Raw genomic sequence first — 144,179 nt, 5'->3', positions numbered from 1 at the left:
GGGACACGTGCAGATGCATGCACCTCTTGCCGGAGTAATTATCAGGGACACGTTCAGCTGGATGCAAATATTGCCAGATTAATTATCAGTGACACATGCAGCTGGATGCACCTCTGGCCGGTGTAATTATCAGGGTCACTTGCAGCTGGATGCACCTCTTGCCAGAGTAATTATCACGGACCCATGCAGCTGGATGCACCTCTTGCCGGAGTAATTATCAGGGACACGTGCAGCTGGATCCACCTCTTGCCGGAGTAATTATCAGGGAAACGTTCAGCTGGATGCAAATCTTGCCAGATTAATTATCAGGGACACATGCAGCTGGATGCACCTCTGGCCGGTGTAATTATTAGGGTCACTTGCAGCTGGATGTAATTCTTGCCAGAGTAATTATCTGGGACACGTGTAGCTGGATTCACCTCTTGCCAGTGTAATTATCAGGGTCACTTGCAGCTGGATACACCTCTTGCCGGAGTAATTATCAGGGACATGTGCAGCTGTATACACCTCTTGTCTTTGTAATTATCAGGGACACGTGCAGCTGGATGCACCTCTTGCCGGAGTAATTATCAGGGTCACTTGCAGCTGGATGCAGCTCTGGCTGATGTAATTATCAGGGTCACCTGCAGCTGGATGCACCTCTTGCCAGAGTAATTATCAGGGACACGTTCAACTGGATGCAAATATTGCCAGTGTAATTATCAGGGACACATGCAGCTGGATGCTCCTCTGGCCAGTGTAATTATCTGGGTGGAGTAATTATCAGGGACACGTGTAGCTGGATGCTCCTCTTGCCGGAGTAATTATCAGGGACACATGCAGGTGGATGCACCTCTTGCCGGAGTAATTATCAGGGACATGTGCAGCTGGATGCAACTCTTGCCGGAGTAATTATCAGGGATACATGCAGCTGGATGCACCTCTTGCCGGAGTAATTATCAGGGTCACGTACAGCTGGATGCATCTCTTGCCGGAATAATTAACAGCGTTAAATGCAGCTGGATGCACCTCTTGCCGGAGTAATTATCAGGGTCACTTGCAGCTGGATCCACCTCTTGCCGGAGTAATTATCAGGGACACGTTCAGCTGGATGCAAATCTTGCCAGATTAATTATCAGGGACACATGCAGCTGGATGCACCTCTGGCCGGTGTAATTATCAGGGTCACTTGCAGCTGGATGTAATTCTTGCCAGAGTAATTATCTGGGACACGTGTAGCTGGATGTTCCTCTTGCCGGAGTAATTATCAGGGACACGTGCAGCTGGATACACCTCTTGCCAGAGTACTTATCAGGGATACGTGCAGCTGGATGCACCTCTTGCCAGTGTAATTATCATGGTCACCTGCAGCTGGATGCACCTCTTACCATAGTAATGATCAGGGACACGTGCAGCTGGATGCACCTCTTGCCAGAGTAATTATCAGGGACACGTGCAGCTGGATGCACCTCTTGTCTTTGTAATTATCAGGGACACGTGCAGCTGGATGCACCTCTTGCCGGAGTAATTATCAGGGACACATGCAGCTGGATGCACCTCTTGCCCGAGTAACTATCAGGGACACGTACAGCTGGATGCATCTCTTGCCGGAATAATTATCAGGGACACATGCAGCTGGATGCACCTCTTGCTGGAGTAATTATCAGGGTCACTTGCAGCTGGATGTAACTCTTGCCGCTGTAATTATAAGGTTCACTTGAAGCTGGATGCACCTCTGGCCAGGGTAATTATCAGGGTCACCTGCAGCTGGATGCACCTCTTACCATAGTAATGATCAGGGACACGTGCAGCTGGATGCACCTCTTGCCAGAGTAATTATCAGGGACACGTGGAGATGGATGCAGCTCTTGTGTTTTTAATTATCAGGGACACGTGGAGCTGGATGTACCTCTTGCCAGTGTAATTATCATGGACACATACAGCTGGATGCAACTCTTGCCAGTGTAATTATCAGCGATACTTGTAGTTGGATGCACCTCTTATCCAGAGTAATTATCAGGGACACATGCAGCTGGACGCACCTCTGGCTGATGTAATTATCAGGGTCACCTGCAGTGGATGCACCTATTGCCACTGTAATTATCAGGGACACGTACAGCTGGATGCATCTCTTGCCGGAATAATTATCAGGGACACATGCAGCTAGATGCACCTCTTGCCGGAGTAATTATCAGGGTCACTTGCAGCTGGATGTAACTCTTGCCGCTGTAATTATAAGGTTCACTTGCAGCTGGATGCACCTCTGGCCAGTGTAATTATCAGGGTCACTTGCAGCTGGATGCACCTCTGGCCAGTGTAATTATCAGGGTCACCTGCAGCTGGATGCACCTCTTACCATAGTAATGATCAGGGACACGTGCAGCTGGATGCACCTCTTGCCAGAGTAATTATCAGGGACACGTGCAGCTGGATGCACCTCTTGCCGGAGTAATTATCAGGGACACGTGCAGCTGGATGCACCTCTTGCCAGAGTAATTATCAGGGACACATGCAGCTGGATGCACCTCTGGCCGCTGTAATTATCAGGGTGGAGTAATTATCAGGGACAAGTGTAGGTGGATGCTCCTCTTGCTGGTGTAATTATCAGGGTCACTTAGAGCTGGATAAACCTCTTGCCGGTGTAATTATCTGGGACACGTGTAGTTGGATTCACCTCTTGCCAGTGTAATTATCAGGGTCACTTGCAGCTGGATGCACCTCTTGCCGGAGTAATTATCAGGGACACGTGCAGCTCGATGCACCTCTTGCCAGAGTACTTATCAGGGATACGTGCAGCTGGATGCACCTCTTGCCAGTGTAATTATCATGGACACATACAGCTGGATACAACTCTTGCCAGTGTAATTATCAGCGATACTTGAAGTTGGATGCATCTCTTGCCAGAGTAATTATCAGGGACACATGCAGCTGGATGCACCTCTGGCCGGTGTAATTATCAGGGTGGAGTAATTATCAGGGACACGTGTAGCTGGATGCACCTCTTGCCGGAGTAATTATCAGGGACATGTGCAGCTGGATGCACCTCTTGACACTGTAATTATCAGGGTGGAGTAATTATCAGGGACACGTGTAGCTGGATGCACCTCTTGCCGGAGTAATTATCAGGGTCACTTGCAGCTGGATGTAACTCTTGCTGCTGTAATTATAAGGGATACGTTCAGCTGGATGCACCACTTGCCAGAGTAATTATCATGGACACATACAGTTGGATACAACTCTTGCCAGTGTAATTATCAGCTATACTTGAAGTTGGATGCACCTCTTGCCAGAGTAATTATCAGGGACACATGCAGCTGGATGCACCTCTGGCTGATGTAATTATCAGGGTCACCTGCAGCTGGATGCAAATCTTGCCAGTGTAATTATCAGGGACACATGCAGCTGGATGCACGTCTGGCCGGTGTAATTATCAGGGTGGAGTAATTATCAGGGACACGTGTAGCTGGTTGCTCCTCTTGCCGGAGTAATGATCAGGGACACATGCAGCTGGATGCACCTCTTGCCGGAGTAATTATCAGGGACATGTGCAGCTGGATGCACCTCTTGCCACTGTAATTATCAGGGACACGCACAGCTGGATGCATCTCTTGCCGGAATAATTATCAGGGACACATGCAGCTGGATGCACCTCTTGCCGGAGTAATTCTCAGGGTGACTTGCAGCTGGATGTAACTCTTGCCGCTGTAATTATAAGGTTCACTTGCAGCTGGATGCACCTCTGGCCAGTGTAATTATCAGGGTCACCTGCAGCTGGATGCACCTCTTACCAGAGTAATGATCAGGGACACGTGCAGCTGGATGCACCTCTTGCCAGAGTAATTATCAGGGACACGTGCAGATGCATGCACCTCTTGCCGGAGTAATTATCAGGGACACGTTCAGCTGGATGCAAATATTGCCAGATTAATTATCAGTGACACATGCAGCTGGATGCACCTCTGGCCGGTGTAATTATCAGGGTCACTTGCAGCTGGATGCACCTCTTGCCAGAGTAATTATCACGGACCCATGCAGCTGGATGCACCTCTTGCCGGAGTAATTATCAGGGACACGTGCAGCTGGATCCACCTCTTGCCGGAGTAATTATCAGGGAAACGTTCAGCTGGATGCAAATCTTGCCAGATTAATTATCAGGGACACATGCAGCTGGATGCACCTCTGGCCGGTGTAATTATTAGGGTCACTTGCAGCTGGATGTAATTCTTGCCAGAGTAATTATCTGGGACACGTGTAGCTGGATTCACCTCTTGCCAGTGTAATTATCAGGGTCACTTGCAGCTGGATACACCTCTTGCCGGAGTAATTATCAGGGACATGTGCAGCTGTATACACCTCTTGTCTTTGTAATTATCAGGGACACGTGCAGCTGGATGCACCTCTTGCCGGAGTAATTATCAGGGTCACTTGCAGCTGGATGCAGCTCTGGCTGATGTAATTATCAGGGTCACCTGCAGCTGGATGCACCTCTTGCCAGAGTAATTATCAAGGACACGTTCAACTGGATGCAAATCTTGCCAGTGTAATTATCAGGGACACATGCAGCTGGATGCACCTCTGGCCGGTGTAATTATCTGGGTGGAGTAATTATCAGGGACAAGTGTAGGTGGATGCTCCTCCTGCCGGAGTAATTATCAGGGACACATGCAGTTGGACGCACCTCTTGCCGGAGTAATTATCAGGGACACGTGTAGCTGGATTCACCTCTTGCCAGTTTAATTATCAGGGTCACTTGCAGCTGGATGCACCTCTTGCCGGAGTAATTATCAGGGACACGTGCAGCTGGATGCACCTCTTGCCAGTGTAATTATCATGGACACATACAGCTGGATACAACTCTTGCTAGTGTAATTATCAGCGATACTTGAAGTTGGATACACCTCTTGCCAGAGTAATTATCAGGGACACATGCAGCTGGATGCACCTCTGGCTGGTGTAATTATCAGGATCACCTGCAGCTGGATGCACCTCTTGCCAGAGTAATTCTCAGGGTCACTTGCAGCTGGATGTAACTGTTGCCGCTGTAATTATAAGGTTCACTTGCAGCTGGATGCACCTCTGGCCAGTGTAATTATCAGGGTCACCTGCAGCTGGATGCACCTCTTACCATAGTAATGATCAGGGAAACGTGCAGCTGGATGCACCTCTTCCCAGAGTAATTATCAGGGACACGTGCAGATGGATGCACCTCTTGTCTTTTTAATTATCAGGGACACGTGGAGCTGGATGCACCTCTTGCCGGAGTAATTATCAGGGTCACTTGCAGCTGGATGCAGCTCTGGCTGATGTAATTATCAGGGTCACCTGCAGCTGGATGCACCTCTTGCCAGAGTAATTATCAGGGACACGTTCAACTGGATGCAAATCTTGCCAGTGTAATTATCAGGGACACATGCAGCTGGATGCTCCTCTGGCCAGTGTAATTATCTGGGTGGAGTAATTATCAGGGACACGTGTAGCTGGATGCTCCTCTTGCCGGAGTAATTATCAGGGACACATGCAGGTGGATGCACCTCTTGCCGGAGTAATTATCAGGGACATGTGCAGCTGGATGCAACTCTTGCCGGAGTAATTATCAGGGATACATGCAGCTGGATGCACCTCTTGCCGGAGTAATTATCAGGGTCACGTACAGCTGGATGCATCTCTTGCCGGAATAATTAACAGCGTTAAATGCAGCTGGATGCACCTCTTGCCGGAGTAATTATCAGGGTCACTTGCAGCTGGATCCACCTCTTGCCGGAGTAATTATCAGGGACACGTTCAGCTGGATGCAAATCTTGCCAGATTAATTATCAGGGACACATGCAGCTGGATGCACCTCTGGCCGGTGTAATTATCAGGGTCACTTGCAGCTGGATGTAATTCTTGCCAGAGTAATTATCTGGGACACGTGTAGCTGGATGTTCCTCTTGCCGGAGTAATTATCAGGGACACGTGCAGCTGGATACACCTCTTGCCAGAGTACTTATCAGGGATACGTGCAGCTGGATGCACCTCTTGCCAGTGTAATTATCATGGTCACCTGCAGCTGGATGCACCTCTTACCATAGTAATGATCAGGGACACGTGCAGCTGGATGCACCTCTTGCCAGAGTAATTATCAGGGACACGTGCAGCTGGATGCACCTCTTGTCTTTGTAATTATCAGGGACACGTGCAGCTGGATGCACCTCTTGCCGGAGTAATTATCAGGGACACATGCAGCTGGATGCACCTCTTGCCCGAGTAACTATCAGGGACACGTACAGCTGGATGCATCTCTTGCCGGAATAATTATCAGGGACACATGCAGCTGGATGCACCTCTTGCTGGAGTAATTATCAGGGTCACTTGCAGCTGGATGTAACTCTTGCCGCTGTAATTATAAGGTTCACTTGAAGCTGGATGCACCTCTGGCCAGGGTAATTATCAGGGTCACCTGCAGCTGGATGCACCTCTTACCATAGTAATGATCAGGGACACGTGCAGCTGGATGCACCTCTTGCCAGAGTAATTATCAGGGACACGTGGAGATGGATGCAGCTCTTGTGTTTTTAATTATCAGGGACACGTGGAGCTGGATGTACCTCTTGCCAGTGTAATTATCATGGACACATACAGCTGGATGCAACTCTTGCCAGTGTAATTATCAGCGATACTTGTAGTTGGATGCACCTCTTATCCAGAGTAATTATCAGGGACACATGCAGCTGGACGCACCTCTGGCTGATGTAATTATCAGGGTCACCTGCAGTGGATGCACCTATTGCCACTGTAATTATCAGGGACACATACAGCTGGATGCATCTCTTGCCGGAATAATTATCAGGGACACATGCAGCTAGATGCACCTCTTGCCGGAGTAATTATCAGGGTCACTTGCAGCTGGCTGTAACTCTTGCCGCTGTAATTATAAGGTTCACTTGCAGCTGGATGCACCTCTGGCCAGTGTAATTATCAGGGTCACTTGCAGCTGGATGCACCTCTGGCCAGTGTAATTATCAGGGTCACCTGCAGCTGGATGCACCTCTTACCATAGTAATGATCAGGGACACGTGCAGCTGGATGCACCTCTTGCCAGAGTAATTATCAGGGACACGTGCAGCTGGATGCACCTCTTGCCGGAGTAATTATCAGGGACACGTGCAGCTGGATGCACCTCTTGCCAGAGTAATTATCAGGGACACATGCAGCTGGATGCACCTCTGGCCGCTGTAATTATCAGGGTGGAGTAATTATCAGGGACAAGTGTAGGTGGATGCTCCTCTTGCTGGTGTAATTATCAGGGTCACTTAGAGCTGGATAAACCTCTTGCCGGTGTAATTATCTGGGACACGTGTAGTTGGATTCACCTCTTGCCAGTGTAATTATCAGGGTCACTTGCAGCTGGATGCACCTCTTGCCGGAGTAATTATCAGGGACACGTGCAGCTCGATGCACCTCTTGCCAGAGTACTTATCAGGGATACGTGCAGCTGGATGCACCTCTTGCCAGTGTAATTATCATGGACACATACAGCTGGATACAACTCTTGCCAGTGTAATTATCAGCGATACTTGAAGTTGGATGCATCTCTTGCCAGAGTAATTATCAGGGACACATGCAGCTGGATGCACCTCTGGCCGGTGTAATTATCAGGGTGGAGTAATTATCAGGGACACGTGTAGCTGGATGCACCTCTTGCCGGAGTAATTATCAGGGACATGTGCAGCTGGATGCACCTCTTGACACTGTAATTATCAGGGTGGAGTAATTATCAGGGACACGTGTAGCTGGATGCACCTCTTGCCGGAGTAATTATCAGGGTCACTTGCAGCTGGATGTAACTCTTGCTGCTGTAATTATAAGGGATACGTTCAGCTGGATGCACCACTTGCCAGAGTAATTATCATGGACACATACAGTTGGATACAACTCTTGCCAGTGTAATTATCAGCTATACTTGAAGTTGGATGCACCTCTTGCCAGAGTAATTATCAGGGACACATGCAGCTGGATGCACCTCTGGCTGATGTAATTATCAGGGTCACCTGCAGCTGGATGCAAATCTTGCCAGTGTAATTATCAGGGACACATGCAGCTGGATGCACGTCTGGCCGGTGTAATTATCAGGGTGGAGTAATTATCAGGGACACGTGTAGCTGGTTGCTCCTCTTGCCGGAGTAATGATCAGGGACACATGCAGCTGGATGCACCTCTTGCCGGAGTAATTATCAGGGACATGTGCAGCTGGATGCACCTCTTGCCACTGTAATTATCAGGGACACGCACAGCTGGATGCATCTCTTGCCGGAATAATTATCAGGGACACATGCAGCTGGATGCACCTCTTGCCGGAGTAATTCTCAGGGTGACTTGCAGCTGGATGTAACTCTTGCCGCTGTAATTATAAGGTTCACTTGCAGCTGGATGCACCTCTGGCCAGTGTAATTATCAGGGTCACCTGCAGCTGGATGCACCTCTTACCAGAGTAATGATCAGGGACACGTGCAGCTGGATGCACCTCTTGCCAGAGTAATTATCAGGGACACGTGCAGATGCATGCACCTCTTGCCGGAGTAATTATCAGGGACACGTTCAGCTGGATGCAAATATTGCCAGATTAATTATCAGTGACACATGCAGCTGGATGCACCTCTGGCCGGTGTAATTATCAGGGTCACTTGCAGCTGGATGCACCTCTTGCCAGAGTAATTATCACGGACCCATGCAGCTGGATGCACCTCTTGCCGGAGTAATTATCAGGGACACGTGCAGCTGGATCCACCTCTTGCCGGAGTAATTATCAGGGAAACGTTCAGCTGGATGCAAATCTTGCCAGATTAATTATCAGGGACACATGCAGCTGGATGCACCTCTGGCCGGTGTAATTATTAGGGTCACTTGCAGCTGGATGTAATTCTTGCCAGAGTAATTATCTGGGACACGTGTAGCTGGATTCACCTCTTGCCAGTGTAATTATCAGGGTCACTTGCAGCTGGATACACCTCTTGCCGGAGTAATTATCAGGGACATGTGCAGCTGTATACACCTCTTGTCTTTGTAATTATCAGGGACACGTGCAGCTGGATGCACCTCTTGCCGGAGTAATTATCAGGGTCACTTGCAGCTGGATGCAGCTCTGGCTGATGTAATTATCAGGGTCACCTGCAGCTGGATGCACCTCTTGCCAGAGTAATTATCAGGGACACGTTCAACTGGATGCAAATCTTGCCAGTGTAATTATCAGGGACACATGCAGCTGGATGCACCTCTGGCCGGTGTAATTATCTGGGTGGAGTAATTATCAGGGACAAGTGTAGGTGGATGCTCCTCCTGCCGGAGTAATTATCAGGGACACATGCAGTTGGACGCACCTCTTGCCGGAGTAATTATCAGGGACACGTGTAGCTGGATTCACCTCTTGCCAGTTTAATTATCAGGGTCACTTGCAGCTGGATGCACCTCTTGCCGGAGTAATTATCAGGGACACGTGCAGCTGGATGCACCTCTTGCCAGTGTAATTATCATGGACACATACAGCTGGATACAACTCTTGCTAGTGTAATTATCAGCGATACTTGAAGTTGGATGCACCTCTTGCCAGAGTAATTATCAGGGACACATGCAGCTGGATGCACCTCTGGCTGGTGTAATTATCAGGATCACCTGCAGCTGGATGCACCTCTTGCCAGAGTAATTCTCAGGGTCACTTGCAGCTGGATGTAACTGTTGCCGCTGTAATTATAAGGTTCACTTGCAGCTGGATGCACCTCTGGCCAGTGTAATTATCAGGGTCACCTGCAGCTGGATGCACCTCTTACCATAGTAATGATCAGGGAAACGTGCAGCTGGATGCACCTCTTCCCAGAGTAATTATCAGGGACACGTGCAGATGGATGCACCTCTTGTCTTTTTAATTATCAGGGACACGTGGAGCTGGATGCACCTCTTGCCAGTGTAATTAGCATGGACACATACAGCTGCATGCAACTCTTGCCAGTGTAATTATCAGCGATACTTGAAGTTGGATGCACCTCTTATCCAGAGTAATTATCAGGGACACATGCAGCTGGATGCACCTCTGGCTGATGTAATTATCAGGATCACCTGCAGCTGGATGCACCTCTTGCCAGTGTAATTATCAGGGACACATGCAGCTAGATGCACCTCTGGCCGGTGTAATTATAATATTCACTTGCAGCTGGATGCACCTCTTACCAGAGTAATTATCAGGTACACATGCAGCTGGATGCACCTCTTGTCTTTGTAATTATCAGGAAAACGTGCAGCTGGATGTAACTCTTGCCGCTGTAATTATCAGGGACACATGCAGCTGGATGCACCTCTTGCCAGTGTAATTATCAGGAACACATGCAGCTAGATGCACCTCTTGCCGGAGTAATTATCAGGGACACGTGCAGCTGGATGCACCTCTGGCCGGTGTAATTATAATGTTCACTTGCAGCTGGATGCACCTCTTACCAGAGTAATTATCAGGGACACTTGCAGCTGGATGCACCTCTTGCCGGAGTCATTATCAGGGACACGTTCAGCTGGATGCAAATCTTGCCAGTGTAATTATCAAGGACACATGCAGCTGGATGCACCTCTGGCCGGTGTAATTATCAGGGTGGAGTAATTATCAGGGACAAGTGTAGGTGGATGCTACTCTTGCCGGAGTAATTATCAGGGACACATGCAGTTGGACGCACCTCTTGCCGGAGTAATTATCAGGGACACGTGTAGCTGGATTCACCTCTTGCCAGTTTAATTATCAGGGTCACTTGCAGCTGGATGCACCTCTTGCCGGAGTAATTATCAGGGACACGTGCAGCTGGATGCACCTCTTGCCAGTGTAATTATCATGGACACATACAGCTGGATACAACTCTTGCTAGTGTAATTATCAGCGATACTTGAAGTTGGATGCACCTCTTGCCAGAGTAATTATCAGGGACACATGCAGCTGGATGCACCTCTGGCTGATGTAATTATCAGGGTCACCTGCAGCTGGATGCAAATTTTGCCAGTGTAATTATCAGGGACACATGCAGCTGGATGCACCTCTGGCCGGTGTAATTATCAGGGTGGAGTAATTATCAGGGACACGTGTAGCTGGTTGCTCCTCTTGCCGGAGTAATTATCAGGGACACATGCAGCTGGATGCACCTCTTGCCGGAGTAATTATCAGGGACATGTGCAGCTGGATGCACCTCTTGCCACTGTAATTATCAGGGACACGCACAGCTGGATTCATTACTTGCCGGAATAATTATCAGGGACACATGCAGCTGGATGCACCTCTTGCCGGAGTAATTCTCAGGGTCACTTGCAGCTGGATGTAACTCTTGCCGCTGTAATTATAAGGTTCACTTGCAGCTGGATGCACCTCTGGCCAGTGCAATTATCAGGGTCACCTGCAGCTGGATGCACCTCTTACCATAGTAATGATCAGGGAAACGTTCAGCTGGATGCACCTCTTGCCAGAGTAATTATCAGGGACACGTGCAGATGGATGCACCTCTTGTCTTTTTAATTATCAGGGACACGTGGAGCTGGATGCACCTCTTGCCAGTGTAATTATCATGGACACATACAGCTGCATGCAACTCTTGCCAGTGGAATTATCAGCGATACTTGAAGTTGGATGCACCTCTTATCCAGAGTAATTATCAGGGACACATGCAGCTGGATGCACCTCTGGCTGATGTAATTATCAGGATCACCTGCAGCTGGATGCACCTCTTGCCAGTGTAATTATCAGGGACACATGCAGCTAGATGCACCTCTGGCCGGTGTAATTATAATGTTCACTTGCAGCTGGATGCACCTCTTACCAGAGTAATTATCAGGGACAAATGCAGCTGGATCCACCTCTTGTCTTTGAAATTATCAGGAAAACTTACAGCTGGAGGCACCTCTTGCCGGAATAATTATCAGGTACACATGCAGCTGGATGCACCTCTTGTCTTTGTAATTATCAGGAAAACGTGCAGCTGGATGTAACTCTTGCCGCTGTAATTATGAGGGACACATGCAGCTGGATGCACCTCTTGTCTTTGTAATTATCAGGATCACGTGCGGATGGATGCACCTTTGGCCGCTGTAATTATCAGGGACACATGCAGCTGGATGCACCTCTTGCCAGAGTACTTATCAGGGTTACGTGCAGCTGGATGCACCTCTTGCCAGAGTAATTATCAGGGACACATGCAGCTGGATGCACCTCTGGCTGGTGTAATTATCAGGATTACCTGCAGCTGGATGCACCTCTTGCCAGAGTAATTATCAGGGACCCGTGCAGCTGCATGCACCTCTTGCCAGAGTAATTATCAGGGACACGTGCAGCTGGATGCACCTGTTGCCGGAGTAATTATCAGGGACACGTTCAGCTGGATGCAAATCTTGCCAGATTAATTATCAGGGACACATGTAGCTGGATGCACCTCTGGCCAGTGTAATTATCAGGGTCAATTGCAGCTGGGTGTAATTCTTGCCAGAGTAATTATCTGGGACACGTGTAGCTGGATGTTCCTCTTGCCGGAGTAATTATCAGGGACACGTGCAGCTGGATGCACCTCTTGCCAGAGTACTTATCAGGGATACGTGCAGCTGGATGCACCTCTTGCCAGTGTAATTATCATGGACACATGCAGCTGGATGCACCTCTGGCTGATGTAATTATCAGGGTCACCTGCAGGTGGATGCACCTCTTGCCAGAGTAATTATCATGGACACGTTCAGCTGGATGCAAATCTTGCCAGTGTAATTATCAGGGACACATGCAGCTGGATGCACCTCTGGCCGGTGTAATTATAATGTTAACTTGCAGCTGGATGCACATCTTACCAGAGTAATTATCAGGGACACATGCAGCTGGATGCACCTCTTGCCGGAGTCATTATGAGGGACACGTTCAGCTGGATGCAAATCTTGCCAGTGTAATTATCAAGGACACATGCAGCTGGATGCACCTCAGGCCGGTGTAATTATCAGGGACACATGCAGCTGGATGCACCTCTGGCCGGTGCAATTATAATGTTCACTTGCAGCTGGATGCACCTCTTACCAGAGTAATTATCAGGGACACTTGCAGCTGGATGCACCCCTTGCCGGAGTCATTATCAGGGACACGTTCAGCTGGATGCAAATCTTGCCAGTATAATTATCAAGGACACATCCAGCTGGATGCACCTCTGGCCGGTGTAATTATCAGGGTGGAGTAATTATCAGGGACAAGTGTAGGTGGATGCTCCTCTTGCCGCAGTAATTATCAGGCACATGTGCAGCTGGATGCACCTCTTACCACTGTAATTATCAGCTACACGCACAGCTGGATGCATCACTTGCCGGAATAATTATCAGGGACACATGCAGCTGGATGCACCTCTTGCCGGAGTAATTCTCAGGGTCACTTGCAGCTGGATGTAACTCTTGCCGCTGTAATTATAAGGTTCACTTGCAGCTGGATGCACCTCTGGCCAGTGTAATGATCAGGGTCACCTGCAGCTGGATGCACCTCTTGCCGGAGTAATTATCAGGGACACATGCAGCTGGATGCACCTCTTGCCAGTGTAATTATCATTGACACATACAGCTGGATACAACTCTTGCTAGTGTAATTATCAGCGATACTTGAAGTTGGATGCACCTCTTGCCAGAGTAATTATCAGGGACACATGCAGCTGGATGCACCTCTGGCTGGTGTAATTATCAGGATCACCTGCAGCTGGATGCACCTCTTGCCAGAGTAATTCTCAGGGTCACTTGCAGCTGGATGTAACTGTTGCCGCTGTAATTATAAGGTTCACTTGCAGCTGGATGCACCTCTGGCCAGTATAATTATCAGGGTCACCTGCAGCTGGATGCACCTCTTACCATAGTAATGATCAGGGAAACGTGCAGCTGGATGCACCTCTTCCCAGAGTAATTATCAGGGACACGTGCAGATGGATGCACCTCTTGTCTTTTTAATTATCAGGGACACGTGGAGCTGGATGCACCTCTTGCCAGTGTAATTAGCATGGACACATACAGCTGCATGCAACTCTTGCCAGTGTAATTATCAGCGATACTTGAAGTTGGATGCACCTCTTATCCAGAGTAATTATCAGGGACACATGCAGCTGGATGCACCTCTGGCTGATGTAATTATCAGGATCACCTGCAGCTGGATGCACCTCTTGCCAGTGTAATTATCAGGGACACATGCAGCTAGATGCACCTCTGGCCGGTGTAATTATCAGGGACACATGCAGCTGGATGCACCTCTGGCTGATGTAATTATCAGGATCACCTGCAGCTGGATGCACCTCTTGCCAGTGTAATTATCAGGGACACATGCAGCTGGATGCACCTCTTGCCAGTGTAATTATCAGGGACACATGCAGCTGGATGCACCTCTTGCCGGAGTAATTATCAGGGACATGTGCAGCTGGATGCACCTCTTGCCACTGTAATTATCAGGGACACGCACAGCTGGATGCATTACTTGCCGGAATAATTATCAGGGACACATGCAGCTGGATGCACCTCTTGCCGGAGTAATTCTCAGGGTCACTTGCAGCTGGATGTAACTCTTGCCGCTGTAATTATAAGGTTCACTTGCAGCTAGATGCACCTCTGGCCGGTGTAATTATAATATTCACTTGCAGCTGGATGCACCTCTTACCAGAGTAATTATCAGGTACACATGCAGCTGGATGCACCTCTTGTCTTTGTAATTATCAGGAAAACGTGCAGCTGGATGTAACTCTTGCCGCTGTAATTATCAGGGACACATGCAGCTGGATGCACCTCTTGCCAGTGTAATTATCAGGGACACATGCAGCTGGATGCACCTCTTGCCGGAGTAATTATCAGGGACATGTGCAGCTGGATGCACCTCTTGCCACTGTAATTATCAGGGACACGCACAGCTGGATGCATTACTTGCCGGAATAATTATCAGGGACACATGCAGCTGGATGCACCTCTTGCCGGAGTAATTCTCAGGGTCACTTGCAGCTGGATGTAACTCTTGCCGCTGTAATTATCAGGGACACATGCAGCTGGATGCACCTCTTGCCAGTGTAATTATCAGGGACACATGCAGCTGGATGCACCTCTTGCCGGAGTAATTATCAGGGACATGTGCAGCTGGATGCACCTCTTGCCACTGTAATTATCAGGGACACGCACAGCTGGATGCATTACTTGCCGGAATAATTATCAGGGACATGTGCAGCTGGATGCACCTCTTGCCACTGTAATTATCAGGGACACGCACAGCTGGATGCATTACTTGCCGGAATAATTATCAGGGACACATGCAGCTGGATGCACCTCTTGTCTTTGTAATTATCAGGAAAACGTGCAGCTGGATGTAACTCTTGCCGCTGTAATTATCAGGGACACATGCAGCTGGATGCACCTCTTGCCAGTGTAATTATCAGGGACACATGCAGCTGGATGCACCTCTTGCCGGAGTAATTATCAGGGACATGTGCAGCTGGATGCACCTCTTGCCACTGTAATTATCAGGGACACGCACAGCTGGATGCATTACTTGCCGGAATAATTATCAGGGACACATGCAGCTGGATGCACCTCTTGCCTGAGTAATTCTCAGGATCACCTGCAGCTGGATGCACCTCTTGCCAGTGTAATTATCAGGGACACATGCAGCTAGATGCACCTCTGGCCGGTGTAATTATAATGTTCACTTGCAGCTGGATGCACCTCTTACCAGAGTAATTATCAGGGACAAATGCAGCTGGATCCACCTCTTGTCTTTGAAATTATCAGGAAAACTTACAGCTGGAGGCACCTCTTGCCGGAATAATTATCAGGTACACATGCAGCTGGATGCACCTCTTGTCTTTGTAATTATCAGGAAAACGTGCAGCTGGATGTAACTCTTGCCGCTGTAATTATGAGGGACACATGCAGCTGGATGCACCTCTTGTCTTTGTAATTATCAGGATCACGTGCGGATGGATGCACCTTTGGCCGCTGTAATTATCAGGGACACATGCAGCTGGATGCACCTCTTGCCAGAGTACTTATCAGGGTTACGTGCAGCTGGATGCACCTCTTGCCAGAGTAATTATCAGGGACACATGCAGCTGGATGCACCTCTGGCTGGTGTAATTATCAGGATTACCTGCAGCTGGATGCACCTCTTGCCAGAGTAATTATCAGGGACCCGTGCAGCTGCATGCACCTCTTGCCAGAGTAATTATCAGGGACACGTGCAGCTGGATGCACCTGTTGCCGGAGTAATTATCAGGGACACGTTCAGCTGGATGCAAATCTTGCCAGATTAATTATCAGGGACACATGTAGCTGGATGCACCTCTGGCCAGTGTAATTATCAGGGTCAATTGCAGCTGGGTGTAATTCTTGCCAGAGTAATTATCTGGGACACGTGTAGCTGGATGTTCCTCTTGCCGGAGTAATTATCAGGGACACGTGCAGCTGGATGCACCTCTTGCCAGAGTACTTATCAGGGATACGTGCAGCTGGATGCACCTCTTGCCAGTGTAATTATCATGGACACATGCAGCTGGATGCACCTCTGGCTGATGTAATTATCAGGGTCACCTGCAGGTGGATGCACCTCTTGCCAGAGTAATTATCATGGACACGTTCAGCTGGATGCAAATCTTGCCAGTGTAATTATCAGGGACACATGCAGCTGGATGCACCTCTGGCCGGTGTAATTATAATGTTAACTTGCAGCTGGATGCACATCTTACCAGAGTAATTATCAGGGACACATGCAGCTGGATGCACCTCTTGCCGGAGTCATTATGAGGGACACGTTCAGCTGGATGCAAATCTTGCCAGTGTAATTATCAAGGACACATGCAGCTGGATGCACCTCAGGCCGGTGTAATTATCAGGGACACATGCAGCTGGATGCACCTCTGGCCGGTGCAATTATAATGTTCACTTGCAGCTGGATGCACCTCTTACCAGAGTAATTATCAGGGACACTTGCAGCTGGATGCACCCCTTGCCGGAGTCATTATCAGGGACACGTTCAGCTGGATGCAAATCTTGCCAGTATAATTATCAAGGACACATCCAGCTGGATGCACCTCTGGCCGGTGTAATTATCAGGGTGGAGTAATTATCAGGGACAAGTGTAGGTGGATGCTCCTCTTGCCGCAGTAATTATCAGGCACATGTGCAGCTGGATGCACCTCTTGCCACTGTAATTATCAGCTACACGCACAGCTGGATGCATCACTTGCCGGAATAATTATCAGGGACACATGCAGCTGGATGCACCTCTTGCCGGAGTAATTCTCAGGGTCACTTGCAGCTGGATGTAACTCTTGCCGCTGTAATTATAAGGTTCACTTGCAGCTGGATGCACCTCTGGCCAGTGTAATGATCAGGGTCACCTGCAGCTGGATGCACCTCTTGCCGGAGTAATTATCAGGGACACATGCAGCTGGATGCACCTCTTGCCAGTGTAATTATCATTGACACATACAGCTGGATACAACTCTTGCTAGTGTAATTATCAGCGATACTTGAAGTTGGATGCACCTCTTGCCAGAGTAATTATCAGGGACACATGCAGCTGGATGCACCTCTGGCTGGTGTAATTATCAGGATCACCTGCAGCTGGATGCACCTCTTGCCAGAGTAATTCTCAGGGTCACTTGCAGCTGGATGTAACTGTTGCCGCTGTAATTATAAGGTTCACTTGCAGCTGGATGCACCTCTGGCCAGTATAATTATCAGGGTCACCTGCAGCTGGATGCACCTCTTACCATAGTAATGATCAGGGAAACGTGCAGCTGGATGCACCTCTTCCCAGAGTAATTATCAGGGACACGTGCAGATGGATGCACCTCTTGTCTTTTTAATTATCAGGGACACGTGGAGCTGGATGCACCTCTTGCCAGTGTAATTAGCATGGACACATACAGCTGCATGCAACTCTTGCCAGTGTAATTATCAGCGATACTTGAAGTTGGATGCACCTCTTATCCAGAGTAATTATCAGGGACACATGCAGCTGGATGCACCTCTGGCTGATGTAATTATCAGGATCACCTGCAGCTGGATGCACCTCTTGCCAGTGTAATTATCAGGGACACATGCAGCTAGATGCACCTCTGGCCGGTGTAATTATCAGGGACACATGCAGCTGGATGCACCTCTGGCTGATGTAATTATCAGGATCACCTGCAGCTGGATGCACCTCTTGCCAGTGTAATTATCAGGGACACATGCAGCTGGATGCACCTCTTGCCAGTGTAATTATCAGGGACACATGCAGCTGGATGCACCTCTTGCCGGAGTAATTATCAGGGACATGTGCAGCTGGATGCACCTCTTGCCACTGTAATTATCAGGGACACGCACAGCTGGATGCATTACTTGCCGGAATAATTATCAGGGACACATGCAGCTGGATGCACCTCTTGCCGGAGTAATTCTCAGGGTCACTTGCAGCTGGATGTAACTCTTGCCGCTGTAATTATAAGGTTCACTTGCAGCTAGATGCACCTCTGGCCGGTGTAATTATAATATTCACTTGCAGCTGGATGCACCTCTTACCAGAGTAATTATCAGGTACACATGCAGCTGGATGCACCTCTTGTCTTTGTAATTATCAGGAAAACGTGCAGCTGGATGTAACTCTTGCCGCTGTAATTATCAGGGACACATGCAGCTGGATGCACCTCTTGCCAGTGTAATTATCAGGGACACATGCAGCTGGATGCACCTCTTGCCGGAGTAATTATCAGGGACATGTGCAGCTGGATGCACCTCTTGCCACTGTAATTATCAGGGACACGCACAGCTGGATGCATTACTTGCCGGAATAATTATCAGGGACACATGCAGCTGGATGCACCTCTTGCCGGAGTAATTCTCAGGGTCACTTGCAGCTGGATGTAACTCTTGCCGCTGTAATTATAAGGTTCACTTGCAGCTGGATGCACCTCTTGCCGGAGTAATTATCAGGGACACGTGCAGCTCGATGCACATCTTGCCAGAGGACTGATCAGGGATACGTGCAGCTGGATGCACCTCTTGCCAGTGTAATTATCATGGACACATACAGCTGGATACAACTCTTGCCAGTGTAATTATCAGCGATACTTGAAGTTGGATGCACCTCTTGCCAGAGTAATTATCAGGGACACATGCAGCTGGATGCACCTCTGGCTGATGTAATTATCAGGGTCACCTGCAGCTGGATGCACCTCTGGCCGGTGTAATTATCAGGGTGGAGTAATTATCAGGGACACGTGTAGCTGGTTGCTCCTCTTGCCGGAATAATTATCAGGGACACGTGGAGCTGGATGCACCTCTTGCCAGTGTAATTAGCATGGACACATACAGCTGCATGCAACTCTTGCCAGTGTAATTATCAGCGATACTTGAAGTTGGATGCACCTCTTATCCAGAGTAATGATCAGGGACACATGCAGCTGGATGCACCTCTGGCTGATGTAATTATCAGGATCACCTGCAGCTGGATGCACCTCTTGCCAGTGTAATTATCAGGGACACATGCAGCTAGATGCACCTCTGGCCGGTGTAATTATAATATTCACTTGCAGCTGGATGCACCTCTTACCAGAGTAATTATCAGGTACACATGCAGCTGGATGCACCTCTTGTCTTTGTAATTATCAGGAAAACGTGCAGCTGGATGTAACTCTTGCCGCTGTAATTATCAGGGACACATGCAGCTGGATGCACCTCTTGCCAGTGTAATATCAGGGACACATGCAGCTAGATGCACCTATTGCCGGAGTAATTATCAGGGACACGTGCAGCTGTATGCACCTCTTGCCGGAGTCATTATCAGGGACACGTTCAGCTGGATGCAAATCTTGCCAGTGTAATTATCAAGGACACATGCAGCTGGATGCACCTCTGGCCGGTGTAATTATCAGGGTGGAGTAATTATCAGGGACAAGTGTAGGTGGATGCTCCTCCTGCCGGAGTAATTATCAGGGACACATGCAGTTGGACGCACCTCTTGCCGGAGTAATTATCAGGGACACGTGTAGCTGGATTCACCTCTTGCCAGTTTAATTATCAGGGTCACTTGCAGCTGGATGCACCTCTTGCGGAGTAATTATCAGGGACACGTGCAGCTGGATGCACCTCTTGCCAGTGTAATTATCATGGACACATACAGCTGGATACAACTCTTGCTAGTGTAATTATCAGCGATACTTGAAGTTGGATGCACCTCTTGCCAGAGTAATTATCAGGGACACATGCAGCTGGATGCACCTCTGGCTGGTGTAATTATCAGGATCTCCTACAGCTGGATGCACCTCTTGCCAGAGTAATTCTCAGGGTCACTTGCAGCTGGATGTAACTGTTGCCGCTGTAATTATAAGGTTCACTTGCAGCTGGATGCACCTCTGGCCAGTGTAATTATCAGGGTCACCTGCAGCTGGATGCACCTCTTACCATAGTAATGATCAGGGAAACGTGCAGCTGGATGCACCTCTTCCCAGAGTAATTATCAGGGACACGTGCAGATGGATGCACCTCTTGTCTTTTTAATTATCAGGGACACGTGGAGCTGGATGCACCTCTTGCCAGTGTAATTAGCATGGACACATATAGCTGCATGCAACTCTTGCCAGTGTAATTATCAGCGATACTTGAAGTTGGATGCACCTCTTATCCAGAGTAATTATCAGGGACACATGCAGCTGGATGCACCTCTGGCTGATGTAATTATCAGGATCACCTGCAGCTGGATGCACCTCTTGCCAGTGTAATTATCAGGGACACATGCAGCTAGATGCACCTCTGGCCGGTGTAATTATAATATTCACTTGCAGCTGGATGCACCTCTTACCAGAGTAATTATCAGGTACACATGCAGCTGGATGCACCTCTTGTCTTTGTAATTATCAGGAAAACGTGCAGCTGGATGTAACTCTTGCCGCTGTAATTATCAGGGACACATGCAGCTGGATGCACCTCTTGCCAGTGTAATTATCAGGAACACATGCAGCTAGATGCACCTCTTGCCGGAGTAATTATCAGGGACACGTGCAGCTGGATGCACCTCTGGCCGGTGTAATTATAATGTTCACTTGCAGCTGGATGCACCTCTTACCAGAGTAATTATCAGGGACACTTGCAGCTGGATGCACCTCTTGCCGGAGTCATTATCAGGGACACGTTCAGCTGGATGCAAATCTTGCCAGTGTAATTATCATGGACACATACAGCTGGATACAACTCTTGCTAGTGTAATTATCAGCGATACTTGAAGTTGGATGCACCTCTTGCCAGAGTAATTATCAGGGACACATGCAGCTGGATGCACCTCTGGCTGGTGTAATTATCAGGATCACCTGCAGCTGGATGCACCTCTTGCCAGAGTAATTCTCAGGGTCACTTGCAGCTGGATGTAACTGTTGCCGCTGTAATTATAAGGTTCACTTGCAGCTGGATGCACCTCTGGCCAGTGTAATTATCAGGGTCACCTGCAGCTGGATGCACCTCTTACCATAGTAATGATCAGGGAAACGTGCAGCTGGATGCACCTCTTCCCAGAGTAATTATCAGGGACACGTGCAGATGGATGCACCTCTTGTCTTTTTAATTATCAGGGACACGTGGAGCTGGATGCACCTCTTGCCAGTGTAATTAGCATGGACACATACAGCTGCATGCAACTCTTGCCAGTGTAATTATCAGCGATACTTGAAGTTGGATGCACCTCTTATCCAGAGTAATTATCAGGGACACATGCAGCTGGATGCACCTCTGGCTGATGTAATTATCAGGATCACCTGCAGCTGGATGCACCTCTTGCCAGTGTAATTATCAGGGACACATGCAGCTAGATGCACCTCTGGCCGGTGTAATTATAATATTCACTTGCAGCTGGATGCACCTCTTACCAGAGTAATTATCAGGTACACATGCAGCTGGATGCACCTCTTGTCTTTGTAATTATCAGGAAAACGTGCAGCTGGATGTAACTCTTGCCGCTGTAATTATCAGGGACACATGCAGCTGGATGCACCTCTTGCCAGTGTAATTATCAGGAACACATGCAGCTAGATGCACCTCTTGCCGGAGTAATTATCAGGGACACGTGCAGCTGGATGCACCTCTGGCCGGTGTAATTATAATGTTCACTTGCAGCTGGATGCACCTCTTACCAGAGTAATTATCAGGGACACTTGCAGCTGGATGCACCTCTTGCCGGAGTCATTATCAGGGACACGTTCAGCTGGATGCAAATCTTGCCAGTGTAATTATCAAGGACACATGCAGCTGGATGCACCTCTGGCCGGTGTAATTATCAGGGTGGAGTAATTATCAGGGACAAGTGTAGGTGGATGCTCCTCTTGCCGGAGTAATTATCAGGGACACATGCAGTTGGACGCACCTCTTGCCGGAGTAATTATCAGGGACACGTGTAGCTGGATTCACCTCTTGCCAGTTTAATTATCAGGGTCACTTGCAGCTGGATGCACCTCTTGCCGGAGTAATTATCAGGGACACGTGCAGCTGGATGCACCTCTTGCCAGTGTAATTATCATGGACACATACAGCTGGATACAACTCTTGCTAGTGTAATTATCAGCGATACTTGAAGTTGGATGCACCTCTTGCCAGAGTAATTATCAGGGACACATGCAGCTGGATGCACCTCTGGCTGATGTAATTATCAGGGTCACCTGCAGCTGGATGCAAATTTTGCCAGTGTAATTATCAGGGACACATGCAGCTGGATGCACCTCTGGCCGGTGTAATTATCAGGGTGGAGTAATTATCAGGGACACGTGTAGCTGGTTGCTCCTCTTGCCGGAGTAATTATCAGGGACACATGCAGCTGGATGCACCTCTTGCCGGAGTAATTATCAGGGACATGTGCAGCTGGATGCACCTCTTGCCACTGTAATTATCAGGGACACGCACAGCTGGATTCATTACTTGCCGGAATAATTATCAGGGACACATGCAGCTGGATGCACCTCTTGCCGGAGTAATTCTCAGGGTCACTTGCAGCTGGATGTAACTCTTGCCGCTGTAATTATAAGGTTCACTTGCAGCTGGATGCACCTCTGGCCAGTGCAATTATCAGGGTCACCTGCAGCTGGATGCACCTCTTACCATAGTAATGATCAGGGAAACGTTCAGCTGGATGCACCTCTTGCCAGTGTAATTATCATGGACACATACAGCTGCATGCAACTCTTGCCAGTGGAATTATCAGCGATACTTGAAGTTGGATGCACCTCTTATCCAGAGTAATTATCAGGGACACATGCAGCTGGATGCACCTCTGGCTGATGTAATTATCAGGATCACCTGCAGCTGGATGCACCTCTTGCCAGTGTAATTATCAGGGACACATGCAGCTAGATGCACCTCTGGCCGGTGTAATTATAATGTTCACTTGCAGCTGGATGCACCTCTTACCAGAGTAATTATCAGGGACAAATGCAGCTGGATCCACCTCTTGTCTTTGAAATTATCAGGAAAACTTACAGCTGGAGGCACCTCTTGCCGGAATAATTATCAGGTACACATGCAGCTGGATGCACCTCTTGTCTTTGTAATTATCAGGAAAACGTGCAGCTGGATGTAACTCTTGCCGCTGTAATTATGAGGGACACATGCAGCTGGATGCACCTCTTGTCTTTGTAATTATCAGGATCACGTGCGGATGGATGCACCTTTGGCCGCTGTAATTATCAGGGACACATGCAGCTGGATGCACCTCTTGCCAGAGTACTTATCAGGGTTACGTGCAGCTGGATGCACCTCTTGCCAGAGTAATTATCAGGGACACATGCATCTGGATGCACCTCTGGCTGGTGTAATTATCAGGATTACCTGCAGCTGGATGCACCTCTTGCCAGAGTAATTATCAGGGACCCGTGCAGCTGCATGCACCTCTTGCCAGAGTAATTATCAGGGACACGTGCAGCTGGATGCACCTGTTGCCGGAGTAATTATCAGGGACACGTTCAGCTGGATGCAAATCTTGCCAGATTAATTATCAGGGACACATGTAGCTGGATGCACCTCTGGCCAGTGTAATTATCAGGGTCAATTGCAGCTGGGTGTAATTCTTGCCAGAGTAATTATCTGGGACACGTGTAGCTGGATGTTCCTCTTGCCGGAGTAATTATCAGGGACACGTGCAGCTGGATGCACCTCTTGCCAGAGTACTTATCAGGGATACGTGCAGCTGGATGCACCTCTTGCCAGTGTAATTATCATGGACACATGCAGCTGGATGCACCTCTGGCTGATGTAATTATCAGGGTCACCTGCAGGTGGATGCACCTCTTGCCAGAGTAATTATCATGGACACGTTCAGCTGGATGCAAATCTTGCCAGTGTAATTATCAGGGACACATGCAGCTGGATGCACCTCTGGCCGGTGTAATTATAATGTTAACTTGCAGCTGGATGCACATCTTACCAGAGTAATTATCAGGGACACATGCAGCTGGATGCACCTCTTGCCGGAGTCATTATGAGGGACACGTTCAGCTGGATGCAAATCTTGCCAGTGTAATTATCAAGGACACATGCAGCTGGATGCACCTCAGGCCGGTGTAATTATCAGGGACACATGAAGCTGGATGCACCTCTGGCCGGTGCAATTATAATGTTCACTTGCAGCTGGATGCACCTCTTACCAGAGTAATTATCAGGGACACTTGCAGCTGGATGCACCCCTTGCCGGAGTCATTATCAGGGACACGTTCAGCTGGATGCAAATCTTGCCAGTATAATTATCAAGGACACATCCAGCTGGATGCACCTCTGGCCGGTGTAATTATCAGGGTGGAGTAATTATCAGGGACAAGTGTAGGTGGATGCTCCTCTTGCCGCAGTAATTATCAGGCACATGTGCAGCTGGATGCACCTCTTGCCACTGTAATTATCAGCTACACGCACAGCTGGATGCATCACTTGCCGGAATAATTATCAGGGACACATGCAGCTGGATGCACCTCTTGCCGGAGTAATTCTCAGGGTCACTTGCAGCTGGATGTAACTCTTGCCGCTGTAATTATAAGGTTCACTTGCAGCTGGATGCACCTCTGGCCAGTGTAATGATCAGGGTCACCTGCAGCTGGATGCACCTCTTGCCGGAGTAATTATCAGGGACACATGCAGCTGGATGCACCTCTTGCCAGTGTAATTATCATTGACACATACAGCTGGATACAACTCTTGCTATTGTAATTATCAGCGATACTTGAAGTTGGATGCACCTCTTGCCAGAGTAATTATCAGGGACACATGCAGCTGGATGCACCTCTGGTTGGTGTAATTATCAGGATCACCTGCAGCTGGATGCACCTCTTGCCAGAGTAATTCTCAGGGTCACTTGCAGCTGGATGTAACTGTTGCCGCTGTAATTATAAGGTTCACTTGCAGCTGGATGCACCTCTGGCCAGTATAATTATCAGGATCACCTGCAGCTGGATGCACCTCTTACCATAGTAATGATCAGGGAAACGTGCAGCTGGATGCACCTCTTCCCAGAGTAATTATCAGGGACACGTGCAGATGGATGCACCTCTTGTCTTTTTAATTATCAGGGACACGTGGAGCTGGATGCACCTCTTGCCAGTGTAATTAGCATGGACACATACAGCTGCATGCAACTCTTGCCAGTGTAATTATCAGCGATACTTGAAGTTGGATGCACCTCTTATCCAGAGTAATTATCAGGGACACATGCAGCTGGATGCACCTCTGGCTGATGTAATTATCAGGATCACCTGCAGCTGGATGCACCTCTTGCCAGTGTAATTATCAGGGACACATGCAGCTAGATGCACCTCTGGCCGGTGTAATTATCAGGGACACATGCAGCTGGATGCACCTCTGGCTGATGTAATTATCAGGATCACCTGCAGCTGGATGCACCTCTTGCCAGTGTAATTATCAGGGACACATGCAGCTGGATGCACCTCTTGCCAGTGTAATTATCAGGGACACATGCAGCTGGATGCACCTCTTGCCGGAGTAATTATCAGGGACATGTGCAGCTGGATGCACCTCTTGCCACTGTAATTATCAGGGACACGCACAGCTGGATGCATTACTTGCCGGAATAATTATCAGGGACACATGCAGCTGGATGCACCTCTTGCCGGAGTAATTCTCAGGGTCACTTGCAGCTGGATGTAACTCTTGCCGCTGTAATTATAAGGTTCACTTGCAGCTAGATGCACCTCTGGCCGGTGTAATTATAATATTCACTTGCAGCTGGATGCACCTCTTACCAGAGTAATTATCAGGTACACATGCAGCTGGATGCACCTCTTGTCTTTGTAATTATCAGGAAAACGTGCAGCTGGATGTAACTCTTGCCGCTGTAATTATCAGGGACACATGCAGCTGGATGCACCTCTTGCCAGTGTAATTATCAGGGACACATGCAGCTGGATGCACCTCTTGCCGGAGTAATTATCAGGGACATGTGCAGCTGGATGCACCTCTTGCCACTGTAATTATCAGGGACACGCACAGCTGGATGCATTACTTGCCGGAATAATTATCAGGGACACATGCAGCTGGATGCACCTCTTGCCGGAGTAATTCTCAGGGTCACTTGCAGCTGGATGTAACTCTTGCCGCTGTAATTATAAGGTTCACTTGCAGCTGGATGCACCTCTTGCCGGAGTAATTATCAGGGACACGTGCAGCTCGATGCACATCTTGCCAGAGGACTGATCAGGGATACGTGCAGCTGGATGCACCTCTTGCCAGTGTAATTATCATGGACACATACAGCTGGATACAACTCTTGCCAGTGTAATTATCAGCGATACTTGAAGTTGGATGCACCTCTTGCCAGAGTAATTATCAGGGACACATGCAGCTGGATGCACCTCTGGCTGATGTAATTATCAGGGTCACCTGCAGCTGGATGCACCTCTGGCCGGTGTAATTATCAGGGTGGAGTAATTATCAGGGACACGTGTAGCTGGTTGCTCCTCTTGCCGGAATAATTATCAGGGACACATGCAGCTGGATGCACCTCTTGCCGGAGTAATTCTCAGGGTCACTTGCAGCTGGATGTAACTGTTGCCGCTGTAATTATAAGGTTCACTTGCAGCTGGATGCACCTCTGGCCAGTGTAATTATCAGGGTCACCTGCAGCTGGATGCACCTCTTACCATAGTAATGATCAGGGAAACGTGCAGCTGGATGCACCTCTTCCCAGAGTAATTATCAGGGACACGTGCAGATGGATGCACCTCTTGTCTTTTTAATTATCAGGGACACGTGGAGCTGGATGCACCTCTTGCCAGTGTAATTAGCATGGACACATACAGCTGCATGCAACTCTTGCCAGTGTAATTATCAGCGATACTTGAAGTTGGATGCACCTCTTATCCAGAGTAATGATCAGGGACACATGCAGCTGGATGCACCTCTGGCTGATGTAATTATCAGGATCACCTGCAGCTGGATGCACCTCTTGCCAGTGTAATTATCAGGGACACATGCAGCTAGATGCACCTCTGGCCGGTGTAATTATAATATTCACTTGCAGCTGGATGCACCTCTTACCAGAGTAATTATCAGGTACACATGCAGCTGGATGCACCTCTTGTCTTTGTAATTATCAGGAAAACGTGCAGCTGGATGTAACTCTTGCCGCTGTAATTATCAGGGACACATGCAGCTGGATGCACCTCTTGCCAGTGTAATATCAGGGACACATGCAGCTAGATGCACCTATTGCCGGAGTAATTATCAGGGACACGTGCAGCTGTATGCACCTCTTGCCGGAGTCATTATCAGGGACACGTTCAGCTGGATGCAAATCTTGCCAGTGTAATTATCAAGGACACATGCAGCTGGATGCACCTCTGGCCGGTGTAATTATCAGGGTGGAGTAATTATCAGGGACAAGTGTAGGTGGATGCTCCTCCTGCCGGAGTAATTATCAGGGACACATGCAGTTGGACGCACCTCTTGCCGGAGTAATTATCAGGGACACGTGTAGCTGGATTCACCTCTTGCCAGTTTAATTATCAGGGTCACTTGCAGCTGGATGCACCTCTTGCGGAGTAATTATCAGGGACACGTGCAGCTGGATGCACCTCTTGCCAGTGTAATTATCATGGACACATACAGCTGGAAACAACTCTTGCTAGTGTAATTATCAGCGATACTTGAAGTTGGATGCACCTCTTGCCAGAGTAATTATCAGGGACACATGCAGCTGGATGCACCTCTGGCTGGTGTAATTATCAGGATCACCTGCAGCTGGATGCACCTCTTGCCAGAGTAATTCTCAGGGTCACTTGCAGCTGGATGTAACTGTTGCCGCTGTAATTATAAGGTTCACTTGCAGCTGGATGCACCTCTGGCCAGTGTAATTATCAGGGTCACCTGCAGCTGGATGCACCTCTTACCATAGTAATGATCAGGGAAACGTGCAGCTGGATGCACCTCTTCCCAGAGTAATTATCAGGGACACGTGCAGATGGATGCACCTCTTGTCTTTTTAATTATCAGGGACACGTGGAGCTGGATGCACCTCTTGCCAGTGTAATTAGCATGGACACATACAGCTGCATGCAACTCTTGCCAGTGTAATTATCAGCGATACTTGTAGTTGGATGCACCTCTTATCCAGAGTAATTATCAGGGACACATGCAGCTGGATGCACCTCTGGCTGATGTAATTATCAGGATCACCTGCAGCTGGATGCACCTCTTGCCAGTGTAATTATCAGGGACACATGCAGCTAGATGCACCTCTGGCCGGTGTAATTATAATATTCACTTGCAGCTGGATGCACCTCTTACCAGAGTAATTATCAGGTACACATGCAGCTGGATGCACCTCTTGTCTTTGTAATTATCAGGAAAACGTGCAGCTGGATGTAACTCTTGCCGCTGTAATTATCAGGGACACATGCAGCTGGATGCACCTCTTGCCAGTGTAATTATCAGGAACACATGCAGCTAGATGCACCTCTTGCCGGAGTAATTATCAGGGACACGTGCAGCTGGATGCACCTCTGGCCGGTGTAATTATAATGTTCACTTGCAGCTGGATGCACCTCTTACCAGAGTAATTATCAGGGACACTTGCAGCTGGATGCACCTCTTGCCGGAGTCATTATCAGGGACACGTTCAGCTGGATGCAAATCTTGCCAGTGTAATTATCAAGGACACATGCAGCTGGATGCACCTCTGGCCGGTGTAATTATCAGGGTGGAGTAATTATCAGGGACAAGTGTAGGTGGATGCTCCTCTTGCCGGAGTAATTATCAGGGACACATGCAGTTGGACGCACCTCTTGCCGGAGTAATTATCAGGGACACGTGTAGCTGGATTCACCTCTTGCCAGTTTAATTATCAGGGTCACTTGCAGCTGGATGCACCTCTTGCCGGAGTAATTATCAGGGACACGTGCAGCTGGATGCACCTCTTGCCAGTGTAATTATCATGGACACATACAGCTGGATACAACTCTTGCTAGTGTAATTATCAGCGATACTTGAAGTTGGATGCACCTCTTGCCAGAGTAATTATCAGGGACACATGCAGCTGGATGCACCTCTGGCTGATGTAATTATCAGGGTCACCTGCAGCTGGATGCAAATTTTGCCAGTGTAATTATCAGGGACACATGCAGCTGGATGCACCTCTGGCCGGTGTAATTATCAGGGTGGAGTAATTATCAGGGACACGTGTAGCTGGTTGCTCCTCTTGCCGGAGTAATTATCAGGGACACATGCAGCTGGATGCACCTCTTGCCGGAGTAATTATCAGGGACATGTGCAGCTGGATGCACCTCTTGCCACTGTAATTATCAGGGACACGCACAGCTGGATTCATTACTTGCCGGAATAATTATCAGGGACACATGCAGCTGGATGCACCTCTTGCCGGAGTAATTCTCAGGGTCACTTGCAGCTGGATGTAACTCTTGCCGCTGTAATTATAAGGTTCACTTGCAGCTGGATGCACCTCTGGCCAGTGCAATTATCAGGGTCACCTGCAGCTGGATGCACCTCTTACCATAGTAATGATCAGGGAAACGTTCAGCTGGATGCACCTCTTGCCAGAGTAATTATCAGGGACACGTGCAGATGGATGCACCTCTTGTCTTTTTAATTATCAGGGACACGTGGAGCTGGATGCACCTCTTGCCAGTGTAATTATCAGGGACACATGCAGCTGGATGCATCTCTGGCCGCTGTAATTATCAGGGTGGAGTAATTATCAGGGACAAGTGTAGGTGGATGCTCCTCTTGCTGGTGTAATTATCAGGGTCACTTAGAGCTGGATAAACCTCTTGCCGGTGTAATTATCTGGGACACGTGTAGTTGGATTCACCTCTTGCCAGTGTAATTATCAGGGTCACTTGCAGCTGGATGCACCTCTTGCCGGAGTAATTATCAGGGACACGTGCAGCTCGATGCACCTCTTGCCAGAGTACTTATCAGGGATACGTGCAGCTGGATGCACCTCTTGCCAGTGTAATTATCATGGACACATACAGCTGGATACAACTCTTGCCAGTGTAATTATCAGCGATACTTGAAGTTGGATGCATCTCTTGCCAGAGTAATTATCAGGGACACATGCAGCTGGATGCACCTCTGGCCGGTGTAATTATCAGGGTGGAGTAATTATCAGGGACACGTGTAGCTGGATGCACCTCTTGCCGGAGTAATTATCAGGGACATGTGCAGCTGGATGCACCTCTTGACACTGTAATTATCAGGGTGGAGTAATTATCAGGGACACGTGTAGCTGGATGCACCTCTTGCCGGAGTAATTATCAGGGACATGTGCAGCTGGATGCATCTCTTGCCGGAATAATTATCAGGGATACATGCAGCTGGATGCACCCCTTTCCGGAGTAATTCTCAGGGTCACTTGCAGCTGGATGTAACTCTTGCCGCTGTAATTATAAGGTTCACTTGCAGCTGGATGCACCTCTGGCCAGTGTAATTATCAGGGTCACCTGCAGCTGGATTCACCTCTTAGCATAGTAATGATCAGGGACACGTGCAGCTGGATGCACCTCTTGCCAGAGTAATTATCAGGGACACGTGCACATGGATGCACCTCTTGCCGGAGTAATTATCAGGGACAAGTTCAGCTGGATGCAAATATTGCCAGATTAATTATCAGGGACACATGCAGCTGGATGCACCTCTGGCCGGTGTAATTATCAGGGTCAATTGCAGCTGCATGAACCTCTTGCCAGAGTAATTATCAGGGACCCGTGCAGCTGGATGCACCTCTTGCCGGAGTAATTATCAGGGACACGTGCAGCTGGATCCACCTCTTGCCGGAGTAATTATCAGGGAAACGTTCAGCTGGATGCAAATCTTGCCAGATTAATTATCAGGGACACATGCAGCTGGATGCACCTCTGGCCGGTGTAATTATCAGGGTCACTTGCAGCTGGATGTAATTCTTGCCAGAGTAATTATCTGGGACACGTGTAGCTGGATTCACCTCTTGCCAGTGTAATTATCAGGGTCACTTGCAGCTGGATACACCTCTTGCCGGAGTAATTATCAGGGTCACTTGCAGCTGGATACACCTCTTGCCGGAGTAATTATCAGGGTCACTTGCAGCTGGATGCAGCTCTGTCTGATGTAATTATCAGGGTCACCTGCAGCTGGATGCACCTCTTGCCAGAGTAATTATCAGGGACACGTTCAGCTGGATGCAAACCTTGCCAGTGTAATTATCAGGGACACATGCAGCTGGATGCTCCTCTGGCCGGTGTAATTATCAGGGTGGAGTAATTATCAGGGACTCGTGTAGCTGGATGCTCCTCTTGCCGGAGTAATTATCAGGGACACATGCAGGTGGATGCACCTCTTGCCGGAGTAATTATCAGGGACATGTGCAGCTGGATGCAACTCTTGCCGGAGTAATTATCAGGGATACATGCAGCTGGATGCACCTCTTGCCGGAGTAATTATCAGGATCACGTACAGCTGGATGCACTCTTGCCAGTGTAATTATCATGGACACATACAGCTGGATACAACTCTTGCAAGTGTAATTATCAGCGATACTTGAAGTTGGATGCACCTCTTGCCAGAGTAATTATCAGGGACACATGCAGCTGGATGCACCTCTGGCTGGTGTAATTATCAGGATCACCTGCAGCTGGATGCACCTCTTGCCAGAGTAATTCTCAGGGTCACTTGCAGCTGGATGTAACTGTTGCCGCTGTAATTATAAGGTTCACTTGCAGCTGGATGCACCTCTGGCCAGTGTAATTATCAGGGTCACCTGCAGCTGGATGCACCTCTTACCATAGTAATGATCAGGGAAACGTGCAGCTGGATGCACCTCTTCCCAGAGTAATTATCAGGGACACGTGCAGATGGATGCACCTCTTGTCTTTTTAATTATCAGGGACACGTGGAGCTGGATGCACCTCTTGCCAGTGTAATTAGCATGGACACATACAGCTGCATGCAACTCTTGCCAGTGTAATTATCAGCGATACTTGAAGTTGGATGCACCTCTTATCCAGAGTAATTATCAGGGACACATGCAGCTGGATGCACCTCTGGCTGATGTAATTATCAGGATCACCTGCAGCTGGATGCACCTCTTGCCAGTGTAATTATCAGGGACACATGCAGCTAGATGCACCTCTGGCCGGTGTAATTATAATATTCACTTGCAGCTGGATGCACCTCTTACCAGAGTAATTATCAGGTACACATGCAGCTGGATGCACCTCTTGTCTTTGTAATTATCAGGAAAACGTGCAGCTGGATGTAACTCTTGCCGCTGTAATTATCAGGGACACATGCAGCTGGATGCACCTCTTGCCAGTGTAATTATCAGGAACACATGCAGCTAGATGCACCTCTTGCCGGAGTAATTATCAGGGACACGTGCAGCTGGATGCACCTCTGGCCGGTGTAATTATAATGTTCACTTGCAGCTGGATGCACCTCTTACCAGAGTAATTATCAGGGACACTTGCAGCTGGATGCACCTCTTGCCGGAGTCATTATCAGGGACACGTTCAGCTGGATGCAAATCTTGCCAGTGTAATTATCAAGGACACATGCAGCTGGATGCACCTCTGGCCGGTGTAATTATCAGGGTGGAGTAATTATCAGGGACAAGTGTAGGTGGATGCTCCTCTTGCCGGAGTAATTATCAGGGACACATGCAGTTGGACGCACCTCTTGCCGGAGTAATTATCAGGGACACGTGTAGCTGGATTCACCTCTTGCCAGTTTAATTATCAGGGTCACTTGCAGCTGGATGCACCTCTTGCCGGAGTAATTATCAGGGACACGTGCAGCTGGATGCACCTCTTGCCAGTGTAATTATCATGGACACATACAGCTGGATACAACTCTTGCTAGTGTAATTATCAGCGATACTTGAAGTTGGATGCACCTCTTGCCAGAGTAATTATCAGGGACACATGCAGCTGGATGCACCTCTGGCTGATGTAATTATCAGGGTCACCTGCAGCTGGATGCAAATTTTGCCAGTGTAATTATCAGGGACACATGCAGCTGGATGCACCTCTGGCCGGTGTAATTATCAGGGTGGAGTAATTATCAGGGACACGTGTAGCTGGTTGCTCCTCTTGCCGGAGTAATTATCAGGGACACATGCAGCTGGATGCACCTCTTGCCGGAGTAATTATCAGGGACATGTGCAGCTGGATGCACCTCTTGCCACTGTAATTATCAGGGACACGCACAGCTGGATTCATTACTTGCCGGAATAATTATCAGGGACACATGCAGCTGGATGCACCTCTTGCCGGAGTAATTCTCAGGGTCACTTGCAGCTGGATGTAACTCTTGCCGCTGTAATTATAAGGTTCACTTGCAGCTGGATGCACCTCTGGCCAGTGCAATTATCAGGGTCACCTGCAGCTGGATGCACCTCTTACCATAGTAATGATCAGGGAAACGTTCAGCTGGATGCACCTCTTGCCAGAGTAATTATCAGGGACACGTGCAGATGGATGCACCTCTTGTCTTTTTAATTATCAGGGACACGTGGAGCTGGATGCACCTCTTGCCAGTGTAATTATCATGGACACATACAGCTGCATGCAACTCTTGCCAGTGGAATTATCAGCGATACTTGAAGTTGGATGCACCTCTTATCCAGAGTAATTATCAGGGACACATGCAGCTGGATGCACCTCTGGCTGATGTAATTATCAGGATCACCTGCAGCTGGATGCACCTCTTGCCAGTGTAATTATCAGGGACACATGCAGCTAGATGCACCTCTGGCCGGTGTAATTATAATGTTCACTTGCAGCTGGATGCACCTCTTACCAGAGTAATTATCAGGGACAAATGCAGCTGGATCCACCTCTTGTCTTTGAAATTATCAGGAAAACTTACAGCTGGAGGCACCTCTTGCCGGAATAATTATCAGGTACACATGCAGCTGGATGCACCTCTTGTCTTTGTAATTATCAGGAAAACGTGCAGCTGGATGTAACTCTTGCCGCTGTAATTATGAGGGACACATGCAGCTGGATGCACCTCTTGTCTTTGTAATTATCAGGATCACGTGCGGATGGATGCACCTTTGGCCGCTGTAATTATCAGGGACACATGCAGCTGGACGCACCTCTTGCCAGAGTACTTATCAGGGTTACGTGCAGCTGGATGCACCTCTTGCCAGAGTAATTATCAGGGACACATGCAGCTGGATGCACCTCTGGCTGGTGTAATTATCAGGATTACCTGCAGCTGGATGCACCTCTTGCCAGAGTAATTATCAGGGACCCGTGCAGCTGCATGCACCTCTTGCCAGAGTAATTATCAGGGACACGTGCAGCTGGATGCACCTGTTGCCGGAGTAATTATCAGGGACACGTTCAGCTGGATGCAAATCTTGCCAGATTAATTATCAGGGACACATGTAGCTGGATGCACCTCTGGCCAGTGTAATTATCAGGGTCAATTGCAGCTGGGTGTAATTCTTGCCAGAGTAATTATCTGGGACACGTGTAGCTGGATGTTCCTCTTGCCGGAGTAATTATCAGGGACACGTGCAGCTGGATGCACCTCTTGCCAGAGTACTTATCAGGGATACGTGCAGCTGGATGCACCTCTTGCCAGTGTAATTATCATGGACACATGCAGCTGGATGCACCTCTGGCTGATGTAATTATCAGGGTCACCTGCAGGTGGATGCACCTCTTGCCAGAGTAATTATCATGGACACGTTCAGCTGGATGCAAATCTTGCCAGTGTAATTATCAGGGACACATGCAGCTGGATGCACCTCTGGCCGGTGTAATTATAATGTTAACTTGCAGCTGGATGCACATCTTACCAGAGTAATTATCAGGGACACATGCAGCTGGATGCACCTCTTGCCGGAGTCATTATGAGGGACACGTTCAGCTGGATGCAAATCTTGCCAGTGTAATTATCAAGGACACATGCAGCTGGATGCACCTCAGGCCGGTGTAATTATCAGGGACACATGCAGCTGGATGCACCTCTGGCCGGTGCAATTATAATGTTCACTTGCAGCTGGATGCACCTCTTACCAGAGTAATTATCAGGGACACTTGCAGCTGGATGCACCCCTTGCCGGAGTCATTATCAGGGACACGTTCAGCTGGATGCAAATCTTGCCAGTATAATTATCAAGGACACATCCAGCTGGATGCACCTCTGGCCGGTGTAATTATCAGGGTGGAGTAATTATCAGGGACAAGTGTAGGTGGATGCTCCTCTTGCCGCAGTAATTATCAGGCACATGTGCAGCTGGATGCACCTCTTGCCACTGTAATTATCAGCTACACGCACAGCTGGATGCATCACTTGCCGGAATAATTATCAGGGACACATGCAGCTGGATGCACCTCTTGCCGGAGTAATTCTCAGGGTCACTTGCAGCTGGATGTAACTCTTGCCGCTGTAATTATAAGGTTCACTTGCAGCTGGATGCACCTCTGGCCAGTGTAATGATCAGGGTCACCTGCAGCTGGATGCACCTCTTGCCGGAGTAATTATCAGGGACACATGCAGCTGGATGCACCTCTTGCCAGTGTAATTATCATTGACACATACAGCTGGATACAACTCTTGCTAGTGTAATTATCAGCGATACTTGAAGTTGGATGCACCTCTTGCCAGAGTAATTATCAGGGACACATGCAGCTGGATGCACCTCTGGCTGGTGTAATTATCAGGATCACCTGCAGCTGGATGCACCTCTTGCCAGAGTAATTCTCAGGGTCACTTGCAGCTGGATGTAACTGTTGCCGCTGTAATTATAAGGTTCACTTGCAGCTGGATGCACCTCTGGCCAGTATAATTATCAGGGTCACCTGCAGCTGGATGCACCTCTTACCATAGTAATGATCAGGGAAACGTGCAGCTGGATGCACCTCTTCCCAGAGTAATTATCAGGGACACGTGCAGATGGATGCACCTCTTGTCTTTTTAATTATCAGGGACACGTGGAGCTGGATGCACCTCTTGCCAGTGTAATTAGCATGGACACATACAGCTGCATGCAACTCTTGCCAGTGTAATTATCAGCGATACTTGAAGTTGGATGCACCTCTTATCCAGAGTAATTATCAGGGACACATGCAGCTGGATGCACCTCTGGCTGATGTAATTATCAGGATCACCTGCAGCTGGATGCACCTCTTGCCAGTGTAATTATCAGGGACACATGCAGCTAGATGCACCTCTGGCCGGTGTAATTATCAGGGACACATGCAGCTGGATGCACCTCTGGCTGATGTAATTATCAGGATCACCTGCAGCTGGATGCACCTCTTGCCAGTGTAATTATCAGGGACACATGCAGCTGGATGCACCTCTTGCCAGTGTAATTATCAGGGACACATGCAGCTGGATGCACCTCTTGCCGGAGTAATTATCAGGGACATGTGCAGCTGGATGCACCTCTTGCCACTGTAATTATCAGGGACACGCACAGCTGGATGCATTACTTGCCGGAATAATTATCAGGGACACATGCAGCTGGATGCACCTCTTGCCGGAGTAATTCTCAGGGTCACTTGCAGCTGGATGTAACTCTTGCCGCTGTAATTATAAGGTTCACTTGCAGCTAGATGCACCTCTGGCCGGTGTAATTATAATATTCACTTGCAGCTGGATGCACCTCTTACCAGAGTAATTATCAGGTACACATGCAGCTGGATGCACCTCTTGTCTTTGTAATTATCAGGAAAACGTGCAGCTGGATGTAACTCTTGCCGCTGTAATTATCAGGGACACATGCAGCTGGATGCACCTCTTGCCAGTGTAATTATCAGGGACACATGCAGCTGGATGCACCTCTTGCCGGAGTAATTATCAGGGACATGTGCAGCTGGATGCACCTCTTGCCACTGTAATTATCAGGGACACGCACAGCTGGATGCATTACTTGCCGGAATAATTATCAGGGACACATGCAGCTGGATGCACCTCTTGCCGGAGTAATTCTCAGGGTCACTTGCAGCTGGATGTAACTCTTGCCGCTGTAATTATAAGGTTCACTTGCAGCTGGATGCACCTCTTGCCGGAGTAATTATCAGGGACACGTGCAGCTCGATGCACATCTTGCCAGAGGACTGATCAGGGATACGTGCAGCTGGATGCACCTCTTGCCAGTGTAATTATCATGGACACATACAGCTGGATACAACTCTTGCCAGTGTAATTATCAGCGATATTTGAAGTTGGATGCACCTCTTGCCAGAGTAATTATCAGGGACACATGCAGCTGGATGCACCTCTGGCTGATGTAATTATCAGGGTCACCTGCAGCTGGATGCACCTCTGGCCGGTGTAATTATCAGGGTGGAGTAATTATCAGGGACACGTGTAGCTGGTTGCTCCTCTTGCCGGAATAATTATCAGGGACACATGCAGCTGGATGCACCTCTTGCCGGAGTAATTCTCAGGGTCACTTGCAGCTGGATGTAACTGTTGCCGCTGTAATTATAAGGTTCACTTGCAGCTGGATGCACCTCTGGCCAGTGTAATTATCAGGGTCACCTGCAGCTGGATGCACCTCTTACCATAGTAATGATCAGGGAAACGTGCAGCTGGATGCACCTCTTCCCAGAGTAATTATCAGGGACACGTGCAGATGGATGCACCTCTTGTCTTTTTAATTATCAGGGACACGTGGAGCTGGATGCACCTCTTGCCAGTGTAATTAGCATGGACACATACAGCTGCATGCAACTCTTGCCAGTGTAATTATCAGCGATACTTGAAGTTGGATGCACCTCTTATCCAGAGTAATGATCAGGGACACATGCAGCTGGATGCACCTCTGGCTGATGTAATTATCAGGATCACCTGCAGCTGGATGCACCTCTTGCCAGTGTAATTATCAGGGACACATGCAGCTAGATGCACCTCTGGCCGGTGTAATTATAATATTCACTTGCAGCTGGATGCACCTCTTACCAGAGTAATTATCAGGTACACATGCAGCTGGATGCACCTCTTGTCTTTGTAATTATCAGGAAAACGTGCAGCTGGATGTAACTCTTGCCGCTGTAATTATCAGGGACACATGCAGCTGGATGCACCTCTTGCCAGTGTAATATCAGGGACACATGCAGCTAGATGCACCTATTGCCGGAGTAATTATCAGGGACACGTGCAGCTGTATGCACCTCTTGCCGGAGTCATTATCAGGGACACGTTCAGCTGGATGCAAATCTTGCCAGTGTAATTATCAAGGACACATGCAGCTGGATGCACCTCTGGCCGGTGTAATTATCAGGGTGGAGTAATTATCAGGGACAAGTGTAGGTGGATGCTCCTCCTGCCGGAGTAATTATCAGGGACACATGCAGTTGGACGCACCTCTTGCCGGAGTAATTATCAGGGACACGTGTAGCTGGATTCACCTCTTGCCAGTTTAATTATCAGGGTCACTTGCAGCTGGATGCACCTCTTGCGGAGTAATTATCAGGGACACGTGCAGCTGGATGCACCTCTTGCCAGTGTAATTATCATGGACACATACAGCTGGATACAACTCTTGCTAGTGTAATTATCAGCGATACTTGAAGTTGGATGCACCTCTTGCCAGAGTAATTATCAGGGACACATGCAGCTGGATGCACCTCTGGCTGGTGTAATTATCAGGATCTCCTGCAGCTGGATGCACCTCTTGCCAGAGTAATTCTCAGGGTCACTTGCAGCTGGATGTAACTGTTGCCGCTGTAATTATAAGGTTCACTTGCAGCTGGATGCACCTCTGGCCAGTGTAATTATCAGGGTCACCTGCAGCTGGATGCACCTCTTACCATAGTAATGATCAGGGAAACGTGCAGCTGGATGCACCTCTTCCCAGAGTAATTATCAGGGACACGTGCAGATGGATGCACCTCTTGTCTTTTTAATTATCAGGGACACGTGGAGCTGGATGCACCTCTTGCCAGTGTAATTAGCATGGACACATATAGCTGCATGCAACTCTTGCCAGTGTAATTATCAGCGATACTTGAAGTTGGATGCACCTCTTATCCAGAGTAATTATCAGGGACACATGCAGCTGGATGCACCTCTGGCTGATGTAATTATCAGGATCACCTGCAGCTGGATGCACCTCTTGCCAGTGTAATTATCAGGGACACATGCAGCTAGATGCACCTCTGGCCGGTGTAATTATAATATTCACTTGCAGCTGGATGCACCTCTTACCAGAGTAATTATCAGGTACACATGCAGCTGGATGCACCTCTTGTCTTTGTAATTATCAGGAAAACGTGCAGCTGGATGTAACTCTTGCCGCTGTAATTATCAGGGACACATGCAGCTGGATGCACCTCTTGCCAGTGTAATTATCAGGAACACATGCAGCTAGATGCACCTCTTGCCGGAGTAATTATCAGGGACACGTGCAGCTGGATGCACCTCTGGCCGGTGTAATTATAATGTTCACTTGCAGCTGGATGCACCTCTTACCAGAGTAATTATCAGGGACACTTGCAGCTGGATGCACCTCTTGCCGGAGTCATTATCAGGGACACGTTCAGCTGGATGCAAATCTTGCCAGTGTAATTATCATGGACACATACAGCTGGATACAACTCTTGCTAGTGTAATTATCAGCGATACTTGAAGTTGGATGCACCTCTTGCCAGAGTAATTATCAGGGACACATGCAGCTGGATGCACCTCTGGCTGGTGTAATTATCAGGATCACCTGCAGCTGGATGCACCTCTTGCCAGAGTAATTCTCAGGGTCACTTGCAGCTGGATGTAACTGTTGCCGCTGTAATTATAAGGTTCACTTGCAGCTGGATGCACCTCTGGCCAGTGTAATTATCAGGGTCACCTGCAGCTGGATGCACCTCTTACCATAGTAATGATCAGGGAAACGTGCAGCTGGATGCACCTCTTCCCAGAGTAATTATCAGGGACACGTGCAGATGGATGCACCTCTTGTCTTTTTAATTATCAGGGACACGTGGAGCTGGATGCACCTCTTGCCAGTGTAATTAGCATGGACACATACAGCTGCATGCAACTCTTGCCAGTGTAATTATCAGCGATACTTGAAGTTGGATGCACCTCTTATCCAGAGTAATTATCAGGGACACATGCAGCTGGATGCACCTCTGGCTGATGTAATTATCAGGATCACCTGCAGCTGGATGCACCTCTTGCCAGTGTAATTATCAGGGACACATGCAGCTAGATGCACCTCTGGCCGGTGTAATTATAATATTCACTTGCAGCTGGATGCACCTCTTACCAGAGTAATTATCAGGTACACATGCAGCTGGATGCACCTCTTGTCTTTGTAATTATCAGGAAAACGTGCAGCTGGATGTAACTCTTGCCGCTGTAATTATCAGGGACACATGCAGCTGGATGCACCTCTTGCCAGTGTAATTATCAGGAACACATGCAGCTAGATGCACCTCTTGCCGGAGTAATTATCAGGGACACGTGCAGCTGGATGCACCTCTGGCCGGTGTAATTATAATGTTCACTTGCAGCTGGATGCACCTCTTACCAGAGTAATTATCAGGGACACTTGCAGCTGGATGCACCTCTTGCCGGAGTCATTATCAGGGACACGTTCAGCTGGATGCAAATCTTGCCAGTGTAATTATCAAGGACACATGCAGCTGGATGCACCTCTGGCCGGTGTAATTATCAGGGTGGAGTAATTATCAGGGACAAGTGTAGGTGGATGCTCCTCTTGCCGGAGTAATTATCAGGGACACATGCAGTTGGACGCACCTCTTGCCGGAGTAATTATCAGGGACACGTGTAGCTGGATTCACCTCTTGCCAGTTTAATTATCAGGGTCACTTGCAGCTGGATGCACCTCTTGCCGGAGTAATTATCAGGGACACGTGCAGCTGGATGCACCTCTTGCCAGTGTAATTATCATGGACACATACAGCTGGATACAACTCTTGCTAGTGTAATTATCAGCGATACTTGAAGTTGGATGCACCTCTTGCCAGAGTAATTATCAGGGACACATGCAGCTGGATGCACCTCTGGCTGATGTAATTATCAGGGTCACCTGCAGCTGGATGCAAATTTTGCCAGTGTAATTATCAGGGACACATGCAGCTGGATGCACCTCTGGCCGGTGTAATTATCAGGGTGGAGTAATTATCAGGGACACGTGTAGCTGGTTGCTCCTCTTGCCGGAGTAATTATCAGGGACACATGCAGCTGGATGCACCTCTTGCCGGAGTAATTATCAGGGACATGTGCAGCTGGATGCACCTCTTGCCACTGTAATTATCAGGGACACGCACAGCTGGATTCATTACTTGCCGGAATAATTATCAGGGACACATGCAGCTGGATGCACCTCTTGCCGGAGTAATTCTCAGGGTCACTTGCAGCTGGATGTAACTCTTGCCGCTGTAATTATAAGGTTCACTTGCAGCTGGATGCACCTCTGGCCAGTGCAATTATCAGGGTCACCTGCAGCTGGATGCACCTCTTACCATAGTAATGATCAGGGAAACGTTCAGCTGGATGCACCTCTTGCCAGAGTAATTATCAGGGACACGTGCAGATGGATGCACCTCTTGTCTTTTTAATTATCAGGGACACGTGGAGCTGGATGCACCTCTTGCCAGTGTAATTAGCATGGACACATACAGCTGCATGCAACTCTTGCCAGTGTAATTATCAGCGATACTTGAAGTTGGATGCACCTCTTATCCAGAGTAATTATCAGGGACACATGCAGCTGGATGCACCTCTGGCTGATGTAATTATCAGGATCACCTGCAGCTGGATGCACCTCTTGCCAGTGTAATTATCAGGGACACATGCAGCTAGATGCACCTCTGGCCGGTGTAATTATAATATTCACTTGCAGCTGGATGCACCTCTTACCAGAGTAATTATCAGGTACACATGCAGCTGGATGCACCTCTTGTCTTTGTAATTATCAGGAAAACGTGCAGCTGGATGTAACTCTTGCCGCTGTAATTATCAGGGACACATGCAGCTGGATGCACCTCTTGCCAGTGTAATTATCAGGAACACATGCAGCTAGATGCACCTCTTGCCGGAGTAATTATCAGGGACACGTGCAGCTGGATGCACCTCTGGCCGGTGTAATTATAATGTTCACTTGCAGCTGGATGCACCTCTTACCAGAGTAATTATCAGGGACACTTGCAGCTGGATGCACCTCTTGCCGGAGTCATTATCAGGGACACGTTCAGCTGGATGCAAATCTTGCCAGTGTAATTATCAAGGACACATGCAGCTGGATGCACCTCTGGCCGGTGTAATTATCAGGGTGGAGTAATTATCAGGGACAAGTGTAGGTGGATGCTCCTCTTGCCGGAGTAATTATCAGGGACACATGCAGTTGGACGCACCTCTTGCCGGAGTAATTATCAGGGACACGTGTAGCTGGATTCACCTCTTGCCAGTTTAATTATCAGGGTCACTTGCAGCTGGATGCACCTCTTGCCGGAGTCATTATCAGGGACACGTTCAGCTGGATGCAAATCTTGCCAGTGTAATTATCAAGGACACATGCAGCTGGATGCACCTCTGGCCGGTGTAATTATCAGGGTGGAGTAATTATCAGGGACAAGTGTAGGTGGATGCTCCTCTTGCCGGAGTAATTATCAGGGACACTTGCAGCTGGATGCACCTCTTGCCGGAGTCATTATCAGGGACACGTTCAGCTGGATGCAAATCTTGCCAGTGTAATTAGCATGGACACATACAGCTGCATGCAACTCTTGCCAGTGTAATTATCAGCGATACTTGAAGTTGGATGCACCTCTTATCCAGAGTAATTATCAGGGACACATGCAGCTGGATGCACCTCTGGCTGATGTAATTATCAGGATCACCTGCAGCTGGATGCACCTCTTGCCAGTGTAATTATCAGGGACACATGCAGCTAGATGCACCTCTGGCCGGTGTAATTATAATGTTCACTTGCAGCTGGATGCACCTCTTACCAGAGTAATTATCAGGGACAAATGCAGCTGGATCCACCTCTTGTCTTTGAAATTATCAGGAAAACTTACAGCTGGAGGCACCTCTTGCCGGAATAATTATCAGGTACACATGCAGCTGGATGCACCTCTTGTCTTTGTAATTATCAGGAAAACGTGCAGCTGGATGTAACTCTTGCCGCTGTAATTATGAGGGACACATGCAGCTGGATGCACCTCTTGTCTTTGTAATTATCAGGATCACGTGCGGATGGATGCACCTTTGGCCGCTGTAATTATCAGGGACACATGCAGCTGGATGCACCTCTTGCCAGAGTACTTATCAGGGTTACGTGCAGCTGGATGCACCTCTTGCCAGAGTAATTATCAGGGACACATGCAGCTGGATGCACCTCTGGCTGGTGTAATTATCAGGATTACCTGCAGCTGGATGCACCTCTTGCCAGAGTAATTATCAGGGACCCGTGCAGCTGCATGCACCTCTTGCCAGAGTAATTATCAGGGACACGTGCAGCTGGATGCACCTGTTGCCGGAGTAATTATCAGGGACACGTTCAGCTGGATGCAAATCTTGCCAGATTAATTATCAGGGACACATGTAGCTGGATGCACCTCTGGCCAGTGTAATTATCAGGGTCAATTGCAGCTGGGTGTAATTCTTGCCAGAGTAATTATCTGGGACACGTGTAGCTGGATGTTCCTCTTGCCGGAGTAATTATCAGGGACACGTGCAGCTGGATGCACCTCTTGCCAGAGTACTTATCAGGGATACGTGCAGCTGGATGCACCTCTTGCCAGTGTAATTATCATGGACACATGCAGCTGGATGCACCTCTGGCTGATGTAATTATCAGGGTCACCTGCAGGTGGATGCACCTCTTGCCAGAGTAATTATCATGGACACGTTCAGCTGGATGCAAATCTTGCCAGTGTAATTATCAGGGACACATGCAGCTGGATGCACCTCTGGCCGGTGTAATTATAATGTTAACTTGCAGCTGGATGCACATCTTACCAGAGTAATTATCAGGGACACATGCAGCTGGATGCACCTCTTGCCGGAGTCATTATGAGGGACACGTTCAGCTGGATGCAAATCTTGCCAGTGTAATTATCAAGGACACATGCAGCTGGATGCACCTCAGGCCGGTGTAATTATCAGGGACACATGAAGCTGGATGCACCTCTGGCCGGTGCAATTATAATGTTCACTTGCAGCTGGATGCACCTCTTACCAGAGTAATTATCAGGGACACTTGCAGCTGGATGCACCCCTTGCCGGAGTCATTATCAGGGACACGTTCAGCTGGATGCAAATCTTGCCAGTATAATTATCAAGGACACATCCAGCTGGATGCACCTCTGGCCGGTGTAATTATCAGGGTGGAGTAATTATCAGGGACAAGTGTAGGTGGATGCTCCTCTTGCCGCAGTAATTATCAGGCACATGTGCAGCTGGATGCACCTCTTGCCACTGTAATTATCAGCTACACGCACAGCTGGATGCATCACTTGCCGGAATAATTATCAGGGACACATGCAGCTGGATGCACCTCTTGCCGGAGTAATTCTCAGGGTCACTTGCAGCTGGATGTAACTCTTGCCGCTGTAATTATAAGGTTCACTTGCAGCTGGATGCACCTCTGGCCAGTGTAATGATCAGGGTCACCTGCAGCTGGATGCACCTCTTGCCGGAGTAATTATCAGGGACACATGCAGCTGGATGCACCTCTTGCCAGTGTAATTATCATTGACACATACAGCTGGATACAACTCTTGCTAGTGTAATTATCAGCGATACTTGAAGTTGGATGCACCTCTTGCCAGAGTAATTATCAGGGACACATGCAGCTGGATGCACCTCTGGTTGGTGTAATTATCAGGATCACCTGCAGCTGGATGCACCTCTTGCCAGAGTAATTCTCAGGGTCACTTGCAGCTGGATGTAACTGTTGCCGCTGTAATTATAAGGTTCACTTGCAGCTGGATGCACCTCTGGCCAGTATAATTATCAGGGTCACCTGCAGCTGGATGCACCTCTTACCATAGTAATGATCAGGGAAACGTGCAGCTGGATGCACCTCTTCCCAGAGTAATTATCAGGGACACGTGCAGATGGATGCACCTCTTGTCTTTTTAATTATCAGGGACACGTGGAGCTGGATGCACCTCTTGCCAGTGTAATTAGCATGGACACATACAGCTGCATGCAACTCTTGCCAGTGTAATTATCAGCGATACTTGAAGTTGGATGCACCTCTTATCCAGAGTAATTATCAGGGACACATGCAGCTGGATGCACCTCTGGCTGATGTAATTATCAGGATCACCTGCAGCTGGATGCACCTCTTGCCAGTGTAATTATCAGGGACACATGCAGCTAGATGCACCTCTGGCCGGTGTAATTATCAGGGACACATGCAGCTGGATGCACCTCTGGCTGATGTAATTATCAGGATCACCTGCAGCTGGATGCACCTCTTGCCAGTGTAATTATCAGGGACACATGCAGCTGGATGCACCTCTTGCCAGTGTAATTATCAGGGACACATGCAGCTGGATGCACCTCTTGCCGGAGTAATTATCAGGGACATGTGCAGCTGGATGCACCTCTTGCCACTGTAATTATCAGGGACACGCACAGCTGGATGCATTACTTGCCGGAATAATTATCAGGGACACATGCAGCTGGATGCACCTCTTGCCGGAGTAATTCTCAGGGTCACTTGCAGCTGGATGTAACTCTTGCCGCTGTAATTATAAGGTTCACTTGCAGCTAGATGCACCTCTGGCCGGTGTAATTATAATATTCACTTGCAGCTGGATGCACCTCTTACCAGAGTAATTATCAGGTACACATGCAGCTGGATGCACCTCTTGTCTTTGTAATTATCAGGAAAACGTGCAGCTGGATGTAACTCTTGCCGCTGTAATTATCAGGGACACATGCAGCTGGATGCACCTCTTGCCAGTGTAATTATCAGGGACACATGCAGCTGGATGCACCTCTTGCCGGAGTAATTATCAGGGACATGTGCAGCTGGATGCACCTCTTGCCACTGTAATTATCAGGGACACGCACAGCTGGATGCATTACTTGCCGGAATAATTATCAGGGACACATGCAGCTGGATGCACCTCTTGCCGGAGTAATTCTCAGGGTCACTTGCAGCTGGATGTAACTCTTGCCGCTGTAATTATAAGGTTCACTTGCAGCTGGATGCACCTCTTGCCGGAGTAATTATCAGGGACACGTGCAGCTCGATGCACATCTTGCCAGAGGACTGATCAGGGATACGTGCAGCTGGATGCACCTCTTGCCAGTGTAATTATCATGGACACATACAGCTGGATACAACTCTTGCCAGTGTAATTATCAGCGATACTTGAAGTTGGATGCACCTCTTGCCAGAGTAATTATCAGGGACACATGCAGCTGGATGCACCTCTGGCTGATGTAATTATCAGGGTCACCTGCAGCTGGATGCACCTCTGGCCGGTGTAATTATCAGGGTGGAGTAATTATCAGGGACACGTGTAGCTGGTTGCTCCTCTTGCCGGAATAATTATCAGGGACACATGCAGCTGGATGCACCTCTTGCCGGAGTAATTCTCAGGGTCACTTGCAGCTGGATGTAACTGTTGCCGCTGTAATTATAAGGTTCACTTGCAGCTGGATGCACCTCTGGCCAGTGTAATTATCAGGGTCACCTGCAGCTGGATGCACCTCTTACCATAGTAATGATCAGGGAAACGTGCAGCTGGATGCACCTCTTCCCAGAGTAATTATCAGGGACACGTGCAGATGGATGCACCTCTTGTCTTTTTAATTATCAGGGACACGTGGAGCTGGATGCACCTCTTGCCAGTGTAATTAGCATGGACACATACAGCTGCATGCAACTCTTGCCAGTGTAATTATCAGCGATACTTGAAGTTGGATGCACCTCTTATCCAGAGTAATGATCAGGGACACATGCAGCTGGATGCACCTCTGGCTGATGTAATTATCAGGATCACCTGCAGCTGGATGCACCTCTTGCCAGTGTAATTATCAGGGACACATGCAGCTAGATGCACCTCTGGCCGGTGTAATTATAATATTCACTTGCAGCTGGATGCACCTCTTACCAGAGTAATTATCAGGTACACATGCAGCTGGATGCACCTCTTGTCTTTGTAATTATCAGGAAAACGTGCAGCTGGATGTAACTCTTGCCGCTGTAATTATCAGGGACACATGCAGCTGGATGCACCTCTTGCCAGTGTAATATCAGGGACACATGCAGCTAGATGCACCTATTGCCGGAGTAATTATCAGGGACACGTGCAGCTGTATGCACCTCTTGCCGGAGTCATTATCAGGGACACGTTCAGCTGGATGCAAATCTTGCCAGTGTAATTATCAAGGACACATGCAGCTGGATGCACCTCTGGCCGGTGTAATTATCAGGGTGGAGTAATTATCAGGGACAAGTGTAGGTGGATGCTCCTCCTGCCGGAGTAATTATCAGGGACACATGCAGTTGGACGCACCTCTTGCCGGAGTAATTATCAGGGACACGTGTAGCTGGATTCACCTCTTGCCAGTTTAATTATCAGGGTCACTTGCAGCTGGATGCACCTCTTGCGGAGTAATTATCAGGGACACGTGCAGCTGGATGCACCTCTTGCCAGTGTAATTATCATGGACACATACAGCTGGAAACAACTCTTGCTAGTGTAATTATCAGCGATACTTGAAGTTGGATGCACCTCTTGCCAGAGTAATTATCAGGGACACATGCAGCTGGATGCACCTCTGGCTGGTGTAATTATCAGGATCACCTGCAGCTGGATGCACCTCTTGCCAGAGTAATTCTCAGGGTCACTTGCAGCTGGATGTAACTGTTGCCGCTGTAATTATAAGGTTCACTTGCAGCTGGATGCACCTCTGGCCAGTGTAATTATCAGGGTCACCTGCAGCTGGATGCACCTCTTACCATAGTAATGATCAGGGAAACGTGCAGCTGGATGCACCTCTTCCCAGAGTAATTATCAGGGACACGTGCAGATGGATGCACCTCTTGTCTTTTTAATTATCAGGGACACGTGGAGCTGGATGCACCTCTTGCCAGTGTAATTAGCATGGACACATACAGCTGCATGCAACTCTTGCCAGTGTAATTATCAGCGATACTTGAAGTTGGATGCACCTCTTATCCAGAGTAATTATCAGGGACACATGCAGCTGGATGCACCTCTGGCTGATGTAATTATCAGGATCACCTGCAGCTGGATGCACCTCTTGCCAGTGTAATTATCAGGGACACATGCAGCTAGATGCACCTCTGGCCGGTGTAATTATAATATTCACTTGCAGCTGGATGCACCTCTTACCAGAGTAATTATCAGGTACACATGCAGCTGGATGCACCTCTTGTCTTTGTAATTATCAGGAAAACGTGCAGCTGGATGTAACTCTTGCCGCTGTAATTATCAGGGACACATGCAGCTGGATGCACCTCTTGCCAGTGTAATTATCAGGAACACATGCAGCTAGATGCACCTCTTGCCGGAGTAATTATCAGGGACACGTGCAGCTGGATGCACCTCTGGCCGGTGTAATTATAATGTTCACTTGCAGCTGGATGCACCTCTTACCAGAGTAATTATCAGGGACACTTGCAGCTGGATGCACCTCTTGCCGGAGTCATTATCAGGGACACGTTCAGCTGGATGCAAATCTTGCCAGTGTAATTATCAAGGACACATGCAGCTGGATGCACCTCTGGCCGGTGTAATTATCAGGGTGGAGTAATTATCAGGGACAAGTGTAGGTGGATGCTCCTCTTGCCGGAGTAATTATCAGGGACACATGCAGTTGGACGCACCTCTTGCCGGAGTAATTATCAGGGACACGTGTAGCTGGATTCACCTCTTGCCAGTTTAATTATCAGGGTCACTTGCAGCTGGATGCACCTCTTGCCGGAGTAATTATCAGGGACACGTGCAGCTGGATGCACCTCTTGCCAGTGTAATTATCATGGACACATACAGCTGGATACAACTCTTGCTAGTGTAATTATCAGCGATACTTGAAGTTGGATGCACCTCTTGCCAGAGTAATTATCAGGGACACATGCAGCTGGATGCACCTCTGGCTGATGTAATTATCAGGGTCACCTGCAGCTGGATGCAAATTTTGCCAGTGTAATTATCAGGGACACATGCAGCTGGATGCACCTCTGGCCGGTGTAATTATCAGGGTGGAGTAATTATCAGGGACACGTGTAGCTGGTTGCTCCTCTTGCCGGAGTAATTATCAGGGACACATGCAGCTGGATGCACCTCTTGCCGGAGTAATTATCAGGGACATGTGCAGCTGGATGCACCTCTTGCCACTGTAATTATCAGGGACACGCACAGCTGGATTCATTACTTGCCGGAATAATTATCAGGGACACATGCAGCTGGATGCACCTCTTGCCGGAGTAATTCTCAGGGTCACTTGCAGCTGGATGTAACTCTTGCCGCTGTAATTATAAGGTTCACTTGCAGCTGGATGCACCTCTGGCCAGTGCAATTATCAGGGTCACCTGCAGCTGGATGCACCTCTTACCATAGTAATGATCAGGGAAACGTTCAGCTGGATGCACCTCTTGCCAGAGTAATTATCAGGGACACGTGCAGATGGATGCACCTCTTGTCTTTTTAATTATCAGGGACACGTGGAGCTGGATGCACCTCTTGCCAGTGTAATTATCAGGGACACATGCAGCTGGATGCATCTCTGGCCGCTGTAATTATCAGGGTGGAGTAATTATCAGGGACAAGTGTAGGTGGATGCTCCTCTTGCTGGTGTAATTATCAGGGTCACTTAGAGCTGGATAAACCTCTTGCCGGTGTAATTATCTGGGACACGTGTAGTTGGATTCACCTCTTGCCAGTGTAATTATCAGGGTCACTTGCAGCTGGATGCACCTCTTGCCGGAGTAATTATCAGGGACACGTGCAGCTCGATGCACCTCTTGCCAGAGTACTTATCAGGGATACGTGCAGCTGGATGCACCTCTTGCCAGTGTAATTATCATGGACACATACAGCTGGATACAACTCTTGCCAGTGTAATTATCAGCGATACTTGAAGTTGGATGCATCTCTTGCCAGAGTAATTATCAGGGACACATGCAGCTGGATGCACCTCTGGCCGGTGTAATTATCAGGGTGGAGTAATTATCAGGGACACGTGTAGCTGGATGCACCTCTTGCCGGAGTAATTATCAGGGACATGTGCAGCTGGATGCACCTCTTGACACTGTAATTATCAGGGTGGAGTAATTATCAGGGACACGTGTAGCTGGATGCACCTCTTGCCGGAGTAATTATCAGGGACATGTGCAGCTGGATGCATCTCTTGCCGGAATAATTATCAGGGATACATGCAGCTGGATGCACCCCTTTCCGGAGTAATTCTCAGGGTCACTTGCAGCTGGATGTAACTCTTGCCGCTGTAATTATAAGGTTCACTTGCAGCTGGATGCACCTCTGGCCAGTGTAATTATCAGGGTCACCTGCAGCTGGATTCACCTCTTAGCATAGTAATGATCAGGGACACGTGCAGCTGGATGCACCTCTTGCCAGAGTAATTATCAGGGACACGTGCACATGGATGCACCTCTTGCCGGAGTAATTATCAGGGACAAGTTCAGCTGGATGCAAATATTGCCAGATTAATTATCAGGGACACATGCAGCTGGATGCACCTCTGGCCGGTGTAATTATCAGGGTCAATTGCAGCTGCATGAACCTCTTGCCAGAGTAATTATCAGGGACCCGTGCAGCTGGATGCACCTCTTGCCGGAGTAATTATCAGGGACACGTGCAGCTGGATCCACCTCTTGCCGGAGTAATTATCAGGGAAACGTTCAGCTGGATGCAAATCTTGCCAGATTAATTATCAGGGACACATGCAGCTGGATGCACCTCTGGCCGGTGTAATTATCAGGGTCACTTGCAGCTGGATGTAATTCTTGCCAGAGTAATTATCTGGGACACGTGTAGCTGGATTCACCTCTTGCCAGTGTAATTATCAGGGTCACTTGCAGCTGGATACACCTCTTGCCGGAGTAATTATCAGGGTCACTTGCAGCTGGATACACCTCTTGCCGGAGTAATTATCAGGGTCACTTGCAGCTGGATGCAGCTCTGTCTGATGTAATTATCAGGGTCACCTGCAGCTGGATGCACCTCTTGCCAGAGTAATTATCAGGGACACGTTCAGCTGGATGCAAACCTTGCCAGTGTAATTATCAGGGACACATGCAGCTGGATGCTCCTCTGGCCGGTGTAATTATCAGGGTGGAGTAATTATCAGGGACTCGTGTAGCTGGATGCTCCTCTTGCCGGAGTAATTATCAGGGACACATGCAGGTGGATGCACCTCTTGCCGGAGTAATTATCAGGGACATGTGCAGCTGGATGCAACTCTTGCCGGAGTAATTATCAGGGATACATGCAGCTGGATGCACCTCTTGCCGGAGTAATTATCAGGATCACGTACAGCTGGATGCACTCTTGCCGGAACAATTAACAGGGATAAATGCAGCTGGATGCACCTCTTGCCGGAGTAATTATCAGGGTCACTTGCAGCTGGATGTAACTCTTGACGCTGTAATCATAAGGGATACGTTCAGCTGGATGCACCACTTGCCAGAGTAATGATCAGGGACACATGCAGCTGGATGCACCTCTTGCCGGAGTAATTATCAGGGTCACTTGCAGCTGGATGTAACTCTTGCTGCTGTAATTATAAGGGATACGTTCAGCTGGATGCACCACTTGCCAGAGTAATTATCATGGACACATACAGTTGGATACAACTCTTGCCAGTGTAATTATCAGCTATACTTGAAGTTGGATGCACCTCTTGCCAGAGTAATTATCAGGGACACATGCAGCTGGATGCACCTCTGGCTGATGTAATTATCAGGGTCAGCTGCAGCTGGATGCAAATCTTGCCAGTGTAATTATCAGGGACACATGCAGCTGGATGCACGTCTGGCCGGTGTAATTATCAGGGTGGAGTAATTATCAGGGACACGTGTAGCTGGTTGCTCCTCTTGCCGGAGTAATGATCAGGGACACATGCAGCTGGATGCACCTCTTGCCGGAGTAATTATCAGGGACATGTGCAGCTGAATGCACCTCTTGCCACTGTAATTATCAGGGACACGCACAGCTGGATGCATCTCTTGCCGGAATAATTATCAGGGACACATGCAGCTGGATGCACCTCTTGCCGGAGTAATTCTCAGGGTGACTTGCAGCTGGATGTAACTCTTGCCGCTGTAATTATAAGGTTCACTTGCAGCTGGATGCACCTCTGGCCAGTGTAATTATCAGGGTCACCTGCAGCTGGATGCACCTCTTACCAGAGTAATGATCAGGGACACGTGCAGCTGGATGCACCTCTTGCCAGAGTAATTATCAGGGACACGTGCAGCTGGATGCACCTCTTGCCGGAGTAATTATCAGGTACACGTTCAGCTGGATGCAAATATTGCCAGATTAATTATCAGGGACACATGCAGCTGGATGCACATCTGGCCGGTGTAATTATCAGGGTCACTTGCAGCTGGATGCACCTCTTGCCAGAGTAATTATCAGGGACCCGTGCAGCTGGATGCACCTCTTGCCGGAGTAATTAACAGGGACACGTGCAGCTGGATCCACCTCTTGCCGGAGTAATTATCAGGGACACGTTCAGCTGGACGCAAATCTTGCCAGATTAATTATCAGGGACACATGCAGCTGGATGCACCTCTGGCCGGTGTAATTATCAGGGTCACTTGCAGCTGGATGTAATTCTTGCCAGATTAATTATCTGGGACACGTGTAGCTGGATGTTCCTCTTGCCGGAGTAATTATCAGGGACACGTGCAGCTGGATACACCTCTTGCCAGAGTACTTATCAGGGATACGTGCAGCTGGATGCACCTCTTGCCAGTGTAATGATCATGGACACATACAGCTGGATACAACTCTTGCCAATGTAATTATCAGCAATACTTGAAGTTGGATGCACCTATTGCCAGAGTAATTATCAGGGACACATGCAGCTGGATGCACCTCTGGCTGATGTAATTATCAGGGACACGTACAGCTGGATTCACCTCTTGCCAGTGTAATTATCAGGATCACTTGCAGCTGGATACACCTCTTGCCGGAGTAATTATCAGGGACACATGCAGCTGGATGCACCTCTTGCCCGAGTAACTATCAGGGACACGTACAGCTGGATGCATCTCTTGCCGGAATAATTATCAGGGACACATGCAGCTGGATGCACCTCTTGCCGGAGTAATTATCAGGGTCACTTGCAGCTGGATGTAACTCTTGCCGCTGTAATTATAAGGTTCACTTGAAGCTGGATGCACCTCTGGCCAGGGTAATTATCAGGGTCACCTGCAGCTGGATGCACCTCTTACCATAGTATTGATCAGGGACACGTGCAGCTGGATGCACCTCTTGCCAGAGTAATTATCAGGGACACGTGGAGATGAATGCAGCACTTGTGTTTTTAATTATCAGGGACACGTGGAGCTGGATGTACCTCTTGCCAGTGTAATTATCATGGACACATACAGCTGGATGCAACTCTTGCCAGTGTAATTATCAGTGATACTTGTAGTTGGATGCACCTCTTATCCAGAGTAATTATCAGGGACACATGCAGCTGGACGCACCTCTGGCTGATGTAATTATCAGGGTCACCTGCAGTGGATGCACCTCTTGCCACTGTAATTATCAGGGACACGTACAGCTGGATGAATCTCTTGCCGGAATAATTAACAGGGACACATGCAGCTGGATGCACCTCTTGCCGGAGTAATTATCAGGGTCACTTGCAGCTGGATGTAACTCTTGCCGCTGTAATTATAAGGTTCACTTGCAGCTGGATGCACCTCTGGCCAGTGTAATTATCAGGGTCACTTGCAGCTGGATGCACCTCTGGCCAGTGTAATTATCAGGGTCACCTGCAGCTGGATGCACCTCTTACCATAGTAATGATCAGGGACACGTGCAGCTGGATGCACCTCTTGCCAGAGTAATTATCAGGGACACATGCAGCTGGATGCACCTCTTGCCGGAGTAATTATCAGGGACATGTGCAGCTGGATGCACCTCTTGCCACTGTAATTATCAGGGACACGCACAGCTGGATGCATCTCCTGCCGGAATAATTATCAGGGACACATGCAGCTGGATGCACCTCTTGCCGGAGTAATTCTCAGGGTGACTTGCAGCTGGATGTAACTCTTGCCGCTGTAATTATAAGGTTCACTTGCAGCTGGATGCACCTCTGGCCAGTGTAATTATCAGGGTCACCTGCAGCTGGATGCACCTCTTACCATAGTAATGATCAGGGACACGTGCAGCTGGATGCACCTCTTGCCAGAGTAATTATCAGGGACACGTGCAGCTGGATGCACCTCTTGCCGGAGTAATTATCAGGGACACGTTCAGCTGGATGCAAATATTGCCAGATTAATTATCAGGGACACATGCAGCTGGATGCACCTCTGGCCGGTGTAATTATCAGGGTCACTTGCAGCTGGATGCACCTCTTGCCAGAGTAATTATCAGGGACCCGTGCAGCTGGATGCACCTCTTGCCGGAGTAATTATCAGGGACACGTGCAGCTGGATCCACCTCTTGCCGGAGTAATTATCAGGGACACGTTCAGCTGGATGCAAATCTTGCCAGATTAATTATCAGGGACACATGCAGCTGGATGCACCTCTGGCTGGTGTAATTATCAGGGTCACTTGCAGCTGGATGTAATTCTTGCCAGAGTAATTATCTGGGACACGTGTAGCTGGATGTTCCTCTTGCCGGAGTAATTATCAGGGACACGTGCAGCTGGATACACCACTTGCCAGAGTACTTATCAGGGATACGTGCAGCTGGATGCACCTCTTGCCAGTGTAATTATCATGGACACATACAGCTGGATACAACTCTTGCCAATGTAATTATCAGCAATACTTGAAGTTGGATGCACCTATTGCCAGAGTAATTATCAGGGACACATGCAGCTGGATGCACCTCTGGCTGATGTAATTATCAGGGTCACCTGCAGCTGGATGATCCTCTTGCCACTGTAAATATCAGGGACACATGCAGCTGGATGCACCTCTTGCTGGTGTAATTATCAGGGTCACTTGCAGCTGGATGAACCTCTTGCCGGTATAATTATCAGGGACACGTACAGCTGGATTCACCTCTTGCCAGTGTAATTATCAGGGTCACTTGCAGCTGGATACACCTCTTGCCGGAGTAATTATCAGGGACATGTGCAGCTGGATGCACCTCTTGTCTTTGTAATTGTCAGGGACACGTGCAGCTGGATGCACCTCTTGCCGGAGTAATTATCAGGGACACATGCAGCTGGATGCACCTCTTGCCCGAGTAACTATCAGGGACACGTACAGCTGGATACATCTCTTGCCGGAATAATTATCAGGGACACATGCAGCTGGATGCACCTCTTGCCGGAGTAATTATCAGGGTCACTTGCAGCTGGATGTAACTCTTGCCGCTGTAATTATAAGGTTCACTTGAAGCTGGATGTACCTCTGGCCAGGGTAATTATCATGGACACATACAGCTGGATACAACTCTTGCCAATGTAATTATCAGCAATACTTGAAGTTGGATGCACCTATTGCCAGAGTAATTATCAGGGACACATGCAGCTGGATGCACCTCTTGCCGGAGTAATTATCAGGGACACGTGCAGCTGGATGCACCTCTGGCCGGTGTAATTATAATGTTCACTTGCAGCTGGATGCACCTCTTACCAGAGTAATTATCAGGGACACTTGCAGCTGGATGCACCTCTTGCCGGAGTCATTATCAGGGACACGTTCAGCTGGATGCAAATCTTGCCAGTGTAATTATCAAGGACACATGCAGCTGGATGCACCTCTGGCCGGTGTAATTATCAGGGTGGAGTAATTATCAGGGACAAGTGTAGGTGGATGCTCCTCTTGCCGGAGTAATTATCAGGGACACATGCAGTTGGACGCACCTCTTGCCGGAGTAATTATCAGGGACACGTGTAGCTGGATTCACCTCTTGCCAGTTTAATTATCAGGGTCACTTGCAGCTGTATGCACCTCTTGCCGGAGTAATTATCAGGGACACGTGCAGCTGGATGCACCTCTTGCCAGTGTAATTATCATGGACACATACAGCTGGATACAACTCTTGCTAGTGTAATTATCAGCGATACTTGAAGTTGGATGCACCTCTTGCCAGAGTAATTATCAGGGACACATGCAGCTGGATGCACCTCTGGCTGATGTAATTATCAGGGTCACCTGCAGCTGGATGCAAATTTTGCCAGTGTAATTATCAGGGACACATGCAGCTGGATGCACCTCTGGCCGGTGTAATTATCAGGGTGGAGTAATTATCAGGGACACGTGTAGCTGGTTGCTCCTCTTGCCGGAGTAATTATCAGGGACACATGCAGCTGGATGCACCTCTTGCCGGAGTAATTATCAGGGACATGTGCAGCTGGATGCACCTCTTGCCACTGTAATTATCAGGGACACGCACAGCTGGATTCATTACTTGCCGGAATAATTATCAGGGACACATGCAGCTGGATGCACCTCTTGCCGGAGTAATTCTCAGGGTCACTTGCAGCTGGATGTAACTCTTGCCGCTGTAATTATAAGGTTCACTTGCAGCTGGATGCACCTCTGGCCAGTGCAATTATCAGGGTCACCTGCAGCTGGATGCACCTCTTACCATAGTAATGATCAGGGAAACGTTCAGCTGGATGCACCTCTTGCCAGAGTAATTATCAGGGACACGTGCAGATGGATGCACCTCTTGTCTTTTTAATTATCAGGGACACGTGGAGCTGGATGCACCTCTTGCCAGTGTAATTATCAGGGACACATGCAGCTGGATGCATCTCTGGCCGCTGTAATTATCAGGGTGGAGTAATTATCAGGGACAAGTGTAGGTGGATGCTCCTCTTGCTGGTGTAATTATCAGGGTCACTTAGAGCTGGATAAACCTCTTGCCGGTGTAATTATCTGGGACACGTGTAGTTGGATTCACCTCTTGCCAGTGTAATTATCAGGGTCACTTGCAGCTGGATGCACCTCTTGCCGGAGTAATTATCAGGGACACGTGCAGCTCGATGCACCTCTTGCCAGAGTACTTATCAGGGATACGTGCAGCTGGATGCACCTCTTGCCAGTGTAATTATCATGGACACATACAGCTGGATACAACTCTTGCCAGTGTAATTATCAGCGATACTTGAAGTTGGATGCATCTCTTGCCAGAGTAATTATCAGGGACACATGCAGCTGGATGCACCTCTGGCCGGTGTAATTATCAGGGTGGAGTAATTATCAGGGACACGTGTAGCTGGATGCACCTCTTGCCGGAGTAATTATCAGGGACATGTGCAGCTGGATGCACCTCTTGACACTGTAATTATCAGGGTGGAGTAATTATCAGGGACACGTGTAGCTGGATGCACCTCTTGCCGGAGTAATTATCAGGGACATGTGCAGCTGGATGCATCTCTTGCCGGAATAATTATCAGGGATACATGCAGCTGGATGCACCCCTTTCCGGAGTAATTCTCAGGGTCACTTGCAGCTGGATGTAACTCTTGCCGCTGTAATTATAAGGTTCACTTGCAGCTGGATGCACCTCTGGCCAGTGTAATTATCAGGGTCACCTGCAGCTGGATTCACCTCTTAGCATAGTAATGATCAGGGACACGTGCAGCTGGATGCACCTCTTGCCAGAGTAATTATCAGGGACACGTGCACATGGATGCACCTCTTGCCGGAGTAATTATCAGGGACAAGTTCAGCTGGATGCAAATATTGCCAGATTAATTATCAGGGACACATGCAGCTGGATGCACCTCTGGCCGGTGTAATTATCAGGGTCAATTGCAGCTGCATGAACCTCTTGCCAGAGTAATTATCAGGGACCCGTGCAGCTGGATGCACCTCTTGCCGGAGTAATTATCAGGGACACGTGCAGCTGGATCCACCTCTTGCCGGAGTAATTATCAGGGAAACGTTCAGCTGGATGCAAATCTTGCCAGATTAATTATCAGGGACACATGCAGCTGGATGCACCTCTGGCCGGTGTAATTATCAGGGTCACTTGCAGCTGGATGTAATTCTTGCCAGAGTAATTATCTGGGACACGTGTAGCTGGATTCACCTCTTGCCAGTGTAATTATCAGGGTCACTTGCAGCTGGATACACCTCTTGCCGGAGTAATTATCAGGGTCACTTGCAGCTGGATACACCTCTTGCCGGAGTAATTATCAGGGTCACTTGCAGCTGGATGCAGCTCTGTCTGATGTAATTATCAGGGTCACCTGCAGCTGGATGCACCTCTTGCCAGAGTAATTATCAGGGACACGTTCAGCTGGATGCAAACCTTGCCAGTGTAATTATCAGGGACACATGCAGCTGGATGCTCCTCTGGCCGGTGTAATTATCAGGGTGGAGTAATTATCAGGGACTCGTGTAGCTGGATGCTCCTCTTGCCGGAGTAATTATCAGGGACACATGCAGGTGGATGCACCTCTTGCCGGAGTAATTATCAGGGACATGTGCAGCTGGATGCAACTCTTGCCGGAGTAATTATCAGGGATACATGCAGCTGGATGCACCTCTTGCCGGAGTAATTATCAGGATCACGTACAGCTGGATGCACTCTTGCCGGAACAATTAACAGGGATAAATGCAGCTGGATGCACCTCTTGCCGGAGTAATTATCAGGGTCACTTGCAGCTGGATGTAACTCTTGACGCTGTAATCATAAGGGATACGTTCAGCTGGATGCACCACTTGCCAGAGTAATGATCAGGGACACATGCAGCTGGATGCACCTCTTGCCGGAGTAATTATCAGGGTCACTTGCAGCTGGATGTAACTCTTGCTGCTGTAATTATAAGGGATACGTTCAGCTGGATGCACCACTTGCCAGAGTAATTATCATGGACACATACAGTTGGATATAACTCTTGCCAGTGTAATTATCAGCTATACTTGAAGTTGGATGCACCTCTTGCCAGAGTAATTATCAGGGACACATGCAGCTGGATGCACCTCTGGCTGATGTAATTATCAGGGTCAGCTGCAGCTGGATGCAAATCTTGCCAGTGTAATTATCAGGGACACATGCAGCTGGATGCACGTCTGGCCGGTGTAATTATCAGGGTGGAGTAATTATCAGGGACACGTGTAGCTGGTTGCTCCTCTTGCCGGAGTAATGATCAGGGACACATGCAGCTGGATGCACCTCTTGCCGGAGTAATTATCAGGGACATGTGCAGCTGGATGCACCTCTTGCCACTGTAATTATCAGGGACACGCACAGCTGGATGCATCTCTTGCCGGAATAATTATCAGGGACACATGCAGCTGGATGCACCTCTTGCCGGAGTAATTCTCAGGGTGACTTGCAGCTGGATGTAACTCTTGCCGCTGTAATTATAAGGTTCACTTGCAGCTGGATGCACCTCTGGCCAGTGTAATTATCAGGGTCACCTGCAGCTGGATGCACCTCTTACCAGAGTAATGAACAGGGACACGTGCAGCTGGATGCACCTCTTGCCAGAGTAATTATCAGGGACACGTGCAGCTGGATGCACCTCTTGCCGGAGTAATTATCAGGTACACGTTCAGCTGGATGCAAATATTGCCAGATTAATTATCAGGGACACATGCAGCTGGATGCACATCTGGCCGGTGTAATTATCAGGGTCACTTGCAGCTGGATGCACCTCTTGCCAGAGTAATTATCAGGGACCCGTGCAGCTGGATGCACCTCTTGCCGGAGTAATTAACAGGGACACGTGCAGCTGGATCCACCTCTTGCCGGAGTAATTATCAGGGACACGTTCAGCTGGACGCAAATCTTGCCAGATTAATTATCAGGGACACATGCAGCTGGATGCACCTCTGGCCGGTGTAATTATCAGGGTCACTTGCAGCTGGATGTAATTCTTGCCAGATTAATTATCTGGGACACGTGTAGCTGGATGTTCCTCTTGCCGGAGTAATTATCAGGGACACGTGCAGCTGGATACACCTCTTGCCAGAGTACTTATCAGGGATACGTGCAGCTGGATGCACCTCTTGCCAGTGTAATTATCATGGACACATACAGCTGGATACAACTCTTGCCAATGTAATTATCAGCAATACTTGAAGTTGGATGCACCTATTGCCAGAGTAATTATCAGGGACACATGCAGCTGGATGCACCTCTGGCTGATGTAATTATCAGGGACACGTACAGCTGGATTCACCTCTTGCCAGTGTAATTATCAGGGTCACTTGCAGCTGGATACACCTCTTGCCGGAGTAATTATCAGGGACACATGCAGCTGGATGCACCTCTTGCCCGAGTAACTATCAGGGACACGTACAGCTGGATGCATCTCTTGCCGGAATAATTATCAGGGACACATGCAGCTGGATGCACCTCTTGCCGGAGTAATTATCAGGGTCACTTGCAGCTGGATGTAACTCTTGCCGCTGTAATTATAAGGTTCACTTGAAGCTGGATGCACCTCTGGCCAGGGTAATTATCAGGGTCACCTGCAGCTGGATGCACCTCTTACCATAGTATTGATCAGGGACACGTGCAGCTGGATGCACCTCTTGCCAGAGTAATTATCAGGGACACGTGGAGATGAATGCAGCACTTGTGTTTTTAATTATCAGGGACACGTGGAGCTGGATGTACCTCTTGCCAGTGTAATTATCATGGACACATACAGCTGGATGCAACTCTTGCCAGTGTAATTATCAGTGATACTTGTAGTTGGATGCACCTCTTATCCAGAGTAATTATCAGGGACACATGCAGCTGGACGCACCTCTGGCTGATGTAATTATCAGGGTCACCTGCAGTGGATGCACCTCTTGCCACTGTAATTATCAGGGACACGTACAGCTGGATGCATCTCTTGCCGGAATAATTAACAGGGACACATGCAGCTGGATGCACCTCTTGCCGGAGTAATTATCAGGGTCACTTGCAGCTGGATGTAACTCTTGCCGCTGTAATTATAAGGTTCACTTGCAGCTGGATGCACCTCTGGCCAGTGTAATTATCAGGGTCACTTGCAGCTGGATGCACCTCTGGCCAGTGTAATTATCAGGGTCACCTGCAGCTGGATGCACCTCTTACCATAGTAATGATCAGGGACACGTGCAGCTGGATGCACCTCTTGCCAGAGTAATTATCAGGGACACATGCAGCTGGATGCACCTCTTGCCGGAGTAATTATCAGGGACATGTGCAGCTGGATGCACCTCTTGCCACTGTAATTATCAGGGACACGCACAGCTGGATGCATCTCCTGCCGGAATAATTATCAGGGACACATGCAGCTGGATGCACCTCTTGCCGGAGTAATTCTCAGGGTGACTTGCAGCTGGATGTAACTCTTGCCGCTGTAATTATAAGGTTCACTTGCAGCTGGATGCACCTCTGGCCAGTGTAATTATCAGGGTCACCTGCAGCTGGATGCACCTCTTACCATAGTAATGATCAGGGACACGTGCAGCTGGATGCACCTCTTGCCAGAGTAATTATCAGGGACACGTGCAGCTGGATGCACCTCTTGCCGGAGTAATTATCAGGGACACGTTCAGCTGGATGCAAATATTGCCAGATTAATTATCAGGGACACATGCAGCTGGATGCACCTCTGGCCGGTGTAATTATCAGGGTCACTTGCAGCTGGATGCACCTCTTGCCAGAGTAATTATCAGGGACCCGTGCAGCTGGATGCACCTCTTGCCGGAGTAATTATCAGGGACACGTGCAGCTGGATCCACCTCTTGCCGGAGTAATTATCAGGGACACGTTCAGCTGGATGCAAATCTTGCCAGATTAATTATCAGGGACACATGCAGCTGGATGCACCTCTGGCTGGTGTAATTATCAGGGTCACTTGCAGCTGGATGTAATTCTTGCCAGAGTAATTATCTGGGACACGTGTAGCTGGATGTTCCTCTTGCCGGAGTAATTATCAGGGACACGTGCAGCTGGATACACCACTTGCCAGAGTACTTATCAGGGATACGTGCAGCTGGATGCACCTCTTGCCAGTGTAATTATCATGGACACATACAGCTGGATACAACTCTTGCCAATGTAATTATCAGCAATACTTGAAGTTGGATGCACCTATTACCAGAGTAATTATCAGGGACACATGCAGCTGGATGCACCTCTGGCTGATGTAATTATCAGGGTCACCTGCAGCTGGATGCACCTCTTGCCACTGTAAATATCAGGGACACATGCAGCTGGATGCACCTCTTGCTGGTGTAATTATCAGGGTCACTTGCAGCTGGATGAACCTCTTGCCGGTATAATTATCAGGGACACGTACAGCTGGATTCACCTCTTGCCAGTGTAATTATCAGGGTCACTTGCAGCTGGATACACCTCTTGCCGGAGTAATTATCAGGGACATGTGCAGCTGGATGCACCTCTTGTCTTTGTAATTGTCAGGGACACGTGCAGCTGGATGCACCTCTTGCCGGAGTAATTATCAGGGACACATGCAGCTGGATGCACCTCTTGCCCGAGTAACTATCAGGGACACGTACAGCTGGATACATCTCTTGCCGGAATAATTATCAGGGACACATGCAGCTGGATGCACCTCTTGCCGGAGTAATTATCAGGGTCACTTGCAGCTGGATGTAACTCTTGCCGCTGTAATTATAAGGTTCACTTGAAGCTGGATGTACCTCTGGCCAGGGTAATTATCAGGGTCACCTGCAGCTGGATGCACCTCTTACCATAGTAATGATCAGGGACACGTGCAGCTGGATGCACCTCTTGCCAGAGTAATTATCAGGGACACGTGGAGATGGATGCAGCTCTTGTGTTTTTAATTATCAGGGACACGTGGAGCTGGATGTACCTGTTGCCAGTGTAATTATCATGGACACATACAGCTGGATGCAACTCTTGCCAGTGTAATTATCAGCGATACTTGTAGTTGGATGCACTTCTTATCCAGAGTAATTATCAGGGACACATGCAGCTGGACGCACCTCTGGCTGATGTAATTATCAGGGTTACCTGCAGTGGATGCACCTCTTGCCACTGTAATGATCAGGGACACGTACAGCTGGATGCATCTCTTGCCGGAATAATTATCAGGGACACATGCAGCTGGATGCACCTCTTGCCGGAGTAATTATCAGGGTCATTTGCAGCTGGATGTAACTCTTGCCGCTGTAATTATAAGGTTCATTTGCACCTGGATGCACCTCTGGCCAGTGTAATTATCAGGGTCACTTGCAGCTGGATGCACCTCTGGCCAGTGTAATTATCAGGGTCACCTGCAGCTGGATGCACCTCTTACCATAGTAATGATCAGGGACACGTGCAGCTGGATGCACCTCTTGCCAGAGTAATTATCAGGGACACGTGCAGCTGGATGCACCTCTTGCCGGAGTAATTATCAGGGACACGTTCAGCTGGATGCAAATATTGCCAGATTAATTATCAGGGACACATGCAGCTGGATGCACCTCTTGCCGGAGTAATTATCAGGGACACGTGCAGCTGGATCCACCTCTTGCCGGAGTAATTATCAGGGACACGTTCAGCTGGATGCATCTCTTGCCGGAATAATTATCAGGGACACATGCAGCTGGATGCACCTCTTGCCGGAGTAATTATCAGGGTCACTTGCAGCTGGATGTAACTCTTGCCGCTGTAATTATAAGGTTCACTTGCAGCTGGATGCTCCTCTGGCCAGTGTAATTATCAGGGTCACCTGCAGCTGGATGCACCTCTTACCATAGTAATGATCAGGGAAACGTGCAGCTGGATACACCTCTTACCAGAGTAATTATCAGGAACACGTGCAGATTGATGCACCTCTTGTCTTTTTAATTATCAGGGACACGTGGAGCTGGATGCACCTCTTGCCAGTGTAATTATCATGGACACATACAGCTTCATGCAACTCTTGCCAGTGTAATTATCAGCGATACTTGAAGTTGGATGCACCTCTTATCCAGAGTAATTATCAGGGACACATGCAACTGGATGCACCTCTGGCTGATGTAATTATCAGGGTCACCTGCAGCTGGATGCACCTCTTGCCAGTGTAATTATCAGGGACACATGCAGATAGATGCACCTCTTGCCGTAGTAATTATCAGGGACACGTGCAGCTGGATGCAACTCTGGCCGGTGTAATTATAATGTTCACTTGCAGCTGGATGCACCTCTTGCCGGAGTAATTATCAGGGAAACGTGCAGCTCGATGCACCTCTTGCCAGAGTACTTATCAGGGATACGTGCAGCTGGATGCACCTCTTGCCAGTGTAATTATCATGGACACATACAGCTGGATACAACTCTTGCCAGTGTAATTATCAGCGATACTTGAAGTTGGATGCATCTCTTGCCAGAGTAATTATCAGGGACACATGCAGCTGGATGCACCTCTGGCTGATGTAATTATCAGGGTCACCTGCAGCTGGATGCAAATCTTGCCAGTGTAATTATCAGGGACACATGCAGCTGGATGCACCTCTGGCCGGTGTAATTATCAGGGCGGAGTAATTATCAGGGACACGTGTAGCTGGATGCACCTCTTGCCGGAGTAATTATCGGGGACACATGCAGCTGGATGCACCTCTTGCCGGAGTAATTATCAGGGTCACTTGCAGCTGGATGTAACTCTTGCCGCTGTAATTATAAGGTTCACTTGAAGCTGGATGCACCTCTGGCCAGGGTAATTATCAGGGTCACCTGCAGCTGGATGCACCTCTTACCATAGTAATGATCAGGGACACGTGCAGCTGGATGCACCTCTTGCCAGAGTAATTATCAGGGACACGTGGAGATGGATGCAGCTCTTGTGTTTTTAATTATCAGGGACACGTGGAGCTGGAAGTACCTCTTGCCAGTGTAATTATCATGGACACATACAGATGGATGCAACTCTTGCCAGTGTAATTATCAGCGATACTTGTAGTTGGATGCACCTCTTATCCAGAGTAATTATCAGGGACACATGCAGCTGGACGCACCTCTGGCTGATGTAATTATCAGGGTCACCTGCAGTGGATGCACCTCTTGCCAGAGTAATTATCAGGGACACTTGCAGCTGGATGCACCTCTTTCCGGAGTCATTATCAGGGACACGTGGAGCTGGATGCACCTCTTGCCACTGTAATTATCAGGGACACGTACAGCTGGATGCATCTCTTGCCGGAATAATTATCAGGGACACATGCAGCTGGATGCACCTCTTGCCGGAGTAATTATCAGGGTCACGTGCAGCTGGATGTAACTCTTGCCGCTGTAATTATAAGGTTCACTTGCAGCTGGATGCACCTCTGGCCAGTGTAATTATCAGGGTCACCTGCAGCTGGATGCACCTCTTACCATAGTAATGATCAGGGAAACGTGCAGCTGGATGCACCTCTTGCCAGAGTAATTATCAGGAACACGTGCAGATTGATGCACCTCTTGTCTTTTTAATTATCAGGGACAAGTGGAGCTGGATGCACCTCTTGCCAGTGTAATTATCATGGACACATACAGCTTCATGCAACTCTTGCCAGTGTAATTATCAGCGATACTTGAAGTTGGATGCACCTCTTATCCAGAGTAATTATCAGGGACACATGCAACTGGATGCACCTCTGGCTGATGTAATTATCAGGGTCACCTGCAGCTGGATGCACCTCTTGCCAGTGTAATTATCAGGGACACATGCAGCTAGATGCACCTCTTGCCGGAGTAATTATCAGGGACACGTGCAGCTGGATGCAACTCTGGCCGGTGTAATTATAATGTTCACTTGCAGCTGGATGCACCTCTTACCAGAGTAATTATCAGGGAAACTTGCAGCTGGATGCACCTCTTGCCGGAGTCATTATCAGGGACACGTGCAGCTGGATGCAAATCTTGCCAGTGTAATTATCAAGGACACATGCAGCTGGATGCACCTCTGGCCGGTGTAATTATCAGGGTGGAGTAATTATCAGGGACAAGTGTAGGTGGATGCTCCTCTTGCCGGAGTAATTATCAGGGACACATGCAGCTGGATGCACTTGCCGGTGTAATTATCAGGGACACGTGTAGTTGGATTCACCTCTTGCCAGTGTAATTATCAGGGTCACTTGCAGCTGGATGCACCTCTTGCCGGAGTAATTATCAGGGAAACGTGCAGCTCGATGCACCTCTTGCCAGAGTACTTATCAGGGATACGTGCAGCTGGATGCACCTCTTGCCAGTGTAATTATCATGGACACATACGGCTGGATACAACTCTTGCCAGTGTAATTATCAGCGATACTTGAAGTTGGATGCATCTCTTGCCAGAGTAATTATCAGGGACACATGCAGCTGGACGCACCTCTGGCTGATGTAATTATCAGGGTCACCTGCAGCTGGATTCACCTCTTGCCACTGTAATTATCATGGTGGAGTAATTATCAGGGACACGAGTAGCTGGATGCACCTCTTGCCGGAGTAATTATCAGGGACATGTGCAGCTGGATGCATCTCTTGCCGGAATAATTATCAGGGACACATGTAGCTGGATGCACCTCTTGCCGGAGTAATTCTCAGGGTCACTTGGAGCTGGATGTAACTCTTGCCGCTGCAATTATAAGGTTCACTTGCAGCTGGATGCACCTCAGGCCAGTGTAATTATCAGGGTCACCTGCAGCTGGATGCACTTCTTACCATAGCAATGATCAGGGACACGTGCAGCTGGATGCACCTCTTGCTAGAGTAATTATCAGGGACACGTGCAGATGGATGCACCTCTTTCCGGAGTAATTATCAGGGACACGTTCAGCTGGATGCAAATATTGCCAGATTAATTATCAGGGACACATGCAGCTGGATGCACCTCTGGCCGGTGTAATTATCAGGGTCACTTGCAGCTGGATGAACCTCTTGCCAGAGTAATTATCAGGGACCCGTGCAGCTGGATGCACCTCTTGCCGGAGTAATTATCAGGGACACGTGCAGCTGGATCCACCTCTTGCCGGAGTAATTATCAGGGAAACGTTCAGCTGGATGCAAATCTTGCCAGATTAATTATCAGGGACACATGCAGCTGGATGCACCTCTGGCCGGTGTAATTTCAGGGTCACTTGCAGCTGGATGTAATTCTTGCCAGAGTAATTATCTGGGACACGTGTAGCTGGATTCACCTCTTGCCAGTGTAATTATCAGGGTCACTTGCAGCTGGATACACCTCTTGCCGGAGTAATTATCAGGGACATGTGCAGCTGTATACACCTCTTGTCTTTGTAATTATCAGGGACACGTGCAGCTGGATGCACCTCTTGCCGGAGTAATTATCAGGGTCACTTGCAGCTGGATGCAGCTCTGTCTGATGTAATTATCAGGGTCACCTGCAGCTGGATGCACCTCTTGCCACTGTAATTATCAGGGACACATGCAGCTGGATGCACCTCTTGCTGGTGTAATTATCAGGGTCACTTGCAGCTGGATGAACCTCTTGCCGGTATAATTATCAGGGACACGTGCAGCTGGATTCACTTCTTGCCAGTGTAATTATCAGGGTCACTTGCAGCTGGATACACTTCTTTCCGGAGTAATTATCAGGGACATGTGCAGCTGGATGCACCTCTTGTCTTTGTAATTATCAGGGACATGTGCAGCTGGATGCACCTCTTGCCGGAGTAATTATCAGGGTCACTTGCAGCTGGATGCACCTCTTGCCAGTGTAATTATCATGGACACATACAGCTTCATGCAACTCTTGCCAGCGTAATTATCAGCGATACTTGAAGTTGGATGCACCTCTTATCAAGAGTAATTATCAGGGACACATGCAGCTGGATGCACCTCTGGCTGATGTAATTATCAGGGTCACCTGCAGCTGGATGCACCTCTTGCCAGTGTAATTATCAGGGACACATGCAGCTGGATGCACCTATGGCCGGTGTAATTATCAGGGTCACTTGCAGCTGGATGCACCTCTTGCCAGAGTAATTATCAGGGACCCATGCAGCTGGATGCACCTCTTGCCAGAGTAATTATCAGGGACACGTTCAGCTGGATGCAAATCTTGCCAGATTAATTATCAGGGACACATGCAGCTGGATGCACCTCTGGCCGGTGTAATTATAGGGTCACTTGCAGCTGGATGTAATTCTTGCCAGAGTAATTATCTGGAACACGTGTAGCTGGATGTTCCTCTTGCCGGAGTAATTATCAGGGATACGTGCAGCTGGATACACCTTTTGCCAGAGTACTTATCAGTGATACGTGCAGCTGGATGCACTTCTTGCCAGTGTAATTATCATGGACACATACAGCTGGATACAACTCTTGCCAAAGCAATTATCAGCAATACTTGAAGTTGGATGCACCTCTTGCCAGAGTAATTATCAGGGACACATGCAGCTGGATGCAGCTCTGTCTGATGTAATTATCAGGGTCACCTGCAGCTGGATGCACCTCTTGCCACTGTAATTATCAGGGACACATGCAGCTGGATGCACCTTTTGCTGGTGTAATTATCAGGGTCACTTGCAGCTGGATGAACCTCTTGCCGGTATAATTATCAGGGACACGTGCAGCTGGATTCATCTCTTGCCAGTGTAATTATCAGGGTCACTTGCAGCTGGATGCACCTCTTGCCGGAGTTATTATCAGGGACATGTGCAGCTGGATGCACCTCTTGTCTTTGTAATTATAAGGGACACGTGCAGCTGGATGGACCTCTTGCCGGAGTAAATATCAGGGTCACTTGCAGCTGGATGCACCTCTGTCTGGTGTAATTATCAGGATCACCTGCAGCTGGATGCACCTCTTGCCAGAGTAATTATCAGGGACACTTGCAGCTGGATGCACCTCTTGCCGGAGTAATTATCAGGGACACGTTCAGCTGGATGCAAATCTTGCCAGTGTAATTATCAGGGACACATGTAGCTGGATGCACATCTGGCCGGTGTAATTATCAGGGTGGAGTAATTATCAGGGACACGTGTAGCTGGATGCTCCTCTTGCCGGAGTAATTATCAGGGACACATGCAGCTGGATGCACGTCTTGCCGAGTAATTATCAGGGACACGTACAGCTGGATGCATCTCTTGCCGGAATAATTATCAGGGACACATGCAGCTGGATGCACCTCTTGCCGGAGTAATTATCAGGGTCACTTGCAGCTGGATGTAACTCTTGCCGCTGTAATTATAAGGTTCACTTGAAGCTGGATGCACCTCTGGCCAGGGTAATTATCAGGGTCACCTGCAGCTGGATGCACCTCTTACCATAGTAATGATCAGGGACACGTGCAGCTGGATGCACCTCTTGCCAGAGTAATTATCAGGGACACGTGGAGATGGATGCAGCTCTTGTCTTTTTAATGATCAGGGACACGTGCAGCTGGATGCACCTCTTGCCGGAGTAATTATCAGGGACACGTGCAGCTGGATGCACCTCTTGCCAGTGTAATTATCATGGACACATACAGCTCCATGCAACTCTTGCCAGTGTAATTATCAGCGATACTTGAAGTTGGATGCACCTCTTATCAAGAGTAATTATCAGGGACACATGCAGCTGGATGCACCTCTGGCTGATGTAATTATCAGGGTCACCTGCAGCTGGATGCACCTCTTGCCAGTGTAATTATCAGGGACACATGCAGCTGGATGCACCTCTGGCCGGTGTAATTATCAGGGTCACTTGCAGCTGGATGCACCTCTTTCCAGAGTAATTATCAGGGACCCGTGCAGCTGGATGCACCTCTTGCCAGAGTAATTATCAGGTACACGTTCAGCTGGATGCAAATCTTGCCAGATTAATTATCAGGGACACATGCAGCTGGATGCACCTCTGGCCGGTGTAATTATCAGGGTCACTTGCAGCTGGATGTAATTCTTGCCAGTGTAATTATCTGCGACACGTGTAGCTGGATGTTCCTCTTGCCGGAGTAATTATCAGGGATACGTGCAGCTGGATACACCTTTTGCCAGAGTGCTTATCAGTGATACGTGCAGCTGGATGCACCTCTTGCCAGTGTAATTATCATGGACACATACAGCTGGATACAACTCTTGCCAATGCAATTATCAGCAATACTTGAAGTTGGATGCACCTCTTGCCAGAGTAATTATCAGGGACACATGCAGCTGGATGCACCTCTGGCTGATGTAATTATCAGGGTCACCTGCAGCTGGATGCACCTCTTGCCACTGTAATTATCAGGGACACATGCAGCTGGATGCACCTTTTGCTGGTGTAATTATCAGGGTCACTTGCAGCTGGATGAACCTCTTGCCGGTATAATTATCAGGGACACGTGCAGCTGGATTCACCTCTTGCCAGTGTAATTATCAGGGTCACTTGCAGCTGGATGCACCTCTTGCCGGAGTAATTATCAGGGACATGTGCAGCTGGATGCACCTCTTGTCATTGTAATTATAAGGGACACGTGCAGCTGGATGGACCTCTTGCCGGAGTAATTATCAGGGTCACTTGCAGCTGGATGCACCTCTGTCTGGTGTAATTATCAGGATCACCTGCAGCTGGATGCACCTCTTGCCAGAGTAATTATCAGGGACACTTGCAGCTGGATGCACCTCTTGCCGGAGTAATTATCAGGGACACGTTCAGCTGGATGCAAATCTTGCCAGTGTAATTATCAGGGACACATGTAGCTGGATGCACCTCTGGCCGGTGTAATTATCAGGGTGGAGTAATTATCAGGGACACGTGTAGCTGGATGCTCCTCTTGCCGGAGTAATTATCAGGGACACATGCAGCTGGATGCACCTCTTGCCGAGTAATTATCAGGGACACGTACAGCTGGATGCATCTCTTGCCGGAATAATTATCAGGGACACATGCAGCTGGATGCACTTCTTGCGGAGTAATTATCAGGGTCACTTGCAGCTGGATGTAACTATTGCCGCTGTAATTATAAGGTTCACTTGAAGCTGGATGCACCTCTGGCCAGGGTAATTATCAGGGTCACCTGCAGCTGGATGCACCTCTTACCATAGTAATGATCAGGGACACGTGCAGCTGGATGCACCTCTTGCCAGAGTAATTATCAGGGACACGTGGAGATGGATGCAGCTCTTGTCTTTTTAATGATCAGGGACACGTGCAGCTGGATGCACCTCTTGCCGGAGTAATTATCAGGGACACGTGCAGCTGGATGCAACTCTGGCCGGTGTAATTATAATGTTCACTTGCAGCTGGATGCACCTCTTACCAGAGTAATTATCAGGGACACTTGCAGCTGGATGCACCTTTTGCCGGAGTCATTATCAGGGACACGCGCAGCTGGATGCACCTCTTGCCGGAGTAATTATCAGGGTCACTTGCAGCTGGATGCAGCTCTGGCTGATGTAATTATCAGGGTCACCTGCAGCTGGATGCACCTCTTGCCACTGTAATTATCAGGGACACATGCAGCTGGATGCACCTCTTGCTGGTGTAATTATCATGGACACATACAGATTCATGCAACTCTTGCCAGTGTAATTATCAGCGATACTTGAAGTTGGATGCACCTCTTATCAAGAGTAATTATCAGGGACACATGCAGCTGGATGCACCTCTGGCTGATGTAATTATCAGGGTCACCTGCAGCTGGATGCACCTCTTGCCAGTGTAATTATCAGGGACACTTGCAGCTGGATACACCTCTTGCCGGAGTAATTATAAGGGACATGTGCAGCTGGATGCACCTCTTGTCTTTGTAATTATCAGGGACACGTGCAGCTGGATGCACCTCTTGCCGGAGTAATTATCAGGGTCACTTGCAGCTGGATGCACCTCTTGCCAGTGTAATTATCATGGACACATACAGATTCATGCAACTCTTGCCAGTGTAATTATCAGCGATACTTGAAGTTGGATGCACCTCTTATCAAGAGTAATTATCAGGGACACATGCAGCTGGATGCACCTCTGGCTGGTGTAATTATCAGGGTCACCTGCAGCTGGATGCACCTCTTGCCAGTGTAATTATCAGGGACACATGCAGCTGGGTGCACCTCTGGCCGGTGTAATTATCAGGGTCACTTGCAGCTGGATGCACCTCTTGCCAGAGTAATTATCAGGGACCCTTGCAGCTGGATGCACCTCTTGCCGGAGTAATTATCAGGGACACGTTCAGCTGGATGCAAATCTTGCCAGATTAATTATCAGGGACACATGCAGCTGGATGCACCTCTGGCCGGTGTAATTATCAGGGTCACTTGCAGCTGGATGTAATTCTTGCCAGTGTAATTATCTGCGACACGTGTAGCTGGATGTTCCTCTTGCCGGAGTAATTATCAGGGATACGTGCAGCTGGATACACCTTTTGCCAGAGTACTTATCAGGAATACGTGCAGCTGGATGCACCTCTTGCCAGTGTAATTATCATGGACACATACAGCTGGATACAACTCTTGCCAATGCAATTATCAGCAATACTTGAATTTGGATGCACCTCTTGCCAGAGTAATTATCAGGGACACATGCAGCTGGATGCACCTCTGGCTGATGTAATTATCAGGGTCACCTGCAGCTGGATGCACCTCTTGCCACTGTAATTATCAGGGACACATGCAGCTGGATGCACCTTTTGCTGGTGTAATTATCAGGGTCACTTGCAGCTGGATGAACCTCTTGCCGGTATATTTATCAGGGACACGTGCAGCTGGATTCACCTCTTGCCAGTGTAATTATCAGGGTCACTTGCAGCTGGATGCACCTCTTGCCGGAGTAATTATCAGGGACATGTGCAGCTGGATGCACCTCTTGTCTTTGTAATTATCATGGACACATGCAGCTGGATGCACCTCTTGCCGGAGTAATTATCAGGGTCACTTGCAGCTGGATGCACCTCTGTCTGGTGTAATTATCAGGATCACCTGCAGCTGGATGCACCTCTTGCCAGAGTAATTATCAGGGACACTTGCAGCTGGATGCACCTCTTGCCGGAGTAATTATCAGGGACACGTTCAGCTGGATGCAAATCTTGCCAGTGTAATTATCAGGGACACATGTAGCTGGATGCACCTCTGGCTGGTGTAATTATCAGGGTGGAGTAATTATCAGGGACACGTGTAGCTGGATGCTCCTCTTGCCGGAGTAATTATCAGGGACACATGCAGCTGGATGCACCTCTTGCCGAGTAATTATCAGGGACACGTACAGCTGGATGCATCTCTTGCCGGAATAATTATCAGGGACACATGCAGCTGGATGCACCTCTTGCCGGAGTAATTATCAGGGTCACTTGCAGCTGGATGTAACTCTTGCCGCTGTAATTATAAGGTTCACTTGAAGCTGGATGCACCTCTGGCCAGGGTAATTATCAGGGTCACCTGCAGCTGGATGCACCTCTTACCATAGTAATGATCAGGGACACGTGCAGCTGGATGCACCTCTTGCCAGTGTAATTATCATGGACACATACAGCTGGATACAACTCTTGCCAATGCAATTATCAGCAATACTTGAATTTGGATGCACCTCTTGCCAGAGTAATTATCAGGGACACATGCAGCTGGATGCACCTCTGGCTGATGTAATTATCAGGGTCACCTGCAGCTGGATGCACCTCTTGCCACTGTAATTATCAGGGACACATGCAGCTGGATGCACCTTTTGCTGGTGTAATTATCAGGGTCACTTGCAGCTGGATGAACCTCTTGCCGGTATATTTATCAGGGACACGTGCAGCTGGATTCACCTCTTGCCAGTGTAATTATCAGGGTCACTTGCAGCTGGATGCACCTCTTGCCGGAGTAATTATCAGGGACATGTGCAGCTGGATGCACCTCTTGTCTTTGTAATTATCAGGGACACATGCAGCTGGATGCACCTCTTGCCGGAGTAATTATCAGGGTCACTTTCAGCTGGATGCACCTCTGTCTGGTGTAATTATCAGGATCACCTGCAGCTGGATGCACCTCTTGCCAGAGTAATTATCAGGGACACTTGCAGCTGGATGCACCTCTTGCCGGAGTAATTATCAGGGACACGTTCAGCTGGATGCAAATCTTGCCAGTGTAATTATCAGGGACACATGTAGCTGGATGCACCTCTGGCTGGTGTAATTATCAGGGTGGAGTAATTATCAGGGACACGTGTAGCTGGATGCTCCTCTTGCCGGAGTAATTATCAGGGACACGTACAGCTGGATGCATCTCTTGCCGGAATAATTATCAGGGACACATGCAGCTGGATGCACCTCTTGCCGGAGTAATTATCAGGGTCACTTGCAGCTGGATGTAACTCTTGCCGCTGTAATTATAAGGTTCACTTGAAGCTGGATGCACCTCTGGCCAGGGTAATTATCAGGGTCACCTGCAGCTGGATGCACCTCTTACCATAGTAATGATCAGGGACACGTGCAGCTGGATGCACCTCTTGCCAGAGTAATTATCAGGGACACGTGGAGATGGATGCAGCTCTTGTCTTTTTAATTATCAGGGACACGTGGAGCTGGATGTACCTCTTGAAAGTGTAATTATCATGGACACATACAGCTGGATGCAACTCTTGCCAGTGTAATTATCAGCGATACTTGTAGTTTGATGCACCTCTTATCCAGAGTAATTATCAGGGACACATGCAGCTGGACGCACCTCTGGCTGATGTAATTATCAGGGTCACGTGCAGCTGGATGCACCTCTTGCCGGAGTAATTATCATGGACACGTGCAGCTGGATGCACCTCTTGTGTTTGTAATTATCAGGGTCACTTGCAGCTGGATGCACCTCTGTCTGGTGTAATTATCAGGATCACCTGCAGTGGATGCACCTCTTGCCAGAGTAATTATCAGGGACACTTGCAGCTGGATGCACCTCTTGCCGGAGTCATTATCAGGGACACGTGGAGCTGGATGCACCTCTTGCCACTGTAATTATCAGGGACACGTACAGCTGGATGCATCTCTTGCCAGAATAATTATCAGGGACACATGCAGCTGGATGCACCTCTTGCTGGAGTAATTATCAGGGTCACTTGCAGCTGGATGTAACTCTTGCCGCTGTAATTATAAGGTTCACTTGCAGCTGGATGCACCTCAGGCCAGTGTAATTATCAGGGTCACCTGCAGCTGGATGCACCTCTTACCATAGTAATGATCAGGGACACGTGCAGCTGGATGCACCTCTTGCCAGAGTAATTATCAGGAACACATACAGCTTCATGCAACTCTTGCCAGTGTAATTATCAGCGATACTTGAAGTTGGATGCACCTCTTATACAGAGTGATTATCAGGGACACATGCAACTGGATGCACCACTGGCTGATGTAATTATCAGGGTCACGTGCAGCTGGATGCACCTCTTGCCAGTGTAATTATCAGGGACACATGCAGCTAGATGCACCTCTTGCCGGAGTCATTATCAGGGACACGTGCAGCTGGATGCAACTCTGGCCGGTGTAATTATAATGTTCACTTGCAGCTGGATGCACCTCTAACCAGAGTAATTATCAGGGACACTTGCAGCTGGATGCACCTCTTGCCGGAGTCATTATCAGGGACACGTGCAGCTGGATGCAATTCTTGCCAGTGTAATTATCAAGGACACATGCAGCTGGATGCACCTCTGGCCGGTGTAATTATCAGGGTGGAGTAATTATCAGGGACAAGTGTAGTTTGATGCACCTCTTGTCTTTTTAATTATCAGGGACACGTGGAGCTGGATGCACCTCTTGCCAGTGTAATTATCATGGACACATACAGCTTCATGCAACTCTTGCCAGTGTAATTATCAGCGATACTTGAAGTTGGATGCACCTCTTATACAGAGTGATTATCAGGGACACATGCAACTGGATGCACCACTGGCTGATGTAATTATCAGGGTCACGTGCAGCTGGATGCACCTCTTGCCAGTGTAATTATCAGGGACACATGCAGCTAGATGCACCTCTTGCCGGAGTAATTATCAGGGACACGTGCAGCTGGATGCAACTCTGGCCGGTGTAATTATAATGTTCACTTGCAGCTGGATGCACCTCTTACCAGAGTAATTATCAGGGACACTTGCAGCTGGATGCACCTCTTGCCGGAGTCATTATCAGGGACACGTGCAGCTGGATGCAATTCTTGCCAGTGTAATTATCAAGGACACATGCAGCTGGATGCACCTCTGGCCGGTGTAATTATCAGGGTGGAGTAATTATCAGGGACAAGTGTAGGTGGAAGCTCCTCTTGCCGGAGTAATTATCAGGGACACATGCAGCTGGATGCACCTCTTGCTGGTGTAATTATCAGGGTCACTTGCAGCTGGATAAACCTCTTGCCGGTGTAATTATCAGGGACACATGTAGGTGGATTCACCTCTTGCCAGTGTAATTATCAGGGTCACTTGCAGCTGGATGCACCTCTTGCCGGAGTAATTATCAGGGACACGTGCAGCTCGATGCACCTCTTGCCAGAGTACTTATCAGGGATACGTGCAGCTGGATGCACCTCTTGCCAGTGTAATTATCATGGACACATACAGCTGGATACAACTCTTGCCAGTGTAATTATCAGCGATACTTGAAGTTGGAAGCATCTCTTGCCAGAGTAATTATCAGGGACACATGCATCTGGATGCACCTCTGGCTGATGTAATTATCAGGGTCACCTGCAGCTGGATGCAAATCTTGCCAGTGTAATTATCAGGGACACATGCAGCTGGATGCACCTCTGGCCGGTGTAATTATCAGGGTGGAGTAATTATCAGGGACACGTGTAGCTGGATGCACCTCTTGCCGGAGTAATTATCAGGGACATGTGCAGCTGGATGCACCTCTTGCCACTGTAATTATCAGGGTGGAGTAATTATCAGGGACACGTGTAGCTGGATGCACCTCTTGCCGGAGTAATTATCAGGGACATGTGCAGCTGGATGCATCTCTTGCCGGAATAATTATCAGGGACACATGTAGCTGGATGCACCTCTTGCCGGAGTAATTCTCAGGGTCACTTGCAGCTGGATGTAACTCTTGCCGCTGTAATTATAAGGTTCACCTGCAGCTGGATGCACCTCTGGCCAGTGTAATTATCAGGGTCACCTGCAGCTGGATGCACCTCTTACCATAGTAATGATCAGGGACACGTGCAGCTGGATGCACCTCTTGCCAGAGTAATTATCAGGGACACGTGCAGATGCATGCGCCTCTTGCCGGAGTAATTATCAGGGACACGTTCAGCTGGATGCAAATATTGCCAGATTAATTATCAGTGACACATGCAGCTGGATGCACCTCTGGCCGGTGTAATTATCAGGGTCACTTGCAGCTGGATGCACCTCTTGCCAGAGTAATTATCACGGACCCATGCAGCTGGATGCACCTCTTGCCGGAGTAATTATCAGGGACACGTGCAGCTGGATCCACCTCTTGCCGGAGTAATTATCAGGGAAACGTTCAGCTGGATGCAAATCTTGCCAGATTAATTATCAGGGACACATGCAGCTGGATGCACCTCTGGCCGGTGTAATTATTAGGGTCACTTGCAGCTGGATGTAATTCTTGCCAGAGTAATTATCTGGGACACGTGTAGCTGGATTCACCTCTTGCCAGTGTAATTATCAGGGTCACTTGCAGCTGGATACACCTCTTGCCGGAGTAATTATCAGGGACATGTGCAGCTGTATACACCTCTTGTCTTTGTAATTATCAGGGACACGTGCAGCTGGATGCACCTCTTGCCGGAGTAATTATCAGGGTCACTTGCAGCTGGAGGCAGCTCTGGCTGATGTAATTATCAGGGTCACCTGCAGCTGGATGCACCTCTTGCCAGAGTAATTATCAGGGACACGTTCAACTGGATGCAAATCTTGCCAGTGTAATTATCAGGGACACATGCAGCTGGATGCTCCTCTGGCCAGTGTAATTATCTGGGTGGAGTAATTATCAGGGACACGTGTAGCTGGATGCTCCTCTTGCCGGAGTAATTATCAGGGACACATGCAGGTGGATGCACCTCTTGCCGGAGTAATTATCAGGGACATGTGCAGCTGGATGCAACTCTTGCCGGAGTAATTATCAGGGATACATGCAGCTGGATGCACCTCTTGCCGGAGTAATTATCAGGGTCACGTACAGCTGGATGCATCTCTTGCCGGAATAATTAACAGCGTTAAATGCAGCTGGATGCACCTCTTGCCGGAGTAATTATCAGGGTCACTTGCAGCTGGATCCACCTCTTGCCGGAGTAATTATCAGGGACACGTTCAGCTGGATGCAAATCTTGCCAGATTAATTATCAGGGACACATGCAGCTGGATGCACCTCTGGCCGGTGTAATTATCAGGGTCACTTTCAGCTGGATGTAATTCTTGCCAGAGTAATTATCTGGGACACGTGTAGCTGGATGTTCCTCTTGCCGGAGTAATTATCAGGGACACGTGCAGCTGGATACACCTCTTGCCAGAGTACTTATCAGGGATACGTGCAGCTGGATGCACCTCTTGCCAGTGTAATTATCATGGACACATACAGCTGCATGCAACTCTTGCCAGTGTAATTATCAGCGATACTTGAAGTTGGATGCATCTCTTATCCAGAGTAATTATCAGGGACACAAGCAGCTGGATGCACCTCTGGCTGATGTAATTATCAGGGTCACCTGCAGCTGGATGCACCTCTTGCCAGTGTAATTATCAGGGACACATGCAGCTAGATGCACCTCTGGCCGTTGTAATTATAATGTTCACTTGCAGCTGGATGCACCGCTTACCAGAGTAATTATCAGGGACAAATGCAGCTGGATGCACCTCTTGTCTTTGAAATTATCAGGAAAACGTACAGCTGGAGGCACCTCTTGCCGGAATAATTATCAGGTACACATGCAGCTGGATGCACCTCTTGTCTTTGTAATTATCAGGAAAACGTGCAGCTGGATGTAACTCTTGCCGCTGTAATTATCAGGGACACATGCAGCTGGATGCACCTCTTGCCGGAGTAATTATCAGGGTAACTTGCAGCTGGCTGTAACTCTTGCTGCTGTATTTATAAGGTCACATGCAGCTGGATGCACCTCTTGTCTTTGTAATTATCAGGAACACGTGCGGCTGGATGCACCTTTGGCCGCTGTAATTATCAGGGACACATGCAGCTGGATGCACAGCTTGCCAGAGTACTTATCAGGGATACGTGCAGCTGGATGCACCTCTTGCCAGCGTAATTATCATGGACACATACAGCTGGATACAACTCTTGCCAATGTAATTATCAGCAATACTTGAAGTTGGATGCAGCTCTTGCCGGAGTAATTATCAGGGACACATGCGGCTGGATGCACCTCTGGCTGGTGTAATTATCAGGATCACCTGCAGCTGGATGCTCCTCTTGCCTGAGTAATTATCAGGGACACGTGCAGCTGGATGCACCTCTTGCCGGAGTAATTATCAGGGACACGTTCAGCTGGATGCAAATCTTGCCAGATTAATTATCAGGGACACATGCAGCTGGATGCACCTCTGGCCAGTGTAATTATCAGGGTCACTTGCAGCTGGATGTAATTCTTGCCAGAGTAATTATCTGGGACACGTGTAGCTGGATGTTCCTCTTGCCGGAGTAATTATCAGGGACACGTGCAGCTGGATGCACCTCTTGCCAGTGTAATTATCAGGGACACATGCAGCTGGATGCACCTCTGGCCGGTGTAATTATAATGTTCACTTGCAGCTGGATGCACCTCTTACCAGAGTAATTATCAAGGACACTTGCAGCTGGATGCACCTCTTGCCGGAGTCATTATCAGGGACACGTTCAGCTGGATGCAAATCTTGCCAGTGCAATTATCAAGGACACATGCAGCTGGATGCACCTCAGGGTGTAATTATCAGGGACACATGCAGCTGGATGCACCTGTGGCCGGTGTAATTATAATGTTCACTTGCAGCTGGATGCACCTCTTACCAGAGTAATTATCAGGGACACATGCAGCTGGATGCACCTCTGGCTGATATAATTATCAGGGTCACCTGCAGCTGGATGCAAATCTTGCCAGTGTAATTATCAGGGACACATGCAGCTGGATGCACCTCTTGCCGGAGTAATTATCAGGGACATGTGCAGCTGGATGCACCTCTTGCCACTGTAATTATCAGGGACACGCACAGCTGGATGCATTACTTGCCGGAATAATTATCAGGGACACATGCAGCTGGATGCACCTCTTGCCGGAGTAATTCTCAGGGTCACTTGCAGCTGGATGTAACTCTTGCCGCTGTAATTATAAGGTTCACTTGCAGCTGGATGCACCTCTGGCCAGTGTAATTATCAGGGTCACCTGCAGCTGGATGCACCTCTTACCATAGTAATGATCAGGGAAACGTTCAGCTGGATGCACCTCTTGCCAGAGTAATTATCAGGGACACGTACAGATGGATGCACCTCTTGTCTTTTTAATTATCAGGGACACGTGGAGCTGGATGCACCTCTTGCCAGTGTAATTATCATGGACACATACAGCTGCATGCAACTCTTGCCAGTGTAATTATCAGCGATACTTGAAGTTGGATGCACCTCTTATCCAGAGTAATTATCAGGGACACATGCAGCTGGATGCACCTCTGGCTGATGTAATTATCAGGATCACCTGCAGCTGGATGCACCTCTTGCCAGTGTAATTATCAGGGACACATGCAGCTAGATGCACCTCTGGCCGGTGTAATTATAATGTTCACTTTCAGCTGGATGCACCTCTTACCAGAGTAATTATCAGGGACAAATGCAGCTGGATCGACCTCTTGTCTTTGAAATTATCAGGAAAACGTACAGCTGGAGGCACCTCTTGCCGGAATAATTATCAGGTACACATGCAGCTGGATGCACCTCTTGTCTTTGTAATTATCAGGAAAACGTGCAGCTGGATGTAACCCTGGCCGCTGTAATTATGAGGGACACATGCAGCTGGATGCACCTCTTGTCTTTGTAATTATCAGGATCACGTGCGGATGGATGCACCTTTGGCCGCTGTAATTATCAGGGACACATGCAGCTGGATGCACCTCTTGCCAGAGTACTTATCAGGGTTACGTGCAGCTGGATGCACATCTTGCCAGCGTAATTATCATGGACACATACAGCTGGATACAACTCTTGCCAATGTAATTATCAGCAATACTTGAAGTTGGATGCACCTCTTGCCAGAGTAATTATCAGGGACACATGCAGCTAGATGCACCTCTGGCTGGTGTAATTATCAGGATCACCTGCAGCTGTATGCACCTCTTGCCAGAGTAATTCTCAGGGTCACTTGCAGCTGGATGTAACTGTTGCCGCTGTAATTATAAGGTTCACTTGCAGCTGGATGCACCTCTGGCCAGTGTAATTATCAGGGTCACCTGCAGCTGGATGCACCTCTTACCATAGTAATGATCAGGGAAACGTGCAGCTGGATGCACCTCTTCCCAGAGTAATTATCAGGGACACGTGCAGATGGATGCACCTCTTGTCTTTTTAATTATCAGGGACACGTGGAGCTGGATGCACCTCTTGCCAGTGTAATTAGCATGGACACATACAGCTGCATGCAACTCTTGCCAGTGTAATTATCAGCGATACTTGAAGTTGGATGCACCTCTTATCCAGAGTAATTATCAGGGACACATGCAGCTGGATGCACCTCTGGCTGATGTAATTATCAGGATCACCTGCAGCTGGATGCACCTCTTGCCAGTGTAATTATCAGGGACACATGCAGCTAGATGCACCTCTGGCCGGTGTAATTATAATATTCACTTGCAGCTGGATGCACCTCTTACCAGAGTAATTATCAGGTACACATGCAGCTGGATGCACCTCTTGTCTTTGTAATTATCAGGAAAACGTGCAGCTGGATGTAACTCTTGCCGCTGTAATTATCAGGGACACATGCAGCTGGATGCACCTCTTGCCAGTGTAATTATCAGGGACACATGCAGCTGGATGCACCTCTTGCCGGAGTAATTATCAGGGACATGTGCAGCTGGATGCACCTCTTGCCACTGTAATTATCAGGGACACATGCAGCTGGATGCACCTCTTGCCAGAGTACTTATCAGGGACACATGCAGCTGGATGCACCTCTTGCCGGAGTAATTATCAGAGACATGTACAGCTGGATGCATCTCTTGCCGGAATAATTAATAGGGATAAATGCAGCTGGATGCACCTCTTGCCGGAGTAATTCTCAGGGTCACTTGCAGCTGGATGTAACTCTTGCCGCTGTAATTATAAGGTTCACTTGCAGCTGGATGCACCTCTGGCCAGTGTAATTATCAGGGTCACCTGCAGCTGGATGCACCTCTTACCATAGTAATGATCAGGGAAACGTTCAGCTGGATGCACCTCTTGCCAGAGTAATTATCAGGGACACGTACAGATGGATGCACCTCTTGTCTTTTTAATTATCAGGGACACGTGGAGCTGGATGCACCTCTTGCCAGTGTAATTATCATGGACACATACAGCTGCATGCAACTCTTGCCAGTGTAATTATCAGCGATACTTGAAGTTGGATGCACCTCTTATCCAGAGTAATTATCAGGGACACATGCAGCTGGATGCACCTCTGGCTGATGTAATTATCAGGATCACCTGCAGCTGGATGCACCTCTTGCCAGTGTAATTATCAGGGACACATGCAGCTAGATGCACCTCTGGCCGGTGTAATTATAATGTTCACTTTCAGCTGGATGCACCTCTTACCAGAGTAATTATCAGGGACAAATGCAGCTGGATCGACCTCTTGTCTTTGAAATTATCAGGAAAACGTACAGCTGGAGGCACCTCTTGCCGGAATAATTATCAGGTACACATGCAGCTGGATGCACCTCTTGTCTTTGTAATTATCAGGAAAACGTGCAGCTGGATGTAACCCTGGCCGCTGTAATTATGAGGGACACATGCAGCTGGATGCACCTCTTGTCTTTGTAATTATCAGGATCACGTGCGGATGGATGCACCTTTGGCCGCTGTAATTATCAGGGACACATGCAGCTGGATGCACCTCTTGCCAGAGTACTTATCAGGGTTACGTGCAGCTGGATGCACATCTTGCCAGCGTAATTATCATGGACACATACAGCTGGATACAACTCTTGCCAATGTAATTATCAGCAATACTTGAAGTTGGATGCACCTCTTGCCAGAGTAATTATCAGGGACACATGCAGCTAGATGCACCTCTGGCTGGTGTAATTATCAGGATCACCTGCAGCTGTATGCACCTCTTGCCAGAGTAATTCTCAGGGTCACTTGCAGCTGGATGTAACTGTTGCCGCTGTAATTATAAGGTTCACTTGCAGCTGGATGCACCTCTGGCCAGTGTAATTATCAGGGTCACCTGCAGCTGGATGCACCTCTTACCATAGTAATGATCAGGGAAACGTGCAGCTGGATGCACCTCTTCCCAGAGTAATTATCAGGGACACGTGCAGATGGATGCACCTCTTGTCTTTTTAATTATCAGGGACACGTGGAGCTGGATGCACCTCTTGCCAGTGTAATTAGCATGGACACATACAGCTGCATGCAACTCTTGCCAGTGTAATTATCAGCGATACTTGAAGTTGGATGCACCTCTTATCCAGAGTAATTATCAGGGACACATGCAGCTGGATGCACCTCTGGCTGATGTAATTATCAGGATCACCTGCAGCTGGATGCACCTCTTGCCAGTGTAATTATCAGGGACACATGCAGCTAGATGCACCTCTGGCCGGTGTAATTATAATATTCACTTGCAGCTGGATGCACCTCTTACCAGAGTAATTATCAGGTACACATGCAGCTGGATGCACCTCTTGTCTTTGTAATTATCAGGAAAACGTGCAGCTGGATGTAACTCTTGCCGCTGTAATTATCAGGGACACATGCAGCTGGATGCACCTCTTGCCAGTGTAATTATCAGGGACACATGCAGCTGTATGCACCTCTTGCCGGAGTAATTATCAGGGACATGTGCAGCTGGATGCACCTCTTGCCACTGTAATTATCAGGGACACGCACAGCTGGATGCATTACTTGCCGGAGTAATTATCAGGGACACGTGCAGCTGGATGCACCTCTGGCCGGTGTAATTATAATGTTCACTTGCAGCTGGATGCACCTCTTACCAGAGTAATTATCAGGGACACTTGCAGCTGGATGCCCCTCTTGCCGGAGTCATTATCAGGGACACGTTCAGCTGGATGCAAATCTTGCCAGTGTAATTATCAAGGACACATGCAGCTGGATGCACCTCTGGCCGGTGTAATTATCAGGGTGGAGTAATTATCAGGGACAAGTGTAGGTGGATGCTCCTCCTGCCGGAGTAATTATCAGGGACACATGCAGTTGGACGCACCTCTTGCCGGAGTAATTATCAGGGACACGTGTAGCTGGATTCACCTCTTGCCAGTTTAATTATCAGGGTCACTTGCAGCTGGATGCACCTCTTGCCGGAGTAATTATCAGGGACACGTGCAGCTGGATGCACCTCTTGCCAGTGTAATTATCATGGACACATACAGCTGGATACAACTCTTGCTAGTGTAATTATCAGCGATACTTGAAGTTGGATGCACCTCTTGCCAGAGTAATTATCAGGGACACATGCAGCTGGATGCACCTCTGGCTGATGTAATTATCAGGGTCACCTGCAGCTGGATGCAAATCTTGCCAGTGTAATTATAAGGGACACATGCAGCTGGATGCACCTCTGGCAGGTGTAATTATCAGGGTGGAGTAATTATAAGGGACACGTGTAGCTGGTTGCTCCTCTTGCCGGAGTAATTATCAGGGACACATGCAGCTGGATGCACCTCTTGCCGGAGTAATTATCAGGGACATGTGCAGCTGGATGCACCTCTTGCCAGAGTAATTCTCAGGGTCACTTGCAGCTGGATGTAACTGTTGCCGCTGTAATTATAAGGTTCACTTGCAGCTGGATGCACCTCTGGCCAGTGTAATTATCAGGGTCACCTGCAGCTGGATGCACCTCTTACCATAGTAATGATCAGGGAAACGTGCAGCTGGATGCACCTCTTCCCAGAGTAATTATCAGGGACACGTGCAGATGGATGCACCTCTTGTCTTTTTAATTATCAGGGGCACGTGGAGCTGGATGCACCTCTTGCCAGTGTAATTAGCATGGACACATACAGCTGCATGCAACTCTTGCCAGTGTAATTATCAGCGATACTTGAAGTTGGATGCACCTCTTATCCAGAGTAATTATCAGGGACACATGCAGCTGGATGCACCTCTGGCTGATGTAATTATCAGGATCACCTGCAGCTGGATGCACCTCTTGCCAGTGTAATTATCAGGGACACATGCAGCTAGATGCACCTCTGGCCGGTGTAATTATAATATTCACTTGCAGCTGGATGCACCTCTTACCAGAGTAATTATCAGGTACACATGCAGCTGGATGCACCTCTTGTCTTTGTAATTATCAGGAAAACGTGCAGCTGGATGTAACTCTTGCCGCTGTAATTATCAGGGACACATGCAGCTGGATGCACCTCTTGCCAGTGTAATTATCAGGGACACATGCAGCTGGATGCACCTCTTGCCGGAGTAATTATCAGGGACATGTGCAGCTGGATGCACCTCTTGCCACTGTAATTATCAGGGACACGCACAGCTGGATGCATTACTTGCCGGAATAATTATCAGGGACACATGCAGCTGGATGCACCTCTTGCCGGAGTAATTCTCAGGGTCACTTGCAGCTGGATGTAACTCTTGCCGCTGTAATTATAAGGTTCACTTGCAGCTAGATGCTCCTCTGGCCGGTGTAATTATAATATTCACTTGCAGCTGGATGCACCTCTTACCAGAGTAATTATCAGGTACACATGCAGCTGGATGCACCTCTTGTCTTTGTAATTATCAGGAAAACGTGCAGCTGGATGTAACTCTTGCCGCTGTAATTATCAGGGACACATGCAGCTGGATGCACCTCTTGCCAGTGTAATTATCAGGGACACATGCAGCTGGATGCACCTCTTGCCGGAGTAATTATCAGGGACATGTGCAGCTGGATGCACCTCTTGCCACTGTAATTATCAGGGACACGCACAGCTGGATGCATTACTTGCCGGAATAATTATCAGGGACACATGCAGCTGGATGCACCTCTTGCCGGAGTAATTCTCAGGGTCACTTGCAGCTGGATGTAACTCTTGCCGCTGTAATTATAAGGTTCACTTGCAGCTGGATGCACCTCTTGCCGGAGTAATTATCAGGGACACGTGCAGCTCGATGCACATCTTGCCAGAGGACTGATCAGGGATACGTGCAGCTGGATGCACCTCTTGCCAGTGTAATTATCATGGACACATACAGCTGGATACAACTCTTGCCAGTGTAATTATCAGCGATACTTGAAGTTGGATGCACCTCTTGCCAGAGTAATTATCAGGGACACATGCAGCTGGATGCACCTCTGGCTGATGTAATTATCAGGGTCACCTGCAGCTGGATGCACCTCTGGCCGGTGTAATTATCAGGGTGGAGTAATTATCAGGGACACGTGTAGCTGGTTGCTCCTCTTGCCGGAATAATTATCAGGGACACATGCAGCTGGATGCACCTCTTGCCGGAGTAATTCTCAGGGTCATTTGCAGCTGGATGTAACTGTTGCCGCTGTAATTATAAGGTTCACTTGCAGCTGGATGCACCTCTGGCCAGTGTAATTATCAGGGTCACCTGCAGCTGGATGCACCTCTTACCATAGTAATGATCAGGGAAACGTGCAGCTGGATGCACCTCTTCCCAGAGTAATTATCAGGGACACATGCAGATGGATGCACCTCTTGTCTTTTTAATTATCAGGGACACGTGGAGCTGGATGCACCTCTTGCCAGTGTAATTAGCATGGACACATACAGCTGCATGCAACTCTTGCCAGTGTAATTATCAGCGATACTTGAAGTTGGATGCACCTCTTATCCAGAGTAATTATCAGGGACACATGCAGCTGGATGCACCTCTGGCTGATGTAATTATCAGGATCACCTGCAGCTGGATGCACCTCTTGCCAGTGTAATTATCAGGGACACATGCAGCTAGATGCACCTCTGGCCGGTGTAATTATAATATTCACTTGCAGCTGGATGCACCTCTTACCAGAGTAATTATCAGGTACACATGCAGCTGGATGCACCTCTTGTCTTTGTAATTATCAGAAAAACGTGCAGCTGGATGTAACTCTTGCCGCTGTAATTATCAGGGACACATGCAGCTGGATGCACCTCTTGCCAGTGTAATATCAGGGACACATGCAGCTAGATGCACCTATTGCCAGAGTAATTATCAGGGACACGTGCAGCTGGATGCACCTCTGGCCTGTGTAATTATAATGTTCACTTGCAGCTGGATGCACCTCTTACCAGAGTAATTATCAGGGACACTTGCAGCTGGATGCACCTCTTGCCGGAGTCATTATCAGGGACACGTTCAGCTGGATGCAAATCTTGCCAGTGTAATTATCAAGGACACATGCAGCTGGATGCACCTCTGGCCGGTGTAATTATCAGGGTGGAGTAATTATCAGGGACAAGTGTAGGTGGATGCTCCTCCTGCCGGAGTAATTATCAGGGACACATGCAGTTGGACGCACCTCTTGCCGGAGTAATTATCAGGGACACGTGTAGCTGGATTCACCTCTTGCCAGTTTAATTATCAGGGTCACTTGCAGCTGGATGCACCTCTTGCCGGAGTAATTATCAGGGACACGTGCAGCTGGATGCACCTCTTGCCAGTGTAATTATCATTGACACATACAGCTGGATACAACTCTTGCTAGTGTAATTATCAGCGATACTTGAAGTTGGATGCACCTCTTGCCAGAGTAATTATCAGGGACACATGCAGCTGGATGCACCTCTGGCTGGTGTAATTATCAGGATCACCTGCAGCTGGATGCACCTCTTGCCAGAGTAATTCTCAGGGTCACTTGCAGCTGGATGTAACTGTTGCCGCTGTAATTATAAGGTTCACTTGCAGCTGGATGCACCTCTGGCCAGTGTAATTATCAGGGTCACCTGCAGCTGGATGCACCTCTTACCATAGTAATGATCAGGGAAACGTGCAGCTGGATGCACCTCTTCCCAGAGTAATTATCAGGGACACGTGCAGATGGATGCACCTCTTGTCTTTTTAATTATCAGGGACACGTGGAGCTGGATGCACCTCTTGCCAGTGTAATTAGCATGGACACATACAGCTGCATGCAACTCTTGCCAGTGTAATTATCAGCGATACTCGAAGTTGGATGCACCTCTTATCCAGAGTAATTATCAGGGACACATGCAGCTGGATGCACCTCTGGCTGATGTAATTATCAGGATCACCTGCAGCTGGATGCACCTCTTGCCAGTGTAATTATCAGGGACACATGCAGCTAGATGCACCTCTGGCCGGTGTAATTATAATATTCACTTGCAGCTGGATGCACCTCTTACCAGAGTAATTATCAGGTACACATGCAGCTGGATGCACCTCTTGTCTTTGTAATTATCAGGAAAACGTGCAGCTGGATGTAACTCTTGCCGCTGTAATTATCAGGGACACATGCAGCTGGATGCACCTCTTGCCAGTGTAATTATCAGGAACACATGCAGCTAGATGCACCTCTTGCCGGAGTAATTATCAGGGACACGTGCAGCTGGATGCACCTCTGGCCGGTGTAATTATAATGTTCACTTGCAGCTGGATGCACCTCTTACCAGAGTAATTATCAGGGACACTTGCAGCTGGATGCAACTCTTGCCGGAGTCATTATCAGGGACACGTTCAGCTGGATGCAAATCTTGCCAGTGTAATTATCAAGGACACATGCAGCTGGATGCACCTCTGGCCGGTGTAATTATCAGGGTGGAGTAATTATCAGGGACAAGTGTAGGTGGATGCTCCTCTTGCCGGAGTAATTATCAGGGACACATGCAGTTGGACGCACCTCTTGCCGGAGTAATTATCAGGGACACGTGTAGCTGGATTCACCTCTTGCCAGTTTAATTATCAGGGTCACTTGCAGCTGGATGCACCTCTTGCCGGAGTAATTATCAGGGACACGTGCAGCTGGATGCACCTCTTGCCAGTGTAATTATCATGGACACATACAGCTGGATACAACTCTTGCTAGTGTAATTATCAGCGATACTTGAAGTTGGATGCACCTCTTGCCAGAGTAATTATCAGGGACACATGCAGCTGGATGCACCTCTGGCTGATGTAATTATCAGGGTCACCTGCAGCTGGATGCAAATTTTGCCAGTGTAATTATCAGGGACACATGCAGCTGGATGCACCTCTGGCCGGTGTAATTATCAGGGTGGAGTAATTATCAGGGACACGTGTAGCTGGTTGCTCCTCTTGCCGGAGTAATTATCAGGGACACATGCAGCTGGATGCACCTCTTGCAGGAGTAATTATCAGGGACATGTGCAGCTGGATGCACCTCTTGCCACTGTAATTATCAGGGACACGCACAGCTGGATTCATTACTTGCCGGAATAATTATCAGGGACACATGCAGCTGGATGCACCTCTTGCCGGAGTAATTCTCAGAGTCACTTGCAGCTGGATGTAACTCTTGCCGCTGTAATTATAAGGTTCACTTGCAGCTGGATGCACCTCTGGCCAGTGCAATTATCAGGGTCACCTGCAGCTGGATGCACCTCTTACCATAGTAATGATCAGGGAAACGTTCAGCTGGATGCACCTCTTGCCAGAGTAATTATCAGGGACACGTGCAGATGGATGCACCTCTTGTCTTTTTAATTATCAGGGACACGTGGAGCTGGATGCACCTCTTGCCAGTGTAATTATCATGGACACATACAGCTGCATGCAACTCTTGCCAGTGGAATTATCAGCGATACTTGAAGTTGGATGCACCTCTTATCCAGAGTAATTATCAGGGACACATGCAGCTGGATGCACCTCTGGCTGATGTAATTATCAGGATCACCTGCAGCTGGATGCACCTCTTGCCAGTGTAATTATCAGGGACACATGCAGCTAGATGCACCTCTGGCCGGTGTAATTATAATGTTCACTTGCAGCTGGATGCACCTCTTACCAGAGTAATTATCAGGGACAAATGCAGCTGGATCCACCTCTTGTCTTTGAAATTATCAGGAAAACTTACAGCTGGAGGCACCTCTTGCCGGAATAATTATCAGGTACACATGCAGCTGGATGCACCTCTTGTCTTTGTAATTATCAGGAAAACGTGCAGCTGGATGTAACTCTTGCCGCTGTAATTATGAGGGACACATGCAGCTGGATGCACCTCTTGTCTTTGTAATTATCAGAATCACGTGCGGATGGATGCACCTTTGGCCGCTGTAATTATCAGGGACACATGCAGCTGGATGCACCTCTTGCCAGAGTACTTATCAGGGTTACGTGCAGCTGGATGCACCTCTTGCCAGAGTAATTATCAGGGACACATGCAGCTGGATGCACCTCTGGCTGGTGTAATTATCAGGATTACCTGCAGCTGGATGCACCTCTTGCCAGAGTAATTATCAGGGACCCGTGCAGCTGGATGCACCTCTTGCCAGAGTAATTATCAGGGACACGTGCAGCTGGATGCACCTGTTGACGGAGTAATTATCAGGGACACGTTCAGCTGGATGCAAATCTTGCCAGATTAATTATCAGGGACACATGTAGCTGGATGCACCTCTGGCCAGTGTAATTATCAGGGTCAATTGCAGCTGGGTGTAATTCTTTCCAGAGTAATTATCTGGGACACGTGTAGCTGGATGTTCCTCTTGCCGGAGTAATTATCAGGGACACGTGCAGCTGGATGCACCTCTTGCCAGAGTACTTATCAGGGATACGTGCAGCTGGATGCACCTCTTGCCAGTGTAATTATCATGGACACATACATCTGGATACAACTCTTGCCAATGTAATTATCAGCAATACTTGAAGTTGGATGCACCTCTTGCCAGAGTAATTATCAGCGACACATGCAGCTGGATGCACCTCTGGCTGATGTAATTATCAGGGTCACCTGCAGGTGGATGCACCTCTTGTCAGAGTAATTATCATGGACACGTTCAGCTGGATGCAAATCTTGCCAGTGTAATTATCAGGGACACATGCAGCTGGATGCACCTCTGGCCGGTGTAATTATAATGTTAACTTGCAGCTGGATGCACATCTTACCAGAGTAATTATCAGGGACACATGCAGCTGGATGCACCTCTTGCCGGAGTCATTATGATGGACACGTTCAGCTGGATGCAAATCATGCCAGTGTAATTATCAAGGACACATGCAGCTGGATGCACCTCAGGCCGGTGTAAATATCAGGGACACATGCAGCTGGATGCACCTCTGGCCGGTGCAATTATAATGTTCACTTGCAGCTGGATGCACCTCTTACCAGAGTAATTATCAGGGACACTTGCAGCTGGATGCACCCCTTGCCGGAGTCATTATCAGGGACACGTTCAGCTGGATGCAAATCTTGCCAGTATAATTATCAAGGACACATCCAGCTGGATGCACCTCTGGCCGGTGTAATTATCAGGGTGGAGTAATTATCAGGGACAAGTGTAGGTGGATGCTCCTCTTGCCGCAGTAATTATCAGGCACATGTGCAGCTGGATGCACCTCTTGCCACTGTAATTATCAGCTACACGCACAGCTGGATGCATCACTTGCCGGAATAATTATCAGGGACACATGCAGCTGGATGCACCTCTTGCCGGAGTAATTCTCAGGGTCACTTGCAGCTGGATGTAACTTTTGCCGCTGTAATTATAAGGTTCACTTGCAGCTGGATGCACCTCTGGCCAGTGTAATGATCAGGGTCACCTGCAGCTGGATGCACCTCTTGCCGGAGTAATTATCAGGGACACATGCAGCTGGATGCACCTCTTGCCAGTGTAATTATCATTGACACATACAGCTGGATACAACTCTTGCTAGTGTAATTATCAGCGATACTTGAAGTTGGATGCACCTCTTGCCAGAGTAATTATCAGGGACACATGCAGCTGGATGCACCTCTGGCTGGTGTAATTATCAGGATCACCTGCAGCTGGATGCACCTCTTGCCAGAGTAATTCTCAGGGTCACTTGCAGCTGGATGTAACTGTTGCCGCTGTAATTATAAGGTTCACTTGCAGCTGGATGCACCTCTGGCCAGTATAATTATCAGGGTCACCTGCAGCTGGATGCACCTCTTACCATAGTAATGATCAGGGAAACGTGCAGCTGGATGCACCTCTTCCCAGAGTAATTATCAGGGACACGTGCAGATGGATGCACCTCTTGTCTTTTTAATTATCAGGGACACGTGGAGCTGGATGCACCTCTTGCCAGTGTAATTAGCATGGACACATACAGCTGCATGCAACTCTTGCCAGTGTAATTATCAGCGATACTTGAAGTTGGATGCACCTCTTATCCAGAGTAATTATCAGGGACACATGCAGCTGGATGCACCTCTGGCTGATGTAATTATCAGGATCACCTGCAGCTGGATGCACCTCTTGCCAGTGTAATTATCAGGGACACATGCAGCTAGATGCACCTCTGGCCGGTGTAATTATCAGGGACACATGCAGCTGGATGCACCTCTGGCTGATGTAATTATCAGGATCACCTGCAGCTGGATGCACCTCTTGCCAGTGTAATTATCAGGGACACATGCAGCTGGATGCACCTCTTGCCAGTGTAATTATCAGGGACACATGCAGCTGGATGCACCTCTTGCCGGAGTAATTATCAGGGACATGTGCAGCTGGATGCACCTCTTGCCACTGTAATTATCAGGGACACGCACAGCTGGATGCATTACTTGCCGGAATAATTATCAGGGACACATGCAGCTGGATGCACCTCTTGCCGGAGTAATTCTCAGGGTCACTTGCAGCTGGATGTAACTCTTGCCGCTGTAATTATAAGGTTCACTTGCAGCTAGATGCACCTCTGGCCGGTGTAATTATAATATTCACTTGCAGCTGGATGCACCTCTTACCAGAGTAATTATCAGGTACACATGCAGCTGGATGCACCTCTTGTCTTTGTAATTATCAGGAAAACGTGCAGCTGGATGTAACTCTTGCCGCTGTAATTATCAGGGACACATGCAGCTGGATGCACCTCTTGCCAGTGTAATTATCAGGGACACATGCAGCTGGATGCACCTCTTGCCGGAGTAATTATCAGGGACATGTGCAGCTGGATGCACCTCTTGCCACTGTAATTATCAGGGACACGCACAGCTGGATGCATTACTTGCCGGAATAATTATCAGGGACACATGCAGCTGGATGCACCTCTTGCCGGAGTAATTCTCAGGGTCACTTGCAGCTGGATGTAACTCTTGCCGCTGTAATTATAAGGTTCACTTGCAGCTGGATGCACCTCTTGCCGGAGTAATTATCAGGGACACGTGCAGCTCGATGCACATCTTGCCAGAGGACTGATCAGGGATACGTGCAGCTGGATGCACCTCTTGCCAGTGTAATTATCATGGACACATACAGCTGGATACAACTCTTGCCAGTGTAATTATCAGCGATACTTGAAGTTGGATGCACCTCTTGCCAGAGTAATTATCAGGGACACATGCAGCTGGATGCACCTCTGGCTGATGTAATTATCAGGGTCACCTGCAGCTGGATGCACCTCTGGCCGGTGTAATTATCAGGGTGGAGTAATTATCAGGGACACGTGTAGCTGGTTGCTCCTCTTGCCGGAATAATTATCAGGGACACATGCAGCTGGATGCACCTCTTGCCGGAGTAATTCTCAGGGTCACTTGCAGCTGGATGTAACTGTTGCCGCTGTAATTATAAGGTTCACTTGCAGCTGGATGCACCTCTGGCCAGTGTAATTATCAGGGTCACCTGCAGCTGGATGCACCTCTTACCATAGTAATGATCAGGGAAACGTGCAGCTGGATGCACCTCTTCCCAGAGTAATTATCAGGGACACGTGCAGATGGATGCACCTCTTGTCTTTTTAATTATCAGGGACACGTGGAGCTGGATGCACCTCTTGCCAGTGTAATTAGCATGGACACATACAGCTGCATGCAACTCTTGCCAGTGTAATTATCAGCGATACTTGAAGTTGGATGCACCTCTTATCCAGAGTAATTATCAGGGACACATGCAGCTGGATGCACCTCTGGCTGATGTAATTATCAGGATCACCTGCAGCTGGATGCACCTCTTGCCAGTGTAATTATCAGGGACACATGCAGCTAGATGCACCTCTGGCCGGTGTAATTATAATATTCACTTGCAGCTGGATGCACCTCTTACCAGAGTAATTATCAGGTACACATGCAGCTGGATGCACCTCTTGTCTTTGTAATTATCAGGAAAACGTGCAGCTGGATGTAACTCTTGCCGCTGTAATTATCAGGGACACATGCAGCTGGATGCACCTCTTGCCAGTGTAATATCAGGGACACATGCAGCTAGATGCACCTATTGCCGGAGTAATTATCAGGGACACGTGCAGCTGTATGCACCTCTTGCCGGAGTCATTATCAGGGACACGTTCAGCTGGATGCAAATCTTGCCAGTGTAATTATCAAGGACACATGCAGCTGGATGCACCTCTGGCCGGTGTAATTATCAGGGTGGAGTAATTATCAGGGACAAGTGTAGGTGGATGCTCCTCCTGCCGGAGTAATTATCAGGGACACATGCAGTTGGACGCACCTCTTGCCGGAGTAATTATCAGGGACACGTGTAGCTGGATTCACCTCTTGCCAGTTTAATTATCAGGGTCACTTGCAGCTGGATGCACCTCTTGCGGAGTAATTATCAGGGACACGTGCAGCTGGATGCACCTCTTGCCAGTGTAATTATCATGGACACATACAGCTGGATACAACTCTTGCTAGTGTAATTATCAGCGATACTTGAAGTTGGATGCACCTCTTGCCAGAGTAATTATCAGGGACACATGCAGCTGGATGCACCTCTGGCTGGTGTAATTATCAGGATCACCTGCAGCTGGATGCACCTCTTGCCAGAGTAATTCTCAGGGTCACTTGCAGCTGGATGTAACTGTTGCCGCTGTAATTATAAGGTTCACTTGCAGCTGGATGCACCTCTGGCCAGTGTAATTATCAGGGTCACCTGCAGCTGGATGCACCTCTTACCATAGTAATGATCAGGGAAACGTGCAGCTGGATGCACCTCTTCCCAGAGTAATTATCAGGGACACGTGCAGATGGATGCACCTCTTGTCTTTTTAATTATCAGGGACACGTGGAGCTGGATGCACCTCTTGCCAGTGTAATTAGCATGGACACATACAGCTGCATGCAACTCTTGCCAGTGTAATTATCAGCGATACTTGAAGTTGGATGCACCTCTTATCCAGAGTAATTATCAGGGACACATGCAGCTGGATGCACCTCTGGCTGATGTAATTATCAGGATCACCTGCAGCTGGATGCACCTCTTGCCAGTGTAATTATCAGGGACACATGCAGCTAGATGCACCTCTGGCCGGTGTAATTATAATATTCACTTGCAGCTGGATGCACCTCTTACCAGAGTAATTATCAGGTACACATGCAGCTGGATGCACCTCTTGTCTTTGTAATTATCAGGAAAACGTGCAGCTGGATGTAACTCTTGCCGCTGTAATTATCAGGGACACATGCAGCTGGATGCACCACTTGCCAGTGTAATTATCAGGAACACATGCAGCTAGATGCACCTCTTGCCGGAGTAATTATCAGGGACACGTGCAGCTGGATGCACCTCTGGCCGGTGTAATTATAATGTTCACTTGCAGCTGGATGCACCTCTTACCAGAGTAATTATCAGGGACACTTGCAGCTGGATGCACCTCTTGCCGGAGTCATTATCAGGGACACGTTCAGCTGGATGCAAATCTTGCCAGTGTAATTATCAAGGACACATGCAGCTGGATGCACCTCTGGCCGGTGTAATTATCAGGGTGGACTAATTATCAGGGACAAGTGTAGGTGGATGCTCCTCTTGCCGGAGTAATTATCAGGGACACATGCAGTTGGACGCACCTCTTGCCGGAGTAATTATCAGGGACACGTGTAGCTGGATTCACCTCTTGCCAGTTTAATTATCAGGGTCACTTGCAGCTGGATGCACCTCTTGCCGGAGTAATTATCAGGGACACGTGCAGCTGGATGCACCTCTTGCCAGTGTAATTATCATGGACACATACAGCTGGATACAACTCTTGCTAGTGTAATTATCAGCGATACTTGAAGTTGGATGCACCTCTTGCCAGAGTAATTATCAGGGACACATGCAGCTGGATGCACCTCTGGCTGATGTAATTATCAGGGTCACCTGCAGCTGGATGCAAATTTTGCCAGTGTAATTATCAGGGACACATGCAGCTGGATGCACCTCTGGCCGGTGTAATTATCAGGGTGGAGTAATTATCAGGGACACGTGTAGCTGGTTGCTCCTCTTGCCGGAGTAATTATCAGGGACACATGCAGCTGGATGCACCTCTTGCCGGAGTAATTATCAGGGACATGTGCAGCTGGATGCACCTCTTGCCACTGTAATTATCAGGGACACGCACAGCTGGATTCATTACTTGCCGGAATAATTATCAGGGACACATGCAGCTGGATGCACCTCTTGCCGGAGTAATTCTCAGGGTCACTTGCAGCTGGATGTAACTCTTGCCGCTGTAATTATAAGGTTCACTTGCAGCTGGATGCACCTCTGGCCAGTGCAATTATCAGGGTCACCTGCAGCTGGATGCACCTCTTACCATAGTAATGATCAGGGAAACGTTCAGCTGGATGCACCTCTTGCCAGAGTAATTATCAGGGACACGTGCAGATGGATGCACCTCTTGTCTTTTTAATTATCAGGGACACGTGGAGCTGGATGCACCTCTTGCCAGTGTAATTATCATGGACACATACAGCTGCATGCAACTCTTGCCAGTGGAATTATCAGCGATACTTGAAGTTGGATGCACCTCTTATCCAGAGTAATTATCAGGGACACATGCAGCTGGATGCACCTCTGGCTGATGTAATTATCAGGATCACCTGCAGCTGGATGCACCTCTTGCCAGTGTAATTATCAGGGACACATGCAGCTAGATGCACCTCTGGCCGGTGTAATTATAATGTTCACTTGCAGCTGGATGCACCTCTTACCAGAGTAATTATCAGGGACAAATGCAGCTGGATCCACCTCTTGTCTTTGAAATTATCAGGAAAACTTACAGCTGGAGGCACCTCTTGCCGGAATAATTATCAGGTACACATGCAGCTGGATGCACCTCTTGTCTTTGTAATTATCAGGAAAACGTGCAGCTGGATGTAACTCTTGCCGCTGTAATTATGAGGGACACATGCAGCTGGATGCACCTCTTGTCTTTGTAATTATCAGGATCACGTGCGGATGGATGCACCTTTGGCCGCTGTAATTATCAGGGACACATGCAGCTGGATGCACCTCTTGCCAGAGTACTTATCAGGGTTACGTGCAGCTGGATGCACATCTTGCCAGCGTAATTATCATGGACACATACAGCTGGATACAACTCTTGCCAATGTAATTATCAGCAATACTTGAAGTTGGATGCACCTCTTGCCAGAGTAATTATCAGGGACACATGCAGCTGGATGCACCTCTGGCTGGTGTAATTATCAGGATTACCTGCAGCTGGATGCACCTCTTGCCAGAGTAATTATCAGGGACCCGTGCAGCTGGATGCACCTCTTGCCAGAGTAATTATCAGGGACACGTGCAGCTGGATGCACCTGTTGCCGGAGTAATTATCAGGGACACGTTCAGCTGGATGCAAATCTTGCCAGATTAATTATCAGGGACACATGTAGCTGGATGCACCTCTGGCCAGTGTAATTATCAGGGTCAATTGCAGCTGGGTGTAATTCTTGCCAGAGTAATTATCTGGGACACGTGTAGCTGGATGTTCCTCTTGCCGGAGTAATTATCAGGGACACGTGCAGCTGGATGCACCTCTTGCCAGAGTACTTATCAGGGATACGTGCAGCTGGATGCACCTCTTGCCAGTGTAATTATCATGGACACATACATCTGGATACAACTCTTGCCAATGTAATTATCAGCAATACTTGAAGTTGGATGCACCTCTTGCCAGAGTAATTATCAGGGACACATGCAGCTGGATGCACCTCTGGCTGATGTAATTATCAGGGTCACCTGCAGGTGGATGCACCTCTTGCCAGAGTAATTATCATGGACACGTTCAGCTGGATGCAAATCTTGCCAGTGTAATTATCAGGGACACATGCAGCTGGATGCACCTCTGGCCGGTGTAATTATAATGTTAACTTGCAGCTGGATGCACATCTTACCAGAGTAATTATCAGGGACACATGCAGCTGGATGCACCTCTTGCCGGAGTCATTATGAGGGACACGTTCAGCTGGATGCAAATCTTGCCAGTGTAATTATCAAGGACACATGCAGCTGGATGCACCTCAGGCCGGTGTAATTATCAGGGACACATGCAGCTGGATGCACCTCTGGCCGGTGCAATTATAATGTTCACTTGCAGCTGGATGCACCTCTTACCAGAGTAATTATCAGGGACACTTGCAGCTGGATGCACCCCTTGCCGGAGTCATTATCAGGGACACGTTCAGCTGGATGCAAATCTTGCCAGTATAATTATCAAGGACACATCCAGCTGGATGCACCTCTGGCCGGTGTAATTATCAGGGTGGAGTAATTATCAGGGACAAGTGTAGGTGGATGCTCCTCTTGCCGCAGTAATTATCAGGCACATGTGCAGCTGGATGCACCTCTTGCCACTGTAATTATCAGCTACACGCACAGCTGGATGCATCACTTGCCGGAATAATTATCAGGGACACATGCAGCTGGATGCACCTCTTGCCGGAGTAATTCTCAGGGTCACTTGCAGCTGGATGTAACTCTTGCCGCTGTAATTATAAGGTTCACTTGCAGCTGGATGCACCTCTGGCCAGTGTAATGATCAGGGTCACCTGCAGCTGGATGCACCTCTTACCATAGTAATGATCAGGGACACGTGCAGCTGGATGCACCTCTTGCCAGTGTAATTATCAGGGACACATGCAGCTGGATGCACCTCTGGCCGGTGTAATTATAATGTTCACTTGCAGCTGGATGCACCTCTTACCAGAGTAATTATCAGGGACACTTGCAGCTGGATGCACCTCTTGCCGGAGTCATTATCAGGGACACGTTCAGATGGATGCACCTCTTGTCTTTTTAATTATCAGGGACACGTGCAGCTGGATGCACCTCTTGCCAGTGTAATTATCATGGACACATACATCTGGATACAACTCTTGCCAATGTAATTATCAGCAATACTTGAAGTTGGATGCACCTCTTGCCAGAGTAATTATCAGGGACACATGCAGCTGGATGCACCTCTGGCTGATGTAATTATCAGGGTCATCTGCAGGTGGATGCACCTCTTGCCAGAGTAATTATCATGGACACGTTCAGCTGGATGCAAATCTTGCCAGTGTAATTATCAGGGACACATGCAGCTGGATGCACCTCTGGCCGGTGTAATTATAATGTTAACTTGCAGCTGGATGCACATCTTACCAGAGTAATTATCAGGGACACATGCAGCTGGATGCACCTCTTGCCGGAGTCATTATGAGGGACACGTTCAGCTGGATGCAAATCTTGCCAGTGTAATTATCAAGGACACATGCAGCTGGATGCACCTCAGGCCGGTGTAATTATCAGGGACACATGCAGCTGGATGCACCTCTGGCCGGTGCAATTATAATGTTCACTTGCAGCTGGATGCACCTCTTACCAGAGTAATTATCAGGGACACTTGCAGCTGGATGCACCCCTTGCCGGAGTCATTATCAGGGACACGTTCAGCTGGATGCAAATCTTGCCAGTATAATTATCAAGGACACATCCAGCTGGATGCACCTCTGGCCGGTGTAATTATCAGGGTGGAGTAATTATCAGGGACAAGTGTAGGTGGATGCTCCTCTTGCCGCAGTAATTATCAGGCACATGTGCAGCTGGATGCACCTCTTGCCACTGTAATTATCAGCTACACGCACAGCTGGATGCATCACTTGCCGGAATAATTATCAGGGACACATGCAGCTGGATGCACCTCTTGCCGGAGTAATTCTCAGGGTCACTTGCAGCTGGATGTAACTCTTGCCGCTGTAATTATAAGGTTCACTTGCAGCTGGATGCACCTCTGGCCAGTGTAATGATCAGGGTCACCTGCAGCTGGATGCACCTCTTACCATAGTAATGATCAGGGACACGTGCAGCTGGATGCACCTCTTGCCAGTGTAATTATCAGGGACACATGCAGCTGGATGCACCTCTGGCCGGTGTAATTATAATGTTCACTTGCAGCTGGATGCACCTCTTACCAGAGTAATTATCAGGGACACTTGCAGCTGGATGCACCTCTTGCCGGAGTCATTATCAGGGACACGTTCAGATGGATGCACCTCTTGTCTTTTTAATTATCAGGGACACGTGCAGCTGGATGCACCTCTTGCCAGTGTAATTATCATGGACACATACAGCTGGATACAACTCTTGCTAGTGTAATTATCAGCGATACTTGAAGTTGGATGCACCTCTTGCCAGAGTAATTATCAGGGACACATGCAGCTGGATGCACCTCTGGCTGGTGTAATTATCAGGATCACCTGCAGCTGGATGCACCTCTTGCCAGAGTAATTCTCAGGGTCACTTGCAGCTGGATGTAACTGTTGCCGCTGTAATTATAAGGTTCACTTGCAGCTGGATGCACCTCTGGCCAGTGTAATTATCAGGGTCATCTGCAGCTGGATGCACCTCTTACCATAGTAATGATCAGGGAAACGTGCAGCTGAATGCACCTCTTCCCAGAGTAATTATCAGGGACACGTGCAGATGGATGCACCTCTTGTCTTTTTAATTATCAGGGACACGTGGAGCTGGATGCACCTCTTGCCAGTGTAATTAGCATGGACACATACAGCTGCATGCAACTCTTGCCAGTGTAATTATCAGCGATACTTGAAGTTGGATGCACCTCTTATCCAGAGTAATTATCAGGGACACATGCAGCTGGATGCACCTCTGGCTGATGTAATTATCAGGATCACCTGCAGCTGGATGCACCTCTTGCCAGTGTAATTATCAGCTACACGCACAGCTGGATGCATCACTTGCCGGAATAATTATCAGGGACACATGCAGCTGGATGCACCTCTTGCCGGAGTAATTCTCAGGGTCACTTGCAGCTGGATGTAACTCTTGCCGCTGTAATTATAAGGTTCACTTGCAGCTGGATGCCCCTCTGGCCAGTGTAATGATCAGGGTCACCTGCAGCTGGATGCACCTCTTACCATAGTAATGATCAGGGACACGTGCAGCTGGATGCACCTCTTGCCAGTGTAATTATCAGGGACACATGCAGCTGGATGCACCTCTGGCCGGTGTAATTATAATGTTCACTTGCAGCTGGATGCACCTCTTACCAGAGTAATTATCAGGGACACTTGCAGCTGGATGCACCTCTTGCCGGAGTCATTATCAGGGACACGTTCAGATGGATGCACCTCTTGTCTTTTTAATTATCAGGGACACGTGCAGCTGGATGCACCTCTTGCCAGTGTAATTATCATGGACACATACAGCTGGATACAACTCTTGCTAGTGTAATTATCAGCGATACTTGAAGTTGGATGCACCTCTTGCCAGAGTAATTATCAGGGACACATGCAGCTGGATGCACCTCTGTCTGGTGTAATTATCAGGATCACCTGCAGCTGGATGCACCTCTTGCCAGAGTAATTCTCAGGGTCACTTGCAGCTGGATGTAACTGTTGCCGCTGTAATTATAAGGTTCACTTGCAGCTGGATGCACCTCTGGCCAGTGTAATTATCAGGGTCACCTGCAGCTGGATGCACCTCTTACCATAGTAATGATCAGGGAAACGTGCAGCTGGATGCACCTCTTCCCAGAGTAATTATCAGGGACACGTGCAGATGGATGCACCTCTTGTCTTTTTAATTATCAGGGACACGTGGAGCTGGATGCACCTCTTGCCAGTGTAATTAGCATGGACACATACAGCTGCATGCAACTCTTGCCAGTGTAATTATCAGCGATACTTGAAGTTGGATGCACCTCTTATCCAGAGTAATTATCAGGGACACATGCAGCTGGATGCACCTCTGGCTGATGTAATTATCAGGATCACCTGCAGCTGGATGCACCTCTTGCCAGTGTAATTATCAGGGACACATGCAGCTAGATGCACCTCTGGCCGGTGTAATTATAATATTCACTTGCAGCTGGCTGCACCTCTTACCAGAGTAATTATCAGGTACACATGCAGCTGGATGCACCTCTTGTCTTTGTAATTATCAGGAAAACGTGCAGCTGGATGTAACTCTTGCCGCTGTAATTATCAGGGACACATGCAGCTGGATGCACCTCTTGCCAGTGTAATTATCAGGAACACATGCAGCTAGATGCACCTCTTGCCGGAGTAATTATCAGGGACACGTGCAGCTGGATGCACCTCTGGCCGGTTTAATTATAATGTTCACTTGCAGCTGGATGCACCTCTTACCAGAGTAATTATCAGGGACACTTGCAGCTGGATGCACCTCTTGCCGGAGTCATTATCAGGGACACGTTCAGCTGGATGCAAATCTTGCCAGTGTAATTATCAAGGACACATGCAGCTGGATGCACCTCTGGCCGGTGTAATTATCAGGGTGGAGTAATTATCAGGGACAAGTGTAGGTGGATGCTCCTCTTGCCGGAGTAATTATCAGGGACACATGCAGTTGGACGCACCTCTTGCCGGAGTAATTATCGGGGACACGTGTAGCTGGATTCACCTCTTGCCAGTTTAATTATCAGGGTCACTTGCAGCTGGATACAACTCTTGCTAGTGTAATTATCAGCGATACTTGAAGTTGGATGCACCTCTTGCCAGAGTAATTATCAGGGACACATGCAGCTGGATGCACCCCTGGCTGATGTAATTATCAGGGTCACCTGCAGCTGGATGCAAATTTTGCCAGTGTAATTATCAGGGACACATGCAGCTGGATGCACCTCTGGCCGGTGTAATTATCAGGGTGGAGTAATTATCAGGGACACGTGTAGCTGGTTGCTCCTCTTGCCGGAGTAATTATCAGGGACACATGCAGCTGGATGCACCTCTTGCCGGAGTAATTATCAGGGACATGTGCAGCTGGATGCACCTCTTGCCACTGTAATTATCAGGGACACGCACAGCTGGATTCATTACTTGCCGGAATAATTATCAGGGACACATGCAGCTGGATGCACCTCTTGCCGGAGTAATTCTCAGGGTCACTTGCAGCTGGATGTAACTCTTGCCGCTGTAATTATAAGGTTCACTTGCAGCTGGATGCACCTCTGGCCAGTGCAATTATCAGGGTCACCTGCAGCTGGATGCACCTCTTACCATAGTAATGATCAGGGAAACGTTCAGCTGGATGCACCTCTTGCCAGAGTAATTATCAGGGACACGTGCAGATGGATGCACCTCTTGTCTTTTTAATTATCAGGGACACGTGGAGCTGGATGCACCTCTTGCCAGTGTAATTATCATGGACACATACAGCTGCATGCAACTCTTGCCAGTGGAATTATCAGCGATACTTGAAGTTGGATGCACCTCTTATCCAGAGTAATTATCAGGGACACATGCAGCTGGATGCACCTCTGGCTGATGTAATTATCAGGATCACCTGCAGCTGGATGCACCTCTTGCCAGTGTAATTATCAGGGACACATGCAGCTAGATGCACCTCTGGCCGGTGTAATTATAATGTTCACTTGCAGCTGGATGCACCTCTTACCAGAGTAATTATCAGGGACAAATGCAGCTGGATCCACCTCTTGTCTTTGAAATTATCAGGAAAACTTACAGCTGGAGGCACCTCTTGCCGGAATAATTATCAGGTACACATGCAGCTGGATGCACCTCTTGTCTTTGTAATTATCAGGAAAACGTGCAGCTGGATGTAACTCTTGCCGCTGTAATTAGGAGGGACACATGCAGCTGGATGCACCTCTTGTCTTTGTAATTATCAGGATCACGTGCGGATGGATGCACCTTTGGCCGCTGTAATTATCAGGGACACATGCAGCTGGATGCACCTCTTGCCAGAGTACTTATCAGGGTTACGTGCAGCTGGATGCACATCTTGCCAGCGTAATTATCATGGACACATACAGCTGGATACAACTCTTGCCAATGTAATTATCAGCAATACTTGAAGTTGGATGCACCTCTTGCCAGAGTAATTATCAGGGACACATGCAGCTGGATGCACCTCTGGCTGGTGTAATTATCAGGATTACCTGCAGCTGGATGCACCTCTTGCCAGAGTAATTATCAGGGACCCGTGCAGCTGGATGCACCTCTTGCCAGAGTAATTATCAGGGACACGTGCAGCTGGATGCACCTGTTGCCGGAGTAATTATCAGGGACACGTTCAGCTGGATGCAAATCTTGCCAGATTAATTATCAGGGACACATGCAGCTGGATGCACCTCTGGCCAGTGTAATTATCAGGGTCAATTGCAGCTGGGTGTAATTCTTGCCAGAGTAATTATCTGGGACACGTGTAGCTGGATGTTCCTCTTGCCGGAGTAATTATCAGGGACACGTGCAGCTGGATGCACCTCTTGCCAGAGTACTTATCAGGGATACGTGCAGCTGGATGCACCTCTTGCCAGTGTAATTATCATGGACACATACATCTGGATACAACTCTTGCCAATGTAATTATCAGCAATACTTGAAGTTGGATGCACCTCTTGCCAGAGTAATTATCAGGGACACATGCAGCTGGATGCACCTCTGGCTGATGTAATTATCAGGGTCACCTGCAGGTGGATGCACCTCTTGCCAGAGTAATTATCATGGACACGTTCAGCTGGATGCAAATCTTGCCAGTGTAATTATCAGGGACACATGCAGCTGGATGCACCTCTGGCCGGTGTAATTATAATGTTAACTTGCAGCTGGATGCACATCTTACCAGAGTAATTATCAGGGACACATGCAGCTGGATGCACCTCTTGCCGGAGTCATTATGAGGGACACGTTCAGCTGGATGCAAATCTTGCCAGTGTAATTATCAAGGACACATGCAGCTGGATGCACCTCAGGCCGGTGTAATTATCAGGGACACATGCAGCTGGATGCACCTCTGGCCGGTGCAATTATAATGTTCACTTGCAGCTGGATGCACCTCTTACCAGAGTAATTATCAGGGACACTTGCAGCTGGATGCACCCCTTGCCGGAGTCATTATCAGGGACACGTTCAGCTGGATGCAAATCTTGCCAGTATAATTATCAAGGACACATCCAGCTGGATGCACCTCTGGCCGGTGTAATTATCAGGGTGGAGTAATTATCAGGGACAAGTGTAGGTGGATGCTCCTCTTGCCGCAGTAATTATCAGGCACATGTGCAGCTGGATGCACCTCTTGCCACAGTAATTATCAGCTACACGCACAGCTGGATGCATCACTTGCCGGAATAATTATCAGGGACACATGCAGCTGGATGCACCTCTTGCCGGAGTAATTCTCAGGGTCACTTGCAGCTGGATGTAACTCTTGCCGCTGTAATTATAAGGTTCACTTGCAGCTGGATGCACCTCTGGCCAGTGTAATGATCAGGGTCACCTGCAGCTGGATGCACCTCTTACCATAGTAATGATCAGGGACACGTGCAGCTGGATGCACCTCTTGCCAGTGTAATTATCAGGGACACATGCAGCTGGATGCACCTCTGGCCGGTGTAATTATAATGTTCACTTGCAGCTGGATGCACCTCTTACCAGAGTAATTATCAGGGACACTTGCAGCTGGATGCACCTCTTGCCGGAGTCATTATCAGGGACACGTTCAGCTGGATGCAAATCTTGCCAGTGTAATTATCAAGGACACATGCAGCTGGATGCACCTCTGGCCGGTGTAATTATCAGGGTGGAGTAATTATCAGGGACAAGTGTAGGTGGATGCTCCTCTTGCCGGAGTAATTATCAGGGACACATGCAGCTGGATGCACCTCTTGCTGGTGTAATTATCAGGGTCACTTGCAGCTGGATAAACCTCTTGCCGGTGTAATTATCAGGGACACGTGTCGCTGGATTCACCTCTTGCCAGTGTAATTATCAGGGTCACTTGCAGCTGGATGCACCTCTTGCCGGAGTAATTATCAGGGACACGTGCAGCTCGATGCACATCTTGCCAGAGGACTTATCAGGGATACGTGCAGCTGGATGCACCTCTTGCCAGTGTAATTATCATTGACTCATACAGCTGGATACAACTCTTGCCAGTGTAATTATCAGCGATACTTGAAGTTGGATGCACCTCTTGCCAGAGTAATTATCAGGGACACATGCAGCTGGATGCACCTCTGGCTGATGTAATTATCAGGGTCACCTGCAGCTGGATGCAAATCTTGCCAGTGTAATTATCAGGGACACATGCAGCTGGATGCACCTCTGGCCGGTGTAATTATCAGGGTGGAGTAATTATCAGGGACACGTGTAGCTGGTTGCTCCTCTTGCCGGAGTAATTATCAGGGACACATGCAGTTGGATGCACCTCTTGCCGGAGTAATTATCGGGGACATGTGCAGCTGGATGCACCTCTTGCCACTGTAATTATCAGGGACACGCACAGCTGGATGCATCACTTTCCCGAATAATTATCAGGGACACATGCAGCTGGATGCACCACTTGCCGGAGTAATTCTCAGGGTCACTTGCAGCTGGATGTAACTCTTGCCGCTGTAATTATCAGGGACACATGCAGCTGGATGCACCTCTGTCCGGTGTAATTATCAGGGTGGAGTAATTATCAGGGACAATTGTAGCTGGATGCTCCTCTTGCCGGAGTAATTATCAGGGAAACATGCAGGTGGATGCACCTCTTGCCGGAGTAATTATCAGGGACAAGTGCAGCTGGATGCATCTCTTGCCGGAATAATTAACAGGGATAAATGCAGCTGGATGCACCTCTTGCCGGAGTAATTATCAGGGTCACTTGCAGATGGATGTAACTCTTTGCGCTGTGATTATAAGGGATACGTTCAGCTGGATGCACCACTTGCCAGAGTAATTATCAGGGACACATGCAGCTGGATGCACCTCTTGCCGGAGTAATTATCAGGGTCACTTGCAGCTGGATGTAACTCTTGCTGCTGTAATTATAAGGGATACGTTCAGCTGGATGCACCACTTGCCAGAGTAATTATCATGGACACATACAGCTGGATACAACTCTTGCCAGTGTAATTATCAGCGATACTTGAAGTTGGATGCACCTCTTGCCAGAGTAATTATCAGGGACACATGCAGCTGGATGCACCTCTGGCTGATGTAATTATCAGGGTCACCTGCATCTGGATGCAAATCTTGCCAGTGTAATTTTCAGGGACACATGCAGTTGGATGCACCTCTGGCCGGTGTAATTATCAGGGTGGAGTAATTATCAGGGACACATGCAGCTGGAATCACCTCTTGCCGGAGTAATTATCAGGGACATGTGCAGCTGGATGCACCTCTTGCCACTGTAATTATCAGGGACACGCACAGCTGGATGCATCTCTTGCCGGAATAATTATCAGGGACACATGCAGCTAGATGAACCTCTTGCCGGAGTAATTCTCAGGGTCACTTGCAGCTGGATGTAACTCTTGCCGCTGTAATTATAAGGTTCACTTGCAGCTGGATGCACCTCTGGCCAGTGTAATTATCAGGGTCACCTGCAGCTGGATGCACCTCTTACCATAGTAATGATCAGGGACACGTGCAGCTTGATGCACCTCTTGCCAGAGTAATTATCAGGGACACGTGCAGCTGGATGCACCTCTTGACGGAGTAATTATCAGGGACACGTTCAGCTGGATGCAAATATTGCCAGATTAATTATCTGGGACACATTCAGCTGGATGCACCTCTGGCCGGTGTAATTATCAGGGTCACTTGCAGCTGGATGCACCTCTTGCCGGAGTAATTATAAGGGACACGTTCAGCAGGATGCAAATCTTGCCAGATTAATTATCAGGGACACATGCAGCTGGATGCACCTCTGTCCAGTGTAATTATCAGGGTCACTTGCAGCTGGATGTAATTCTTGCCAGAGTAATTATCTGGGACACGTGTAGCTGGATGTTCCTATTGCCGTAGTAATTATCAGGGACACGTGCAGCTGGATGCACCTCTTGCCAGAGTACTTATCAGGGATACGTGCAGCTGGATGCACCTCTTGCCAGTGTAATTATCATAGACACATACAGCTGGATACAACTCTTGCCAATGTAATTATCAGCAATACTTGAAGTTGGATGCACCTCTTGCCAGAGTAATTATCAGGGACACATACAGCTGGATGCACCTCTGGCCGGTGTAATTATCAGGGTGGAGTAATTATCACGGACACGTGTAGCTGGTTGATCCTCTTGCCGGAGTAATTATCAGGGACACATGCAGCTGGATGCACCTCTTGCCGGAGTAATTATCAGGGACATGTGCAGCTGGATGCACCTCTTGCCACTGTAATTATCAGGGACACGCACAGCTGGATGTATCACTTGCCGGAATAATTATCAGGGACACATGCAGCTGGATGCACCTCTTGCCGGACTAATTCTCAGGGTCACCTGCAGCTGGATGCACCTCTTACCATAGTAATGATTAGGGATACGTGCAGCTGGATGCACCTCTTACCATAGTAATGATCAGGGACACGTGCAGATGGATGCACCTCTTATCTTTTTAATTATCAGGGACACGTGTAGCTGGATGCACCTCTTGCCAGTGTAATTATCATGGACACATACAGCTGCATGCAACTCTTGCCAGTGTAATTATCAGCGATACTTGAAGTTGGATGCACCACTTGCCAGAGTAATTATCAGGGACACATGCAGCTGGATGCACCTCTGGCTGATGTAATTATCGGGGTCACCTGCAGCTGGATGCACCTCTTGCCACTGTAATTATCAGGGACACATGCAGCTGGATGCACCTCTTGCCGGAGTAATTATCAGGGACATGTGCAGCTGGATGCATCTCTTGCCACTGTAATTATCAGGGACATGCACAGCTGGATGCATCTCTTGCCGGAATAATTATCAGGGACACATGCAGCTAGATGAACCTCTTGCCGGAGTAATTCTCAGGGTCACTTGCAGCTGGATGTAACTGTTGCCGCTGTAATTATAAGGTTCACTTGCAGCTGGATGCACCTCTGGCCAGTGTAATTATCAGGGTCACCTGCAGCTGGATGCACCTCTTACCATAGTAATGATCAGGGACACGTGCAGCTGGATGCACCTCTTGCCAGAGTAATTATCAGGGACACGTGCAGCTGGATGCACCTCTTGACGGAGTAATTATCAGGGACACGTTCAGCTGGATGCAAATATTGCTAGATTAATTATCAGGGACACATGCAGCTGGATGCACCTCTGGCCGGTGTAATTATCAGGGTCACTTGCAGCTGGATGCACCTCTTGCCAGAGTAATTATCAGGGACACGTTCAGCTGGATGCAAATCTTGCCAGATTAATTATCAGGGACACATGCAGCTGGATGCACCTCTGTCCAGTGTAATTATCAGGGTCACTTGCAGCTGGATGTAATTCTTGCCAGAGTAATTATCTGGGACACGTGTAGCTGGATGTTCCTCTTTCCGTAGTAATTATCAGGGACACATGCAGCTGGATACACCTCTTGCCAGAGTACTTATCAGGGATACGTGCAGCTGGATGCACCTCTTGCCAGTGTAATTATCATGGACACATACAGCTGGATACAACTCTTGCCAATGTAATTATCAGCAATACTTGAAGTTGGATGCACCTCTTGCCAGAGTAATTATCAGGGACACATGCAGCTGGATGCACCTCTGGCCGGTGTAATTATCAGGGTGGAGTAATTATCACGGATACGTGTAGCTGGTTGCTCCTCTTGCCGGAGTAATTATCAGGGACACATGCAGCTGGATGCACCTCTTGCCACTGTAATTATAAGGGACACGCACAGCTGGATGTATCACTTGCCGGAATAATTATCAGGGACACATGCAGCTGGATGCACCTCTTGCCGGAGTAATTCTCAGGGTCACTTGCAGCTGGATGTAACTCTTGCCGCTGTAATTATAAGGTTCACTTGCAGCTGGATGCACCTCTGGCCAGTGTAATTATCAGGGTCACCTGCAGCTGAATGCACCTCTTACCATAGTAATGATCAGGGACACGTGCAGCTGGATGCACCTCTTGCCAGAGTAATTATCAGGGACACGTGCAGATGGATGCACCTCTTATCTTTTTAATTATCAGGGACACGTGGAGCTGGATGCACCTCTTGCCAGTGTAATTATCATGTACACATACAGCTGGATGCATCTCTTGCCGGAATAATTATCAGGGACACATGCAGCTGGATACACCTCTGGCCGGTGTAATTATAGGGTCACTTGCAGCTGGATGTAATTCTTGCCAGAGTAATTATCTGGGACACGTGTAGCTGGATGTTCCTCTTGCCCGAGTAATTATCAGGGACACGAACAGCTGGATACACCTCTTGCCAGAGTACTTATCAGGGATACGTGCAGCTGGATGCACCTCTTGCCAGTGTAATTATCATGTACACATACAGCTGGATACAACTCTTGCCAATGCAATTATCAGCAATACTTGAAGTTGGATGCACCTCTTGCCAGAGTAATTATCAGGGACACAGGCAGCGGGATGCACCTCTGGCTGATGCAATTATCAGGGTCACCTGTAGCTGGATGCACCTCTTGCCACTGTAATCATCAGGGACACATGCAGCTGGATGCACCTTTTGCTGGTGTAATTATCAGGGTCACTTGTAGCTGGATGAACCTCTTGCCGGTATAATTATCAGGGACACGTGCAGCTGGATGCACCTCTTGCCGGAGTAATTATCAGGGTCACTTGCAGCTGGATGCACCTCTGGCCGGTGTAATTATCAGGGTGGAGTAATTATCAGGGACACGTGTAGCTGGATGCACCTCTTGCCCGAGTAATTATCAGGGACACGTACAGCTGGATGCATCTTTTGCCGGAATAATTATCAGGGACACATGCAGCTGGATGCACCTCTGGCCGGTGTAATTATAATGTTAACTTGCAGCTGGATGCACATCTTACCAGAGTAATTATCAGGGACACATGCAGCTGGATGCACCTCTTGCCGGAGTCATTATGAGGGACACGTTCAGCTGGATGCAAATCTTGCCAGTGTAATTATCAAGGACACATGCAGCTGGATGCACCTCAGGCCGGTGTAATTATCAGGGACACATGCAGCTGGATGCACCTCTGGCCGGTGCAATTATAATGTTCACTTGCAGCTGGATGCACCTCTTACCAGAGTAATTATCAGGGACACTTGCAGCTGGATGCACCCCTTGCCGGAGTCATTATCAGGGACACGTTCAGCTGGATGCAAATCTTGCCAGTGTAATTATCAAGGACACATGCAGCTGGATGCACCTCTGGCCGGTGTAATTATCAGGGTGGAGTAATTATCAGGGACAAGTGTAGGTGGATGCTCCTCTTGCCGCAGTAATTATCAGGCACATGTGCAGCTGGATGCACCTCTTGCCACTGTAATTATCAGCTACACGCACAGCTGGATGCATCACTTGCCGGAATAATTATCAGGGACACATGCAGCTGGATGCACCTCTTTCCGGAGTAATTATCAGGGTCACTTGCAGCTGGATGTAACTCTTGCCACTGTAATTATAAGGTCCACTTGCAGCTGGATGCACCTCTGGCCAGTGTAATGATCAGGGTCACCTGCAGCTGGATGCACCTCTTACCATAGTAATGATCAGGGACACGTGCAGCTGGATGCACCTCTTGCCAGTGTAATTATCAGGGACACATGCAGCTGGATGCACCTCTGGCCGGTGTAATTATAATGTTCAGATGCAGCTGGATGCACCTCTTACCAGAGTAATTATCAGGGACACTTGCAGCTGGATGCACCTCTTGCCGGAGTCATTATCAGGGACACGTTCAGCTGGATGCAAATCTTGCCAGTGTAATTATCAAGGACACATGCAGCTGGATGCACCTCTGGCCGGTGTAATTATCAGGGTGGAGTAATTATAAGGGACAAGTGTAGGTGGATGCTCCTCTTGCCGGAGTAATTATCAGGGACACATGCAGCTTGTGCACCTCTTGCTGGTGTAATTATCAGGGTCACTTGCAGCTGGATAAACCTCTTGCCGGTGTAATTATCAGGGACACGTGTCGCTGGATTCACCTCTTGCCAGTGTAATTATCAGGGTCACTTGCAGCTGGATGCACCTCTTGCCGGAGTAATTATCAGGGACACATGCAGCTCGATGCACATCTTGCCAGAGGACTTATCAGGGATACGTGCAGCTGGATGCACCTCTTGCCAGTGTAATTATCATTGACACATACAGCTGGATACAACTCTTGCCAGTGTAATTATCAGCGATACTTGAAGTTGGATGCACCTCTTGCCAGAGTAATTATCAGGGACACATGCAGCTGGATGCACCTCTGGCTGATGTAATTATCAGGGTCACCTGCAGCTGGATGCAAATCTTGCCAGTGTAAATATCAGGGACACATGCAGCTGGATGCACCTCTGGCCGGTGTAATTATCAGGGTGGAGTAATTATCAGGGACACGTGTAGCTGGTTGCTCCTCTTGCCGGAGTAATTATCAGGGACACATGCAGTTGGATGCACCTCTTGCCGGAGTAATTATCGGGGACATGTGCAGCTGGATGCACCTCTTGCCACTGTAATTATCAGGGACACGCACAGCTGGATGCATCACTTTCCGGAATAATTATCAGGGACACATGCAGCTGGATGCACCACTTGCCGGAGTAATTCTCAGGGTCACTGCAGCTGGATGTAACTCTTGCCGCTGTAATTATCAGGGACACATGCAGCTGGATGCACCTCTGTCCGGTGTAATTATCAGGGTGGAGTAATTATCAGGGACAATTGTAGCTGGATGCTCCTCTTGCCGGAGTAATTATCAGGGACACATGCAGGTGGATGCACCTCTTGCCGGAGTAATTATCAGGGACAAGTGCAGCTGGATGCAACTCTTGCCGGAGTAATTATCAGCGATACATGCAGCTGGGTGCACCTCTTGCCGGAGTAATTATCAGGGACACGTATAGCTGGATGCATCTCTTGCCGGAATAATTAACAGGGATAAATGCAGCTGGATGCACCTCTTGCCGGAGTAATTATCAGGGTCACTTGCAGCTGGATGTAACTCTTGGCGCTGTGAATATAAGGGATACGTTCAGCTGGATGCACCACTTGCCAGAGTAATTATCAGGGACACATGCAGCTGAATGCACCTCTTGCCGGAGTAATTATCAGGGTCACTTGCAGCTGGATGTAACACTTGCTGATGTAATTATAAGGGATACGTTCAGCTGGATGCACCACTTGCCAGAGTAATTATCATGGACACATACAGCTGGATACAACTCTTGCCAGTGTAATTATCAGCGATACTTGAAGTTGGATGCACCTCTTGCCAGAGTAATTATCAGGGACACATGCAGCTGGATGCACCTCTGGCTGATGTAATTATCAGGGTCACCTGCATCTGGATGCAAATCTTGCCAGTGTAATTTTCAGGGACACATGCAGCTGGATGCACCTCTGGCCGGTGTAATTATCAGGGTGGAGTAATTATCAGGGACACATGCAGCTGGATGCACCTCTTGCCGGAGTAATTATCAGGGACATGTGCAGCTGGATGCACCTCTTGCCACGGTAATTATCAGGGACACGCACAGCTGGATGCATCTCTTGCCGGAATAATTATCAGAGACACATGCAGCTAGATGAACCTCTTGCCGGAGTAATTCTCAGGGTCACTTGCAGCTGGATGTAACTCTTGCCGCTGTAATTATAAGGTTCACTTGCAGCTGGATGCACCTCTGGCCAGTGTAATTATCAGGGTCACCTGCAGCTGGATGCACCTCTTACCATAGTAATGATCAGGGACACGTGCAGCTTGATGCACCTCTTGCCAGAGTAATTATCAGGGACACGTGCAGCTGGATGCACCTCTTGACGGAGTAATTATCAGGGACACGTTCAGCTGGATGCAAATATTGCCAGATTAATTATCTGGGACACATGCAGCTGGATGCACCTCTGGCCGGTGTAATCATCAGGGTCACTTGCAGCTGGATGCACCTCTTGCCGGAGTAATTATCAGGGACACGTTCAGCTGGATGCAAATCTTGCCAGATTAATTATCAGGGACACATGCAGCTGGATGCACCTCTGTCCAGTGTAATTATCAGGGTCACTTGCAGCTGGATGTAATTCTTGCCAGAGTAATTATCTGGGACACGTGTAGCTGGATGTTCCTCTTGCCGTAGTAATTATCAGGGACACGTGCAGCTGGATACACCGTTGCCAGTGTACTTATCAGGGATACGTGCAGCTGGATGCACCTCTTGCCAGTGTAATTATCATGGACACATACAGCTGGATACAACTCTTGCCAATGTAATTATCAGCAATACTTGAAGCTGGATGCACCTCTTGCCAGAGTAATTATCAGGGACACATACAGCTGGATGCACCTCTGGCCGGTGTAATTATCAGGGTGGAGTAATTATCACGGACACGTGTAGCTGGTTGATCCTCTTGCCGGAGTAATTATCAGGGACATGTGCAGCTGGATGCACCTCTTGCCACTGTAATTATCAGGGACACGCACAGCTGGATGTATCACTTGCCGGAATAATGATCAGGGACACATGCAGCTGGATGCACCTCTTGCCGGAGTAATTCTCAGGGTCACCTGCAGCTGGATGCACCTCTTACCATAGTAATGATCAGGGACACGTGCAGCTGGATGCACCTCTTGCCAGAGTAATTATCAGGGACACGTGCAGATGGATGCACCTCTTATCTTTTTAATTATCAGGGACACGTGGAGCTGGATGCACCTCTTGCCAGTGTAATTATCAGCGATACTTGAAGTTGGATGCACCACTTGCCAGAGTAATTATCAGGGACACATGCAGCTGGATGCACCTCTGGCTGATGTAATTATCGGGGTCACCTGCAGCTGGATGCACCTCTTGCCACTGTAATTATCAGGGACACATGCAGCTGGATGCACCTCTTGCTGGTATAATTATCAGGGACACGTACAGCTGGATGCATCTCTTGCCGGAATAATCAACAGGGATAAATGCAGCTGGATGCACCTCTTGCCGGAGTAATTATCAGGGTCACTTGCAGCTGGATGTAACTCTTGGCGCTGTAATTATAAGGGATACGTTCAGCTGGATGCACCACTTGCCAGAGTAATTATCAGGGACACATGCAGCTGGATGCACCTCTTGCCGGAGTAATTATCAGGGTCACTTGCAGCTGGATGTAACTCTTGCTGCTGTAATTATAAGGGATACGTTCAGCTGGATGCACCACTTGCCAGAGTAATTATCATGGACACATACAGCTGGATACAACTCTTTCCAGTGTAATTATCAGCGATACTTGAAGTTGGATGCACCTCTTGCCAGAGTAATTATCAGGGACACATGCAGCTGGATGCACCTCTGGCTGATGTAATTATCAGGGTCACCTGCATCTGGATGCAAATCTTGCCAGTGTAATTATCAGGGACACATGCAGCTGGATGCACCTCTGGCCGGTGTAATTATCAGGGTGGAGTAATTATCAGGGACACGTGTAGCTGGTTGCTCCTCTTGCCGGAGTAATTATCAGGGACACATGCAGCTGGATGCACCTCTTGCCAGAGTAATTATCAGGGACACATGCAGCTGGATGCACCTCTTGCCACTGTAATTATCAGGGACACGCACAGCTGGATGCATCTCTTGCCGGAATAATTATCAGGGACACATGCAGCTAGATGAACCTCTTGCCGGAGTAATTCTCAGGGTCACTTGCAGCTGGATGTAACTCTTGCCGCTGTAATTATAAGGTTCACTTGCAGCTGGATGCACCTCTGGCCAGTGTAATTATCAGGGACACGTGCAGCTGGATGCACCTCTTGCCAGAGTAATTATCAGGGACACGTGCAGCTGGATGCACCTCTTGACGGAGTAATTATCAGGGACACGTTCAGCTGGATGCAAATATTGCTAGATTAATTATCAGGGACACATGCAGCTGGATGCACCTCTGGCCGGTGTAATTATCAGGGTCACTTGCAGTTGGATGCACCTCTTGCCGGAGTAATTATCAGGGACACGTTCAGCTGGTTGCAAATCTTGCCAGATTAATTATCAGGGACACATGCAGCTGGATGCACCTCTGTCCAGTGTAATTATCAGGGTCACTTGCAGCTGGATGTAATTCTTGCCAGAGCAATTATCTGGGACACGTGTAGCTGGATGTTCCTCTTGCCGTAGTAATTATCAGGGACACGTGCAGCTGGATACACCTCTTGCCAGAGTACTTATCAGGGATACGTGCAGCTGGATGCACCTCTTGCCAGTGTAATTATGATGGACACATACAGCTGGATACAACTCTTGCCAATGTAATTATCAGCAATACTTGAAGTTGGATGCACCTCTTGCCAGAGTAATTATCAGGGACACATGCAGCTGGATGCACCTCTGGCCGGTGTAATTATCAGGGTGGAGTAATTATCACGGACACGTGTAGCTGGTTGCTCCTCTTGCCGGAGTAATTATCAGGGACACATGCAGCTGGATGCACCTCTTGCCACTGTAATTATCAGGGACACGCACAGCTGGATGTATCACTTGCCGGAATAATTATCAGGGACACATGCAGCTGGATGCACCTCTTGCCGGAGTAATTCTCAGGGTCACTTGCAGCTGGATGTAACTCTTGCCGCTGTAATTATAAGGTTCACTTGCAGCTGGATGCACCTCTGGCCAGTGTAATTATCAGGGTCACCTGCAGCTGGATGCACCTCTTACCATAGTAATGATCAGGGACACGTGCAGCTGGATGCACCTCTTGCCAGAGTAATTATCAGGGACACGTGCAGATGGATGCACCTCTTATCTTTTTAATTATCAATGACACGTGGAGCTGGATGCACCTCTTGCCAGTGTAATTATCATGTACACATACAGCTGGATGCATCTCTTGCCGGAATAATTATCAGGGACACATGCAGCTGGATACACCTCTGGCCGGTGTAATTATAGGGTCACTTGCAGCTGGATGTAATTCTTGCCAGAATAATTATCTGGGACACGTGTAGCTGGATGTTCCTCTTGCCCGAGTAATTATCAGGGACACGTGCAGCTGTATACACCTCTTGCCAGAGTACTTATCAGGGATACGTGCAGCTGGATGCACCTCTTGCCAGTGTAATTATCATGTACACATACAGCTGGATACAACTCTTGCCAATGCAATTATCAGCAATACTTGAAGTTGGATGCACCTCTTGCCAGAGTAATTATCAGGGACACATGCAGCGGGATGCACCTCTGGCTGATGCAATTATCAGGGTCACCTGTAGCTGGATGCACCTCTTGCCACTGTAATTATCAGGGACACATGCAGCTGGATGCACCTTTTGCTGGTGTAATTATCAGGGTCACTTGTAGCTGGATGAACCTCTTGCCGGTATAATTATCAGGGACACGTGCAGCTGGATGCACCTCTTGCCGGAGTAATTATCAGGGTCACTTGCAGCTGAATGCACCTCTGGCCGGTGTAATTATCAGGGTGGAGTAATTATCAGGGACACGTGTAGCTGGATGCTCCTCTTGCCGGAGTAATTATCAGGGACACATGCAGCTGGATGCACCTCTTGCCCGAGTAATTATCAGGGACACGTACAGCTGGATGCATCTTTTGCCGGAATAATTATCAGGGACACATGCAGCTGGATGCACCTCTTGCCGGAGTAATTATCAGGGTCACTTGCAGCTGGATGTAACTCTTGCCGCTGTAATTATAAGGTTCACTTGAAGCTGGATGCACCTCTGGCCAGGGTAATTATCAGGGTCACCTGCAGCTGGATGCAGCTCTTACCATAGTAATGATCAGGGGCACGAGCAGCTGGATGCACCTCTAGCCAGAGTAATTATCAGGGACACGTGGAGATGGATGCAGCACTTGTCTTTTTAATTATCAGGGACACGTGGAGCTGGATGTACCTCTTGCCAGTGTAATTATCATGGACACATACAGCTGGATGCAACTCTTGCCAGTGTAATTATCAGCGATACTTGTAGTTGGATGCACCTCTTATCCAGAGTAATTATCAGGGACACATGCAGTTGGATGCACCTCTGGCTGATGTAATTATCAGGGTCACCTGCAGCTGGATGCAAATCTTGCCAGTGTAATTATCAGGGACACATGCAGCTGGATGCACCTCTGGCCGGTGTAATTATCAGGGTGGAGTAATTATCAGGGACACGTGTAGCTGGTTGCTCCTCTTGCCGGAGTAATTATCAGGGACACATGCAGTTGGATGCACCTCTTGCCGGAGTAATTATCGGGGACATGTGCAGCTGGATGCACCTCTTGCCACTGTAATTACCAGGGACACGCACAGCTGGATGCATCACTTTCCGGAATAATTATCAGGGACACATGCAGCTGGATGCACCACTTGCCGGAGTAATTCTCAGGGTCACTTGCAGCTGGATGTAACTCTTGCCGCTGTAATTATCAGGGACACATGCAGCTGGATGCACCTCTGTCCGGTGTAATTATTAGGGTGGAGTAATTATCAGGGACAATTGTAGCTGGATGCTCCTCTTGCCGGAGTAATTATCAGGGAAACATGCAGTTGGATGCACCTCTTGCCGGAGTAATTATCAGGGACAAGTGCAGCTGGATGCATCTCTTGCCGAAATAATTAACAGGGATAAATGCAGCTGGATGCACCTCTTGCCGGAGTAATTATCAGGGTCACTTGCAGCTGGATGTAACTCTTTGCGCTGTGATTATAAGGGATACGTTCAGCTGGATGCACCACTTGCCAGAGTAATTATCAGGGACACATGCAGCTGGATGCACCTCTTGCCGGAGTAATTATCAGGGTCACTTGCAGCTGGATGTAACTCTTGCTGCTGTAATTATAAGGGATACGTTCAGCTGGTTGCACCACTTGCCAGAGTAATTATCATGGACACATACAGCTGGATACAACTCTTGCCAGTGTAATTATCAGCGATACTTGAAGTTGGATGCACCTCTTGCCAGAGTAATTATCAGGGACACATGCAGCTGGATGCACCTCTGGCTGATGTAATTATCAGGGTCACCTGCATCTGGATGCAAATCTTGCCAGTGTAATTTTCAGGGACACATGCAGCTGGATGCACCTCTGGCCGGTGTAATTATCAGGGTGGAGTAATTATCAGGGACACATGCAGCTGGATGCACCTCTTGCCGGAGTAATTATCAGGGACATGTGCAGCTGGATTACCTCTTGCCACTGTAATTATCAGGGACACGCACAGATGGATGCATCTCTTGCCAGAATAATTATCAGGGACACATGCAGCTAGATGAACCTCTTGCCGGAGTAATTCTCAGGGTCACTTGCAGCTGGATGTAACTCTTGCCGCTGTAATTATAAGGTTCACTTGCAGCTGGATGCACCTCTGGCCAGTGTAATTATCAGGGTCACCTGCAGCTGGATGCACCTCTTACCATAGTAATGATCAGGGACACGTGCAGCTTGATGCACCTCTTGCCAGAGTAATTATCAGGGACACGTGCAGCTGGATGCACCTCTTGACGGAGTAATTATCAGGGACACGTTCAGCTGGATGCACCTCTGGCCGGTGTAATTATCAGGGTGGAGTAATTATCACGGACACGTGTTGCTGGTTGATCCTCTTGCCGGAGTAATTATCAGGGACACATGCAGCTGGATGCACCTCTTGCCGGAGTAATTATCATGGACATGTGCAGCTGGATGCACCTCTTGCCACTGTAATTATCAGGGACACGCACAGCTGGATGTATCACTTGCCGGAATAATGATCAGGGACACATGCAGCTGGATGCACCTCTTGCCGGAGTAATTCTCAGGGTCACCTGCAGCTGGATGCACCTCTTACCATAGTAATGATCAGGGACACGTGCAGCTGGATGCACCTCTTGCCAGAGTAATTATCAGGGACACGTGCAGATGGATGCACCTCTTATCTTTTTAATTATCAGGGACACGTGGAGCTGGATGCACCTCTTGCCAGTGTAATTATCATGGACACATACAGCTGCATGCAACTCTTGCCAGTGTAATTATCAGCGATACTTGAAGTTGGATGCACCACTTGCCAGAGTAATTATCAGGGACACATGCAGCTGGATGCACCTCTGGCTGATGTAATTATCGGGGTCACCTGCAGCTGGATGCACCTCTTGCCACTGTAATTATCAGGGACACATGCAGCTGGATGCACCTCTTGCTGGTATAATTATCAGGGACACGTACAGCTGGATGCATCTCTTGCCGGAATAATTAACAGGGATAAATGCAGCTGGATGCACCTCTTGCCGGAGTAATTATCAGGGTCACTTGCAGCTGGATGTAACTCTTGGCGCTGTAATTATAAGGGATACGTTCAGCTGGATGCACCACTTGCCAGAGTAATTATCAGGGACACATGCAGCTGGATGCACCTCTTGCCAGAGTACTTATCAGGGTTATGTGCAGCTGGATGCACATCTTGCCAGCGTAATTATCATGGACACATACAGCTGGATACAACTCTTGCCAATGTAATTATCAGCAATACTTGAAGTTGGATGCACCTCTTGCCAGAGTAATTATCAGGGACACATGCAGCTGGATGCACCTCTGGCTGGTGTAATTATCAGGATTACCTGCAGCTGGATGCACCTCTTGCCAGAGTAATTATCAGGGACCCGTGCAGCTGGATGCACCTCTTGCCAGAGTAATTATCAGGGACACGTGCAGCTGGATGCACCTGTTGCCGGAGTAATTATCAGGGACACGTTCAGCTGGATGCAAATCTTGCCAGATTAATTATCAGGGACACATGCAGCTGGATGCACCTCTGGCCAGTGTAATTATCAGGGTCAATTGCAGCTGGGTGTAATTCTTGCCAGAGTAATTATCTGGGACACGTGTAGCTGGATGTTCCTCTTGCCGGAGTAATTATCAGGGACACGTGCAGCTGGATGCACCTCTTGCCAGAGTACTTATCAGGGATACGTGAAGCTGGATGCACCTCTTGCCAGTGTAATTATCATGGACACATACATCTGGATACAACTCTTGCCAATGTAATTATCAGCAATACTTGAAGTTGGATGCACCTCTTGCCAGAGTAATTATCAGGGACACATGCAGCTGGATGCACCTCTGGCTGATGTAATTATCAGGGTCACCTGCAGGTGGATGCACCTCTTGCCAGAGTAATTATCATGGACACGTTCAGCTGGATGCAAATCTTGCCAGTGTAATTATCAGGGACACATGCAGCTGGATGCACCTCTGGCCGGTGTAATTATAATGTTAACTTGCAGCTGGATGCACATCTTACCAGAGTAATTATCAGGGACACATGCAGCTGGATGCACCTCTTGCCGGAGTCATTATGAGGGACACGTTCAGCTGGATGCAAATCTTGCCAGTGTAATTATCAAGGACACATGCAGCTGGATGCACCTCAGGCCGGTGTAATTATCAGGGACACATGCAGCTGGATGCACCTCTTGCCAGAGTAATTATCAGGGACACGTGCAGATGGATGCACCTCTTATCCTTTTAATTATCAGGGACACGTGGAGCTGGATGCACCTCTTGCCAGTGTAATTATCATGGACACATACAGCTGCATGCAACTCTTGCCAGTGTAATTATCAGCGATACTTGAAGTTGGATGCACCACTTGCCAGAGTAATTATCAGGGACACATGCAGCTGGATGCACCTCTGGCTGATGTAATTATCGGGGTCACCTGCAGCTGGATGCACCTCTTGCCACTGTAATTATCAGGGACACATGCAGCTGGATGCACCTCTTGCTGGTATAATTATCAGGGACAGGTACAGCTGGATGCATCTCTTGCCAGAATAATTAACAGGGATAAATGCAGCTGGATGCACCTCTTGCCGGAGTAATTATCAGGGTCACTTGCAGCTGGATGTAACTCTTGGCGCTGTAATTATAAGGGATACGTTCAGCTGGATGCACCACTTGCCAGAGTAATTATCAGGGACACATGCAGCTGGATGCACCTCTTGCCGGAGTAATTATCAGGGTCACTTGCAGCTGGATGTAACTCTTGCTGCTGTAATTATAAGGGATACGTTCAGCTGGATGGACCACTTGCCAGAGTAATTATCATGGACACATACAGCTGGATACAACTCTTGCCAGTGTAATTATCAGCGATACTTGAAGTTGGATGCACCTCTTGCCAGAGTAATTATCAGGGACACATGCAGCTGGATGCACCTCTGGCTGATGTAATTATCAGGGTCAACTGCAGCTGGATGCAAATCTTGCCAGTGTAATTATCAGGGACACATGCAGCTGGATGCACCTCTGGCTGGTGTAATTATCAGGGTGGAGTAATTATCAGGGACACGTGTAGCTGGTTGCTCCTCTTGCCGGAGTAATTATCAGGGACACATGCAGCTGGATGCACCTCTTTCCGGAGTAATTATCAGGGACATGTGCAGCTGGATGCATCTCTTGCCACTGTAATTATCAGGGACACGCACAGCTGGATGCATCTCTTGCCGGAATAATTATCAGGGACACATGCAGCTAGATGAACCTCTTGCCGGAGTAATTCTCAGGGTCACTTGCAGCTGGATGTAACTCTTGCCGCTGTAATTATAAGGTTCACTTGCAGCTGGATGCACCTCTGGCCAGTGTAATTATCAGGGTCACCTGCAGCTGGATGCACCTCTTACCATAGTAATGATCAGGGACACGTGCAGCTGGATGCACCTCTTGCCAGAGTAATTATCAGGGACACGTGCAGCTGGATGCACCTCTTGACGGAGTAATTATCAGGGACACGTTCAGCTGGATGCAAATATTGCTAGATTAATTATCAGGGACACATGCAGCTGGATGCACCTCTGGCCGGTGTAATTATCAGGGTCACTTGCAGCTGGATGCACCTCTTGCCAGAGTAATTATCAGGGACACGTTCAGCTGGATGCAAATCTTGCCAGATTAATTATCAGGGACACATGCAGCTGGATGCACCTCTGTCCAGTGTAATTATCAGGGTCACTTGCAGCTGGATGTAATTCTTGCCAGAGTAATTATCTGGGACACGTGTAGCTGGATGTTCCTCTTTCCGTAGTAATTATCAGGGACACATGCAGCTGGATGCACCTTTTGCTGGTGTAATTATCAGGGTCACTTGTAGCTGGATGAACCTCTTGCCAGTATAATTATCAGGGACACGTGCAGCTGGATGCACCTCTTGCCGGAGTAATTATCAGGGTCACTTGCAGCTGGATGCACCTCTGGCCGGTGTAATTATCAGGGTGGAGTAATTATCAGGGACACGTGTAGCTGGATGCTCCTCTTGCCGGAGTAATTATCAGGGACACATGCAGCTGGATGCACCTCTTGCCCGAGTAATTATCAGGGACACGTACAGCTGGATGCATCTTTTGCTGGAATAATTATCAGGGACACATGCAGCTGGATGCACCTCTGGCCGGTGTAATTATAATGTTAACTTGCAGCTGGATGCACATCTTACCAGAGTAATTATCAGGGACACATGCAGCTGGATGCACCTCTTGCCGGAGTCATTATGAGGGACACGTTCAGCTGGATGCAAATCTTGCCAGTGTAATTATCAAGGACACATGCAGCTGGATGCACCTCAGGCCGGTGTAATTATCAGGGACACATGCAGCTGGATGCACCTCTGGCCGGTGCAATTATAATGTTCACTTGCAGCTGGATGCACCTCTTACCAGAGTAATTATCAGGGACACTTGCAGCTGGATGCACCCCTTGCCGGAGTCATTATCAGGGACACGTTCAGCTGGATGCAAATCTTGCCAGTGTAATTATCAAGGACACATGCAGCTGGATGCACCTCTGGCCGGTGTAATTATCAGGGTGGAGTAATTATCAGGGACAAGTGTAGGTGGATGCTCCTCTTGCCGCAGTAATTATCAGGCACATGTGCAGCTGGATGCACCTCTTGCCACTGTAATTATCAGCTACACGCACAGCTGGATGCATCACTTGCCGGAATAATTATCAGGGACACATGCAGCTGGATGCACCTCTTGCCGGAGTAATTCTCAGGGTCACTTGCAGCTGGATGTAACTCTTGCCACTGTAATTATAAGGTTCACTTGCAGCTGGATGCACCTCTGGCCAGTGTAATTATCAGGGTCACCTGCAGCTGGATGCACCTCTTACCATAGTAATGATCAGGGACACGTGCAGCTGGATGCACCTCTTGCCAGTGTAATTATCAGGGACACATGCAGCTGGATGCACCTCTGGCCGGTGTAATTATAATGTTCACATGCAGCTGGATGCACCTCTTACCAGAGTAATTATCAGGGACACTTGCAGCTGGATGCACCTCTTGCCGGAGTCATTATCAGGGACACGTTCAGCTGGATGCAAATCTTGCCAGTGTAATTATCAAGGACACATGCAGCTGGATGCACCTCTGGCCGGTGTAATTATCAGGGTGGAGTAATTATAAGGGACAAGTGTAGGTGGATGCTCCTCTTGCCGGAGTAATTATCAGGGACACATGCAGCTGGATGCACCTCTTGCTGGTGTAATTATCAGGGTCACTTGCAGCTGGATAAACCTCTTGCCGGTGTAATTATCAGGGACACGTGTCGCTGGATTCACCTCTTGCCAGTGTAATTATCAGGGTCACTTGCAGCTGGATGCACCTCTTGCCGGAGTAATTATCGGGGACACATGCAGCTCGATGCACATCTTGCCAGAGGACTTATCAGGGATACGTGCAGCTGGATGCACCTCTTGCCAGTGTAATTATCATTGACACATACAGCTGGATACAACTCTTGCCAGTGTAATTATCAGCGATACTTGAAGTTGGATGCACCTCTAGCCAGAGTAATTATCAGGGACACATGCAGCTGGATGCACCTCTGGCTGATGTAATTATCAGGGTCACCTGCAGCTGGATGCAAATCTTGCCAGTGTAAATATCAGGGACACATGCAGTTGGATGCACCTCTTGCCGGAGTAATTATCGGGGACATGTGCAGCTGGATGCACCTCTTGCCACTGTAATTATCAGGGACACGCACAGCTGGATGCATCACTTTCCGGAATAATTATCAGGGACACATGCAGCTGGATGCACCACTTGCCGGAGTAATTCTCAGGGTCACTGCAGCTGGATGTAACTCTTGCCGCTGTAATTATCAGGGACACATGCAGCTGGATGCACCTCTGTCCGGTGTAATTATCAGGGTGGAGTAATTATCAGGGACAATTGTAGCTGGATGCTCCTCTTGCCGGAGTAATTATCAGGGACACATGCAGGTGGATGCACCTCTTGCCGGAGTAATTATCAGGGACAAGTGCAGCTGGATGCAATTCTTGCCGGAGTAATTATCAGGGATACATGGAGCTGGGTGCACCTCTTGCCGGAGTAATTATCAGGGACACGTATAGCTGGATGCATCTCTTGCCGGAATAATTAACAGGGATAAATGCAGCTGGATGCACCTCTTGCCGGAGTAATTATCAGGGTCACTTGCAGCTGGATGTAACTCTTGGCGCTGTGATTACAAGGGATACGTTCAGCTGGATGCACCACTTGCCAGAGTAATTATCAGGGACACATGCAGCTGGATGCACCTCTTGCCGGAGTAATTATCAGGGACATGTGCAGCTGGATGCACCTCTTGCCACTGTAATTATCAGGGACACGCACAGCTGGATGCATCTCTTGCCGGAATAATTATCAGGGACACATGCAGCTAGATGAACCTCTTGCCGGAGTAATTCTCAGGGTCACTTGCAGCTGGATGTAACTCTTGCCGCTGCAATTATAAGGTTCACTTGCAGCTGGATGCACCTCTGGCCAGTGTAATTATCAGGGTCACCTGCAGCTGGATGCACCTCTTACCATAGTAATGATCAGGGACACGTGCAGCTTGATGCACCTCTTGCCAGAGTAATTATCAGGGACACGTGCAGCTGGATGCACCTCTTGACGGAGTAATTATCAGGGACACGTTCAGCTGGATGCAAATATTGCCAGATTAATTATCTGGGACACATGCAGCTGGATGCACCTCTGGCCGGTGTAATCATCAGGGTCACTTGCAGCTGGATGCACCTCTTGCCGGAGTAATTATCAGGGACACGTTCAGCTGGATGCAAATCTTGCCAGATTAATTATCAGGGACACATGCAGCTGGATGCACCTCTGTCCAGTGTAATTATCAGGGTCACTTGCAGCTGGATGTAATTCTTGCCAGAGTAATTATCTGGGACACGTGTAGCTGGATGTTCCTCTTGCCGTAGTAATTATCAGGGACACGTGCAGCTGGATACACCGTTGCCAGAGTACTTATCAGGGATACGTGCAGCTGGATGCACCTCTTGCCAGTGTAATTATCATGGACACATACAGCTGGATACAACTCTTGCCAATGTAATTATCAGCAATACTTGAAGTTGGATGCACCTCTTGCCAGAGTAATTATCAGGGACACATACAGCTGGATGCACCTCTGGCCGGTGTAATTATCAGGGTGGAGTAATTATCACGGACACGTGTAGCTGGTTGATCCTCTTGCCGGAGTAATTATCAGGGACACATGCAGCTGGATGCACCTCTTGCCGGAGTAATTATCAGGGACATGTGCAGCTGGATGCACCTCTTGCCACTGTAATTATCAGGGACACGCACAGCTGGATGTATCACTTGCCGGAATAATGATCAGGGACACATGCAGCTGGATGCACCTCTTGCCGGAGTAATTCTCAGGGTCACCTGCAGCTGGATGCACCTCTTACCATAGTAATGATCAGGGACACGTGCAGCTGGATGCACCTCTTGCCAGAGTAATTATCAGGGACACGTGCACATGGATGCACCTCTTATCTTTTTAATTATCAGGGACACGTGGAGCTGGATGCACCTCTTGCCAGTGTAATTATCATGGACACATACAGCTGCATGCAACTCTTGCCAGTGTAATTATCAGCGATACTTGAAGTTGGATGCACCACTTGCCAGAGTAATTATCAGGGACACATGCAGCTGGATGCACCTCTGGCTGATGTAATTATCGGGGTCACCTGCAGCTGGATGCACCTCTTGCCACTGTAATTATCAGGGACACATGCAGCTGGATGCACCTCTTGCTGGTATAATTATCAGGGACACGTACAGCTGGATGCATCTCTTGCCGGAATAATCAACAGGGATAAATGCAGCTGGATGCACCTCTTGCCGGAGTAATTATCAGGGTCACTTGCAGCTGGATGTAACTCTTGGCGCTGTAATTATAAGGGATACGTTCAGCTGGATGCACCACTTGCCAGAGTAATTATCAGGGACACATGCAGCTGGATGCACCTCTTGCCGGAGTAATTATCAGGGTCACTTGCAGCTGGATGTAACTCTTGCTGCTGTAATTATAAGGGATACGTTCAGCTGGATGCACCACTTGCCAGAGTAATTATCATGGACACATACAGCTGGATACAACTCTTTCCAGTGTAATTATCAGCGATACTTGAAGTTGGATGCACCTCTTGCCAGAGTAATTATCAGGGACACATGCAGCTGGATGCACCTCTGGCTGATGTAATTATCAGGGTCACCTGCATCTGGATGCAAATCTTGCCAGTGTAATTATCAGGGACACATGCAGCTGGATGCACCTCTGGCCGGTGTAATTATCAGGGTGGAGTAATTATCAGGGACACGTGTAGCTGGTTGCTCCTCTTGCCGGAGTAATTATCAGGGACACATGCAGCTGGATGCACCTCTTGCCGGAGTAATTATCAGGGACATGTGCAGCTGGATGCACCTCTTGCCACTGTAATTATCAGGGACACGCACAGCTGGATGCATCTCTTGCCGGAATAATTATCAGGGACACATGCAGCTAGATGAACCTCTTGCCGGAGTAATTCTCAGGGTCACTTGCAGCTGGATGTAACTCTTGCCGCTGTAATTATAAGGTTCACTTGCAGCTGGATGCACCTCTGGCCAGTGTAATTATCAGGGACACGTGCAGCTGGATGCACCTCTTGCCAGAGTAATTATCAGGGACACTTGCAGCTGGATGCACCTCTTGACGGAGTAATTATCAGGGACACGTTCAGCTGGATGCAAATATTGCTAGATTAATTATCAGGGACACATGCAGCTGGATGCACCTCTGGCCGGTGTAATTATCAGGGTCACTTGCAGCTGGATGCACCTCTTGCCGGAGTAATTATCAGGGACACGTTCAGCTGGATGCAAATCTTGCCAGATTAATTATCAGGGACACATGCAGCTGGATGCACCTCTGTCCAGTGTAATTATCAGGGTCACTTGCAGCTGGATGTAATTCTTGCCAGAGTAATTATCTGGGACACGTGTAGCTGGATGTTCCTCTTGCCGTAGTAATTATCAGGGACACGTGCAGCTGGATACACCTCTTGCCAGAGTACTTATCAGGGATACGTGCAGCTGGATGCACCTCTTGCCAGTGTAATTATGATGGACACATACAGCTGGATACAACTCTTGCCAATGTAATTATCAGCAATACTTGAAGTTGGATGCACCTCTTGCCAGAGTAATTATCAGGGACACATGCAGCTGGATGCACCTCTGGCCGGTGTAATTATCAGGGTGGAGTAATTATCACGGACACGTGTAGCTGGTTGCTCCTCTTGCCGGAGTAATTATCAGGGACACATGCAGCTGGATGCACCTCTTGCCACTGTAATTATCAGGGACACGCACAGCTGGATGTATCACTTGCCGGAATAATTATCAGGGACACATGCAGCTGGATGCACCTCTTGCCGGAGTAATTCTCAGGGTAACTTGCAGCTGGATGTAACTCTTGCCGCTGTAATTATAAGGTTCACTTGCAGCTGGATGCACCTCTGGCCAGTGTAATTATCAGGGTCACCTGCAGCTGGATGCACCTCTTACCATAGTAATGATCAGGGACACGTGCAGCTGGATGCACCTCTTGCCAGAGTAATTATCAGGGACACGTGCAGATGGATGCACCTCTTATCTTTTTAATTATCAATGACACGTGGAGCTGGATGCACCTCTTGCCAGTGTAATTATCATGTACACATGCAGCTGGATGCATCTCTTGCCGGAATAATTATCAGGGACACATGCAGCTGGATACACCTCTGGCCGGTGTAATTATTAGGTCACTTGCAGCTGGATGTAATTCTTGCCAGAATAATTATCTGGGACACGTGTAGCTGGATGTTCCTCTTGCCCGAGTAATTATCAGGGACACGTGCAGCTGTATACACCTCTTGCCAGAGTACTTATCAGGGATACGTGCAGCTGGATGCACCTCTTGCCAGTGTAATTATCATGTACACATACAGCTGGATACAACTCTTGCCAATGCAATTATCAGCAATACTTGAAGTTGGATGCACCTCTTGCCAGAGTAATTATCAGGGACACATGCAGCGGGATGCACCTCTGGCTGATGCAATTATCAGGGTCACCTGTAGCTGGATGCACCTCTTGCCACTGTAATTATCAGGGACACATGCAGCTGGATGCACCTTTTGCTGGTGTAATTATCAGGGTCACTTGTAGCTGGATGAACCTCTTGCCGGTATAATTATCAGGGACACGTGCAGCTGGATGCACCTCTTGCCGGAGTAATTATCAGGGTCACTTGCAGCTGGATGCACCTCTGGCCGGTGTAATTATCAGGGTGGAGTAATTATCAGGGACACGTGTAGCTGGATGCTCCTCTTGCCGGAGTAATTATCAGGGACACATGCAGCTGGATGCACCTCTTGCCCGAGTAATTATCAGGGACACGTACAGCTGGAAGCATCTTTTGCCGGAATAATTATCAGGGACACATGCAGCTGGATGCACCTCTTGCCGGAGTAATTATCAGGGTCACTTGCAGCTGGATGTAACTCTTGCCGCTGTAATTATAAGGTTCACTTGAAGCTGGATGCACCTCTGGCCAGGGTAATTATCAGGGTCACCTGCAGCTGGATGCAGCTCTTACCATAGTAATGATCAGGGGCACGTGCAGCTGGATGCACCTCTTGCCAGAGTAATTATCAGGGACACGTGGAGATGGATGCAGCACTTGCCTTTTTAATTATCAGGGACACGTGGAGCTGGATGTACCTCTTGCCAGTGTAATTATCATGGACACATACAGCTGGATGCAACTCTTGCCAGTGTAATTATCAGCGATACTTGTAGTTGGATGCACCTCTTATCCAGAGTAATTATCAGGGACACATGCAGCTGGATGCACCTCTGGCTGATGTAATTATCAGGGTCACCTGCAGCTGGATGCAAATCTTGCCAGTGTAATTATCAGGGACACATGCAGCTGGATGCACCTCTGGCCGGTGTAATTATCAGGGTGGAGTAATTATCAGGGACACGTGTAGCTGGTTGCTCCTCTTGCCGGAGTAATTATCAGGGACACATGCAGTTGGATGCACCTCTTGCCGGAGTAATTATCGGGGACATGTGCAGCTGGATGCACCTCTTGCCACTGTAATTATCAGGGACACGCACAGCTGGATGCATCACTTTCCGGAATAATTATCAGGGACACATGCAGCTGGATGCACCACTTGCCGGAGTAATTCTCAGGGTCACTTGCAGCTGGATGTAACTCTTGCCGCTGTAATTATCAGGGACACATGCAGCTGGATGCACCTCTGTCCGGTGTAATTATCAGGGTGGAGTAATTATCAGGGACAATTGTAGCTGGATGCTCCTCTTGCCGGAGTAATTATCAGGGAAACATGCAGGTGGATGCACCTCTTGCCGGAGTAATTATCAGGGACAAGTGCAGCTGGATGCATCTCTTGCCGGAATAATTAACAGGGATAAATGCAGCTGGATGCACCTCTTGCCGGAGTAATTATCAGGGTCACTTGCAGCTGGATGTAACTCTTTGCGCTGTGATTATAAGGGATACGTTCAGCTGGATGCACCACTTGCCAGAGTAATTATCAGGGACACATGCAGCTGGATGCACCTCTTGCCGGAGTAATTATCAGGGTCACTTGCAGCTGGATGTAACTCTTGCTGCTGTAATTATAAGGGATACGTTCAGCTGGATGCACCACTTGCCAGAGTAATTATCATGGACACATACAGCTGGATACAACTCTTGCCAGTGTAATTATCAGCGATACTTGAAGTTGGATGCACCTCTTGCCAGAGTAATTATCAGGGACACATGCAGCTGGATGCACCTCTGGCTGATGTAATTATCAGGGTCACCTGCATCTGGATGCAAATCTTGCCAGTGTAATTTTCAGGGACACATGCAGCTGGATGCACCTCTGGCCGGTGTAATTATCAGGGTGGAGTAATTATCAGGGACACATGCAGCTGGATGCACCTCTTGCCGGAGTAATTATCAGGGACATGTGCAGCTGGATGCACCTCTTGCCACTGTAATTATCAGGGACACGCACAGATGGATGCATCTCTTGCCGGAATAATTATCAGGGACACATGCAGCTAGATGAACCTCTTGCCGGAGTAATTATCAGGGTCACTTGCAGCTGGATGTAACTCTTGCCGCTGTAATTATAAGGTTCACTTGCAGCTGGATGCACCTCTGGCCAGTGTAATTATCAGGGTCACCTGCAGTTGGATGCACCTCTTACCATAGTAATGATCAGGGACACGTGCAGCTTGATGCACCTCTTGCCAGAGTAATTATCAGGGACACGTGCAGCTGGATGCACCTCTTGACGGAGTAATTATCAGGGACACGTTCAGCTGGATGCAAATATTGCCAGATTAATTATCTGGGACACATGCAGCTGGATGCACCTCTGGCCGGTGTAATTATCAGGGTCACTTGCAGCTGGATGCACCTCTTGCCTGAGTAATTATCAGGGACACGTTCAGCTGGATGCAAATCTTGCCAGATTAATTATCAGGGACACATGCAGCTGGATGCACCTCTGTCCAGTGTAATTATCAGGGTCACTTGCAGCTGGATGTAATTCTTGCCAGAGTAATTATCTGGGACACGTGTAGCTGGATGTTCCTCTTGCCGTAGTAATTACCAGGGACACGTGCAGCTGGATACACCGTTGCCAGAGTACTTATCAGGGATACGTGCAGCTGGATGCACCTCTTGCCAGTGTAATTATCATGGACACATACAGCTGGATACAACTCTTGCCAATGTAATTATCAGCAATACTTGAAGTTGGATGCACCTCTTGCCAGAGTAATTATCAGGGACACATACAGCTGGATGCACCTCTGGCCGGTGTAATTATCAGGGTGGAGTAATTATCACGGACACGTGTAGCTGGTTGATCCTCTTGCCGGAGTAATTAGCAGGGACACATGCAGCTGGATGCACCTCTTGCCGGAGTAATTATCAGGGACATGTGCAGCTGGATGCACCTCTTGCCACTGTAATTATCAGGGACACGCACAGCTGGATGTATCACTTGCCGGAATAATGATCAGGGACACATGCAGCTGGATGCACCTCTTGCCGGAGTAATTCTCAGGGTCACCTGCAGCTGGATGCACCTCTTACCATAGTAATGATCAGGGACACGTGCAGCTGGATGCACCTCTTGCCAGAGTAATTATCAGGGACACGTGCAGATGGATGCACCTCTTATCTTTTTAATTATCAGGGACACGTGGAGCTGGATGCACCTCTTGCCAGTGTAATTATCATGGACACATACAGCTGCATGCAACTCTTGCCAGTGTAATTATCAGCGATACTTGAAGTTGGATGCACCACTTGCCAGAGTAATTATCAGGGACACATGCAGCTGGATGCACCTCTGGCTGATGTAATTATCGGGGTCACCTGCAGCTGGATGCACCTCTTGCCACTGTAATTATCAGGGACACATGCAGCTGGATGCACCTCTTGCTGGTATAATTATCAGGGACACGTACAGCTGGATGCATCTCTTGCCGGAATAATTAACAGGGATAAATGCAGCTGGATGCACCTCTTGCCGGAGTAATTATCAGGGTCACTTGCAGCTGGATGTAACTCTTGGCGCTGTAATTATAAGGGATACGTTCAGCTGGATGCACCACTTGCCAGAGTAATTATCAGGGACACATGCAGCTGGATGCACCTCTTGCCGGAGTAATTATCAGGGTCACTTGCAGCTGGATGTAACTCTTGCTGCTGTAATTATAAGGGATACGTTCAGCTGGATGCACCACTTGCCAGAGTAATTATCATGGATACATACAGCTGGATACAACTCTTTCCAGTGTAATTATCAGCGATACTTGAAGTTGGATGCACCTCTTGCCAGAGTAATTATCAGGGACACATGCAGCTGGATGCACCTCTGGCTGATGTAATTATCAGGGTCACCTGCAGCTGGATGCAAATCTTGCCAGTATAATTATCAGGGACACATGCAGCTGGATGCACCTCTGGCCGGTGTAATTATCAGGGTGGAGTAATTATCAGGGACACGTGTAGCTGGTTGCTCCTCTTGCCGGAGTAATTATCAGGGACACATGCAGCTGGATGCACCTCTTGCCGGAGTAATTATCAGGGACATGTGCAGCTGGATGCACCTCTTGCCACTGTAATTATCAGGGACACGCACAGCTGGATGCATCTCTTGCCGGAATAATTATCAGGGACAAATGCAGGTAGATGAACCTCTTGCCGGAGTAATTCTCAGGGTCACTTGCAGCTGGATGTAACTCTTGCCGCTGTAATTATAAGGTTCACTTGCAGCTGGATGCACCTCTGGCCAGTGTAATTATCAGGGACACGTGCAGCTGGATGCACCTCTTGCCAGAGTAATTATCAGGGACACGTGCAGCTGGATGCACCTCTTGACGGAGTAATTATCAGGGACACGTTCAGCTGGATGCAAATATTGCTAGATTAATTATCAGGGACACATGCAGCTGGATGCACCTCTGGCCGGTGTAATTATCAGGGTCACTTGCAGCTGGATGCACCTCTTGCCGGAGTAATTATCAGGGACACGTTCAGCTGGATGCAAATCTTGCCAGATTAATTATCAGGGACACATGCAGCTGGATGCACCTCTGTCCAGTGTAATTATCAGGGTCACTTGCAGCTGGATGTAATTCTTGCCAGAGTAATTATCTGGGACACGTGTAGCTGGATGTTCCTCTTGCCGTAGTAATTATCAGGGACACGTGCAGCTGGATACACCTCTTGCCAGAGTACTTATCAGGGATACGTGCAGCTGGATGCACCTCTTGCCAGTGTAATTATGATGGACACATACAGCTGGATACAACTCTTGCCAATGTAATTATCAGCAATACTTGAAGTTGGATGCACCTCTTGCCAGAGTAATTATCAGGGACACATGCAGCTGGATGCACCTCTGGCCGGTGTAATTATCAGGGTGGAGTAATTATCACGGACACGTGTAGCTGGTTGCTCCACTTGCCGGAGTAATTATCAGGGACACATGCAGCTGGATGCACCTCTTGCCACTGTAATTATCAGGGACACGCACAGCTGCTTGCATTACTTGCCGGAATAATTATCATGGACACATACAGCTGCATGCAACTCTTGCCAGTGTAATTATCAGCGATACTTGAAGTTGGATGCACCACTTGCCAGAGTAATTATCAGAGACACATGCAGCTGGATGCACCTCTGGCTGATGTAATTATCAGGATCACCTGCAGCTGGATGCACCTCTTGCCAGAGTAATGATCAGGGACACGTTCAGCTGGATGCAAATCTTGCCAGTGTAATTATCAGTGACACATGCAGCTGGATGCACCTCTGGCCGGTGTAATTATCAGGGTGGAGTAATTATCAGGGACAATTGTAGCTGGATGCTCCTCTTGCCGGAGTAATTATCAGGGTCACTTGCAGCTCGATGTAATTCATGCCAGAGTAATTATCTGGGACACGTGTAGCTGGATGTTCCTCTTGCCGGAGTAATTATCAGGGACACGTGCAGCTGGATGCACCTCTTGCCAGAGTACTTATCAGGGATACGTGCAGCTGGATGCACCTCTTGCCAGTGTAATTTTCATGGACACATACAGCTGGATACAACTCTTGCCAATGTAATTATCAGCAATACTTGAAGTTGGATGCACCTCTTGCCAGAGTAATTATCAGGGACACATGCAGCTGGATGCACCTCTGGCTGATGTAATTATCAGGATCACCTGCAGCTGGATGCACCTCTTGCCAGAGTAATTATCAGGGACACGTTCAGCTGGATGCAAATCTTGCCAGTGTAATTATCAGTGACAAATGCAGCTGGATGCACCTCTGGCCGGTGCAATTATAATGTTCACTTGCAGCTGGATGCACCTCTTACCAGAGTAATTATCAGGGACACTTGCAGCTGGATGCACCCCTTGCCGGAGTCACTATCAGGGACACGTTCAGCTGGATGCAAATCTTGCCAATGTAATTATCAAGGACACATGCAGCTGGATGCACCTCTGGCCGGTGTAATTATCAGGGTGGAGTAATTATCAGGGACAAGTGTAGGTGGATGCTCCTCTTGCCGCAGTAATTATCAGGCACATGTGCAGCTGGATGCACCTCTTGCCACTGTAATTATCAGCTACACGCACAGCTGGATGCATCACTTGCCGGAATAATTATCAGGGACACATGCAGCTGGATGCACCTCTTGCCGGAGTAATTCTCAGGGTCACTTGCAGCTGGATGTAACTCTTGCCGCTGTAATTATAAGGTTCACTTGCAGCTGGATGCACCTCTGGCCAGTGTAATGATCAGGGTCACCTGCAGCTGGATGCACCTCTTACCATAGTAATGATCAGGGACACGTGCAGCTGGATGCACCTCTTGCCAGTGTAATTATCAGGGACACATGCAGCTGGATGCACCTCTGGCCGGTGTAATTATAATGTTCACTTGCAGCTGGATGCACCTCTTACCAGAGTAATTATCAGGGACACTTGCAGCTGGATGCACCTCTTGCCGGAGTCATTATCAGGGACACGTTCAGATGGATGCAAATCTTGCCAGTGTAATTATCAAGGACACATGCAGCTGGATGCACCTCTGGCCGGTGTAATTATCAGGGTGGAGTAATTATCAGGGACAAGTGTAGGTGGATGCTCCTCTTGCCGGAGTAATTATCAGGGACACATGCAGCTGGATGCACCTCTTGCTGGTGTAATTATCAGGGTCACTTGCAGCTGGATAAACCTCTTGCCGGTGTAATTATCAGGGACACGTGTCGCTGGATTCACCTCTTGCCAGTGTAATTATCAGGGTCACTTGCAGCTGGATGCACCTCTTGCCGGAGTAATTATCAGGGACACGTGCAGCTCGATGCACATCTTGCCAGAGGACTTATCAGGGATACGTGCAGCTGGATGCACCTCTTGCCAGTGTAATTATCATTGACTCATACAGCTGGATACAACTCTTGCCAGTGTAATTATCAGCGATACTTGAAGTTGGATGCACCTCTTGCCAGAGTAATTATCAGGGACACATGCAGCTGGATGCACCTCTGGCTGATGTAATTATCAGGGTCACCTGCAGCTGGATGCAAATCTTGCCAGTGTAATTATCAGGGACACATGCAGCTGGATGCACCTCTGGCCGGTGTAATTATCAGGGTGGAGTAATTATCAGGGACACGTGTAGCTGGTTGCTCCTCTTGCCGGAGTAATTATCAGGGACACATGCAGTTGGATGCACCTCTTGCCGGAGTAATTATCGGGGACATGTGCAGCTGGATGCACCTCTTGCCACTGTAATTATCAGGGACACGCACAGCTGGATGCATCACTTTCAGGAATAATTATCAGGGACACATGCAGCTGGATGCACCACTTGCCGGAGTAATTCTCAGGGTCACTTGCAGCTGGATGTAACTCTTGCCGCTGTAATTATCAGGGACACATGCAGCTGGATGCACCTCTGTCCGGTGTAATTATCAGGGTGGAGTAATTATCAGGGACAATTGTAGCTGGATGCTCCTCTTGCCGGAGTAATTATCAGGGAAACATGCAGGTGGATGCACCTCTTGCCGGAGTAATTATCAGGGACAAGTGCAGCTGGATGCATCTCTTGCCGGAATAATTAACAGGGATAAATGCAGCTGGATGCACCTCTTGCCGGAGTAATTATCAGGGTCACTTGCAGCTGGATGTAACTCTTTGCGCTGTGATTATAAGGGATACGTTCAGCTGGATGCACCACTTGCCAGAGTAATTATCAGGGACACATGCAGCTGGATGCACCTCTTGCCGGAGTAATTATCAGGGTCACTTGCAGCTGGATGTAACTCTTGCTGCTGTAATTATAAGGGATACGTTCAGCTGGATGCACCACTTGCCAGAGTAATTATCATGGACACATACAGCTGGATACAACTCTTGCCAGTGTAATTATCAGCGATACTTGAAGTTGGATGCACCTCTTGCCAGAGTAATTATCAGGGACACATGCAGCTGGATGCACCTCTGGCTGATGTAATTATCAGGGTCACCTGCATCTGGATGCAAATCTTGCCAGTGTAATTTTCAGGGACACATGCAGCTGGATGCACCTCTGGCCGGTGTAATTATCAGGGTGGAGTAATTATCAGGGACACATGCAGCTGGATGCACCTCTTGCCGGAGTAATTATCAGGGACATGTGCAGCTGGATGCACCTCTTGCCACTGTAATTATCAGGGACACGCACAGCTGGATGCATCTCTTGCCGGAATAATTATCAGGGACACATGCAGCTAGATGAACCTCTTGCCGGAGTAATTCTCAGGGTCACTTGCAGCTGGATGTAACTCTTGCCGCTGTAATTATAAGGTTCACTTGCAGCTGGATGCACCTCTGGCCAGTGTAATTATCAGGGTCACCTGCAGCTGGATGCACCTCTTACCATAGTAATGATCAGGGACACGTGCAGCTTGATGCACCTCTTGCCAGAGTAATTATCAGGGACACGTGCAGCTGGATGCACCTCTTGACGGAGTAATTATAAGGGACACGTTCAGCTGGATGCAAATATTGCCAGATTAATTATCTGGGACACATGCAGCTGGATGCACCTCTGGCCGGTGTAATTATCAGGGTCAATTGCAGCTGGATGCACCTCTTGCCGGAGTAATTATCAGGGACACGTTCAGCAGGATGCAAATCTTGCCAGATTAATTATCAGGGACACATGCAGCTGGATGCACCTCTGTCCAGTGTAATTATCAGGGTCACTTGCAGCTGGATGTAATTCTTGCCAGAGTAATTATCTGGGACACGTGTAGCTGGATGTTCCTATTGCCGTAGTAATTATCAGGGACACGTGCAGCTGGATGCACCTATTGCCAGAGTACTTATCAGGGATACGTGCAGCTGGATGCACCTCTTGCCAGTGTAATTATCATGGACACATACAGCTGGATACAACTCTTGCCAATGTAATTATCAGCAATACTTGAAGTTGGATGCACCTCTTGCCAGAGTAATTATCAGGGACACATACAGCTGGATGCACCTCTGGCTGATGTAATTATCAGGGTCACCTGCATCTGGATGCAAATCTTGCCAGTGTAATTTTCAGGGACACATGCAGCTGGATGCACCTCTGGCCGGTGTAATTATCAGGGTGGAGTAATTATCAGGGACACATGCAGCTGGATGCACCTCTTGCCGGAGTAATTATCAGGGACATGTGCAGCTGGATGCACCTCTTGCCACTGTAATTATCAGGGACACGCACAGCTGGATGCATCTCTTGCCGGAATAATTATCAGGGACACATGCAGCTAGATGAACCTCTTGCCGGAGTAATTCTCAGGGTCACTTGCAGCTGGATGTAACTCTTGCCGCTGTAATTATAAGGTTCACTTGCAGCTGGATGCACCTCTGGCCAGTGTAATTATCAGGGTCACCTGCAGCTGGATGCACCTCTTACCATAGTAATGATCAGGGACACGTGCAGCTTGATGCACCTCTTGCCAGAGTAATTATCAGGGACACGTGCAGCTGGATGCACCTCTTGACGGAGTAATTATCAGGGACACGTTCAGCTGGATGCAAATATTGCCAGATTAATTATCTGGGACACATGCAGCTGGATGCACCTCTGGCCGGTGTAATTATCAGGGTCACTTGCAGCTGGATGCACCTCTTGCCAGAGTAATTTTCAGGGACACGTTCAGCAGGATGCAAATCTTGCCAGATTAATTATCAGGGACACATGCAGCTGGATGCACCTCTGTCCAGTGTAATTATCAGGGTCACTTGCAGCTGGATGTAATTCTTGCCAGAGTAATTATCTGGGACACGTGTAGCTGGATGTTCCTATTGCCGTAGTAATTATCAGGGACACGTGCAGCTGGATGCACCTATTGCCAGAGTACTTATCAGGGATACGTGCAGCTGGATGCACCTCTTGCCAGTGTAATTATCATGGACACATACAGCTGGATACAACTCTTGCCAATGTAATTATCAGCAATACTTGAAGTTGGATGCACCTCTTGCCAGAGTAATTATCAGGGACACATACAGCTGGATGCACCTCTGGCCGGTGTAATTATCAGGGTGGAGTAATTATCACGGACACGTGTAGCTGGTTGATCCTCTTGCCGGAGTAATTATCAGGGACACATGCAGCTGGATGCACCTCTTGCCGGAGTAATTATCAGGGACATGTGCAGCTGGATGCACCTCTTGCCACTGTAATTATCAGGGACACGCACAGCTGGATGTATCACTTGCCGGAATAATTATCAGGGACACATGCAGCTGGATGCACCTCTTGCCGGAGTAATTCTCAGGGTCACCTGCAGCTGGATGCACCTCTTACCATAGTAATGATCAGGGATACGTGCAGCTGGATGCACCTCTTGCCAGAGTAATTATCAGGGACACGTGCAGATGGATGCACCTCTTATCTTTTTAATTATCAGGGACACGTGGAGCTGGATGCACCTCTTGCCTGTGTAATTATCATGGACACATACAGCTGCATGCAACTCTTGCCAGTGTAATTATCAGCGATACTTGAAGTTGGATGCACCACTTGCCAGAGTAATTATCAGGGACACATGCAGCTGGATGCACCTCTGGCTGATGTAATTATCGGGGTCACCTGCAGCTGGATGCACCTCTTGCCACTGTAATTATCAGGGACACATGCAGCTGGATGCACCTCTTGCTGGTATAATTATCAGGGACAGGTACAGCTGGATGCATCTCTTGCCGGAATAATTAACAGGGATAAATGCAGCTGGATGCACCTCTTGCCGGAGTAATTATCAGGGTCACTTGCAGCTGGATGTAACTCTTGGCGCTGTAATTATAAGGGATACGTTCAGCTGGATGCACCACTTGCCAGAGTAATTATCAGGGACACATGCAGCTGGATGCACCTCTTGCCGGAGTAATTATCAGGGTCACTTGCAGCTGGATGTAACTCTTGCTGCTGTAATTATAAGGGATACGTTCAGCTGGATGCACCACTTGCCAGAGTAATTATCATGGACACATACAGCTGGATACAACTCTTGCCAGTGTAATTATCAGCGATACTTGAAGTTGGATGCACCTCTTGCCAGAGTAATTATCAGGGACACATGCAGCTGGATGCACCTCTGGCTGATGTAATTATCAGGGTCACCTGCAGCTGGATGCAAATCTTGCCAGTGTAATTATCAGGGACACATGCAGCTGGATGCACCTCTGGCTGGTGTAATTATCAGGGTGGAGTAATTATCAGGGACACGTGTAGCTGGTTGCTCCTCTTGCCGGAGTAATTATCAGGGACACATGCAGCTGGATGCACCTCTTGCCGGAGTAATTATCAGGGACATGTGCAGCTGGATGCATCTCTTGCCACTGTAATTATCAGGGACACGCACAGCTGGATGCATCTCTTGCCGGAATAATTATCAGGGACACATGCAGCTAGATGAACCTCTTGCCGGAGTAATTCTCAGGGTCACTTGCAGCTGGATGTAACTCTTGCCGCTGTAATTATAAGGTTCACTTGCAGCTGGATGCACCTCTGGCCAGTGTAATTATCAGGGTCACCTGCAGCTGGATGCACCTCTTACCATAGTAATGATCAGGGACACGTGCAGCTGGATGCACCTCTTGCCAGAGTAATTATCAGGGACACGTGCAGCTGGATGCACCTCTTGACGGAGTAATTATCAGGGACACGTTCAGCTGGATGCAAATATTGCTAGATTAATTATCAGGGACACATGCAGCTGGATGCACCTCTGGCCGGTGTAATTATCAGGGTCACTTGCAGCTGGATGCACCTCTTGCCAGAGTAATTATCAGGGACACGTTCAGCTGGATGCAAATCTTGCCAGATTAATTATCAGGGACACATGCAGCTGGATGCACCTCTGTCCAGTGTAATTATCAGGGTCACTTGCAGCTGGATGTAATTCTTGCCAGAGCAATTATCTGGGACACGTGTAGCTGGATGTTCCTCTTTCCGTAGTAATTATCAGGGACACATGCAGCTGGATGCACCTTTTGCTGGTGTAATTATCAGGGTCACTTGTAGCTGGATGAACCTCTTGCCGGTATAATTATCAGGGACACGTGCAGCTGGATGCACCTCTTGCCGGAGTAATTATCAGGGTCACTTGCAGCTGGATGCACCTCTGGCCGGTGTAATTATCAGGGTGGAGTAATTATCAGGGACACGTGTAGCTGGATGCTCCTCTTGCCGGAGTAATTATCAGGGACACATGCAGCTGGATGCACCTCTTGCCCGAGTAATTATCAGGGACACGTACAGCTGGATGCATCTTTTGCCGGAATAATTATCAGGGACACATGCAGCTGGATGCACCTCTGGCCGGTGTAATTATAATGTTAAATTGCAGCTGGATGCACATCTTACCAGAGTAATTATCAGGGACACATGCAGCTGGATGCACCTCTTGCCGCAGTCATTATGAGGGACACGTTCAGCTGGATGCAAATCTTGCCAGTGTAATTATCAAGGACACATGCAGCTGGATGCACCTCAGGCCGGTGTAATTATCAGGGACACATGCAGCTGGATGCACCTCTGGCCGGTGCAATTATAATGTTCACTTGCAGCTGGATGCACCTCTTACCAGAGTAATTATCAGGGACACTTGCAGCTGGATGCACCCCTTGCCGGAGTCATTATCAGGGACACGTTCAGCTGGATGCAAATCTTGCCAGTGTAATTATCAAGGACACATGCAGCTGGATGCACCTCTGGCCGGTGTAATTATCAGGGTGCAGTAATTATCAGGGACAAGTGTAGGTGGATGCTCCTCTTGCCGCAGTAATTATCAGGCACATGTGCAGCTGGATGCACCTCTTGCCACTGTAATTATCAGCTACACGCACATCTGGATGCATCACTTGCCGGAATAATTATCAGGGACACATGCAGCTGGATGCACCTCTTGCCGGAGTAATTCTCAGGGTCACTTGCAGCTGGATGTAACTCTTGCCACTGTAATTATAAGGTTCACTTGCAGCTGGATGCACCTCTGGCCAGTGTAATTATCAGGGTCACCTGCAGCTGGATGCACCTCTTACCATAGTAATGATCAGGGACACGTGCAGCTGGATGCACCTCTTGCCAGTGTAATTATCAGGGACACATGCAGCTGGATGCACCTCTGGCCGGTGTAATTATAATGTTCACATGCAGCTGGATGCACCTCTTACCAGAGTAATTATCAGGGACACTTGCAGCTGGATGCACCTCTTGCCGGAGTCATTATCAGGGACACGTTCAGCTGGATGCAAATCTTGCCAGTGTAATTATCAAGGACACATGCAGCTGGATGCACCTCTGGCCGGTGTAATTATCAGGGTGGAGTAATTATAAGGGACAAGTGTAGGTGGATGCTCCTCTTGCCGGAGTAATTATCAGGGACACATGCAGCTGGATGCACCTCTTGCTGGTGTAATTATCAGGGTCACTTGCAGCTGGATAAACCTCTTGCCGGTGTAATTATCAGGGACACGTGTCGCTGGATTCACCTCTTGCCAGTGTAATTATCAGGGTCACTTGCAGCTGGATGCACCTCTTGCCGGAGTAATTATCGGGGACACATGCAGCTCGATGCACCTCTGGCTGATGTAATTATCAGGGTCACCTGCAGCTGGATGCAAATCTTGCCAGTGTAAATATCAGGGACACATGCAGCTGGATGCACCTCTGGCCGGTGTAATTATCAGGGTGGAGTAATTATCAGGGACACGTGTAGCTGGTTGCTCCTCTTGCCGGAGTAATTATCAGGGACACATGCAGTTGGATGCACCTCTTGCCGGAGTAATTATCGGGGACATGTGCAGCTGGATGCACCTCTTGCCACTGTAATTATCAGGGACACGCACAGCTGGATGCATCACTTTCCGGAATAATTATCAGGGACACATGCAGCTGGATGCACCACTTGCCGGAGTAATTCTCAGGGTCACTGCAGCTGGATGTAACTCTTTCCGCTGTAATTAT

The sequence above is a fragment of the Narcine bancroftii genome, chromosome 13 (assembly GCF_036971445.1).
Source record: "Narcine bancroftii isolate sNarBan1 chromosome 13, sNarBan1.hap1, whole genome shotgun sequence".
In the NCBI taxonomy this organism is placed as follows: domain Eukaryota; kingdom Metazoa; phylum Chordata; class Chondrichthyes; order Torpediniformes; family Narcinidae; genus Narcine; species Narcine bancroftii.
Note: the sequence above shows the minus strand (reverse complement) of the source record.